We start from the raw sequence: 143,006 nt of genomic DNA, 5'->3' as shown, positions 1-143,006 counted from the left end.
AGAATCATAAAATTGCCCTCCCCTCAAAAAAGCTAGTTTACCTGATGATACACCTTCTGCAGTTGAAGTCTTGGTGTGCCACAATTGTCTATTTAATGTATTCACGTTATTATAGACTAAACACTTTATAATAGCAGTTTTTGAAATACTTCAATACTTTTAAAATGAAATTCAAATCTTCACATTGCATCCCTGAATCTCCTCAGAGTAGCTGAGCACAGTTTGCTCTGATGGAGGGGAAATCATAGGTAATGTCCTTTATCCCTGTCCCTAAAACCCTCTGGATCTGTGAGATTGAGGGAAAACTCCATACCTCCAGGCAAAGCATTTCAAAACAACGCAGTAACCTCCCATCCCCCCAGCTCCACCCAAGACACTGTGTGAGCAACTGTTTGAAGCCAAGGCTGCAGTTGTCTTTGTCCTGCATTTGCCTGACAAGCCCAGGGCTCCTCGGCAACGGGAAGGGCAGAAGGCTGGTATGAAGCGGGGCAACAGATGGCCGGGACATGTCCTCTTGAAGCTCAGCTGCCCTGGCCAGCCTGCCAAGCTGTGTACATTTCAAACGTTTGAGGTTCAACCAAAAGAGATGAGTAATGATTTTAAATCACTTGTTGAAACACATGGCTAATCCTTGGGTAGCCAGAGAAGAGCACTTTAAAAACTCCCTTAAATCCAGTGAGGGGACAAGGAAACTCTGTGTGCTTTCTTGGCTTTGAACCCAAATCAGGCCATCCTGGGGGCAGTGGGCATTTGTCCAGGATCCCAATATGCATCCTGCTTTCTCTGCTTTTGGAAAGGGTGTGATGTTTCGGTATGTGTGTTTGTTTGGGGTGATGGTGAGGAGGGCAAAGGCTGTTAGCAGGTAGGTTTGGATCCTGAGAAATTATGCACCCTGGCATTTGCCTGTGGTCTGAAATTGGGAGATCTCTAGGTTCACTTGCTTCATAAGTTCAGGCAGCTCTATTTCCCTGTCCGGGTTCAGGTCTGTCTTATTTCTTGACTGGCTTACACGAACAGTCTCCTATAGTTGCTTTGCAGTCCTGTGTCATTAGAATCTCCCGCTACATGCGTCATCTCCACTATTATATACAGCATCTCCCATCTTGAAGATATCTTTCCTTGCCTCCACATCTCCCTCTAGCTACTGCTCCCATTTCTCCCTTTCACCACAAAACTTCCTGAACTAGTCATCTGCTCTCCATGGTTCAAGTCTTCACTTCCTGTTCACTCACCCACTCCTACTCTACTACTGAAACCTCTCTTGTCAAGGTCACCAGCAACTTCTATGTTGTAAAACCCAATGAGTCTAACTCTGTCCTCATCAAACTTGACCCACCAGGAGCATCTGACACAGTTGACCACTTCCTCCTCCTTGAGGCACTCTTCTTTCTTGGTTTTAATGGTGATACTCTCTCCTGGTTTTCCTTCTATTTCTTTCTTTTTCTTTCTTCTTTTTTTTTGTGGTACGCGGGCCTCTCACTGTTGTGGCCTCTCCCGTTGTGGAGCACAGGCTCCGGACGCGCAGGCTCAGCGGCCATGGCTCACGGGCCCAGCTGCTTTGCGGCATGTGGGATCTTCCCGGACCAGGGCACGAAACTGTGTCCCCCGCATCGGCAGGCGGACTCTCAACCACTGCGCCACCAGGGAAGCCCCTTGCTTCTATTTCTTTAGCCTCCTCTTCTCAGTCTCCTTAGCAGGCTCCTCCTCCTTCTGGTTGCTCCATGTTGGGGTATCTCAGGTATTGGTCCTAAAACAGCTTCTAGTCTCTTTCTAAAGCTCTCAAGATGATCTCATCAGGTCCCAGAGCTCTAAATACCACCCGAATACTGATGACTCCGGATCTTACACCTCCATCCTTGAGCCCAGACTCAACTGCCTGCTTCACATCTCTACCTGGCTGTCTAATAGACACCTCAGATCATATATTTCCAAGATGAAGCCCTTGATTCTCTTCATCCTTGAACTCTCCCCCTCATCTCTCCCCTCTCACCTCTGTAGCATCTTTATCCATCCTTTTGCTCAGGCCAAGATTCTAGAAGCCACCTTTCATTCCTCCTTTTCCCTCATCCCCCACATCCAAGTCATCACTGTGTTCAGTCAGTTCTACCTTCAAGACAATGTACCTAGTCTCTACTCTCCACTTTTTCTCTCCATCTCCACGGGCACCTTGCTAGTCTAAGCCACCATCATCAATCACCTGGACAACTGAAATAGGCTCTTGCCTGACCCCTCTGCTTCACAGTGGTACCTCCCAAATTCACTCTCACATATTCATGTGAGATTTAACATGTAATTCAGTGATATTCAGTCATTCTTTCATTCAAGAAATAGTTATTAAGTGCCTAATATGTACAGACAGTGAACAAATAGACAAAAGTCTCTGCCCTCAAGGAGTTTACAATCTAGTGGTGAGAGATGGGCAATAGATATGATAAAGTAAATGATGTGATATGTTAGAAGATTGATAGATGGTATGGAACAAAATAAATCGGAGTAAGGGGATCCCAGGAAGCATATGTTTTTGTTATGGGAAGTTGTTATAATTTTAAATAAGGGAGTCAGAAATATTGGATCTCTAAATATCATTTCCCACTAAAGGGGTTTCTAAGAGAAATGTCTGATTCCAAATCTGGGCTAAAAAATGTGTAAGATGAGTCTGGAACATTTTGTTACATCAGAAAGCAAAGAAGCTTAAAAAGACCTCAGGGACGGCATCACAAGGACTCAGAAGTCAAGTTCAGGAGGCTCCCACTGGCCAAAGATGGGACAATTTGAGTGTCTAAAAGAGTAATGATAGCAATAGATCAAGATACATACGCGTCAAAATCCCTGAGTCCATAATGATGCTTTGAAAGGAAAGGGCACAACTCATTGGTTACCTCTGGGGGATGCTAGGGAATCAATTATTCTGAAAACTAGTAAATGAAACTGGTAAGTGAAAGAACTGCCTTTCCTATATGAAAGGTAAATGACCAGGTAAATAGTTGGTTTCCTATATGACCAGGTAAATAGTTGGTAAGGGAAAGTTTCTCTTAATATACATATTCCATCTAAGAAACAAAGAAAAAAAAATAGAATTAGAGCATCACAATTTTACAAGGTCTAGGGAAATAATCAATCTAGGCCATGATCATCAACAGCGGCTAATGCTTCACAAACAGAGCCAGGAAGATATTATATGCCTCCTGTTAGACGGGCACACTGCCTCTTATAAAGTAGTTAGAGATGAGCTTCAGATAAATAACAAATAATGTTTAGTATAAATAGGTATCAAATAGTCCATGAGATATGCTAAAAATTATTCATTATTTATCTGAAATTCAAATTTAACTGGGAATCCTGTATGTTTATTTGCCAAGCCTGGCAACACTAGAAGTAGTCTAGCCAAAAAAGTCTAAATCTGATTAAGCCTCAAAATCTAACTACCAGGAAACATGATGAGACAGCGAAATATGTTAAAGGACACGACCACGGCAGTGTCATCAGCCATATGCAGACTGCGAAGACAGACTGCCCAATTTTTTTCAATAAATAGGTTTTCAACAAATAGGGGAGAAAGGAGGAGGCAGGAGGGAGGCAGGAGAGAAGTTTATTGGATTCTGATTCAAAAATCTAAGGTAGATGCAGCCACTATAAAAATGATCTGGCTTATGAAGCCCACATTACTCTGACTCCTGGCTTGGTCTCTGGTCTCACGTCCCCTGCCTTACACTTTACAGTCTGGCAACACCAGACACACTGAATCAAGGCAACAGAAGCAATCTTGAGACACTTGAGATCAAGTCTTGTTTTACTAAGCCAGGTTGCAAGAGGAGGGGTCATGTGGGGAGGAGAGAAAAAGCTAAGATCCTGCTTTGGGGGTGAGATGAGGTGAGAGACGGTTTGGGAAATGAGCAGAGATGCTTTAAAGAGGGGGTGATCAGGAAATTTTATTGGTGATGAGTGGTTTATGCCCCTCCTTGGCCTGCTTGTGGAAGGCCTTTGGAGCACGGTGATTTGGATGCTGGGCTAGGTCTTCAAGGTATAGCAGGGTGGCTCAAATTCCGGGTTGCATTCGAGCCATATGGCACCAGGTTCTGTTTCTATCTCTCCCTACCATGAGCCCCTCAAGGGTAGAGACTGTGTTTCTAGCTTTGGCTTTCCCACTGCCTGTCAAAGTGCCTGTCATTTCATACATATCTGGTGGATAAATGAATGAATGAATGATTGAATGAATGAGTGAATTCCCCTTCACCCTTTGCAGAGACGGTTGTCTTCTTCTGATCTACCAAAATGTGGTTAATAAATAAATTGCTTCATGAAACACTGAATTTAATCTTTGCCATTTCTATACATCATAAAGGAATATTTTATTTTTTATAATAATATTTATTCTTTTTTAAAAATTTCTTTATCTTCCTTTTCTTTTTTGGAGGAGGGGGCCGCATCGGGTCTTAGTTGCGGCACATGAGATCTTCGATGAGGCACACGGGATCTCGTCGTTCCAGCGCTTGGGTTTCTATCTAGTTGTGGTGTGCGGGTTTTCTCTCTCTAGTTGTGGCACGCGGGCTCCAGAGTGTGTGGGCTCTGTAGTTTGCAGCACGTGGGCTCTCTTGTTGAGGCTCGCACACTCAACAGTTGTGGCACACGGGCTTGGTTGCCCCGCGGCATGTGGGATCTTAGTTCCCAGACCAGGGATTGAACCCACGTCCCCTGCATTGGAATGTGGATTCTTTACCACTGGACCACCAGGGAAGTCCCATAAAGGAATATTTTAAACTGAGAGAGAAGCGTCAGCTCACCGAGGCAGAAGCTCAGGACATTCTCCCAGATATATTGAGATATTTTTCTCCGTGATGAAAAGCCCAGCTTGCTTCCTGTTTTCACTTGCATCTTCAACTCTGAGCGTTTGCTGTATATATGTCTTGTGACGTGTTATGTCAGCTGTGATGAGGCTCACATCACAAGTAGATGACAACCTTGGAAGAAGATCCCTGGACAAGTTCTCACTCTGGGAATGTTTTGAAAGTTCTGAGCCCTGAACTAGTCACCATCTATTTACTCAAGAGTAATATCAAGAGAAAGAAAGAAGAGATAAAGAGAAAGAAGAGAGAGAAGACCCTGCTCCTTTACCTGCCCCTTTATCGAGAGCAAAGGAAAGACAAAGAAAAAAGATGAGGGAAAGGCTATTGAGTGTGGACCTTAAGCTTGAGATAAAAGGGTCTCCTTATACGACCACCATGTCATAAGCATTTTAAAAAATATCCAAATAACATTGTTCTTCCACATCATCACCTTCTGAGTTATGATAATATCCCATTGGTATTGTTAGTAAAAAAAAATTTTTTTTCTGAGGTTTTTAGGGGAAAAATAAAGACTTAGACTTTTTAATTTTTTTTCAGTTTAATCATACACCTCATTCCCCAGACATGGCTGTGAGGACTCTAGGTTGTCCAAAATCTCATCTCTTCCTTCAAGGATAGAGGTTTGTCACCACTGAGGATATGCTATGAGTTAGGTAGGCGTGACTCAGTGAGGAAGCCTGAAAGGGTCAGCAGCAGTGGAGCCATGTGAGGCTGCCCCTGGACAGGAGCAAAGTCCTATCTGTCTATCACTGACATGCAGCAGGTATGCAGTAAGGGTTTGATGAATGAATGAGTGACTGAGAAAGAATACCAATGCATATGGAAGTGTAAGTTGGGCAACGTGTATGAAAAACTAGAAAAAAGAAGCCCAATTTTTTCATTCATTTGGTCTCACGTTGAACCTGAAAATGGCATCTCCAGGTGCTTCTCCAGGAAGCCATACCACAGGAGTAAGAGGATTAGAGCCAGCACCTGACTCTATCCGGACACTCCAGCACTTTCAAAAACAGCACCAGAGTCCTAGTGGATTTGAAAAAAAATTTTAGGGAAAAAAAATGCTGAAATTCTGCCCTTCAAATAAAGACTACAAACTGTTTTTTGTGCACACTGATAAAACCTCAGCCTTGGGAGGTTGTATTAGTTTCCTAAGGTTGCTGTAACCAAGTACCACAAATTTGATGGCTTAAAACAACAGAAATTTATTGTCTTACAGTTCCAGAGTCTAGAAGTCCAAAATCAAGGTCTCAGAAGAGCCACAGTCCCTCTGAAACATGCAGGAAAACCCCTCCTTGTCTCTTCCTAGCTTCTCGTAGTTTTCTGGCAATCCCTGGCACTCCTTGGCTTGCTGCTGCATCTCTCCGATCTGTCTTCATCTTCACATCGCCTTCTCCCAGTGTGTCTGTCTTCACATGACCATCCTCTTATAAGGACACCAGTCACATTGGATTAGGGGTCCTTCCTACTTGGCTATTACAACTTAACTAATCACATCTGCAATGACCTCTTTCTAAATAAGGTCAGATTCTGAAGTGCTGGAGTTAAGATTTCAACATATGTTTTTGTGGGGAACATAGCACAATTCCTAACAGAGGCATTTTTGGAACATGGTACGAGTAAGACAGGATTCAGTGACCCAAATGACCCAGAGAATCAAATTGTTACCTGCTTGGCCACTACCTTCTGAAAGTCAATACAAATCATCAGGCTCCAGTTGATCCAATTTCCCAGTATATTAGCCAAGCCTGATTGGCCAAACCTTTCTGGCCTGCTGGTTTTTAGAAGTCTAACCCCAGGGTCATGCTAACTGTGGGTCACTCATTTCCAGGAGACAATATTTCTCTGCCTTTTCTTCCTGAGCAGAAACTCCATGATCAAAGATGCATCACTAGGGCAAAAAAGTCATTTACTTCTCAATTTCTGGCCCTTTGTGGTAAGAAATAGTTTGAGTTCCAGGGTTGGCAATGCCACTGATGCTATATCAATGCTTCCCATTTTTATTTACATCATGACAGACAGTCGGGGTAGGGGGGAAAGGTAGGATTTATAAAGCCTGGGGAAAGGGACAGGGGCCCCTCTAGCCACCGCAGGCCCTGCCCAGCTTTCTAAAGACTAAAGAGATCACCACCTCAGGCCACCCGGCACCTAGCTACTCATGGACACTGGGAGGGAAGCGTGGGTCTAGACAATTGTACTCATATGTCACCCTAGAGGCAGGACTCTGACTCTACCACCACCATTCCCCCCCTCAGTGGATCCTCATTTGGTGTCTCTAGACTTTTTCCTCATATGCATGAACACCTGATTCAACTGAATAAAAGGAAAGAACTGACCTAAATTATATTACCTCCATGAAGAATGACCACAGTTCTAATTCCTTAGGGGAGGAAATTGTTCACAGGTAGAATAGACCTAAGGTGTCTAAGATGACAAAGCAGCCCAGTTCCTGGTCCAGGATCAGAGCTAGAATCCATGACCACAGTCTTCTTCTCCAGGTTGGAGTCCTTCCTCATGGATGACGTAGGTCTCAGCACAGAAGAGATGGCTGGTTTGTGAGAAGGGAATGGGCTCTTATGAAGCCTCTATCCTGGATTGTCAGCTTCCCTAGGCTGCAGTTTCCCGAAGTAGCAATATCTCCTGAAAGGCACGGATTCCTCTCAAGTGCCTCCTCCCCCAGGCAGCCCTCCTTGACCATCTAGTCTGAATCTGGTGACCCTTCTCTGTACTCTGGAACTCACTTTCACCATGGCACCTATTGTGCTATAGACTGACTGTCTCTCTTCCCAGGCAGCAAGTTCCTGGCTCTTACATTCCTTTTATTGCCTACAATTAGTCCCAGGCAGGCACACAATCTTATTGAATAAAATGAGTGTCACAAATCCCTTTGTGGGCAGTGGATGACTACTTCCACAAGCCAGCCTCCTTAAAAACCACACAGTTTCTGTCTGGTGCCCTTAACCTCTCCCTGTCTGCTCACACCTGGTTCCAGGCAGCTATAAAATTGGCTGTGCTCTTAAACTCAGGAAATACCCTGGCTCCTCCTCCTTCCTGCCTGCCAAGCCCTATTGCTCAATTCAGGTTTCCTCAGTTTCCATGGGGCCACCACCTACCAGGATCTTCCCACTGAGAAGTGACTGTCTTGAAAGGCACTGGTGACACCTCTGCCCGTGGGTGGCTCGCCCCTCACTCCTCCCTTGCAGCTCGTATGTGGGCCAAGCCTGGCCACCCCACCCAGGTCGGTACCTGGGGCCTCGGGCCCCTGCTTATCAGGGAGAGGGTATCGGGCCATCAGTGACCTCCATTCACCTATTCATTCATATATTTATGTCTCTCCTAATTTATTTATGTATTTACTATAACAGCTTTGTTGAGATATAATTCACAGAACCATAAAATCCACCCCTTTAAAGTGGGCAATTCAGCAGTTTTAATCTATTCACAGAATTGTGCAACTATCACCACTATCTAATTCCAGGATATTTTCATCAAACCTGAAAAGAATCCCCAAACCCATCCCCTTCCCATTCCCGACCCCCCAAGGCCTTGGCAACCACTAATCTACTTTCTATCTCTATGGATTTGCCTATTCTACACTAGCTATGTCATATAAATGGAATCATATAATACGTGGCCTTTTATATCTGGCTTCTCTCACTAAGCATAATGTTTTCAAGGTTCATTTACTGTAATATTTATTAGTAGTTCGTTCCTTTTTAGAGATGAATAATATTCCACTGTAGAGGCACAACGCATTTTTATTTATTCATTCATTAGTTGGTGGACATTTGAGTTGTTTCCACTTTTTGGCTATTTGAATAATGCTACTATGAACATTCACCTACAAGTTTTTATGTAAACATATGTTTTCAATTCTCTTGGGTATATACCTAGGAGTGGAATTGCTGGGTCACAAAGTAACTTTTCGTTCCACTTTTTGAGGAACTGCTAGCCTGTTTTCTAAAGAGGCTGTACTATTTCACAGTCCCACTAACAATATACAAGGGTCCAGTTTCTCCATAGCCTTGCCAATACTTGTGATTATCTGTATTATTTTAACCATTCTAGTGGTATGAAGTGGTATCTCATTGTGGTTTTGATTTGCATTTCCCTGATGGCTAATGATGTGGAGTATCTTTTCATGTGCTTATGGATATGTCTATTTAATGCCTTTGCCTACTTTAAAAATTGAGTTATTTGTTTTTTTTATTGTTGAATTGTAAGAATTTTTAGGGACTTCCCTGGTGGTCCAGTGGCTAAGACTCCATGCTCCCAATGCAGGGCGCCCGGGTTTGATCCCTGGTCAGGGAACTAGATCCCACATGCCTCAACTAAAGATCCTGAATGCCACAGTGAAGATCCCAAGATCCCGTGTGCTGCAACTAAGACCTGGCACAGCCAAATAAATAAATAAATAATTTTTTTAAAAGAGTTTTTATATATTCTGGCTACAAGTCCCTTATCAGATATATGATTTGCAAATATTTCCTTCCATTCTGTGGGTTGTCTTTTCACTTTTGTGATGTTCTTTGAAGCACAAAAGTTTTAATTTTTTTTTTTTTTTTTTTTTTTTTTTTTTTTTTTGGTGGTACGCGGGCCTCTCACTGTTGTGGCCTCTCCCGTTGCGGACCACAGGCTCTGGACGCGACGGCTCAGTGGCCATGGCTCACGGGCCCAGCCGCTCCACGGCATGTGGGATCCCCCCGGACCGGGGCACGAACCCGTGTCCCCTGCATCGGCAGGCGGACTCTCAACCACTGCGCCACCAGGGAAGCCCAAAAGTTTTAATTTTAATGAAATCCAATTTATTTTTTTCTTTTGTCACTTGTGTTTTTGATGTGATATCTGACAAACTATTGCCTAATCCTCAGTCATGAAGATTTACTTCTCTGTTTTCTAGGTTTATAGTTTTTAGCTCTAACATTTAGATTCATGATCTCCTCCCTTCATTGGTTTATCATCTCCCAAAGATAAATGCATTTTACAGCACATTCGTTTGGGATAATAGTCTCTGCATCATCTGTTGCCTTTATACTGTGATGAGACACTTCCTTAATAAGGTTATTCATATTTAGTTGTTCTGTGAAACTGACATTTACCTTCAACAACTTTTGGCTTCCATTATGTCAAAAACAAACACATATGTAATAAAATATGTTTTCCAGACTCCAATCAGACTTTGCCCTGCCACAGAACAAGACTGGAGACATCCTAGACATTGAAAACTTTGGAGGTATTTGGAAGCTTGATAATCTCCCGTGACCTCAGTCCAGAAGAAGAAGGAATATAAGTGCAGAACTCTTCAGTGGGGGGCTTGATGCTTGGCAAGCTGTTACCTCACCACAAGCCCGACCACCCAGGGCCCTTTCTGCGTCTGTGGCTCATTGTTCCAGTGGTTTTGATTATTCAATTCAGCCATTATCTGAGCCATTGTCTGCCAAGATGTTTGGGTTTGGAAATCCCTCATTATGCCTCTGAGCAAATGATAGCACATTTTCTCTCAAATCTTGCATTCGTTGCTCTTTGACAGTTGGTGACAAAATTAGTCTTAATTTCCTTGGATGTTGGTTTTATATGGTTGTTGATCTTCTTCAAATGGTATGTTTGTTCCCCTATTTGTCAGCGAATCCTTCAACTTATTATTTATTTGAATCCCTTCTGAAACAACAAACAAATTCATTAAAAAAAAAAATCAAACTCTACTTTTCATCTGGTTAAATTTCCTGGGATTTAGATTTAGCACAACCGGAAGAATAGTGCCAAAAAGAAAGACAGTTTAAATCCAACATATCTTTACTTTACCATTTTTTGAATCAAACCTCCCCCAAACAATGTATTTGGCAAGGGCTACATTTATAAATTTCTACAATGAGATAATTACCTTCCCTAGGGAAAAGCAGCTAAAATCTGGCCAACCAAAGTCTTCACTTTCCAGTAAGCCAGCCCACACAATATGCAGACAGACAGCTTGGTCATTCTTCCAAGAGAGATTTTGAAGCTGATCTGTGATTATCTTCTGTTATCCAATAAATGGAAATAACATCCATCACCCAGGAAGCCACGTGTGGGGAAACCTACAAAAGACCACAGGACACATAAGCTCTTGGCTGTCAAAACTCCATGCCATTTCGAGGTGTGGATCCAAAGATGGGCTTGGCTTCCTCTGCTGTTGATTTGCTCCTAGAAATGCCAGGCGCTCCTGGTCAGAACAGAACAGGACCCGAATCCCAAACTATAGTATGGAATCTTGTCCCCTCTCACTCGGCATCAAGATGTTCTTTAATAGAAATAACTGGGGTAATAACATTCCTGTAAATATCATTTAATATTGAGCCCTTAAAAGATACCTATGAGATATTATTGATCTAGTTAAAAGGAGCAGCTATAAAATGGTATGTATATACGATGGCCCTTTTGGTAAAGTGTTTATATATGTTTTTAAAAGTCTAGAAAAGAGATACATTAAGTATTTTCTTCAGATAAACTACAAGTTTTCCACTTTATACTTCAAAAAAATTGTAATGAATACATTTTACTTCCATAATAAAAAATAATAATTGGACTAAATCTATTTTTTTTAGAAAAATAGGTCTTACCCTGAACTCAAATGCATGTTCAGAATTTTTAAAACATGTGGCAAAGATTACATATTCGAATCTGCTACTCTGCAGGAAAACTTAAAAATAATCAGCCTTTAATGGTGGAGAACCAAGCCAAATGTCTGCTGCTCAAGCAGGCAGGGCCCAGCCCTAAATTCCAGGTCACAGGGCAGTTTGCCAGGGCAGCTGGCTCATGGTGCTTCTGCCCCCTGCTGGATAACTTAGGAAAGGGCAGTCTCAGGTCTAGGGAGTTTCTCCAGGGCTAAGGCCATGGAGAGATGAATGTTTAAGAGCCCAGTGACAACTGGAAAAACTGGCCTCATTCCTCAAAACTATTCTGGAAGGTCTTGCCACGGGGAAACTAATCATGTAGCAACCCATTCATGCTCCCTCCCTACTTTTTTAACATATATATTTATTTTTTAAATGTCCCAAACCTCATTCTAAGTATTTACATGTGCATAGGACTTAGAATTGTTTCTGTGCCATGCTCTATTTTATAGTATAAATTGTATTGTATTGTACTTTTATTCTTTGACTTGCTTTTTTCACCTATCAGTATATCCTGGCAGGGTCAGGACTAGGGTGAGGCAACAGAGACCTGTATGACCCTGATAATGGCTTCCGCATTTTGTGCCCTTTGTCAGTACATACAGGCCAGCTTCACTCTTTTTGACCCCTAAATAGTATTCTATGGTATGAATAGGCCATTATTAACCATGTCCCTCTTGATGAACCTTTAGGTCGTTTCCAATTTTTAGCTATTACTGAAATACTATGTTGAAATCCTTACAGATGCCTCCTTGTGGATATAGTCAAAGTTATATTTTTTTTACTTTATGGTTTGTGTATTTTATATCTTGTTTAAGAGGCCTCACCTACTTTAAGGTTACATAGTGTCTTCCTATATTTCCTTTTCTTTCTTTTTTTTTTTTTCATTCTGGACCTCAGGTGCAGAGTTGAGTTCATCATATTCCTCACCTCATCAATTCATACTCCACGTAGTTGTCATTAGTCCATATAAGACATTTTTTTAAAATTCCCTTTTGTCCCCATTTTCCACTCCCATTCCCCCTGCCCACCCTAGACAATCCTCCTGATGTGTTTAATAGTTATAATAGTGTTTGTATGTTTCCTTATAAAATATGTAGTGTATATATGGAATATTTATATAAATGATATTGTGCCACAGACCTTATTCTATTTCTTACTACTTTCCTTCAACACCGTTTTACAGGCTATCCACGTGGCTGTGGTACATGCAATCTCTTGCTCCTAATTGCTCTACTCATCCCTTCCCCCAGTAGGGAGCCCCTGGAGCCTTCAGATCCCATTAGCACAAACAGCCTTGCAAGGGACAACCTCATGTATGGTTGGTCCTATGTGAGAAGTTTTCTAGGGTGTATTTCCAGATTGCTTACCTTTTCTTCTAATACTTTTTTTTTTTTTTTTTCTTCTATTCACATGTTCATCCACATTTGGTTAGTCTGTCTGAGCATGTTTAGCTTTTGCTATGATCTTGACTCGATTCATTCTTGAAATTTTCTTTCGGCAAAAAACATCCCTAGTTTCCATTTTGATCATGTTTCTTTGACATTGTTTGAGCTAGGGTTTGGGGTGGGGAGGTGTTTATTTTGTTTGTTTGATTTGTGTTAGATGATAATAACGTGACTTGGTTTGGGTCCCTCCTAAGACAAAAGTGAAACAAGGACTTTGGTGACAATAGTTTGTTTGGGAGGATATTCCAGGAAGACAATGAGGAAGAGGGGAGAGTGATACAAGGGAGAAGAGAAAGCCAATGAAAGATGCATTGCTGAGCTGGTTATCACTGTGGACAATTGGCACAATCTCCCTGGAGACCCTTTGAAGAACCATATAAAAACCACCTAGAATTGTCCCTCTGAAGAATGGGAGGTTGGGACATTTATCCATTAACCTTCATTCTCCACTGGCTGAGAGTTGCCCCTTGGGACAGACAGACAGACACACACACACACACACACACACACACACACACACACACACACACTTTCCTGCTGTGGCCCTGCCTGCGAGTAAACTGAGCAAGCTTCCAAGCTTTCCAAGGAGCAAAGCTGAGTGACTCGCTGGTGCTTGAGAAGGGAGGCCATCAGCATTCACAGGAGCCTTGACTTTCGGCTGCCCTGTGGGTGTGCACGTCTTTGTCTGCCAGCTGCTCTCTGACCCACTTCTTTCCCTGCACTTGCTATTCATGTATTGACTACATCTGACCTCTCTGTCCTGACCCAGCAAGACCCCCTCAAACATCTCCCTGGACTGGACCTATTACAGCCTTCCCCCTGCCTCCCTGGCTTCAGGCCTTCTGCTCACCCCCCTGTCTGGCCTTCAGCAGACCCCTCTGAAAACTTGGCACTTTCCTCCTGCCCGGCAGATGTGTCCTTTTTATTTCTCTCTCCGGCTTCACTTTTACTTTCTTTCCCTCCTCTCTCCCCTTTTACACTGTAAGCCTGCCAGGATCCCCAGTAGCATCAGTGAACCCTACTCAGATCATTTGCTTACCTGCTGTCACAGAAAGTGCCCATATTCAGCTTCAAATAATAAAAATAAACAGAACAATGTCTAATACTATTTGAGCACTTACTAAGTAGCAAGCACTGTGTGAAATGCGATTTAGTCATTTCCTTATTTTATCTTCACAACAACAATCTCATGAAATAAGTACTATTATCATGTTAATTTCACAGACAAGGAAGCTACCTTGGAGAAGACGACTTACCTAGCTGATGGCGATGGTCCTCAAGTGTGGACATCTGGCCTTGAGGATTTCTTTTCGACCACTCCAGTTAGCTCAGCCATTAACTTCCAACTGACCCTGGGAGAAGGGACTTCACTTCCTGTGCCTGGTTTTTGACTTTTCAAATAGAACTGTCTATATGGTTCCTTTTTTTCCCCTCACAAGATTATTGAAAGTATGAAGTGATATTTTTTTTAAATAATCAATATAACAGCTTGGCTATTTTTTCTTATTTGTTTTGTTTTGATTTTTGTTTGTTTTTTGTTTTCTTGGTTCTTTTTTTTTTTTTTTTTTTTTTTTAAATTTATTTATTTATGGCTGCATTGGGTCTTTGTTGCAGTGCATGGGCTTCTCATCGTGGTGGCTTCTCTTGTTGCAGAACGTGGGCTCTAGGTGCACGGGCTTCAGTAGTTGTGGCACACAGGATTAGTTGCTCCGCAGCATGTGGGATCTTCCCAGACCAGGGCTCGAACCCGTGTCCCCTGCATTGGCAGGCGGATTCTTAACCACTGTGCCACCAGGGAAGTCCCTGTTTTCTTGGTTCTTGATGTTACCACCATGTGATACTTTCTTCCCAGGACCAGCCCTAATGGATTTCTCCCCCAGCCTCCAGATACCTGAAATTCTACAATTAGAGATTTATTCATTTGATGTCAGCACACAGTTCTATGGGAGAGGATAGGGAATAATACTTCTCAGCCATTCCTACCTTAGCGTGAGTGAATTTATGACCTTTTCTGAGAGCTAGTTTTGAAAGAGGAGATAGGGAAGAAACACGAATGCACTAAGCCTGGGTTAAAGGGAAGCCACACTAGGTCATCACCCTAGAAAAGCTCTTGCACCTGTGCACCAGGGTTTACATGCAAGAATGTTCTTGGCAGCTTTGCTCCTAATAGTCTCAAACTGGAAACAACCCTATCCATCAAGAATAGAATGGAAAAACGCATTGTAGTGTATTCATACGAGGGAATACAATACAGCAATGAAAATGAGTGACCTACAGCTACAAGGCCAGTGACGTTTGAATCTCACAGACATAATGTTGAGGGAAAGAATGTTGACCCAGAAGTATGTATTCAGTAGAAATCCATACATGTAAAGCTTAAAGATAGGTGGTAAGATTATGAAGATTAAGAGGGACATTACTATCATGAATGTCAGGATAATAGTAATCAATACTAATGGGGAGGGAGGGGGTCGTGACTACTCAGGGGACACACAAGGGCTTCTTGGATGCTTATAGTTACTATTTCTTGAACTGACTGTTGGTTATGCAGAGAGTTGCTTTACAGTTATAGTCAGCCCTCCAGTGTCCATGGATGTGGAACCACGATCCAGAGAGCTGACTGTACTATACTACACCGTTTTATATAAGGGACTTGTGCCTCCGCAGATTCTGGTATCCGTGGAGAGTCCTGGAACCAATCCCCAGCAGATACCAAGGGATGACTCTTAGTAAACTATTTTATCTCCCTCTTTTGAAAAACAAAAAGAAAGGAAGGAAGGAGGGAAGGGAGGGAGGGATGGAGGAAGTGCAGGAAAGCCAGCCCCCCAAAGCAGACCTCATTTCTTTGTATAGCTAATCCAGACAGGTTCTAGGAGACCTGGAAAAGAAGTGGTCGTGTTTGGGACAGGTGGCAGAAGGCTCTGTACTTAGCATCTGTGGATATTCAACTGCACTAGATACTGCCAAACAGTTTTCCAAAATGGTTTAACCAATTTATTCTCTTACCAGCCAAGAGTTCCCATTGTTTTGCATCTTCACTATCATTTGATATTGTCGATTTTAAAATTTTTGTTTCTTTTGTAAGATGTTTATGGGTATCTCATTATTGTCTAAAGTCGCTTTATTCTAGAAATTAATGTACTTGAGCATCTTTTTGATATATTTTTTTGTCTTTTGTGAAATGCCTGTTCAAGCCTTTTGCCCATTTTTTTCTGTTGGGTTATTTGTCTTTTTCTTATTGATTGATTGGAATATGTATATTTTAAATATTAGGGCTCTGCTAGTTGAAAATATTTTTTCCCATTTGATGACTTGTTGCCTGTATTTTTCTAGGTGGGAGGGACAGAGGTAGCAAGTGTTTGCTGCCTCTGAATTCCTCTGCCTACTGCTTGGGTGCCTCAGGGAGTTTGCTCAGCCTTCTTGGGCAGTGGCTGCCATTTCTGATGCAACTTAGAGTCCCTGTTCCCACAACCAGTGGCTCTGCTGTCCCTTCCAGTAGCAAGCTGCCCAGGAAGCAAGTGACCCCTGTGAGAATAACAATGTGAGCCCTGTTTCATGTTTTCTTTCCTCCTACTCTCTTTCCATTAGCAGAGAAAATGAAGTTTTGGCACTGTCTCCACTGCATAATCCTTTACTTCATACATCAGTGCCAAAGAGAATAAAATAGGAAAGGACTTAGAAGTCGGCCAATTTCTGAAGCTCTTTGTACTGGCCTGGATTTTACTGTCTGGACAATAGGAAACGCTACCTGAGAATGGTGAGCACGGCTGTGCCAGGGCGGATCGAGGCGCTCACACCTTGCCAGGGGGCAATGGGTCACATTACCTGCATCAGCCTGTGAAGCGGACATAAAGAATGTTACTAATGGGCTAGGAGGTCATTAGCAACCCTTCCTGCAATACCTATTTGAACTTGGAAACTGGCTTCCAGAGAAGTGAGAGGTACTTGAGTGGTAGATGTACTATTATTCTACGCTAATTCTCCCTGAGAGGAGGCCTGACTTTCTGGTGAGGAGTATGTGGTAGATCCTGAATTTATGGTCAATTTAAATCATTAATTTTCACACGTGACAGGAACAAAAATTTTTGAAGTGTAATTCATCAGCCCCCCACCCCTTAGTCCTCTACAACATTACCCCTTCTCTCACCCCAAACTCTTGAGGACAAGTCTTGGTTTATGTGAACTGGAAACCCAGTACAGACTATGGCGTGGGGGAGAGTGGAGAGAGGCCACCACAGGCTGCGCCCTGGAGATCTAGTTCGAGGCTGGAGAACTTGCTGTCTTTCAGGCCATATGGACAATGTTAGTCCTTCCTCAACTTACGTCTCTGAGGAGGTTTAGTAAAGGCTTTGCTGACCTCAGAGATATTTAATAAAGGTTTTGTTACTTTCAAGGCTGTCTAGAGTCATCTTCTTTTTTTTTTTTAAATAAGCTTTTTTTTTTTTTTTTTGGCCATACTCCACGCCATGCAGGATCTTAGTTCCCTGACCAGGGATCGAACCTGTGCCCCCTGCAGTGGAAGCGCAGAATCAACCACTGGACCGCATGGGAAGTCCCTTGGGTTTCTTTTGACCAGGATGTGGCGCTAAGGTAGGACTTGAGGAAGGAAACAGAGGCTCAAATGTATCTGGGTCATACTCACGTGCCTCCCTTTATCTGCACCAGCAGATCCTCTACACAAACAACATGCATTCTTCTGGTATGGCTGGACAGGATGTAAAATTCTTGGAAGCTGGGACCCATGGGCCCCCCTGGACTTCCTCACAGGCACAGCCAGAAGTCTGCTCCAGCTCTGAAACCTGCAGCTGCCCTGCTGGCACCCATGTTGCAGAAACCATTAGACCTGTGGGTCCCCCATACACATGTGAATTGTTTCTGAAACCTTAGGACAGAACTTTACATTGAGCCTTATCAGATTCAGTCCATCGTTCCATCCAATGAGGTCTGTTTTAGGTTGTTTTTTCTCAGAAGCCACCCCTGAGATGAGAATTTGAGTGCAAGTACTTTATTTAGGAAGTATCCTGGGAAGCACAAGTGGGCGCTAGAGGAAGGGTGGGCCCAGCTGCTGCCCCTCACCAGTGAGGTTCAGCGATGGCGGGTGTGCGCCCAGCGGCACCCAGAGCCCTAAACCGACCTCCAGAGCATCTTGGCCACTGCTTCTCTTCTGCCTTCCAAATCTCTTGCAATTTTTCTGTCATGGCCAAGCCTAACGTGAACAATACAGGGGAGGGAATTCTGGAAAATGTAGCTCCAGCAGAGCTATGTTGACAGGGTACAAAACCCTCCACAGTTCTCCCAGTGACTGCAAAGAGGATACGGTTCTGAGTCCACAAATTCTGACTTGAAGAACAGCATTTTCTTTGTTTTCCACATCAATTGAGTTTCCGCCTCTGAGCCCCATTCTGACAGACAGGCAAAATACAGTCGTCCCTCGGTATCCTCGGGGGATTGGTTCCAGGACCCCCCACGGAACCAAAATTCTGTGGATGCTCAAGTCCCTTTTATAAAACAGCCAGTACAGTCAGCCCTCAGCATCCACAGGTTCCACACGAGGTGAAGATTCCATGATCTGCCCCAATTCCAGTCAGTGACAGTTGAAGGTTAACACGGAGACAGACACCGTGCCTTTCCCAGGACCCTTCGGATCTGGTGACAGCTTTGTTCCCATGACCCACTTAGGACATAGGACTTGTTTGCACGGCTAAGGGCCCCAGTGCCTTTCCTCTCTGGGGCTTTGCCACCTCCCTGGGGGCCCTACCAGGAAGCCAGGACTAAAGGGCATCAGTTCCCTTCAACTTTCTTGTTAAAGACATTCCACTGTAAAACGAAAGACTCTACCTTCTGCCCTTTCATACACCTTCTCTGAGGTAATAAAGCATAAAGCTCCCTGCTTGATGGGAAAGAGAATACCCAGGGAGAAAAAGTTCATCTTTTAAAATGCTATCCAAGCACCTGGGGTTGCGGTGGCTCTTCCTCTGTGTCCGGACAAGGACACTTAAGTGGTAACAGCAGCTGGAGCTGGGAGCCAGCGTTCCCCTCGGCTGTCACCACCCTCTCTGCCTGGCCCCCAGCTCAGGACGCTTCTCCTGGCTGTGCTGAGGCAATGCGCTGGGAAGGGAGTGGCATCAGAGTGAGGCCTGGAGTGGGTAGGCGACTCCTGGATACCCTGACCCTGAGGGACTGAGAGACACATGCTGTTGAGGAAACGATGCATCTTGCTGCCAGCGGCACTGCTCCTGGTTGCTATGGGCCTGGCAAGCCTGCCTGTTCCCGTGACCCCGCCGTGAGAACTGCTGATCACTTTGTTTTATCTTCCCCCCCGCAAAGAAAATGCTGCCACTCAGTCAGCCACCATCGCAGGGCTTGAAAGAAGCAAGATCTGCTAAATGAAACGCACTTTCATACGATAACTGACAGAAGCATAGAGATTTTAAAAAATGAATTAAAGGAAAAAGCCCATCTCACTGGATCTCATAAGTGTGGCTACCTGGGTGCCTGACCCACACAGGCCAAGCCCTGGGAACCATCAAAGCAGCTGGATATAAGTCTAGGCAGACCTGTGGGTCTCAGTTAAAGCTGCAGAATTAAAGTTAGTGCAGGGAAGCCTCCAGGGGAAAAAAAGCAGCAAGTTTCAAGCATTCCAATGATGCTGATATGCAGTGAGCTGGGCCTTATGCTGTTCTTTACAGTAAGAAGTGATGCATTGTATGTATATACATACATACATACGTGGTATAAGGAGACTGTGTGTGCACTGGGGACCTCTGTAGCATTGCATGCACCACAGAGCACAGAGAACAGAGTTGGGTGATTCCATCACCTATTGAAACATCTGTCACTAAAGAGCTACTTAATGAGAGTTTCTTCTGGCTGAGGCTTAAACTATAAAATTCTTGTTTTAATTAATTAACTAATTAATTTGGCTGCACCAGGTCTTACTTGCAGCACTCAGGATCTTCGCTGCAGCGTGTGGGCTCTTAGTTGCGGCATGTGGGGTCTATTCCCTGACCACGGATCGAACCTGTGCCCCCTGCATTGGGAGCGTGGAGTCCCAATCACTGGACCACCAGGGAAGTCCCTAAAATTCTTAATAATTTACTCAGAGCAATATAACTTCCAACACGCAAAAATGCTTACGTCTTCCTTCATATGTTCATCTACCCACTTTGACTACGTAGCCGTCGTTCAGCTGTTTCTCAGGGCGATGCTCAGCAGGCTGCAGCTTAGCCATCCTTTTCCAGCTAGTTTCCGAAAATAGTTGCTTAACTGAACGTTCTCTCCGAGAGAAATTTCATACCACTGTCAAGGATTTGGCCGCACACTGTGTTTTAGACGAGTTACACTTGACACCCCTTTCAGTTTAATTCCTGATTTTATTATACATACCTCTTCCCCCTGCCCTTCCCTAGGTGCATCCTCCACACCCCCCATGCCCCGCACATGTGCTCAGTGGCGTTGTGCTGTCAGAAGATACTATTGTAGTGTTGGTTTAATGATTTTGTGTTCAGGTTGATGAACTCCACTAAAGGATGTTTGTTTCTAACGATGTTTTTATTAGTGATATCAGAAAAAAATGGAGAATGGCTGTAGTTGTGAAGGGATAACTGATTAAAAACCTGAGTATGCTGCTCAGGTGACACGGTGCTATTCACGTGCACACCAGTGAGCATCTCCTGGTTCCAGTACAGCACCACTTGGAGCATAAAGACACCTAACTGGTACTATAAATACAGTCTTTAGCTATTTGTATTTCTATATAATCTGTACATCTCTACATCTTTTATGACACTGTCTCTTGCCATGATAAACGCTGAAGCAGCTGTTGATTGCCTCACCACTGAGTCTGGTTCTGATGAGAATACATGCTGAGGTGTGGATTGGCCGCTCTTAATCCACCAGCTCTTGCCCACTATAGCTGGGCAGTCCTCTCCAGAGTATCAGAAGTTCTATGAGAGGAGCCTCACAGGATTGGTGGAGCAGCTGGGGGAGAAACGAGAACTATTTAAAAGAAGTGTTTGACAAATGAACTTATCTATGAAACAGAAACAGATTCACAGACATAGAGAACAGACTTGTGGTTGCCAAGTTGGGGGGTGGGGTGGGGGAGGGATGGAGTGGGAGTTTGCGATTATCAGGTGCAAACTATTATATATAGAATGGATTAAAAAACAAGGTCCTACTGTATGACACAGGGAACTATATTCAATATCCTGTGATAAACCGTAATGGAAAAAAATATGAAGAAGAATGTATATGCATATGTGTGTGTGTGTGTGTGTGTGTGTGTGTGTGTGTATAACTGAATCACTTTTTGCTGTACAGTAGAAATTACCACAACATTGTAAATCAACTATACTTCAATAAAATAAATTAAAATAAAAAAAGAAATGTTTGAGGCTAAATGATGCTGGGCTTCCTCTTCTCCTGGATTCTCACATATCGAATGTGGAAGAGGAAAAAGGAAAAAGCAAAGCGACAGCATTTAAAGATATTCCTGTGGCACATGCTTTTTCTCTGAAGTTCTCTCCTCTAAGCAATAATTCAGCCAAACTCTTGTTTTAAGATTCTTGTGAAATGACAAGATCACAGTGAGGATGTTATTACTGCAATAATGTATGCTTCATTTTTCCGTTACTGAAGGAGAAAACTCTCTGGGGAGTGAAATTCAACACTCAATTTAACTATAGCATCTCATAATAATTCACGTTGGAATGTGAAACCAATCCAGTTAAGAAAACGTCCAGATAAAATGAAATGGGCCATGATAATGGTATGGTCTCTCAGTTATGGGTCTCATGTTGTGAGGATTACAAATTCTGTCCTAAATGTTAAGTAAGGTTCTCAGTAGCCCTGGTGGTAAATATAAAGGCAGTCACTTCACAGATGAGAAAATTAAGACAAGGGTCTCTGTGACTGGTTCAGGATGAATGAGAAGTCGCAGAAAGGATGCAGATACTGAATTCCTGGTTTCAGCGCCTAGCCTCAGCTGCTTATCTAATGCTGCAAATTCTGACCACAGAGTTAGGAGGTTTGACTGAGACACTGTAGACAAATTGAATTGGGAAAAGAGCCCCTAGACTTTCTGCTAAATCATAAATATATGTTGTGCTCTCACTCTTTACATATGTCAAAGATTGTGCTAGCCACTGGGCTTCTAAAAATGAATAAGATACAATTCTTACGTTCAAGAAACTCAAGTCTAGTAGTGGGAGAAACATGCAAATAATCGTTACTACACCCATCTGCTCACCCTACCCCCACTCCTGGCCTAATTTGCCCTAAGGTCTTTCCGATTTCAGTTGAGATAGCCCTTCCTCCAGGAGGTCTTTCTAGATCCGTCCCCCCAACCCAAGTCAAGGATAGGTTATCCTCCTATATACTCCCATAACATCCTGTACTTCCCCTATATATGTAGTCCTGACAACGCAGTGCTGTATCTGCCTGATTACTTGTCCTAGTCCCTTCTAGACTAAGCTTGGTAAAGGGAAAATTTGTGCTGGTCTTTTTCACCATGTATACCGCAACACCTGCATGTAATGGACAATAAAGAAGTATTTGCTCAATGAATGAATGAATGAAGCATTTATCACCAATCTCACTCCTTTTGATACTTACCACATACTGCATATACTGTTACTTCCCTGTCTTCCAAACTGGATTATATATATATATATATATATATATATATATATATATATTTTTTTTTTTTGCGGTACGCGGGCCTCTCACTGTTGTGGCCTCTCCCGCTGCGGAGCACAGGTTCCGGATGCGCAGGCTCAGCGGCCATGGCTCACGGGCCCAGGGAAGCCCCTCAAACTGGATTATAAACTTGCTGTGTCAGGAACTCTCACTTACATATGATATACCACTTAGCACCTACTATGGTGTTAAACACACAATAGGCATCCATTCACTCGCTTTTTAATTTGACAAGTGCATATAGTGTGTTTACAATGAGGAAGATCAATGCGGAGTTTGGGAGAAGGGAGGTTGGAGAGGAGGAAGCTGGAAATGAGTCTGATTGAAACCCCCTAACTACTTAATTTTTTTTTTTATCATACAGTGGGTGTAGATGTGGCCATAATCACAGAGAAAAAAACTTATATATTACCTGCTTAGTAAAAGATGTTTGTTATATTTCCAGTTGCTAAGGGAGCAAAGAATCAACGTTTAAAAATAGATTTTTGGGGCTTCCCTGGTGGCGCAGTGGTTGAGAGTCCGCCTGCCGATGCAGGGGACACGGGTTCGTGCCCCGGTCCAGGAAGATCCCACATGCCGCGGAGCTGCTGGGCCCGTGAGCCATGGCCGCTGAGCCTGCGTGTCCGGAGCCTGTGCTCCGCAACGGGAGAGGCCACAACAGTGAGAGGCCCGCGTACCGCAAAAAAAAAAAAAAAAAAAGATTTTTGAAAAGCATCTAACGTGGAGGAGCAAAATGAAGAGAGCAGGAGAGAAATAATATGACCAAATAATTACAAGGGACCAGTGTCTTAGCAAGGGAGGAGCTGCCTCATGTATTCTGTAATATGTGTGGTTTGGTAGAGATGAGATGAAAGCGTCGTCTTCCCTCCTGTTAAAGGATAACTATTTTTAAAGAGTAAAATCATGACTCATACAAATGGAAAATTAGCGTGTGTCCAAGATTTATTTAACTCATTAATTAATGAGGGTACCAGTAAGATACTACAGCTGATTCAAAAGATAATCTGGAGAGTAGACACATACATATTTCAGCAACGCTGAAATTAATTTGCTTAATAGACACAGCACTGGTTTCTTAGGTGAGTGGGAGAGAGATCAAGGGTACTACAGGAACAACCTGCATTTATATTTCTATGGGCAAGGATCATTTGCACTGCTATCAGTTTCTTTGCAACACAAAGTTGTAAATTAGCTCAAAGACAATGAAAGGCGGAGATATTCTGCTAGACTGAGCACCTAGTAATCTTTCCCACCCGTTCCAAGTCTTTCACAATTTTTCCCGACACTAATAAAGCCTGCAACTTGTCCTCCAACATAAGGCTTCACTGTGTGAAGGCTTAGTGCTCCTCTGAAAAGATTTCAAAAAATAAAGGGTTTTTAAAGATTAACCATAGGAAGCTAAAATCTCTGGGCTACAACGGATAAAACCATTGAGTGGAATAAAAATCTCAGCTCTATATAGATGCTTGTGTGTTCCAAAAGCCGACCTGATCTTTTTTGGGGGGAATGTAGCTCTCATGTCCTCCTAAAATAATATATCTGGCATTTAACTTTTCTGTTATCATGAAATATTTTATGAATACAAAAAGTTTATAGGATAATATAAGAAACGTCCAGGGAATTCACTGGTGGTCCAGTGGTTAGGACTCCGAGCTCTCACTGCTGAGGGCCTGGGTCTGGGAGGTAAGATCTGGCAAGCTGCGAGGGGCGGCCAAAAAAAAAAAAGAAAAGAAAAGAAAAAGAAACATCCAGATACCACTCAGTTTGAGAAATACAGTTGTATTTTCCCACTTCCTGGATCTTATTTCTCTCCCTTCAGAAGTAACCATTCTCAGTGTGGATTGGCAGTTTATCATTCCCTTGCATGTTTTTATGCTTTTACAACAGAAGTTGTACCCATAAACAACATACAGTATTGTTTTGCATGTTTTAAAACTTTATATAAATGGAATCATACTGTTGTTTCCTTCTGTAACTTGTTTTTTCTGTTCAACATTATGTTTCTGAGATTTCAGATTTGATATTATTTTTGTTAAAAATGATGGCTTAGAAACGAGTGCTTGGTTGGGAACAGGAATGGGAACCAGGTATAATTTTGATCCATTATTCATTATTATAAAAGTCCTTGTCTTATAGGCATAGAAACAGTACATGGAAAGGACGGAGGTGATCAACTGATGGCAGTATTTTAAAGAATTTCGAAAAAATGTTCTAGGAAAGGTAACTTTATACACTATTATTTAAATAAATGGTAGCTTAATTTACTACTATTTTAAAAACTAACCAAGATATTTGATCTTGGGAAAATCATATAGTTTTTCTTCTTCTTCTGTACAATGAAGGAGCTGAGTTAGATCAGAGTTCCTTAAAAGGTTTTTTGTTTTTTGTTTTCCCCATGCCTCTTTTGATGCACACAAAAATCTCAAGTCCTTCTCTAAAATTATTTGGAACTAAAAAATAAACTAAATAGACTTCCAGTAATGGCCAAGTAAGGAGACTGGCAAATCCACTCCCCCCAAAACCAAACTATAAAGAGGGACAATAAACAACCATTTTACACTCTGGAAATTGACCAAAGGCACATAACAACCTGAGAAGCATTTATGCTTGACATGAACTGCTGAATTTCTGGTAAAAACAAAGGGAATTTGAGATGTTTTGGCCTGGAGCTACTCCTATTCCCCCCCACCCCCACCCCCAGCTCAATACATGGAGGTTCTGCCAGGAAGGGGCAGGCCATGAGCAGCTTTTCTGCTGTCGCCAAAGGGAGATGGTTTTTTTTTGTTTGTTTGTTTTAAATTTTATTTATTTATTTTTGGCTACGTTGGGTCTTCAATGCTGCGCTCGGGCTTTCTCTAGTTGCGTCGAGCAGGGGCTACTCTTCATGGCGGTGCATGGGCTTCTCATTGCTGTGGCTTCTTTTGTTGCGGAGCACGGGCTCTAGGCGCGCGGCTTCAGTAGTTGTGGCTCGCGGGCTCTAGAGTGCAGGCTCAGTAGCTGTGGCGCACAGGCTTAGTTGCTCCGCGGCATGTGGGATCTTCCTGGACCAGGGCTCGAACCCTTGTCCCCTGTATTGGCAGGGGGATTCTTAACCACTGCGCCATCAGGGAAGCCCAGGGAGACGTTTTATCTGGAGCTTTATCTGGTCCACACTCAGAGGTACTGCCAGTGGAAGTGACATCTCCAGTGCAGGTGAGCAGGAGAAAGTCAACAGCTTGGCCCCACTAGCCTGAGGCTGCAGCTGTGGTTGGAGCAAAGCATAGTCCTAATTGAGGCTGCATACAGGCAGAGTGGAGACCAAATTTAGCTCAGGCAGGAAGAAAGCCAGTGAGCAAGAAGGAAGGAAAGGAGGCAGGAAAAAAAAGGAAAAACGGAAGAGAAAGAAGAAAAAGAGAAGGGATGAAACAAAGAAATAAAAACAGCAAAAACAACAGCCCCAGGGCGGTAAATTTCAGAATCCATGTTTGTTACAATATATTCTCTAACATGTCAAATTTTCAACAGAAAATTATGGGATCTGCAAAGAAACAGGAAAGTGTAACCCATACTTAAGGGAAAAAAGCAGTTAATAGAAATGGCCTCTCAGTGTTCCCAGAGGTTGAAGTTAGCAGACAAAGACTTTAAATCAGCTTTTATAAACATGTGCAAAGAACTACAGAAAAGCTTATTTAAAGAGCATGACAACAATGCATCAACAAATACAGGTTCTCCATAAGGATACAGAAAATTTTAAAAACAGAACCAAATGAGAATTCTGAAACGGAAGAGTACAATAACTGAAAAATTCACTAGAGGGGCTCAACAGCAGGTTTGAGGTGGCAGAAATGAACTGGAAGATAGATCAATAGAAATAACTCAATCTGAAAACAGAGAGAAAAAAAGACTGAAGAAAAATGAACAGAACTTCAGAGACCTGTAAGATACTAACATACATGTAATGGTGATTCCAGAAGGAGAAGGGAGAGAGAAAGGGGCAGAAAAAATTTTTGAAGAAATAATGGCTGAAAACTTCTTAAATTTGATGAATGACATTAATCCACAAAGCTCACTAAGGGAATATTAAGATCTTTCAGATTTTTCTACTGTATAATCACTGAGGCAGGAGATAGATGGGCCCCAATCTGAACAGCTGGTGTTTCTCCCCTGTGGACAGGTACTCAAAAGTAGCAGGAGCTAGAGAGGAGCTGAGCCCTGCCCAGATAAGAGATAAAAGACCACATATTTCTCATTCTCAGAGTCAAGGAGACCTTCCCGACCACACACACACACACACACATACACACACACACACACACACACACACACACACACGCAGAAAGGCTCCTTGAAGGTCAAAAAGGGAGGGGGCGCCACCGCATAATAGGTGATGTAGAGGCCTACCCATAGGCCTCTTTACTAGAATCCATCTTGGCTAAGAGATGCACACGCACACATAGGAGGACCCTGAGATATACCAAATATGGACTCAGAACAAGATGACTGGCTAAAGGAAACCCAGAAGAAATGCCCCATAATAGTGATTCAAACGACCACGAGGGCACGACTCTCTCTCTAAGTCCGCCCATGTGTCTATCCACACGTACCCTTTTTCCTCCTAATAAATATTTTACTTGTTTCATTACTTTCCATCTCTATGTGTAAATTCATTTCTACACAGCTCATGGGCCAGAGCCTTGTCACTGGCCACTGGTCCCTTGTGGTCTAGTGGCTAGGATTCAGCACTCTCACTGCCACGGCCCGACCTCAGTCTGGCTGGGAACCGAAATCCTGCTTCAAGCCACTGCAGGCTGAGGCCACGTGAGATCATCACCACTTTTTTTCCTCACTTGCACTTTATTTCAGTGCAAGTATCCTGCTCCTCAACACAATATCCTTGTTATATTGTGATTTATAGTAACAAATACCTATTTGGTCTTTACCCATTTCTGGCACTAAGTTCCTTTTTAAAACCCTTGGAACTTCAAAAGTGATGAGGGAATCAAGGTATCTTTTGTTATGTTCATGAGGTGACTTTTGGAAAGCCCACTGGTAGCCTAAAGATGGGAGCTGGTTGCCAGGGTAACCAACCAAGTGATTAGACGGTTGGAACTTTCAGTTTTCCTACCCTCCCATCTCCAGAGAGGGGAGAGGGGCTGGAGACTGAGTTCAGTCACAATAGGCAATGACTTAAATCAATCGTGCCTATATAATGAAGCCTCCATAAAAATCCAAAAGGACAGGGTTTGGAGAGCTTCCAGGTTAGTGAACACGTGGGGAAGCAGGGAGACTGTCCAGCTTGGAGAGGGCATGGAAGCTCTGCACCCTTTCCCCATACTTGCCCTATGCATCACTCTTATCTGACTGTTCCTGAGTTATAGCCTTTTATAATAACTGGTAATCTATTAAGTAAAATGTTTCTCTGAATTCTGTGAGCTGCTCTAGAAAACTGATTGAATCCAAGCAGAGGATCATTGGGACTTCCAATCTATAGCCTGTTTCTCAGAAGCACAGGTGGACTTTCGATTGGCATCTGAATGTGTGTGTGTGTGGGGGGGGGCAATTTTATAGGACTGACCACGTAACCTGTGGGATCTGATATTATCTCCAGGTAGATAGTATCAGAATTGAGTTGAATTGTAAGTCACCCAAGCTGGTGTCTGTGCATTGCTTGGTGGTGTGTGGGAAACTCCCCTAACTGGAATTGGGTGCAGAATCCAAATTGGGTGCAGAATCTTAGTCCCCCTAGATTTAGCATCCACTGATAATTCTTGTCTGATCCAATCTTTACTATGAAAGCTGTACAATACTCTAATATTTTACATTTAGTATTTATGATACTCTAGTACTTCCTCTACATTTATCAGCTAGCTCTCAGCATCCTACTGTAAGGAAGAACACTCCATTCTCTCTGTTTGCTTATTACTGGTTTAGATTCATAAATTTCTATGTTTATGATGTTTGTAAAGCATTATTGTAATTAATTATTTTGGTGCTCAAGTGTCCCAGATTTGGCCAGTAGGATCCCCTTCAAGCTGGCTTCTGTGTCCCTGTGACATACTTCATCATTTTTGGTGGCAAAAAGATGTTCACTAGACTTCCCTCGCCATTCAGTGGTTAAGACTCTGTGCTTCCACCGCAGGGGGCATGGGTTTGCTCCCTGGTTGGGGAACTAAGATTCCACATGCCATGCAGTGCAGCCAAAAAAATGTTCAGGCTCATCTGGTTCGGGCTTACCCTGACCCAGCCTTGGAGTCTACCATTTCTCTCCTTTTTTTTTTGGCCACACCATGCAGCTTGATCTTAGTTCCCCAACCAGGGATCGAACCCGGGGCACAGCAGTAAAAGCCTGGAATCCCAACCACTAGGCCACCAGGGAACTCCCTTAGTGGACATATTAGGTTATCTACTGCTGCATAACCAAATACCCCCAAACTTAGCAGCTTAAAACAACGAACAATTATTATCTAACACAGTTTTTGAGGTTTAGGATTTGGGGAGAGGTTTAACTAGGTAGTACTGGAAAAATTTCTCTCCTCTCATGAGGACACAATTAATACACTCATTTCTTGAATTTTTGGAAATAGGAACTCATTCTGGGGAGAAAAATCACACTTGTTACAAGGAGTTCACAGACCCTCTATCAAGAGAGTCAAAACTAATTTAATATTGCAGGGTTTCTTTTCTACTTTGAGAGAGTCTTTTAAAATCAAGTTCTAGACTATATTTTATGCTATTATTTTTAGTCTGTTAGAGTATTTTCTTTTCCATTAGTTAGTTCAATTTATTACAACAAAACGTTATCGAAGGTCTACCTGTACAAGACAGATAAAAGAAGTAAGTTTCTCCTCCTGCATGAAGAAGTTTGCACAGTAGTATAATCCTTCTAGTTCTTTCCTGAAGCTTTTCTGAAGTAAAAATTTCAGAGGTGAAGCTACCAGGAACTCCAGGCTGTTTAATGATTCTTGCCCACTTGCTCACAATCCCAGTCGTCTTTCAGCTACTGAATACTATGACTTATGCTGAGCTATTAGCTCTGACATGAATATAATATAAATAGCAATTATTTCACCTGCCTAATTCAGAAGGGTCTCCCTTAGGGTTTGAAGTCCCTGGGGAATCCCAGCTATCCTAGGAATTAACCTTGCTCAACCTAGTTCAACACAGAAGGAGGCAATTAACAATTATGAAATTGAGATGCCAGGTCACACTGGGTAATCCATCTTTGAAGAAGTTGGGATTCTTTGCAAAAGAAAAGAGCCCTGTTGTAAGGGAAGGAGTCCTGGGCCAGCAGTCTGGAGAGACTATGTAACCCCAGCACTTCTCCTAACCAGCTGAAAGGTAGATGGTCCAATCACAGCAGTTCTCCAAGCCTCAGTTTCCTCGGCTATAAAACGAAGGGTAGGCTTGTCGGGCCCCTAACTAACTGTAATTTTCCAACCTGAGGTTCAGGGAGAAATCCATAAAACAAAATTCCTTCAAAGTACTGCTAAAGGGCTTCCCTGGTGGCGCAGTGGTTGAGAGTCCGCCTGCCGATGCAGGGGACACGGGTTCGTGCCCCGGTCCGGGAAGATCCCACATGCCGCGGAGGGGCTGGGCCTGTGATCCATGGCCGCTGAGCCTGCGCGTCCGGACCCTGTGCTCCGCAATGGGAGAGGCCACAACAGTGAGAGGCCTGCGTACCGCAAAAAAAAAAAAAAAAAAAAGTACTGCTAGAAGTGAACTCACTGGTCAAGGTTGAACGATTTGTTCTTTGGGTCCAGGTAGTAGGGGCTGCCATAGGCCACCAATCCCGGTTAATTTATTAATACACTTTGCCCATACATGTGACTAGTCTTTAAACCTCCGCACCTTCCCAACCTTCCACGGAAACGCTGTGACCCAGGCAGGTCTGTAGCCTAAACTTCAAAAGCCCGCCCCTGGGAGGGGAGGGGGTGAGGAGCCGAGGTCTAATCGTGCGCCTGCGTACTGAGGTCGGAGGGCCGAGGTCGCGCGGCGAACCCCTCGCCAGCTCTGCAAACCGCGCGAGATTTCCTCCCGAGCTCCTTGGCGGTGAGTGAAGCGCGGGGCTCCGCCGGCCGGGCCTGTTAGGGCTGGGGAACCCGAGGCTGCGTCGGGCCCTTCAGGTGAGGGAGGATCAAGGAACCAGGGTGACCTCCCGGCTTCCTCCCGGAGCTGCTGGCGACGCTAGCATTATTGCCTACGTCACTGGGATAGGGAATGCTCGAGAAGCAGAAGCAGAGATTTTTTTTTTTTTTTTTTTTAGAATTGTTGGTAGTAAGCAACCTCAAGCTTGGACATAATTGTGTTTAAGGTGTCCTTGGGATGTTCACTTAACACATATTTAATGGGCACCTACCATGTGCAAGCCATAGGGGGTGAACATAAATCACTGAACTAAACAGGCACGATTCCCTGTCTTGGTGTTTACATTCTGGGAAGTCAGTCTGAAATTCTGGGTTGTAGACGCAGATTTTTAGTAATTTACGTATGAGTGGTTGGTAGTAGGAGCCATAGAAGGTGAAGCCACTGAGAAATGGAAGAGCCATGCAGGAATCTCCACATACTAGGGGAAAGGAAGGAAAAAAACAAGTCTCAAAGGAAAGGAGAGCGACCGTCCAGAAAAAGTGGAGGAAATCCCAGAGATTTACACGTTTTGTAATAAGGCCGTGGGCAACAGTCATTTGTGGCAGAATAATTGAGCAAGATCAGGGTAGAGAAGTTTTTTTTTTTTTTTTTCTTAAAGGTGTTAGGAATCTCATGTTATGGCAGTGGTGTGTGTTGTGTTTGCCTGTGGGTTCTAGTGCAGTCATTACCAGTTGTGCGACCATGGGCAAGTTATTCAACCTCTCTGTGCCTCGTTTTCCTCCTCTATAAAATGGGAACAGTGACAGTACCATCCTCAGAGTGTTGTTGGATGGAGGGGTTAAAGGAGACAATGGCTATTAAGTCTTTAGCCCTGTTCCTGGCACTTAGGTACATTCAGGAAACAGGCTGAGAGAAGGAACTTTCCCAAGATCCCACGTGATTAGAAGCAGGATATGTACTCTGCTTTGCCTATTTGGATGCCCTACCCCTTATAATAGGCTGCGAGGTAGACATTAAGATAACACACTCTTTTTGACTGGCACTAGAATTTTTCAGTTGATCATTGATCTGGTATTATTTTGGAATATTGTTTACCACCAGTTAGGAACCTACGGGCAAATATGGTCTGCTTGATGTCAGTCAATAAGGACTTGAGTTTTTTTTCCCTCCCATTTGGGATGAATAACACCACCACCACCACACCTCCTTTCAGATCTAGAGCTGGTGTATCATATTGTATATTTTAATTTTGTGACTAAATTTCTTTATGTTTTAAATGTGTTGTGCTATGGAGGGATATTGCACGATTATCCTACATTAGTTAATTGTAGTGTTTGATACTTGAAAACTTTCTAATTTAATACAGAGGGAGAGAACTTTAATAGTGTGCTTTTCATGCTGATAAGCAGTATTTGGACAAATCTACAGTGTGCATAATTTCAAGTAATAAAACATACATTGAAAGTAATTAGGGAAAAGGGTGGCAAATATGAAACTTCATTTGGAAAGACTCCTTTGAAAATTTAGCCATCTTGGTGCTGTTAATCACCACTTAAGGTCAGTTATCTTTGGATCCAGTATCAATTTGGAAAACTTTGCCTTTTAACCCTATGTAATTTACACACATGGTGATTCAATAGGAGATTTTCTTTAAAAAAATACATTTAGCCCTGCAAGACATTATGGACTTCTCGCTGTGATGAAATAGGATGCACACAGCACCACCTTTAAAGATTCTTGCCTAAAAAGTCTGAACCTGCATCTAATCAAACCTCTAGATCTAACTACCTGTCAAGGATAAGAGGGGAGATAGAATAATGAAGTAAATGACATTATGAGAAAAAAAATAAAAATAGGGACTTCCCTGGCGGTCCAGTGGTTAAGACTCCGCGCTTCCACTGCCGGGGCCACGGATTCCATCCCTGGTCAGGGAACTAAGATCCTGCATGCTGCTCAGCCAAAAAAAAAAAAGACACTATGAGGATGCAATCAAAGGTCATTCAACAGACAAAGGAATGAAGAAACATGTTTTTTCAACAATCAGTGACATGAAATAAAAAAGGGGAGACTCAAAAATACAGTATATGGACCTTGATTCTAACGAACCAACTGTAAAAAGATGGAATTTGAATGTGCACTAGGTATTAGATAATGTCAAGGAATTACCTGGACTATTAATTCTGTTATGTTAATGGCATAGTGTTTATGTTTAAAACAACCTGTTGTTAGAGATGCATAACTGAGGAATTTTTGAATAGGATGATGTCTGGGATTTTGTTTTAATGGGAAGCTGGGGAACACAGTCCTTAGCTGGCAACATTGTGTCCGAAAGGAGAGAGTGTATATTGAGAGCAACCAGCCATTAAGGTCACAACCAGTGAGATTATAAATATATACATTATAAAAAGTAAGGAAGCAAATAAGATGAATATCCATGTTCTTCATTCTATTTTATGGAATGCCACTAACATCAGACATTTAGTTCTTAATTAGGAGCAGAATTCCTCTCCTCTTGTAAAGGGTACCTACAGAAGAGTTGAACATTATTATGTGGCTATATACGTGAAAACCGTGTTTGGAGGTGATTGGAGGGCAATAGTGGAAAGAGTGAGGACAAGTGAGATCTGGGATGAGGAGATTTATGTTTCAGTCCTAACTCCTCTGCTTAACGGCTATGTGATCTTGGGTACAAACTGTACCTCAATTTCCATTGTAAAATAAGGATATTACCTATATACTTTGTTTTAAGAAAAAAATAAATCTGTGTGAAAGTTCTCCATAAGTTATCTCCATATAAATACTATGTTACGCAAGATTTGAAAAATACCCCGTGATGATTATTTAACATTTTTCTGAGAAGTATACATAAATCTCAGGTCTATATAGGAAACTCAGGTACTATATGGGATTAGAGAAATATGAAGAAATTCAAGAGTCCTGCAAATTTAGAAACTAGATTAGGAGTAGAGTCATGAGTAAATGAAATTACCCAGTGATACAAGGTAAGCATTATTAAATATCAAATGGATCTACAGATGGTTGTCAAATGTCTAAGTGTGCTGCTGTATAAACTTGGAAATGATGCTAAGAGCTAAATATATTGCAACTGTTGATAAGCAACAAGGATATATTGTATAGCATGGGGAATTATAGCCACTATCTTGTAATAACTTTTAGTGGAGTATAAGCTGTAAAAATGTTGAATCACTATGCTCTACACCTGAAACTAATATAATAATGTAAATCAACTATAATTTAATAAAAAATATGTTGCAATTGTAAAAACATGTCATTGATATAATTGTTGTTCTTGGGCTTCTCAACATTATTAGGTACTAAAGAGGATGAAATAAAATATCTAATGAGAGAAGACAACTAGTAAATAATTTTAAAAAGGATAATATTTGCTTAGTAACTTAAAAATCAAACAACTTAGACATATAGGATGGAAATTTTTATGTAGTAGTTAAGTGATTGGAATGTCAGACAGCTTGGGTTTGGATCTCAACTCCACCACCTTAGGAAAGTGCTTGAACACTTTAAGGCACATTTCCTCATCTATAAATTGGGGATAATAATAAAATATTTAATAGGATTGTTAGATTAAATGAAATATATATTAAATATTATTAAATACTACATGAATATATATGTGCATATATATATATGTATATATGTTTCATAGCACAACAGTCCTTGGTACAGAATAACATTAATGGTCTGTTCTCATTTTTAGTGATGGATAAAGTAAGCATGCCCAAGTCAGATACTGCTAGCATTGGAACTTCATTTTGCTTCTTTCATTAGCTCAGATTGTAAACCCAGAATAAACTGATCCTTTTTTATTCACTTGGCCATTCTATATTACATAATTTCCTAGAAGGTGAGGATTTAAAAATGCTTTTGATGTATTACTTTTATAATCAGCAGAACTATTAAGAAATTTCCATTTTGATAAATGAATAAAAGAATTTTTGAAAATTTGGTTACATCTCAATTAAACGGCTAGTGTTTTATTTGCTACTAGACTAACTGGCTAACTCTGGAGGAATATATCATATTGTTTTCTTTTAATCAAGCTACAGTAGGAGCCTTAATCATGATGGCTTGAAGATGAATATGCCTGAATTATGAGGCCAAAAACATTTTGTTCCACTCAATCTTCAGTGAATTTGTTCTTATTAGTCAAATATTCTAATTAGATTTAGTCTTTCTTCATATATTTGCTTTAGGAGGCAAACTGTAACAGGAGACTACATCTTTTTTGGATCCTAAATATGATTTTTCCTTTCCTTGTTCAGAAACACAAATGTACATTTTTTTAAACTTTTAAATTGTTGAATATTTCATAACTTACTTGTGATTTAAAACTTCTCTGTTCATAGGAGTTATTTTATACAGAAGTCTTGTGAGACAACTGTGCAAACAAGGTGATGATTGTACAAAGAGTGGTATTGAATTCCCGACCTGGTATGTATTTGTCTGTGATGAATGAACAACTGTGGTCTTTAATAATTATTAATGCAAATGGAGGAACAAAAAGTAATAATATGATGTAAATGTGGTAAATGAGGTAGGAAGATATTAACACGAGTAGAGATATTAGAAGAAACTCTTTAAATAATATAATATTCATTTAAAATTTTTATTTTTATTTATTTTTTTTTTTGTGGTATGCGGGCCTCTCACTGTTGTGGCCTCTCCCGTTGCGGAGCACAGGCTCCGGACGCGCAGGCCCAGCGGCCATGGCTCACGGGCCCAACAGCTCTGCGGCATGTGGGATCTTCCTGGACCGGGGCACGAACCCGTGTCCCCTGCATCGGCAGGCAGACTCTCAACCACTGCGCCACCAGGGAAGCCCCAAAATTTTTATTTATTTATTTATTCATTCATTCTTGGCTGCGTTGGGTCTTCGTTGCTGTGCGCAAGCTTTCTCTAGTTGAGGTGAGGGGGGGCTACTCTTTGTTGCGGTGTGCGGGCTTCTTATTGCTGTGGCTTCTCTTGTTGCGGAGCACGGGCCCTAGGTGTGCGGGCTTCAGTAGTTGTGGTGCATGGACTTAGTTGCTCCATGGGATCTTCCCAGACCAGTGCTCTAATCTGTGTTTCCTGCATTGGCAGGCGGATTCTTGACCACTGCACCACCAGGGAAGTCCCAATATTCATTTTTTTAAATGATAAGTTATCAAGGCCACTTGTTGGGGAAATAAGGTATTTTAAAATATTATAATTTTTAGAAGGTTATATTACAAATATATGTGGCTTTTGTTTTTTCTTTGTAATGTGTATCATTGATTCTTAAGATGTGCTTTTCTGTTTTATGTGAAAAGCACTGACCTATGTCATCCTAGGTCATCTAACCTGACATCTAACCTGAATCATAGAAGCGTAGGCATGGAAGTAACCTGAGAGGTTTGGGCCCATGCTGCCTTGATTTTGGTGCTTACCTAGCATGTGGCCTGGGAAAGACACTTACCTTTTCTCAGTTTTAGTAAAGTGAGCAATTAGATTAAAATGTCTACATTCTATTTTCACCTTATAAATTTGATGATTCAATGAATATGAAGTTTTAATTATATTCATTTAAGTTTCTGTTTTCATCTTAAAATGAGGAAGGATAGTTTACCTCTTTACTTTGGCTAATGTGGTATTTCTGCTACCTTGTAAATTTTAATTTTCATAGTTAAAAAAAAAGCTGGCTGTGCTTTTTTACTTTTTGAAATCCTTCTATAATTTTATAACAGATGAGGTGATTTACCTGTAATCACCTTAAAAAAGAAATTTTTACATTGACAGCAATATGCCAAAGGAAATTCTTGGAGAAAACCAAGAGCAAGTGAAACTATTTGAAGAATTTATGCTGAGTTACAGAAAAATTACAAAACAATATGGATTTATTCATGTGTGTATTCCAGGAGTGCTCTAAATCTTAGAGTGACCTTTTAAAAATAATAAATAATTCTATGGGAAAGTGACTTTTTGATTTTATATTTTTGCTTAATATTCTAGGAAAAAATGGTAATCCAGTGGCAGAAAATTTCCGAGTAGAAGAAGTAAACTTGCCAGATAATATCAATGAAGGACAAGTACAAGTCAGAACTCTTTACCTTTCTGTGGATCCTTACATGGTAAGAATCAGGATTTTGTGACTTAGTGAAAATAATTTTATTTTCATATTTTTTCATGTTGCATCTGAATTTCATTGTGTAAGCCTCATGATTAATAAATATTTGAGGGACTTCCCTGGTGGCGCAGTGGTTAAGAATTCGCCTGCCAGAGCAGGGGACATGGGCTTGAGCCCTGGTCCGGGAAGATCCCACATGCTGCAGAGCAACTAAGCCCGTGGATCACAACTACTGAGCCTGCCCTCTAGAGCCCGCAAACCACAACTACTGAGCCCGCGTGCCTAGAGCCCGTGCTCCGCAACAAGAGAAGCCACCGCAATGAGAAGCCTGCGCACTGACACAAAGAGTAGCCCCCAATCGCCACAACTAGAGAAAGCCCGCGTGCAGCAACGAAGACCCAACGCAGCCAAAAATACGTAAATGAATAAATTTATATAAAAAAAAATCACTCTGAACCCTCAGACTAGTCCTTTCTGTTATACTTTCTCAAAACAGTACCTTGACCTCCAGCCTATATCCCAGTTGTAATTAATAATTTTTTGTGTTGTTATTAGATATTTATTTTCTCTAATAAAAACTTATTATGACAAAGATCTTATTTATCACTGTATCTCCAGTGACAAGCGTAAGTGCTTATTAAGTATTAAAGGAAGGAAGGAAGAAAATTACTTTGGTTGCTTTCACTTGACACTGTTCTAAAAAAAAAAAGGACATAAGCATCTTTAAAGGGGAAAAAAGAAATCTGATGAACATTAACTTATTGAAATTTTATATCATTCCAAATTCACAATTTTAATCACTATGTACTATATTTTACATGGTTATATTTAATATGTATATACTATTTTGATTTCATATTTGTGATTTTTATATTCATACCTTCATATGAAAAACTAGTCCAGATATTATTATTATTTTGGTGGTTGTATAATGTTTTATTCTGTTGACATCATTCGCTTACCTATGGGGAATTACTCGTTCCCACTTTTTCTATTAGCCTTAAGAATCAGGTTCTTGGTGTGGCCAGTATCCAATGGCTGCTGCACTTGCTTTTCAAGAATATATGGGAGGGGCACACAAGCAGAAGTGTAGTGTATTCCCATAGAAGCTTCTGCCTCAATTCCCTATGTGGTCTTTTCCCCTGGTGAACTGAACCAGACCATGGGGGCGGCCCTTGATCAAGCAGCCTTCCATCTATTCCATCTCCTGGACCACACTGTAGGCTTGTACATCTTGGCCTTCATGAGAGAGGCAAGAGTGAGCCACAGAGAGGAAGAAAGCCTTGATTACCTCTGGGAGAAGTCTTTAGCCCTAGTCCTATGGAAAGGTGTGGTGCTATTGTGACATGATGTCTTTGAGGAATAAAGAGAACATCCAGCTGAGGTTAGGGGGAATGTTGTAGTGCTTGGTCTGAAGTTGTGATGAATAACTGTATAAAAATTGTTTCATTTCTCTTTTGGGTTCTTTCCAGTGAGGAAGCAGTATTGCTTGGCTGAAGAAATGAGCAGTATTATGGTCTATATGTTACTAGTTTGTTTTCTATTAAAAAAATGGACAGTTTTATAATATTATCAGCAACAGTAAGTGTACCTAATTTGCAACAATCCACTGAAACCATTGACACAGTATCTTGTATTATTTTTGCTAGCGTAATATATGTAATATTACATAAATTTCTTTAAGTAATTAAGAATTTTAACAGCTTTATTGAACTATAATCCACATATCATACAGTTTACATGTTTAAAGTGTACAATTCAGTGGTTTTTAGTCTATTCACAAAGTTGTGGAACTATCACCACAATCTAATTTTAGAACATACTTAAATTCCTTTTAAATTTCACTCTTTACTTGTTATAGAGGGGATACTTTTTTTTCAGGATAAAAAATAACTGAAAGGAAGAGAGAAATTAAGGTAAATTTTGTTTGGCTAACACTGTACTTAACATTACTTGTTACATACTTTCTTTTAGTCACTGGGTAAATTAGTAAACTCTTTCAGTATTATCAGAGAGAATTATCCTAATCTATGTTTTCTTTTCTTAGCGTTGTAGAATGAATGAAGACACTGGCAGTGACTATATATCACCTTGGCAGCTGTCTCAGGTGGTTGATGGTGGAGGTATTGGGATTATAGAAGAAAGCAAACACACAAATTTTACTAAAGGCGATTTTGTGACTTCTTTCTATTGGCCCTGGCAAACCAAGGTTATTCTAGATGGAAATATCCTTGAAAAGGTGATGTATAATATAAAGTATCTGATTTTTTTCCCCCCCTGTAATTCCTTCTTTATGCATTTGGTGCTCAGTTCTTTTTGTTATCAGGGAAAAAATAAAAGCACATGTTTTCTTTTTAGATAGCTGTCAGAATATGGAAAGCCTTTTATTCCTCTTCCACTGTTGGTTGTAACTATGTATGGCAGTTCTTAGATTGCCAATGAGTGATGTTGTTTTCCATATTTAATTTCTCAAAATTTACATAAATGTTTTATACTAAGAACTAGAAGACCCCTTATAGTTGTATGCTTTAAAGTTTCCTGAGAAATTTCCACTTGACTTATGAAATTCATTTGGTTTGTGCTTGAAATTCCATCTTGTGTCAGAAATCTTGAGTTTGGTTTCTACTGTTAGGCTGAACCATGTGGAATTACCAATATTTGTCTGTTTTGACCTACAAAAACTGGCAGCCTCATGTAATTCAGCCTAATATTTGTCATCAAGGAAGTTACCTTATATCTCTGAACCTCAGTTTCCTCATGTGCAAAATGAAAACAATAGCTACCTCTCAAGTGAATGTGAAAATTAAATTAAATTTAGCTATGATAAATGTGATTAAGGCTTTGTAAAAAGCTTTATAAAATTTTAGTATTTTTTATGATTACCAATTATTATAATCAGTTAAAGATGGCTGTTAAGATAAAATGAGATGCGGGAGACATTACACAATCATTTGCCAACTTAATGGTTCTAGTAAAATATATTTAACTAGAAATTTCATAGCAGGAAGTGAAAGAGAAACATTAAGCACTTTCTAGTTTTCCCTGTCATTGTGCTATAGTGGGAAATTGAGCAACTGGAGAGAGCTTAAAAATGTTTGGGGAGTTGCTATTAGAAATGAGGAAGAGGAATTCAGAAGGGATAGAAAAATGATCTTTGCTAAAAGCAAACTTATCTCACAATGTTTTTATACTGGCTTTACTAATAAATGACTATTAACTACAGGATACATTTCTGTGTACTGTACGGTAGACCTTTCTGTATATTATAGACTTTAATATCTCCATTACCTTTATTCACACACCAGACTTAACTGATAGCCATTTAAAACTGCTGATTGCAAACTGCCATTTTCTTTTTTTGTGGCAGACCAAGGTGGCGAATCTTGATTACTTTTGGTGGTTTATTGAGTTTTTACCAAAATTATTCAATTCCTTAAAAACTATTATAAAACCTTTATGGTAGGGAGTCTTTCTATATAAATTTTTTTCAATTCTCCCTAATGTTACAGATAAGAAAACAGGCACAGAAAATGTGAGAGAAGTATAATTAACTATTGATTGGGCCTGGTAAACATATAAACGTAAAATGCTAAACAGAGACCTCATTTTATTCTGTAATTAAGCTAGAAGAAATTGTATCTCACCTTCCTTACATTTCCATGGACCATTTTAAGCATCAGTATTGAGAACTGTTAGAGTTTGAGCTCATTTTTATATAGATAAATGTTTACTCTGGAATTGCTCAGAGATTTTTAAACTTTCCAGTTTTGCCTAGTGTTTTCCTGTTAAGTGTTTCCTCTCTTTTGAAATATTTGGGACATTGACAAGAAAGAATGTTTGGTATCTCTTATGTGGCCATTCTTTTTTAAAGGTTTTGTAGGTTTTTTTTACTATAAAGAGAAGTAATATTCTTTTTTTTTTTTTACTTTGTACAAGTAAATTATAGAATTTTAACAAGACTGAAGAATGGTTTACTGTTCTTGAAACTATGTTGGGTTGTTTATTAGTCCACTTGAACTGCCATTACAAAATACCACAGACTGAAATTTATTTTCTCACAGTTCTGGAGTCTAGAAGTCTGAGGTCAAGGTGCTGGAACATTTGGTTTCAGGTGAAGCCTCTCTTCCTGGCTTAAAGATGGCTGCCTTCTCACTGTGTCCTCACACAGCATCCAGCCTTTCCTCTGTGCACCTGCATAGAAAGAGATCTCTGGTGCCACTTCCTCTTTTAAGGACATAAGTCCTATCAGATTAGGGCCCCACCTTTATGACCTCACTTAACCTTATCTCCTTAAGGGCCCTATCTCCAAATATACTCACACTAAGAGTTAGGTCTTCAATATATGAATTTGGGGGGGACACAATACAGTACTTAACAGGTTGTCTCTACCCTGTTGACTTAAAACGGAAATTCCTAGTATTATTTTTAAAAGGTATGTATATATTTTTTAGGTAGACCCACAGCTTGTGGATGGACACCTTTCATACTTTCTTGGAGCTATAGGGATGCCTGGTTTGACTTCCTTGATTGGGATACAGGAAAAAGGTCATATAACTGCTGAATCTAATCAGACAATGGTTGTTAGTGGAGCTGCTGGTGCTTGTGGATCCTTAGCTGGGCAGGTAAACTTTTGGAGAATAATCTGATTTTCTAAAAAAATAGTCATAACTGAATCTCTGGATATGTGTATATAATTTAAGATATAAAATTGAACAAATTTATAATATGATTATTTTACACATTTTTGGTAGAAGTGATGTTATAGCATGCTTAGACTCTCTTTTTAACAATATGAAAAATGTTATAGATTTTTGTATTTTGTTCTTTTTAAAAAATTTTTATTATTTATTTATTTTTGCGGTACGCGGGCTTCTCACTGTTGTGGCCTCTCCCGTTGCGGAGCTCCGGACACGCAGGCTCAGCGGCCATGGCCCACGGGCCCATACACTCCGCAGCATGTGGGATCCTCCCAGACCAGGGCACGAACCTGTGTCCCCTGCATCGGCAGGCGGACTCTCAACCGTTGCACCACCAGGGAAGCCCTGTATTTTGTTCTCTTTTAACCAAAAATGACATGGTAAATGCTAGAGCATTGCTGTAATCAATATGAAGAAGAAGATCACAGAGTACCTGTCTGGAATTACATGAATTAAAAAACAAATTTATATTTTAAAAAAATCATCTTCAAATAAGAAAGCACTTATTGGGTTCTAGAAGTATAGTAAATATTATGATAGAAATTTATAAAGTACATTGTTTTATGAACAATAGCCTTTATAGTGTGAAACCATTGAAACAAAACATTTTATCTTTTTTTTTTTTTTTTTTTTTTTTTTGCGGTACGCGGGCCTCTCACTGTTGTGGCCTCTCCCGTTGCGGAGCACAGGCTCCGGATGCGCAGGCTCAGCGGCCATGGCTCATGGGCCCAGCCGCTCCGTGTCATGTGGGATCTTCCCGGACCGGGGCACGAAGCCGTGTCCCCTGCATCGGCAGGCGGACTCTCAACCACTGCGCCACCAGGGAAGCCCAAACATTTTATCTTAATAGTGATTTTAGTTGCTCACAGGCCTGAAAAATATTGAATTGCAAGATAGAGATGTTTTGGGTCTGACTATTCCTTTTATGACATCATCTTTAAATTGCGAGATTTTAACATTCAAACTAACTCTAATTTTATTCAATCTTAATTTTTAAAAAAACGCCATTATATCTGTTCTCAGTTCTTTTGGTTTCAAATTACTTTCAGCTAAAGGCCTTAGAATCTAACCTCAGTTGTGACGAACACTTTCATATATGTACTTGTATTAACTTTCATACTTTCACATTTTTACATTTAAATTGTGACAGTTGTAAGTTGTTTAATTTTCAAAAATTTTCCCCCTAGATTGGCCATTTGATGGGCTGTTCCAGAGTTGTGGGAATTTGTGGAACAGCTGAGAAGTGCCTCCTTTTGACCTCAGAACTGGGCTTTGATGCTGCAATTAATTATAAAGAGGGGAGTGTGGCAGAACAACTCCGTGAATTATGCCCCTCTGGAGTGGATGTTTACTTTGACAATGTTGGAGGTGACATCAGTGATACAGTGATAAGTCAGGTTGTTTTCTGATTTGTTTGTTATAAATTTGAATACTACGGTTTATTTGATGTGATATCTTTTTACCTGATACTGAGAGAGAAAAAAAAACTTTATAAAATTGTAGGGTTTATGGTGAAAAACATGATGGTCAGTATTGTAATTAAGTGATACAGAAGAGCTTGCTGAAGCTACTTCTATTTGTTTGTGGATTTGCACTGTGAGCATCAACTTCAGTTCTTCGCTAGCAATGTTATATTTTCACCTGTAATTTATTTTTGTGAAAAAATACAGTTGTATTATTCAAATGAAATTCTAACCTTTAACTCACTTCTGACCATCAACCAACTTAAATCAACCAACTTACAGCCATGACTTTGGGTAAGGAAAGGATTTTCATAGATTGCAGGTATGTACATATTTTAACTGACAGTGTTACAATTTATCAACATTAGCTTTTAACACTGCATTGCCCTTTACTCTATGTAAAATTGTTTTCAATTGAGGTTAAATTATTTAAATTCTAAGAAATACTCTACCAATAATAACAAAAGTAGCAACAATGATGACAATGAGAACTAATGCAATTCTTTTGCTGATTACCAAACTTTTATTTACTGCTGTGTTCCTTTGCAGTAGACTTATTTTCTAGCTAATTAAAGCTCTCTAATACATATAATGGGTAAGTCTTCAAAACAAAATCAATTACTTGGCATTATAATTATATAATACTAACTATATAATGCCAATTATAACTGGCATTATAGTATTGAATACTATAGGGAATTCCCTGGAGGTGAGGTGGTCCAGTTGTTAGGACTGTGTGCTTTCACTGCCCAGGGCGCAGGTTCAATCCCTGGTCAGGGAACTAAGATACCACAAACCGAGTGGTGTGGCCATTTGAAAAAAAAAAAAAAAAAAGATTAAATATTACAGTCAAGGAGGCTTTCATTGAGGCAGCCATAAAATTAGTAAACATAGGGAAGGTGTATATCTTAGGTTATAATCATCAATTTTCTCTGAACAGATGAATCAGAACAGCCACATCATCCTATGTGGTCAAATTTCTCAGTACAACAAAGATGTGCCTTATCCTCCTCCACTACCCTCTGCTGTAGAAGCAATCCGGAAAGAAAGAAACATCACAAGGTGTGTTCTACGCTTTCCCCTTATTACCAGATTCAAGGGGTTTAAAGATCATGGATGAATACAAAATATGTTGTCCTTCATATATAATTTTTCTTATTAAATAAAACTTGAAAATGTACATTTTAAGGTGGTCATTTAGGTTTTGGTTAAAACTAGGTCCCTGGCAGAAAACTTTTTGAAAAATGCATCTGTTCAATCAATCTTTTGCAAATCTTTTTTGCGAGTGTTAGAAATTCAACTCATATTGGCTTAAGTGCAAAGGAAATTTATTGGCTCATGTATCTAAGAAGTTCAGTATTAGTACTGGCTTAGATTTGGCTGGATAAAAGGTTTGCATAGTGGTGTCATGACTCAAGTTTTTTTTTTTTTTTATTAATTAATTCTTACTTTTGGCTGTGTTGGGTCTTCGTTGCTGCGTGCAGGCTTTCTCTAGTTGTGGCGAGTGGGGGCTACTCTTTGTTGTGGTGCACGGGCCTCTCATTGCGGTGGCTTCTCTTGTTATGGAGCACGGGCTCTAGGCGCATAGGCTTCAGTAGTTGTGGCGCATGGGCTTAGTTGCCCCACGGCATGTGGGATCCTCCCGGACCAGGGCTCGAATCCATGCCCCCTGCACTGGCAGGTGGAGTCTTAACCACTGCGCCACCAGGGAGGTCCATGACTCAGTTTTTCTTCACCCCTGGGCTGTGCTTTCTTCTGGATTGTCTTGGCTCCCTCGCAGGCTCTCCTCTTGCAGCAGCAGGAGGATGACTGTTATCTTTACTCTTACATTTTACCAGATTAGCAATCCAAGCAAAAAAGAGAACAGCTCTCTTCTTGCAGTTTTATCACATCTTCAAGCTGATACTTAATGGCTCAGACTGGCCTGGCTTTCGTCACATGAGGGTGGGGAAAGGATGTCACCCACAAAGTAAAATCACAGTGTTACTACCAAATGGGATTATAGATGCTGGGCAGAGAATACAATAGAAGTCCATTATACTTACGCTTGTAACTACACCTAAAGCTATATCTGACCAGACTCTGTGTGATTAAGTCCTAATGTTTGAAAGATTAACAAATTTTAGTGTTCTGGAATGATTTGATTTGGGCTTTCTCACTCCCTCCCTAGTCTCTGATCATTATCCTTTTCTTCCCCACTACAGAGAAAGATTTCTGGTGTTAAATTTTAAGGACAAATTTGCGTCTGGTATTCTCCAGCTGAGTCAGTGGTTTAAAGAAGGAAAGCTAAAGGTAGAACTTGCTTCTGTTCTTTATCAGTATTATTCTTCCTGCTACTTGATATACTTTTATATTATTTGAATTTAATATTAGTTTTGTAATAAATATTTCTACAGAAGAAAAGTATACTGAATATTATAAATTAACTTTACCTCCTAAGTGAGGATAACTCTTCTGATTGAGAAATCGTCTCATTATTCCCTTTATCTAAAATTTTATTAATGTTGACTTTTCTTAGACTATATTACAAGATAATAGGTTTTTGTTTTTTCCAAATTGTAATATTCATTAACAAATATTTATGGAATGCTACTATGAGTTAGAAGCTGTGCTTTCTCGAAAACCTTATAAGCACCTCCTAGTACCTGTCCACCACCATACATCTTTCCTGCCCTCCCTGGACATTCTGATAGATCTCTTGGCTGTGGCTGAAAATCAGGAATTATCGATCTGGGGTCCAGAGACCCTGACCTAGGATGTTCTTGAAATGTGAAAATAATAGGCAAAGTTGTATGTGTGTGTGCTTATATACTTTGTTTTTTGAAAAGAAGGTGTATAGCATGTGATATTACAAACTGAAGATTAGACAATGGGAAAATAGGATTGTACTTAAAAAATGAATTGATAGGAAACTTTTCTGGATTACCTACACAAAATGAAGATCTCTTTTTAGACAGAAAATGCTAAATAGTATTGCTGCCTTTTGTAAAACTGAAAACTGTTAAATAGAAACACTTAAGTCTAAAGAATATAAAATATACCTATTTTGATTTACAGATCAAAGAGACTATGATAAATGGATTGGAAAACATGGGAGGTAAGACGAATGTAGATTTATTTATTATACACATGAGTTCAGCACAGATACTCTTTTTTTTCTTTTAATTCTACTCCTCTGTTGTTGTTTTCTTTTTAAATCATTTCTTTCCTGTAAAGTCTTGATCAAACTTCATGAAGTTCAACTTAGTGGTATTTAAGAGCCATTGTTTTCTCATTTCAAATTGTAAAGTTTCTTTGGTTTTGTAAATAACTTATGAAAAAAAATGTAAGAATTGTGAAAGTCATTTAGCCTCTAGGTAACTTTTTCTGATTGAATGGTTCTAAGCCATCATAAGATTACATGAAGCAAATTTTCAATATTGGGTTTTTTTTTTTACTAACATACACAGATTTCAACACTCTCTTTTGTTTCAAATAAAGAGGATTGAATAAAACTGATAATTTTTCCTTTTTGAGAAAAAAATTTAATATATTTGGAGATGTATATTTCACTTAGTAAAACTTTATGATTAGATTTCTAATATTTTAAAGTTATTTAAAAATTGTTATTGCTGACATTTATCCTCATATTTATTTGCCTGTAGTCTTCAGACTCTGTAACAGTGAACATGGATGTAGACACCAATTAATCATTTCTAGTTGGATAAAAACACATTTTTAACATGTTAATTGGGTTAGTTTCTCCTATAACTTTGCCAGTGTTTTACTTGAGGTTTCTTTTCATGACAGTTTCCTTCTGTACTTAAAATCATTGAAGAAATTATTCAAATTAATTGTATGTGTCTGACCTACTGATAAACATGTATGATGGTGACATTTATGTTTTCAGATAACCTAGTTTTTTTTTCTTTCCAGCTGCATTCCAGTCCATGATGACAGGAGGTAACATCGGAAAGCAGATAGTTTGCATTTCAGAAGAAACCTCTTTGTTATCTCTGTAAACATCTTCATTAAGGAAATACACGGATTGCTTTCCGTTTTGCACAAAGATTTCAAGATACATTAAAAAAACCCTTAAGAGTACAGATACCTTTTGATTTAAATGTGATCATAGGTGATATTTTCTTAGCTGCATAACATAATTCTTTCCTGTGTCTTCAATATCATATATGTATTCTTCATCCAATATGATTATTTACAATAATAGATTGAAGTCAACATGACCTATTTTTCCTTCTTTTGCTAAAACTAATATTACATGAAATTTATATCAGATATTCTGAAACCACTGGAGATTTGATGTAACTGTATAATCATACAAAAGATTTTTTAAATTAATAACTTTTATTAACTTCATAAGTTGTATTTAAAATAGAATACTTGAGAAGGCACTTAGTAAATATTGAACTGGACATGCTTTACATAATTCTTGAACTGAAGCTTGGTGAAGAATAAATTGGGATGGTCTTTCCATATTATAGATGGAAGAGGGACTTAATTGCAGGGTCTGTGTGTGTGTAGGGGTTTGGGGGAATTCAGAGCTTGTGGAACAGTTTTTGGGATAGGAGAGCAGAGGCTTTGTGTTGGGAGTAGTATGAGAAATTAAATAACTGAGGTTGGTTAGGTTGATGGAGGGACTAGATTTACTACAGAAGATATGTGTTTTGCCAAGTAGTTCACAGTATAGCCTAAAAACTCAAATATATATTGATAAAAGCCTATGTTTATTTTAGGTTAGCAGGCACATACTGTCAAATAGTTACAAAGATTTCGAGGGCAAATATAGACATCAATTCAAGTTTTAAGTGATGAAAAAGATTTAAACAACAAATACAGCTTCGGGCTTCCCTGGTGGCGCAGTGGTTGAGAGTTCACCTGCCGATACAGGGGACACGGGTTTGTGCCCCGGTCCGGGAAGATCCCACATGCCTCGGAGCGGCTAGGCCCGTGAGCCATGGCCACTGAGCCTGCGCGTCCGGAGCCTGTGCTCCGCAACAGGAGAGGCCACAACAGTGAGGCCCGTGTACCACAAAAAAAACAAAAACAAAAACAAATACAGCTTCAGAAAATGACAGAACTGAATGAGCAAAGTAACAAATGGTCATAAACACGGATGTTCAAGACCTATTAATGTACCTCTAAATAAGAGCATTTGTTTTATTAATTGTAATCAACCCTTTAATACAGTAAAATTGAGGATATTTTCTGAGTGTTGTGCTGGCTTATGGTCAGCTGTTTACAAACTGCAATATACTTTTGTGTAGATTCGAACTGTGTTAGTAATCAGTCACTCCAGTTGACCTCAGTGGCCTTTGCTTCTTTCTTGTTTTATATACTTTTCCAGAGAGAGCTGCATCTCTTGTCTGTGTGTTGATAACTCCCAAATCTGTATCTTATTTCTGACCTCTTGAGATAGGTTAGGGACCTTTACCTCCAAGTAAATATCCCATAGGCACCTGGAATAGATAAACTCGGCTTATCTAAAGAGGAATTATCTTCCTCTGAAACATGTTGCTTCTTTGTTTTCAAATCACCATCGTTGGTGTGCTAAACTACTCCCCTGGTTTCTTCAACCTTGTCTCTGTCCTTGAAAATGCCCTTCTTAGAAAACACCTTTAATTTCCATTGCCACTATCTTAGCTCAGTCCCTCCTTCATCCTTTGGCACGCAGCAAGTATTCAAAAATTAGTAATTTCACAAAGTCAGTCAAACACATAAAGCTCTAACGAGTTGCGGCATCTGGCCTGAAACTCAAGTGTTCTAGCACCGGTGTGGACATCGGAGAGCTCTTTACATCCTACTGTACTGACGGAACGCAGACTCCGGGGACTTCACCTTCCAAAAAAAAGTTCTACACCGGAGTCTCAATTCTTACCCCACCTGGTATGCAATGCAGAACTAGATTCTGCAAGTTCCCTTCTCGGGCAGTGAAGCTTCGAGGTCCTCTTCACTAAGAACTTTGATAAATGTTTTAAGTAGTGATCTTTTCTTTCTCGCTTGCCTGCATTGCAACATGTACTGATCTCAGCTGACAGGAGATAACTACCCCATCCGCTGCAGTAAGGAAGCAGTGACGTCACTCCTAGAATTGACTGACCCCGTTTTTCGGGCTTCGCAGACCACGGAGCTCCAAAGGCCGAGAGGGGATGAGTGGGAGGCAGGAGACCGCAGTGCCTTCCCTCTCCGAGCCAAGCCTTCCTGGCCCGCGCAGGCCAACGGCCCCCGGGGCGGAACCTCCTGCGGGACTGCAGCAGCCCGGCTCGGAGGCGAGCAAGTGGGTGTGTGTGTGGGGGGCGGCCAAACTTCCTGTCCCGCGCTCGAGCTGCTTCCGGCGGGAGCCGGAAGACGCTCTGTGTGGACAGAATTCGGGACCAACTGACGGACGGACGGCTGCCCGGGACGGAAAGGTGAGCTCCGGGGTGGGCCTGATCGACCCGCTCGGCTAGGTGGTCCCCGAGAGGGAGGGAGCCAATGCTGGCTCCTCAGGGGCTTGGGCCGAGTTTGCCCCCGGAGAGGACAGGGAAACCGCCCCGGGGCACCCCACCCGGATCTGGAGCGGCCGGTCTGAAGCCCTACGGCTTCGACTCTTCTCGCGGGCTTTTGGGGCATATGTTTCGGCTCCTTCGCTTGGTTTCGGGGGCAGGGGCATGGGGACAAGACCAACCTGGAGAAAGAGTCAGCGAGTCCCCGCGGCGGGGGCTCCTGGACTGCACCGTCCGCGAGGCCTGCCTGCGGACCTTGGGGCCCTTCACTAGGCTGTTGTAATGGGGGAACGAGGATGTCAAGGCGACTCTGCCCTGGACATTTCAGCCCAGACCTACCCTCTTCTTTCGTACGTCCGCTTACTTTCTCGGTCTAGAAGAAGGAAGGCTGCCGACTCGGAGGGTCTGGGCCACTGGTTTCTCCTTTGCGTGTCATTTCAAGGCGAGGGTGTGGGCTGTGAGAGTCTACAGCCTTACACATTTCGCAGGTTGAAGTTTCTTCAGAGAAAAGAATTCAGTTAGTTTATTAAAGTTTATCTCACTTGCTCATGAGGCTCTGAAATGCATTTAGGAACCACTTGAAAGTTAAATATTATTAACTTGGAACTTAAGAATTTGTATTTCTTCCTCACTTTGGCACAAGGACCAACACAGCGTATTTGCAAAGAGAATAAAAGAAACATTTTAAAATAAAGCCAGGGGCATTTTGTTATTTTTAGGGAGTGAGAAATTCCACTTTGTGTTATCTTCGTGTGAGACAAGGTCAACTAAAATCGCAGTCAAAAGATTTAGGTTCTAGTTTTTTAAGTTTTACATCTAAGTAGAGGTCTAATTTTTGGCAAGTTAATCTCTAGTTTTGGACTTTTTTTTCCCTCTGTAAATGAAGGGGGTTACCTATTCATTCAGAAAATATTTCCTGAATGCTTAGTTTGTGCAAAGCATCAGTGGAGAAGGGAGAAGGATGGGAGAAGGATGATAAATTCAATGAACCTTAACCAGTGAGAAAAATATGCAGCTAACTCCCAAGGCAGGCTGAAATAATTGCTAAAGAGAGGTTAAACTGTGTTGTGAGAACACCAAGGGAAGGACAGATTTGTTCTGACTGGAGGGAAAGGGGTCTTCATGGAGGATGGCGTATGAGTTGGATTTTAAAGACTGGAAAGGATTTCAAAAGATCACAGCTGGATTGGAGCGTTTTATTACTGGAGGGTCTTATTACTGAAGAACTATCACAAGGGAAAGGGACCTTGAGCACTAAAATAGGTTGGAGTGTTCATTTAGTAGCCGGTCCAGTGTGTACTGGAGAAAAGGGTTCATTGAGGAATATAGTGGATGCTGCAGTTGGAACAGTATTTGAGGACATACTGTTGAATATTTAAAATGCCATGCTTAGGGATTTGACTTGTTAATTCTGAAGCCCTGAACTTTGGGTAAGGGAAGTGACGAAAGCATTTCTGTGTTTTGGAAAGATAACTCGAGTGGCTGCATAAAAGATGGAATGGAGGGCTTCCTTGGTGGCGCAGTGGTTGAGAGTCCGCCTGCCAATGCAGGGGACACGGGTTCGTGCCCCGGTCCGGGAAGATCCCACATGCCGCGGAGCGGCTCGGCCCGTGAGCCATGGCCGCTGAGCCTGCGCGTCCAGAGCCTGTGCTCCGCAACGGGAGAGGCCACAACAGTGAGAGGCCCGCGTACCGCAAAAAAAAAAAAAAATGGAATGGAAAGGGGAATTTTAAGGGCAAGGTGGCCAGTTAGAAGCCTATTTTCATAGTGTAGTTGAAAGATAATGAAAAACCTAAACAGGGCATTATGGTAGGAGTAAATTTGGAGGAATCAGAACCACTGGGATTATTTAAATATGGAGGATGAGAGAGATTGTTCAAGACCTAGAATTTGTAGCTGAGTGGGAGAACAATTGGGCAATAACTGAAATGGATAATACAGGAAGAAGAACAGGTTTGGTGGGGAAGGTGACAGTCTGGATTTTGGACATTGTTAAAATTGAGGTAGATATCCACATGGGGTTACCTAGCAAGCAGTTAGAAATGAAAGTTTGGAGTACAGAGAGAGGTCAGAAGTAGAGACAAAAATTTGGGTATGATTCACGGAGTCATTCGTTCGTTATACAAATATTTGTTCAGTACCTACTAGCTGCTTACAGGAAGTTTGTATAAAAGCCCTTTAAACTCATAGTAAAGACAATCTCAGAGCTTCACAGTATCAGAAATGACTCTTGGAGACCTAAATTCCTTATGAATTACCTACAATACCTTGCCGGGCACTAGGTGAGGGGTTCTGGGTTCTGGGAGATATAGTAGTGAACAAGACAGTCTAGTTCTTGCCTTTGTTTATGGAGCTTACAATTTAGGGGGTAGCCAGACAAAAAGTGAATACTGTATCAAAACAAAAGAATTAGAAATTGTGGTAAGTGCTGTAATGGAGACAGCAGAGATAGAAAATAAAAGTGGGGGTATGAGGAACCTTCCTTGGATAAGGTTATCAGGCAGAGTGTTTCTGCATGAGTTGATAGTTAAGTAGAGCCCTGAAGAATGAAAAAGAGCAATGGAAGAGAAAGCATTCCTAAGTAGAGGAAATGATGTGTGCAAATCCCTAACATAGGAAAGAGCTTAATATGTTCAAGGAACTAAGGGAGAGTCATCTGGCTGGAGGTTGAATGGACGCAGGAATGGATCACATAGGTCCTTATAGGCCAGGATAAGGAGTTTGGAGTTTTTCTAGATGCATTGGGAAGCCACGTGAAAAAAAATGGGAAAATTCGCATTTTAAGATGATATTAAGTGATGTGAAGAGAATGGAGGGAGACAAAGTATAGAAGCAGGGAGACCAGTTAGGAGACAGTAACAGTACTTTAAGGCAAGGTTGATGGTGGCCTGGAGTAGAGTAGTGGCAGAAGAGATAGAAGTAGGTGGATTTGCGATCTCTTTTGGAGACAGAATCAAGTCCAGACTTGCAGCTGGACTGGATACTGGGAACAAAGGAAATAAAGTAATAAAAGTGACTTCTAAATGGGGTGAATGGTGATCCTCCCTTGAACGGAGGGTTGTGGTCAGAGGGGCTGGCAGGGGAGGATGTGAAATAGGCTTGGGAGAGAATTCATTTTGAACATGTTAAATTTGAGATATCAAAACATGAGGTAGAGATGTCAAATAAGCAATCCTTCCTATGTACAAGTTTGCAGCTCAGAGGAGATATCTGGGCTATAGATAAAAATTTTGGAGACCGTATCATTTAAAGCCATGAGTTCACACTAGGAAGAGAGTCTAGCAAGAGAAGAGGGCCTGGCCTGCAAACTATCCTGAAGAACATTAATATTTAGAGGATGAGTGGAGGAGGAATATAGGAGTTATCGAAGGAAACTGGAGGAATGGCCAATGAGGTAGGATTAAAATAAGGAAGAAGTATCTTAGAAGCAAAAGAGTAAGTAAAGTGTTTGAGGAAGGAGGCAGTACTTCTAAGGGAAAATATCAGTTATGGCTCTGGTTGCAAATGACCAATTTACTTGAGGAGAAGAGGAATTTATGACAAGGATGTGGGCAGCTGACAGGATCAAAGGAAATGCTGAAGGCCCTGGCTTTGAAAAGGACCGGAATCTGAGCAGCCCCAAGGGGAGGCTGCTAATTGCAGTACTGGAGTGAATGGGCTGCTACAGCAGTTTTCACCTTAGTTACTTCTTTTAGAATTCACGTTCTGAGGAAAAGTATCTGATTTGTTCATCATGGGTTGAGTATCCAACAGTTGGTCAGGATAGAAAAGAACACCTTAATCTATAATCGCACTCAGAATGTATCCAGTGGGGGAGGGATAGATCCCCCAACAAAATGTGGATCCTGTCACCCAAACGGGGGAATGAATGTGGAACAGTCAAAAATAATAGCTGTCCCTTGCAAAGGTCAAGTAAGATTAGGGCAGCAAAGTATCCATTAAATTTGGCAGCATGAAGATCATTGGCTTAAATTTGTCTCTGAAGGATTGCAGAGAAATGGGGAGGTGACCGGAATAAAAATCAGGGCTGTAGGAATGGAGCACCCCAGAAGATCCTGTGAAGAGAAGAGGGAAGGCGCGCGCAGGGTGAATGCTACAGTTTCTGAGATTCATTCTGGCTTCACAGTTCTATATTCCAAATGTCTTTTATCAGTACCCGTTACCACTTTATCATTAGAATTTAATTAACTCTCATGCTATATCATATACTAGATATGATATTAAAAAGTTACTTGGGGGGCTTCCCTGGTGGCGCAGTGATTGAGAGTCCGCCTGCCGATGCAGGGGACACGGGTTCGTGCCCCGGTCCGGGAAGATCCCACATGCCGCGGAGTGGCTGGTCCCGTGAGCCATGGCCGCTGAGCCTGTGTGTCTGGAGCCTGTGCTCTGCAACGGGAGGGGCCACAACAGTGAGAGGCCGTGTACCGCAAAAAAAAAAAAAAAAAAAAAAGTTACTTGGTTTTTCTGTTCCTTTCACTACCATTTTATGCCAAAACTTAAACTGCTCTTTTTTAAATTTTAATTTTTGGTCTTTGGAATTCACTAACATTAGTAGAATTTTGTTTTCGTTTTTTAAGTATTAACTGAGTTTTGTTCCTGTCTGTATCTGTGGTCAGCCACAGGTTTCGGGGGAGCTGAGAAGCAGATTGGCCCATGGTAAGAGAGACTAGTCCTCTTGGTTGAAATTATGTGCTTTATTTTAACCTTTATGAGTAGTGACCAATTGAGGGAGCACAGTGTTTCTCAGTTTCTTCCCTCTTTTTTCTCAAGCCTCCCTCAGTCTTCCCCTTCTTTCCAAAACCAGGTCAAGGTCAAGGCATTTTCTACCTCCCTCAAGAGGATAAGAGCAATACTGGTATTCTGGGCTTTGTATTCTAGGGTGGAATCACATTGCTTTTTGGAGGTTGACACAATGCTGTTCTGTTTCTTTCATGATGCAGAGTATTAAAGCCCCTGGTCATCTTTCTGTTTGGAATACACTCCCTTCTGTATGGCAGTCAGGACTAAGGCAAGAGACCTGTATCAGCTCTGTTCCCCTGTTGCTTGCTTAGTTTACTTTGGATTGGTTTTTCCCTCCCAGTATTTCTTCATGTAGCCTTCATTGGTTTTAGGCCATACGTACTCTAGGGAAATGGTGTTACCACTAATTCCTGTCTAGTATATGAGAGTTCTTCATTAGGGTGTGGGACCAAAGACTGGTTAATTAGAAAAACTACTTTGTCTTTCTTTGCCTAGTGTGTAGTATTTTCCTTTGCAGACCTCAAGGAGGTTTGAGGTTTAAATAATCTCAATTTCACCAAGACTTTTATCAATGGTAATTGCTGATTGTTTGTAATATATACTTATAGCAGGTTTATATCTATGGCTTTATATTTTAAGACTGATTCTGTGTTAAACATATGCATTTTAGACACTTGAAAATACTTTATAGTGTTTTTCTATCTGTGGGACATAACCTGTTAATAGCTGTGAGAACATTTTCGTGGATCTTATTTAAAAATAAATTCAAAGTGCATGAGATTAGTATATGTTAGTATTTTATTGTTTTATGAAAATGTTATTTGTGTGTATCTCTGTGTGTGTTTCATTCTCTGGGTTATGATGGAAAATGTATCTTACTGTGGGTTGCAGTCAAAAAAGTTTGAAAACCACTGCTCTATAGGAAATTTGGACTCAGTAACAAAAAGCAGATTTCTTAACCTTTTATAGTATATTAAGCGTTTGATAGATTTACTTGTTTCTTAAGCACTTACGCAGAACTTTGTTTCTGAAGAATTTTGTAATTATTTCTATTGCCTGATATATAAATAATCTTAGGGTAGACCTATTTTATTTCTGTATTTCAGATAAGTTTCCGAGGGCCAAGAAGATGAATAGCTTGCCCAGGTCTCAACCAGCGAGTCAGAGGCAGAATTTAGATTCCTGCTTTAGAGACCTTGGATTTTTTTTTTTTAAACATCTCAACTTCTTTATTAAACTTGTTCAGCTCCTTAGTGTTAATGCATAATTTGCTGGATGATGTTGAATGTACTGTAAAAAAAGAATACAGTTTATCAAACTTCAGTTCCCAGGATTTATTTGGCTAAAAACAGAAAGAGAGTTGTTTTCAGGATGGCCATAGAGATTGCTGTTGTCCTAAATCAACTTTGCTGTTGTTAGGTGTTCTCTCGTTACTTATTCCCAGAACTTTTCAGGGCTTCTTGTGTTCTTTGCTTTGGTTCATTGCAAAGGTTTGTGTTGCGTGCATTTTTTTTAACCCTTAGGCTGACTATGGGGTAATATATTCAATAATAGCAGTGGTAAGGTCAGTGGATTTCTAAAAAACATAATATGTGCTAGACCAAGATTGTTCCTTTAAGCAGTCTAATATGCTTTCATGGCCATAGGGAACCATGCACACAGTAAAATTTAGTTGTTGCCAAGGGTAGAGGGAGAAAAGGTCTGAACAGTATACTTAGACCAATCCTTCGGTTTCTGAGATCAGTTAGTTTTGTTATGAACTCTTCATCCGGAGCCAAGATTCCTTATTTATGTTATGATTTGTGGAAAATAGGATTTGATGTGCCTGGCCTTTGTTGCTGATAGTTAAATATCATTATCTCTTTTATTTTTTATGGAGCTAAATTAGTAATTTTTCTATTTAGAAGGAAATAAGAATACAAATTTTGTCTGTCTGGGTAAAGATACAAAATAAAAATGAGCAAATATTACTGTCCAGTTAAAGGACTTTGGGTGATGTAGGCGACTGCTTGGTATTGCATCTCTAATCTCTTATCTTAATTAATATAAGAAAGCCTGGGAAGAAATTTCCTCTGAGACCCATAATTATCTTGAAAATAGCTTCTCTTTGAGTAAAGCAGTGTCTTTCACTCTAGTGTCATGTAAATTGCATTTGAAGGAAAGACATTGCATTGGACACTCCCCCCCAACCCCATACTGGTACATTATTTTTCTCATAAATACTTTAAATATACTCAAACGAAAAGCTAGGTAATCGGGCTTCCCTGGTGGCACAGTGGTTGAGAGTCCGCCTGCCGATGCAGGGGACACAGGTTTGTGCCCTGGTCTGGGAGGATCCCACATGCCGCGGAGCAGCTGGGCTCGTGAGCCATGGCCGCTGGGCCTGTGCGTCCGGAGCCTGTGCTCCGCAACGGGAGAGGCCACAACAGTGAGAGGCCCACGTACCGCAAAAAAAAAAAAAAAAAGCTAGGTAATCCTTATCCCTCCTGTGTTGAACCCCTATACCTTTTAATCAACTATAAAATCAAAACAAATTTACAAATAATTTAGTACTAGCAATGGTAGGGTCAGTGGAATTTTAAAAAATATATAATATATGCTGAAGCAAGGTTGTTTTCTTAAGCAATCTAATATGTTTTGATGGCCATAGGAACCATGTATATAGTAGAATTTAGGTTATCAGTGTTATGTCCGTTGTTACCATGGATTTATATCTTTATGAGTAAGTATATAGACGTAAACCATACCAAAACCCAAGAAAATCCAAATTAACATTCATATTATGTTGTAGAGATGTTGTTTTACTGAAATGAAATACTTAATGTTGATCTGAATAGTGGAAAGATTTAGCTTTGGATTCACTAATATATATAATCTGTTTCTATATTTTAACTTTAGTAATAGCAATGTAGAGAATATCATACAAGGTAGTATTTGTGATGTGAAGGCATTGTGAAGTTTATGATAATCAGATCTTATATTCAACCAAAACTGGCCAGAAGTCCTTGAATGCCAATTTCAGTGAGGTATTGTTTGATAACTTTGTAGAGTTAGAGTTGGCTTATTCAGAAGAAGATAAGACTTGTGTTGCAAATAAAAAGATAACACAGAAAGGGAGAAAGTTTGGGCAAATCTTATATCTGGTAAGGGACTCGTATCTAGAATATATAAAGAATTCTTACAACTCAATAGTAAAAAGACAACTCAGTTTAAAAATGGGCCAACGATCTGAATAAGCATTTCTCCAAAAAAGATGTACAAATGGCATATAAGCACATGAAAAGATGCTCAACATCATTAGCCATCAGGTAATGCAACTCAAAACTACAGTGAGTTACCACTTCACACTCACTAGGATGGCTGTAATAACAAAAGGTGTATTTTAAAAGGAGAGGATAGGGAGAAATTGGATCCCTCATGCACTACTGGTGAGATTGTAAAATAGTGCAGCCACTTTGGAAAATAGCCTGGTAATTCCTCAAGAGGTTAAACACAGTTACTGTATCACCTATCATTTCCACTCCTAGATGTATACCCTAAAGAGTGAAAACATATGTCCACACAAAAATTTGTACATGGGGCTTCCCTGGTGGTGCAGTGGTTAAGAATCCTCCTGCCAGTTCAGGGGACATGGGTTCGAGCCCTGGTCCAGGAAGATCCCACGTGCCGCTGAGCATCTAAGCCCGTGAGCCACAACTCCTGAGCCTGCATGCCACAACTCCTGAAGCCCACGTGCCTAGAGCCCGTGCTCCGCAACAAGAGAAGCCGCTGCAATGAGAAGCCTGCACACCACAACAAAAGAGTAGCCCCCACTCGCCGCAACTAGAGAAAGCCCGCACACAGCAACAAAGACCCAACACAGCCAAAAATAAATAAATAAATTTTAAAAAATGTGTACATGAATGTTATAGCAGCATTATTCATGATAGCCAAATTGTGGAAACAACCCAAATGACCATCAACTGATAAATGGACAAATAAAATGTATATCCATGCAATAGAATATTATTTGACAATAAAAGGAAATTAAGTACTGGTACATGCTATAACAAGGATGAACATTGGAAACAGTATGCTACGTGAAAGCAGCCGAACACAAAATATTACATATATAATTCCATTTATATGAAATGTCCAGAATAGGGAAATCCATAGAGACAAAAAATAGATTAGTGGTTGCCTAGGCTTGGTCAGCGGAAGGTTTGGGAGGAAATGGGGAGTGATTACTAATAGGTTTCTGTTTTGGGGTGAAGAAATTGTTGTAAAATTGATTGTGGTTATGGTCGCATAACTGTGAATATACTAAAAAAATTTAGTTGTACTTTTGAAGTGAGTAACCCGTATGGTATGTGAATTACCTCTTAATGAAGCTGTTAATGTAAAAAAATATTTGAATTGTAGTTTTTGAAATCTGTTAAGTGGGTAACTTGAATTGGGAATAGAAAATTTTAATTGCATATTTGCCATCACATTTCCAGCTAATGTACATAGCAATTTGCTGTGTTAAAGATGAGATCCACCTAATACACTCGATATGGTACTGAGTGCTCCAATACAGATTCTTTTGAGGTCATCCTGCCTATTCTGCTGCATCCTACTCATCTCTCTTTTGTTTATACAGCAAACATACAAACCACAAACTGGGCACCAAAATTGTGTGGTAGAACTCAGTTATAATATGGATACTGATTTGTTCCAGAAAATGCATGTGTTAATTTTTTAAAAATTATCATTGAAATGACTAAAATGAAACATCACAGATAACCATGAGCATGAGAAATGGTGATCTAGAGGTATCTATTAAACTGTAAGAGAGGTGGCAGCTCCCTTCTCTAAATTGTTATTACAGATTTGCAAAAATGTCTAAAATATAGTATATCTGATTTTTTCCCTTGTTTGGTACACATGTTCATATACTAAATTTTAAAAAATTTTCATTAGGTAAAGATATCAGAAATGGAGCCAGTGCCATCAGTTTCTAAGAAAACTAACAAATATAAAGGACAGTAAATAGTTGTCTAGTTTCTTAGAGATTTTACAGTCCTGGAATCTTCAAGTTGGAGGAACCCTAAGGTTAACCTAAGCAAACATTTGGTAATTTCTTGGCTTCTTGAAATGAGCTGGAATTGGGGAAAAGGAATTCTTAATTCTTGAATCCTGATGATTCAAGATCAGACCTAGAGAGATGTAATTACTATTCATGCCAGCCTGCTCTGTGGGTGGGAATGCTGGCTCTGCAGCTTAATAACTTGAGCAAGTAACTGTACTAAGCCTCGGTTCCTTCCTCTCTGAAAAGAGGGATGGGTAAACTACATTGAGCAGTTATAGTGCTTGAATAAGAAAAACGTATGTGAAAGGAAAAGTCAGGGATTTATGACAGCTTTATGTGGTAAACTTAAAATGAGCCTTTTCATTTACATCTAATACATTTTTTTTATGATGAAAGTGAGGATTTCTGGAAGCTAGCATTGGGGAGAGGTTTAACCAACAGGAGAATAGACATTTATTCACATACTTCTAAATGCCCTTTTTGTAGAGTAAGTCTTTCTTATTCTAACTTTCCACTCTACCTTGGTATGTATTGAAAACTCTCATCCTGGGTATATATTACACTGTATGCTTATTTTGTATATAATAGTGCTTCCAATTTAAGCAAAAATTGTGTGAAATAAAGTGGAGTTATTTGCCAAAATCCTGAAAGAAAAGCTTTAAGAAAGTAAGAATTTAGAGGATGGGAGGACAAGATGGCAGAGTAGAAGGACCTTGAGCTCACCTCCTCTCATGAGCACAGCAAAATCACAGCTAACTGCTTAACAACCATTGATGAAAAAGACTGGAACCTACCAAAAAGATAATCTACATCCAAAGACATAAAGAAGAAACCACAACGAGATGGTAGGAGGGGTACACTTGCGATATAATCAAATCCCATACTCCCCAGCTGGGTAACCCACAAACTGGAGAATAGTTATATTGCAGAAGTTCTCCCATGGGAGTGAGTGTTCTGAGCCCCATATTGGGCTCCCCAGCCTGTGGGGTCTGATGTCTGGAGGAGGAGCCCTCAGAGCATTTGGCTTTGAGGGCCATTGGGGCTTAATTACAGGAGCTCCACTCTTGGAGGGTGCACACAAGGTCTTGCACGCAATGGGACCCAGGGCAAAAGCAGTGATGACTTCATAGGAGCCTGGGCCAGACCTACCTGCTGGTCTTGGAGGGTCTCCTGGGGAGGACAGGGGTGGGGGTGGGGGTGGCTTTGGCTCCCCTTGAGGAGGACATTGACACTGAGGGCAGAGATATCGGGGAGTATTCATCAGTGTGAACTCTTGCTGGAGGCTGACATCTTGCTTGGGTCATTATCACCAAGACCTAGCCCTACCCAACAGCCGGTAGTGCTGGGATGCCTCAGACCAAACAGCCAACAGGGCAAGAACACAACCCCACCCATCAGCAGACAGGCTGCCTAAAGACTTCCTGATCCCACAGCCACCTCTAGACATGCCCCTTGACTCGGCCTTGCCCACCAGAGGGCCAAGACCCAGCCTCACCCACTGGGGGCAGACACCAGAAGCAAGAAAACTACAGTCTCACAGCCTGTGGAACTGAGTCTGCAAACACAAGTCAGAATCTACTCTGTGACCAGATGGTCCCTGGCCCTTGCGTGATGAGAGGGGAGTGTACTGCTGGGACACCTGGACATCCCCTACAGAGGGCCACTTCTCCAAGGTTGAGAAATGTAACTAACCTACCACATACATAAAAATACAAATAGAAATTCAGACAAAATGAGATGGCAGAGGAATATGTTCTAGACAAAGGAACAAGATAAAACCCCCAAACAACAATTAAGTGAAGTGGAGATAGGCAATCTACTCAAGAAAGAGTTAAGAGTAATGATCATAAAGATGAACCAAGAACTCAGGAAAAGAATGGATGCACAGAGTGAGAAGTTACAAGAAGTTTTTAACAGAGAGTTAGAAAATACAAAGAGTGACCAAACAGTTAAAGAATACAATAACTAAAATGAAAAATACACTGGAAGGAATCAGCAGAATAAATGAGGCAGAACTGATTGGTGAGCGGGAAGAAAGAATAGTGGAAAGCACTGCCACGGAACTGAATGAAGAAAAAAGAATGAAAAGAAAGGACATTTTAAGAGACCTCTGGGACATCAAACACACTAACATTTGCATTATAGGGATCCCAGAAGGAGAAGAGAGAGAGAAAGGGCCTGAGAAAATATTTGAAGAGATAATAGCTGAAAACTTCCCTAATGTGGGAAAGGAAACAGTTACCCAAGTCCAGGAAGTGCAGAGAGTCCCATACAGGATTAACCCAAGGGAAAACATGCTGAGACACATAGTAACCAAATTGACAAAGATTGGACTTCTCTGGTGGTGCAGTGGTTGAGAGTCCGCCTGCCAATGCAGGGGACACAGGTTTGTGCCCCGGTTCGGGAAGAACCCACATGCCACAGAGCGGCTGGGCCCATGAGCCATGACCGCTCAGCCCACGCATCCCGGAGCCTGTGCTCCACAACGGGAGAGGCCACAACAGTGAGAGGCCCGTGTACCGCAAAACAAAAACAAAAACAAATTGACAAAGATTAAAGATAAAGAGAAAATACTAAAAGCAACAAGGGCAAAGCAACAAATAACATACAAGGGAACTCCCATAAGGTTATCAGCTGATTTTTCAGCAGAATCTGCAGGCCAGGAGAGAGTGCCACAGTACATTTTAAGTGACAAAAGGGAAAAACCTACAACCAAGAATCCTCTACCCCGCAAGGCTCTCATTCAGATTTGATGGAGAAATCAAAACCTTTACAGACAAGCAAAAGCTAAAAGGATTCAGCACCATCAAACCAGCTTTACAACAAATGCTAAAGAAACTTCTCTAGGTGGAAAAGAAAAGGCCACAACTAGAAACAAGAAAATTACAAAATGGGAAAGCTCACTGGTAAAGGCAAACATACAGTCAAGGTAGGAAATCATCCACACACAAACTAGTAGGGAGGTTAAAAAGCAAAAGTAATAAAATCATCTCCATCCACAAGAGCAGTTGAGAGATATGCAAAACAAGTAGATGTAGAATATGATATCAAAACCAGTAATCATGAGAGGAGGAGAGTGAAAATGCAGATATTTAAAATGCATTTGAAATTAAGAGATCAGCATCTTAAAACAACTATGCATATATAGACTACTATACCAAAATTTCATGGTAACTGCAAACCGAAAATCTATAATAGATAAATACCAGCAAACTGAAAATCTATAATAGATAAATACACACAAAAAAGAAAAAGGAATCCAAACACAACACTAAGGATAGTCATGAAGAAAGTAAGAATTTAAAGTAAGGGGGGCGGAAACAGCTTCATGAGTGTCCCGAGAATACTACTTTGAGGAAACACTGTTCAAATTTTGACTGTGTAATTTACCTTTTATAAAAAATTGGGAAATTAAGAGAAGAAAAACGTCACACCAACCTACCACCCACCCAGTACAGTGACTATCATGGCTGTGTGAATTTCCTTTTACTTTTTCCTGTGCTTATCTTAACTAGTTTTAATAACAAGTGTATAATTTTGTGTTTTGTTTTGGTAATTTAGTGTCTTAGCATTTTTGTTGCATTGTTTTCATAACTTTTTTTTTTTTTTTTTTTTTTTGTGGTACGCGGGCCTCTCACTGTTGTGGCCTCTCCCGTTGCGGAGCACAGGCTCCGGACGTGCAGGCTCAGCGGCCATGGCTCTCGGGCCTAACCGCTCCACAGCATGTGGGATCTTCCCAGATCGGGGCACGAACCCGTGTCCCCTGCATTGGCAGGTGGACTCTCAACCACTGCACCACCAGGGAAGCTCCATAACTGTACTTTTTAAGTCATACAGTGTCATACTATAATCAACCATTACCTAATTGAATATATATCTATATTTATATGTTGCTTACAGTTATTATCACAGATGATAAGGTGAAATTCTTTGGGCATATAGCTTTTTCCATACTTAAGACCTTTTCTTATTTTTTATTTTATTTATTTATTTTTAAATTTATTGAAGTATAGTTGATTTACAGTGTTGTGTTTCTGCTGTACAGCAAAATGATTCAGTCATATCATTACCTATATATGTATGTGTATACTTTTTCATTTTCTTTTCCATTGTACTTTATTACAGGATATTGACTATAGTTCCCTGTGCTATACAGTAGGACCTTGTTTATCCATTCTATATATAATAGTTTGCATCTGCTAATCCCAAACTCCCAATCCATTTCTCCCCCACCCCCTTCCCCCTTGGCAACCACAAGTCTGTTCTCTATGTTCTTAGAATAGGTTGTTAGAAATTCTGCATTAAAGTACAACTTTTTGGGGCTTCCCTGGTGGCACAGTGGTTGAGAGTCCGCCTGCCGATGCAGGGGACACAGGTTCGTGCCCCGGTCCGGGAAGATCCCACATGCCGCGGAGCGGCTGGGCCCGTGAGCCATGGCCACTGAGCCTGCGCGTCCGGAGCCTGTGCCCCGCAATGGGAGAGGCCACAACAGTGAGAGGCCCGCGTACCGAAAAAAAAAAAAAAACAAAGTACAACTTTTTATGGGTTTTGATATCTGTTGGGCTTGTTCTATTTTAAAACAAGTGTTTTGGGCTGAATTCTTTATTTGCTTGCTTGTTGTGATTTTTGGATATGTAAAGAAGTGGCTTTGTTTTTTTAGCTACATTTTCCTACTGCTCTGAATTCTCTCTTTCTTTTTTCCTTTTTTAGGCTAAATTAATTATCCACCCAGCCCAGCATCTTACAGGAAAAGCATAGCACTTCCTAGAGGAGTATGAGCATAACAGGAAGGTGTCATTGACTCTGAATTAAAATTTTAACCTGTCCCCTGAACAGCTACAGGATTTGGAAGCTGAATCAATGTTATCAGATGAGTTAGAATCCAAACCAGAGGTGAGCCCAAGCAACTGGTTTTCTTTTCTTTTGGTGGGCTGTATTCCAGAGTTTATTCTTAGTTCAGGAGTCAGCAAACTTTTTCTGTAATGGTGCCAGGTAATAAATATTTTAGGTTTTGTGGGCCATATGGTTTTGGTTGTAACTACTAGTTTATTATTTTTCTGTTACTAAGTACTTTCTCAAAAATTTTAAAATTCAGTTCTTACCTTTTATGACTTTTTATGCTTGTTATTTAAATAAATGTAAATTATTATACATTTACATAATGACAAAATTTATGTATATGACATATATGTAATATTTACTACCACAAACCATTTTTTATTAATTTTGTATATATCTAAAAGTGTTTTCTTTTTAAATGTGATTAGGGGATTTAAACATCTAAAATTTTTATTCACTTTTCTCATTTTAATTTTAGAACATGTGTGTTGCTTAGTGGAAAGATCACTGAATTTGGAATCATGTTACCTAAGTATGAAGACTGACATTGCTCCTAACTAGTAATGTGACCTTGGACTAGTCATTTAGTGTCTTCAACTTGATTCCTTGTCTTTAAAATACATGTTTAATCTCACTAAGTTACAGTGAGGATTAAAAGAGCCTATACACAGAAGAGTGCTTTATAAAATATAATCAGTACAATGCAGTTGAATATGTAATAGCCACCATTTAAAAATATAATTACTTTTATCATTTCTCTGTTTTATGGAAGGTGATAGAAATTAATTATATGATTCAATTTTTATCTAGAACACTTGATAAAAATGAGTTAAAATATTATTTTGTAGTTAATCTAGTTTTTCTATGAATAAGGTTGAGACTAGTGAGCAATCAAGACTTAATTACATTATTGCCTTTTGGTAAATTCAGAGGTTTAGATCCATTCATAATAACCTGTATTATTTGTTGTCTCCACATCCCCCCCTTTCCCCTTCAGCTGCTGGTACAGTTTGTTCAGAATACGTCCATCCCACTGGGACAGGGGCTAGTAGAATCAGAAGCTAAAGACATTACTTGCTTGTCCCTCCTTCCAGTGACTGAGGCCTCAGAATGCAGTCGGCTAATGTTACCAGGTAAAAATTAAGATCACCAGAGATAAGATAAACAAGTCTTAAGAGCTTAGCCTTCTCTGTGGTACTGGTGGAATGTGATAACTGACTTTATAACTGACTGGTAGAAACTGTAAAAATTAGGACTTGTGGAGAAAAAGCAACCATGGGAGTCATAAGTGCATTGTTAGTTTATTTATTTAAAAAAAAAATTTTTTTTTGGCCAGACCGCACAGCTTGTGGGATCTTAGTTCCCCGACCAGGGATTGAACCCGGGCCCTTGGCACTGAGAGTGTGGAGTCCCAACCCCTGGACCGCCAGGGAATTCCCTGCATTGGTAGTTTAAGTCATAGGAATGGTTATGAACACCCATAGAGTGAGAGTGAGAAGAAAAGGAGGCCAAGGCAGAACTGCGTGGAACTCCCTATTCAAGGTATGGGGTGAGGCAGGAGAGCCTGTGAAGGAGGGAAGAAAGAAAGGCTAGAGCAATAGGGGGAATACTGGCATAGAGTGCAGGCATGGAACCCAAGGGAATAGTCAAGTGTGACAAATGCTTCTAAGAAGCCCAGTGAGACAGGGGCTGTCCCAATGAGATAGGGTCAGTGAGGTCATTGTTGACCTAGGCAGGACCTGCTCCTTGGAGAGGGAGTGGAAAGCCAGGATGCAGTGGGTTGAGGTATCAGTGCAAGTTGAGGAAGTAACTATACTTTCTAAAGGCTGTCTTGCTATGGGAAGGAAAAAGAGAAGGACATAAAGTACATTGAAGAGTTCTTTTTTAAGATCCGAAATATTAGAGGGTGGTTTTATACTAAGAGGAAAGAGTCCATTAGAGAAGCTGCAAACACAAAGAGTAGATGATTGGTGAGGAGGCTCCAGGAGAGGTAGAAGGAAGTAGAATGCTGAGCATGGGTAGTGAGATTAGCTTTGGATGAGAAGAAGGAGATCCTATCACTTGACTATTAGGAAGGAAAACATTATTTTTGGATGCAATAGATTCTTTATTTTCTAGAAATTGAAATATTTAAAATTTGGAATATTAATGTTAAATCAGGGGAGGGTCACCTATTGGTGACAACTTATTTGTTATAAAGTCTTCTGGTTACTATCCTCTAGTGGTGTTCTTTTTTGATTTTTGAAGTGACTTAAGGGCAGATACATTCAACCAACCAGTGTTGATTTAAGGTTTCTCTGTCTAGCTCCTGTCTTTCCCACATCTTTGATCTCTCAAGTCCCATTTTTCTACTGGTGTGTTGGGAGTGTTTCCAAATCCATGGAATTTCAATATGTGAAAATTTCCATGTGCTAATAAAATTTGATCTTCATTAGGCTTTTTTTCCTGAATTTTCTCTCCCAATTTTAATTTATTGAATAAATATTTTGACAATAATAAAGGAAATGAAAACAGGAACAAAAGCATCCATCTTCTTTTCTACATTACCTTCTTTTAGTTTTAATTTTGATTTAAAATATTTTAAGACAACCAGTTATAGATAATAGTAAATGAAAACCCATGTACTCACTTCCCAGCCCATGAAACGTAGTGTTACAAACACAAATGTATCTTGTACATACCTCCCTAATCTCATTCCCCTTCCTCCCAGATATGTGTGAATCATTCCATGCATGACCTACATGTTTTCTTTTTAGTTGGGATATGTGATAGACACAGAAAAGCACAAAACTATATGGATATACCTTTTGAAGAATTATTATAAAGGAGATAGCACCACCCAATCAAGAAGTAGAACGTTGCCAGCTTCCAGGCCCTCCATGGGTTCCTTCATGATTAAAGCAACCTCTGTTCTTCCATAGGTCACCACTGCCCTCAATTTTTTTTTTTTGCCCTCAATTTTTTGAAAATTCGTTCTTTGTTTTCCAAGTTTAATCACCCAAGTCTAATTTTAGCTGATTTTGGACTTTAAATAAATGGAATCATATGAATGTATCTTGTTGCACCTTTTATGTTTGTGCGATTCATCCTTGTGTGTAGCTCTGGTTTGTTTGGTTTCATTGCTATATAGTATTCTGTTATATGAGTATACCACAACTTCTTTTTCCATGCCACAGCTGATGAATATGTAGTTATTTTCCAGAGTTGTATTATGACAAACAGTGCTGCTATGAACTTTAAGAACAGTTTTTTTGTGGTAAAGTGTATATAAAATTTACCGTTTTAACCAGTTAAATTTACCATTTAACCAGTTGTGTGGCATTAAATTCATTCACTTTGTTGTACAACTTCGTTAGGCTTTGGAATGGCAGTGCTGTCCCTAGGCTTCCACTTTATTTCTATAACCTTACCTGTTATCTCCTTGAAAGAAGAAAATAATGTAACCTGCCTTCTATAAAGATGAATGAAACCCCTGAAAACATCGGATGCTTTAGCACTTTTGGCAGTTCTTCATTATATTGCAACTAAAACCTTTGGAAATTCATCCCCTCCCTTAGAATAAAGTTCTAGAAGCAAGTCTTCTGAATTATTTCTTTACATCTGGTATAAACCCAGAACCATAATGAAACATACTCATGATTCTATACAATTTCAGTTATATCCCAGGTTGTGATTTTTCCCCTAATGACTCACCCGAACTGTCACATACATGTTATAAAAATTAGAGAGAGGTATCTTTTCCCAAGAAAAATAGTTTAAAATTTAGATCCTGTTCTTGAGTTTGTATTCATTGTGTAACTATATTTTTCAAGGGAAATATACTGATTTGGGGCCTCAAAAGGACAAAGGTCTATAATGTCCAAATGTGGATGGTTTGTATTAGTTACCACCGACCATCAGAGGAGTCCGCCCCTCAACATTTGGTTGACAGCCTTTAGCTGCCTTTCACTCTCTCTTCTTTTCTGAGGCAGATTTTGTATTTATAAAATGAAAATGCTGTCTGCTCCTGTAAGGGTGTTAGATACTAAGGGATGTTGCAAGGGTGTTAGGTACCACTAAGGAATGTTACAAAGGTGTTAGGTACCATATATCAAAATGGTGAACTCCTTGGAGATAGGTGCTACATAAAGCTGTGGTATTTTCCCTTTACTAGATGATACTCCAAATCATACTAACTCCTCCAAGGAGGTTCCTTCCTCGGCTGTGTTGAGAAGCCTTCAGGTGAATGTGGGTCCAGACGGAGAAGAGACGAGGGCTCAGACCGTACAGAAGTCTCCGGAGTTTTTGTCCACTCCAGAGTCTCCTAGCTTGTTGCAAGATCTACAGCCAAGTGATAGCACTTCTTTTATTCTTCTTAACCTAACAAGAGCAGGTATTCTTTACCCTTTTCTGACTTCTGCTCATGCTTAAGAAAAAAAACTGGGGAACAGGGAATAGTTAACTTAGTCATATTTAAAGTGGAAAGAAACTATTCTTTAATTATTTTGGAGAATTGGTGTCGTTTGGTGATCAATTGGGTATGTAGAGGGAGAAGGCAGACTCTAAGGTGACTCAAAAATTTTTTGTTTGGGAAATTAAGTGGTGTCATTCACCAAGATAGTGCACACAGGAAGAATAGGGCTGCGGGAGAATGATTAGTTCCAATTTGTGCCTGTTGATATTGAGATTTCACAGGGACATTTAGGAGGAGGTGTCCTTTAGAGAGTTAGAAACAGGAATCCAGAGTTCTAGAGAGGTCTGTTGTGAAATAAGTAGTTTTAGTGCTTATCAGCATTCAGGAAGTGTATGAAACAATGAGCATGGATTCTTTGATTCAGGAGTAGTCTGGAGCATAAACAGAAAAGAAGGCAAATCTGGGACCCTGAAAAAAAATTTTAAGAGGGTAACAGAAGAATGGGAAGCAGCTTCTAGAGAGAGGGATCTCAAGAAAACAAAATGAGAATGATGTGGGGGGAGCCAAGGAAGGAAACGTTTTAAAGAAGAAAAGGTACAGAATCATGCCAAATACCACATACTGGGCCAGTGAGATGAGGACTGGGAAGTGTATGTCCGGCAAACTTAGCCAGAGCAATTGTTATTGAGGTAGTAGAGGTGGAGCTTAGGGTTAAAGAGATAGGGAATGGACAGCAGGTGAGAAAGTAGATACACAAGTTAGAAGTTAAGAAACTTCAAGAAACATGACTTTGAAGGAACAGGTGAGAAGGTGATATTTAGAGACATACTTGGGATTTTCTATTCTTTAAAAAAAAAGTTGGGAGAGACTTGAGCTTGGACAGATTGAAAGGCTGAAAGGGAAGCTGTAAGGTGGCCACTAAGGAGGAATGGGTTGAGGTTGGGAGAGGAGAAAACTAAAAGATAGGATTGGGATCCTAGAGGTGAGGGTTAGCCTGGTTGCTAGGAAAGACCGTTTTGCCTCTGAAACAGGAGTAGGTAAGATAAAGACCAGCCTGTCAGCTGGGAGTGGAAAGGTGATAACCTAATCTTGTATGAGAACAGAAGCTTGAGGTGAGAGGTGAAAGTCTGGAATAGCTGATCAGGACACAGAGTTTCTGAGCCAGGGCCAATCAAAGGATTACTTGATGGCTAACTTTCATATATCCTCTTTGTTTCTTCCAGGTCTGGGCTCTTCAGCCGAACACTTAGTATTTGTACAAGATGAGGCAGAGGATTCAGGGAATGATTTCCTCTCCAGTGAGAGCACAGACAGTAGCATTCCATGGTTCCTCCGGGTTCAGGAGTTGGCCCATGACAGTTTGATTGCTGCTACTCGTGCACAGCTGGCAAAGAATGCGAAAACCAGCAGCAATGGTGAGACCCCTGTGGTGTTTTCCTTTCCAGTATTCTGTGCAGAGATTTTGGTAATACAGTGGCTATATTTTGAGTTGCATATAATCCAAATTACTTTATTGGTAAGAGCAGAAGGCTAGAAATATGTAAATTGTTTTTCTTATTTTCTGAAAAATAACTCAGCCATGCCAGATTCATGTGCAGAATCAACTAAACTAGCATTCTCAATTGTCAGCTTTAAATAGTACACTGAACCCCTTTTAAAGGAAAAAAATTTTTCGCACATCTTGGTGTTATCTTGAATTGTTTTTATTGTGATGGTCCTTATACTTAGAGCTTTTACACCATTATGAAATTAAGACAGTTTTATCAATTAATAGAAATAAAACTATAAAACCAATAAAAATAAAATTAATTTTAAGGCAGTGTGGCAGATGATAATGTTTTGCTGAAACTAAATCGCTGCTCATGGCGAGTTAGCAATTAGCAGCTACCATAGTGCTGCTTTTTGGGGGGTTGGAGGTGGGCAGGGCAGGGCAGGGAGGGTGGAACCAATTCACCAGAAGACCTAAATATCCAAATAGGGTATAGTGTGGTTTCTTTTGAGTTCAGCATGCCTGTACTATTTACTCTGTGCCACTTTTTTTCTATCCAGTAATTTTCAAAGTGTGGTCCCTGGATCATCAGCATCACCAGTAATTTAGAAATGCAAATTATCAGGTCTCATCTTACTGAATCAGAAACTTGGAAGTTTTTAGTAAGCCCTCATTGTGGTTATGATGCATGTTAAAGCTTGGGGACCATCGCTCTATTCACACCACTCCTAAACCACTGCAAGACCTTTGCTTGTGTAGCATGCCATAATATTTTTTGTTTTAGGTCTGTCTCTGTATTTTCTCATTAACCTGTGACAATTAAGGTAATACAAAAAATTATTGAGATAAGGTACATACTGTCATTACCACAAACATACTGTCACTTCCATCTAAGTTGAAATACAGAAATATTTTAATTTTGTGTGTGATGCTGTATATCAGGAGTCAGCAAAGGGCCAAATAACCACCTGTTTTGTAAATAAAGTTATATTGGAACACAGGCATGTCCTTTAATTACTAATTGTCTATGGCTGATACTGTGGCAAAGTTGAGTAGTTGTGACAGAGACCATATGGCCCTCAAAGCCAAAAATATCTGCTGTTTGGCCCTTTACAGGAAAAGTTTACTGACCTGCTCTATACAGTACTACTTTCTCTGGAAATTATATCCCAAATGCAAAGACCTTGCCCGCATAACTGTAGGATCTTTAACGTGTTTACAGTGTTATTCAACATGTACCATATAAGGTGTTGAGTTTCTTTGTCTCTCGTGCTCTCTCTTTTCTTGGGGGGTGAGGGAGGGGGAAACCATTTCATCAGATGACCTCTAAATATCCAAAACTATCATTGGCTGAGGTCATTTTAAGCTAATCTGTCTTCTGCAAACAGTGCTTTGTATTCAAAAACAAAATAATTTAGGGAGCACTTTGAGAAATTTTATAATGATTCAAAATACAAGACAGCTCACTCTTTTCTGAAGGATTTTTTTCCCCCTGTTATATGATTATATCAATGTTCTCGTTGTATTGATATCTACAAAATTGAATGCATGAAGCCCCAACTGTCACCAGTTTATACTTTTTTTTTTTTTTAATTTATTTTTTGCCTGCATTGGGTCTTGGTTGCTGTGTGCATGCTTTCTCTAGTTGCGGCGAGCGGGGGCTACTCTTCGTTGCGGTGCGCGGGCTTCTTATTACGGTGCCTTCTCTTGTTGCAGAGCATGGGCTCTAGGTGCACGGGCTTCAGTAGTTGCAGCACATGGGCTCAGTAGTTGCGGCATGCGGGTCCTAGAGCGCAGGCTCATTAGTTGTGGCACACGGGCTTAGTTGTTCTGTGGCATGTGGGATCTTCCCAGACCAGGGCTCGAACTCGTGTCCCCCACACTGGCAGGCGTATTCTTAACCACTACGCCACCAGGGAAGTCCTGTCACTGGTTTAAATCTCTGGATTAGCATGGGTTTCTATAAACCTTTCATTAGAGATTAATTAGCTGGAGCTCTTGAGTTAGTGGGAAATTTTCCTTACAGTATATGCACTTCTGTGCTGTTTAAAATTTACCCATGTTTCAGTTAAACAAACAAAAAAACTATGTGGGACAATATTTAAAAAGAACAATTTAATTAATATTAACTAGCAAAAGGCATCTTAGGTTCCGCTCTGACCTTGGAGCAATTAGTTTTATGATTAGCATTTGGTGAAGTACAGCAAGGAGAATGTAGGGCAGGAAGAAAGTAAGGTTAATAGATGGGACAGAAACTGCCTTTGATCAACTGTCAGGTTCCCGGGAGTGTGATATGTATAACATATTATCCTACTCTTGGCTCTTGAGAGGGAAATTTGGAAATATGAATCTTATTCCTAATGTATATGTAGTGGAAAGATAAACTCCATATGTTTATAACAGAATTAAGTGGTTGTGAATGTTTTTCTCCATTGATGTCTAACTATGAATTGAAGAAAACGAAGGAAAGGGTGCACCACCTGCTAATCTGGAATTTATTTAAAGATTTAGTTAACTGATTTCGTTTAAATTTAAGAAAGTCACTGCACCATATGCTCCTCTCCTCCCCTCCTTTTATTCTATTGAACAAAAAACTTGAGCAGTATTATCTCTAACTTTTAAAAATGTGGTAAGAAATTTGAAAATGAGCTGAGTTTTTGCATTCTTAGATATTTTGTAACTAAGGAGGGGTGGTACAGGAAATTAGAAGGTGATTCTTATTCTCTAGAATGATAGAAACAGCCAAATTGACTTCAGAAGATAGAAATCTAAGAATGGCCATCTACAAAAGAAATTACTACTGTAAGTTCACAGCTAAGCCAGACTGGCGGCTTCTCCTTAAAATACAAGTTTTTATTACCTAGAGCTTTAAGTCATCTTCTGTAGGACCCCACTTTTGGTGTTGACATACCTGCTTCCTTACCAATCTGTAATGCAAAATAGGTTGAACTCTGCTTTTTGATATGAAACCATTTTGGATATTTCTTACATTTGCCAAAGAGGCCTAGTCTTGTGGCTTTTTGTAGTTCTGTGGATTAAGTAAGGGGATGGGGATATAGAGCCCTCTCACTTCTGTTAAATGAATGCAAAGCAAGCTGGGGAAGATGAAGATCGATATGTGATTAATGATCACTAGGAGTGGCTTTATTGTTTGAACCAAAGTATCTGAGTGGAATCCTTCCCTAGATTATAAATATGTGACTCTGTTACAGGAGAAAATGTCCACCTTGGTTCTGGTGATGGGCAACCGAAAGATTCTGGGCCCCTTCCTCAAATGGAGAAGAAGCTCAAGTGTACAGTTGAAGGCTGTGACCGGACATTTGTGTGGCCAGCTCACTTTAAGTACCACCTCAAAACTCATCGGTGAGCAAACCTGAGATTCCATACTTGGAGCTTAAGAAAGTTGATGCTTCTGAAGGAACTTGACAGAAGTCCCCCCACTTGACAGATTAAAGGAAAGCAGGGGCTCCAGCTCACTTGTGGTTAAGATGTCTTTTGTTCTTTAATAGAAACATTTGCATTGTCTCATTTACCTTGTTCAAACATTTGGCACCTAAATATCTTAGAGCAAGAGTTCTCAAATCTCATCATAAAACATAATGTCTTGGAGAACTTAAAAATTATATATAAGCTTAAGCCCCCTCTAAACCTGTGAAATCAGTATTTCAAGAAGTAGGGCATCTGTAGTTCAGGTGATTCTGATACATCTAGATTTGGGATTTACTGTCTGCCTTGAGAGTCAGTAGGAGCTTTGACTTGTCCTCTCTAGCAAAGAGCATTTTCAGGCATTGTTGCGTATGTGATTTTTTTTTTCCCCCCAGAAACGACCGCTCCTTTATCTGCCCTGCAGCAGGTTGTGGGAAAAGCTTCTATGTACTGCAGAGGCTGAAGGTGCACATGAGGACCCACAATGGGGAGAAGCCCTTTATGTGCCCCGAGTCTAACTGTGGTAAGCAGTTCACTACAGCTGGAAACCTGAAGAACCACCTGCGCATCCACACAGGTGTGTGCCACCCCAGCATTCCCGCAGGCCGTCTACTGCTTGGCTCAGGGCCTGCTGGCTGTCCTTAGGAGACGAAGGTTGGGGTTGTTGCTAGAACTCTAAGGATGAAATTTCTTTTTTTCAAATGCCTCATGGCACTTTTCAGTTCTTTCAGTAACATTTATTGTCACCTCTGTGTGAGAATGGACAGTTTGATTTCTGTCTCTGGTAGCCTTAAGTAGGAAGGGATATAAGACCATCACTGATACCAATGATATGATCATATATGGACAGAAATGAGCCTTTCCAAATATCTTCAAACTTAACACAGTTGTAGTTTTGGTCATTAACATTTATTGAGTTACACAAACCACACAGATTCTGGTCTAGGCACTAAATGGGGGGTAAGGTGAGGGGAAATACAAAAGCTAAGCTTAATCCCTGACTTTGAGTTTACTTTGTTGTTAGAGCCTCACAGCCTGAGAAACAGAATGGAGAAGTGACTTGTCCTGAGTCAAATAGCATGTTAATATCAACGGAGCAAAAGAAAGATATCCTGATTTCTTAATCTAAAAGCTTAAGTGTGACTTTCCAAGCCACTTGGCCCAGTTGTGCTAAGTCTCTTGCCAGAGCTTAATCACTGAACCCAGACTACTACCATAGGATGTGTAACTATTCTTCCCACTTTCTCTTTCTCTTCCTTGTTTATTCTTGCATGCTAAAATGATAGCAGGTACAAATAAATGACATTTAAAAAGTGAAACCCAAGCTGAAGCCACCTTTGTTCTGCACATGTCCCTATGATTCCCTCTAGATTGACATTACCACTGGATATATTTTAGGGCAGAATAGCTCTGTTCTCAGCTCTTTCTTTCTTTCTATTTATTTATTTATTTATTTAATTTTTGGCTGGGTTGGGTCTTTGTTGCTGCACGTGGGCTTTCTTTAGTTGTGGCGAGCGGGGGCTACTCTTAGTTGCGGTGTGCGGGCTTCTCATTGCGGTGGCTTCTCTTGTTACAGAGCATGGGCTGTAGGTGCGTGGGCTTCAGTAGTTGCAGCACACAGGCTCAGTAGCTGTGGCATGCGGGCTCAGTTGCTCCTCAGCATGTGGGATCTTCCCAGACCAGGGCTCGAACCTGTGTCCCCTGCCTTGGCAGGATTCTCAACCACTGTGCCACCAGGGAAGCCCCTCAGTTCTTTCTTGAAAGAGTATTCTTGCTCCGAGAAAGCAGTTTGAATAAAAGAACAGGAAAAACATCTAGCTGAATAGTTAAGGAAAGTAGTAGAATTCACTGTGCCTTATTAAATTCAGTAACCTCTTCATCCTTGTGCCACTTGTCATCTTTGTAGCATTTGATTAAAGTGAACATATTTTAAAATGCTTTCTTTTATTCAGAGTGTGACCTGATTTTCTCTCTTCATTCTGACTCTTGCTAGCTCTGCCTTGTTAATCTAACTGTTGACCAATTTCAGAATTTTGGGTTTCTCCCATTTTACTCAGTGTGCTGTCTCATTGCAGTCTCAGGCTTCAATTTAATCATTTCTTCCTGGATGTCTCACAGATCTGAATCTCAATAATTAATATAATAATAAAAGTTAGGACTTCCCTGGTAGTGCATTGGTTGAGAATCCACCTGCCATTGCAGGGGACATGGGTTCGAGCCCTGGTCCGGGAGGATCCCACGTGCCGCGGAGCAACTAAGCCCGTGCACCACAACTACTGAGCCTGCACTCTAGAGCCTGTGAGCCACAACTACTGAAGCCCACACACCTAGAGCCCGTGCTCCAGAACAAGAGAAGCCACTGCAATGAGAAGCCCGTGCACCACAATGAAGAGTAGCCTCCACTTGCCGCAACTAGAGAAAGCCTGCGTGCAGCAACAAAGACCCAACGCAGCCAAAAATAAATAATTAAAAAAAATAATAATAAAAAGTTAGCATTTATTAAGGCAATTTAATATGTACCAAGCACATATACATTATCTCATTTAATCTTCAAGGTACCTTTATGCTTTAGATAACTGAGTTTATCGATGGAGAAACAGAAGGTTAGAGGGTTAAGTAAATTGCCCAACATTATGCAGCTAAGAAATGGTAGAACTGGCATTTGAATTCTGATCTGACTCCAAAGCTCTTGCAAGGATTTTATTTTCAAGTGCTGACAACTCATTTTATCTCAGATGTCAAAATTGACCTCAGATATTTATTAGTAGTAACGGTAGTAATTAAAGCTGCCAATTTTAGTGGCTTACTATGTGCCAGGCACTATGCTTAAATATATTTAACTTGTATCATTTCATCTAATTCTCAAAATAATCTTTTGAGGTTGTATTATGTTAATTTTATAGATAAAAAACTGATTCTCATAGGTTTTAAATATCTTCCCCATACTGGTAAGTGGTAGTGCCAAAATTTGAACTCAGGGCTAACTGGCTCACGCTCAACCATTATGCAGCATTGCCTCTTGAACCTCCTCCTCCTCCTTATCGCAGCAAAATCACCATCCTCTCAGTTTCCAAATAGGAAGGCCATCTAACTTAAGGCAGCTTGTTGAGATTCCTGCCACTAGATTCTGATGAATCTTTTTTGAAATCTTTTTCTGAGGTTCTTGAGTTCATCTTGTTAAACATTTAACCTTATTTATTAACTGCAGTTTTCTGTTTTCCTGGTGTTTATTCTGTCATATGTATGAATATATCGTTCATTCATTCGGCGACTTTTGGAGTGTCTGGCATTCTGGGGTTAGTGTGAGTATACAGATATGCTTTCCAAAAAGTTACAGACCACTGGAAAATCACAAACATTAAACCGTGTGGTACAGTCTGAAAGAACAGTATAATCTAGAGCTGTGCTCCTCCCTCCTTCAAGGCCCAGCTCCTGCATTTTCACCATGCCAGCCTTACTTGCTGAGTTTCTGTTTTTCTCCTTTACTCTCTCACACTGTCACACTCATAACAGTTCTGACACCAAACGTGTTTTCCTACACCAAGCAAGTCTCTGTGACACCAGGTGGGTGTCTATAATTTAACTGAATTCTGACACTATCTGGAAACAGCGTCAGATCCCACAGGTTAAGGGCTCAGCCCCACAAGACTGCCACCTACTTCAGATGTCTATTGCAAGTAGCAAGTCCCCAGGTTACTCACAACCTCTGTCTGACTTGGCTACCAATTGGAGTTCCCATGACCCCACCCCCCCCACCCCACCCCCCATCCCGGATTCAATTATTTGCTAGAACAGCTCACAGAACTCAGGGAAACATGTCTACCAGTTTATTATATAAAGGATATGATAAAGGATACAGGTGAGCAGCCAGACAAAGAGATACACAGGGTGAAGTCTGGAATAGTCCCAAGCACGGGAGCTTCTGTCCCTGTGGAGTTGGGGTGTGCCACTCTCTTGGCACATAGACGTGTTCACCAGCCCAGAGGCTCTCTGAACCCTGTACTTTTGGAATTTTTATGGAGGTTTCATCACGTAGGCATGATTGATGATTAATCCATTTCCAGGCCCTCTCTCCTCTCTGAAAATGGGGGTAGGGCTAAAAATCTCAAGCTTCTAATCATGGCTTGGTCTTTCTGGTAACTCGCCCCCATCCAGGAGCCCACCAAGAGTCACCTCATTAGAAGAGACACTGCTGTCACCCAGTAAATTCTAAGGGGTTAGGAATTCTGTGTCAGGAATCACTGTCAAAGACCAAATATTAGAACAACAGATTATCCTAGTGCTCATATCACTTAAAAAATTACAAGGGGTTCAGGAGCTCTGCATCAGGAGCTAGGATCCAAGATTAAATGTTAGAACAAAAAATTCTAGCACCCCTGTGTACAAGGGTTTTAAAGCTGTGTGTCAGGAAGCTGGGGCAAAGACCAATATATATACTTATTTCACACTTGTCGTTTTCTGAACTTGCCTTGGGCGCTCTCAGTTTCAAGGCTGTGCTCATACTAGTCCTTATGCCTGAAATTTCCTTTCATCCTTGTCATCTTTAAAGAGCAGCTTAAATTCAGCTTCTTTAAAAAGAGAAGTTACCGGGCTTCCCTGGTGGTGCAGTGGTTGAGAGTCCACCTGCTGATGCAGGGGACTCAGGTTCGTGCCCCGGTCCGGGAAGATCCCACATGCCACGGAGCGTCTGGGCCCGTGAGCCATGGCCGCTGAGCCTGCGCGTCCGGAGCCTGTGCTCCACAACGGGAGAGGCCACAACAGTGAGAGGCCCGCGTACCGCAAAAAAAAAAAAAAAAAAGTTACCACAGTAAGAATTCCTCCCCTTTATAATTGCATATAGCACTTTTTTATACCAGAATTAAAGTCATTTATGAATACGTTTATCTCTCACTAGGTTGTGACCCTTGGGAGATACGGACTGCATCTCTGATTTTTTTTCACTTTTTATTTTGAAACAATTATAGACTCGTGAGAAGTCACAAAAAGAGTACAAAGAGTTCTGTATGTGCTTCACCCAGCTTCCACTCAGAAGTGACATCTTATGTAGCCATAGTACAGTATCAAAACCAGAAAGTCAACAGTACTGTCAGTCTACAGACCTCATTCAGTTTTCACCATGCATCTTTGATTTTTAAAATAACAAAGTAATGCTGTAGAAAATGAAAATTATGGAAAAGCACAAGAAGAAAAATCATAATACCACTATCAGGTTATAAGTACTGTTAACACATAGTGAGATTTTTCTGTGTACCTTTCACTAAATAGCTGTTTTTATTTGTTTGCTTTTATAAGATGGGATTATGTAATACCCATTTTATAACCTTTTTTTGAGTGTGTGTGGTATGCGGGCCTCTCACTATTGTGGCCTCTCCTGTCGCGGAGCACAGGCTCCGGACGCGAAGGCCCAGTGGCTACGGCTCATGGACCCAGCCGCTCCGCGGCATGTGGGATCCTCCCAGACCGGGGCACGAACACGTCTCCCCTGCACCGGCAGGTGGACTCCCAACCACTGCGCCACCAGGGAAGCCCCCTATTTTATAACCTTTAAAAATCTGTACTCTTAAATGGATCTAGAAACTCAATCTTAAAGAGAATTGATGTAAGGTAAAAATCCTGAGAGTGTATACACTGTTTTCCTGATATCCTCAGAAGGGATGGGATCACCAAAGAAGGTAGCTCAGTGCAGCTGGGGCTCAGCCCCTGAGGAGGGAGAAGGAAGTATGCTCAGAGGCAGCTACTCTAAAGAAAAGGGCAGGGCTGTCTGCAGGGCTGTGACTGAGAGGTGACACCTGCTGGATAGTCCGGTTGAAATTATATAGTGTGAATTCAGGAAATCAGAGTAAGTTGTTGGAAACAGGAAAAGATTGATGGGAAAATAGAATAATAGTTCATCAGAAGACTGAGTCTTTATCTTATTTTCTGTCTCTAGGAGAGAAGCCTTTCCTTTGTGAAGCCCAAGGATGTGGCCGTTCCTTTGCTGAGTATTCTAGTCTTCGAAAACATTTGGTCGTTCATTCAGGTACTAGAACCTGTGCCATTCATAGATTTCAGGGAAGATGGAGAGCCAAAAGGGTAAAAGGTTAGGGTAGTGGTATAAAGAGATCTAAAGAGAAACAAACTGTTCACCATAAAGTTTCCTCCCTATCCTGACAGAATCAGAAATCAAGGCCCTTGATGCTTGCATTCAAAGGGTCATATAATCAAGGAGAAAATATCTAATTATTATTATTTTCAGCTGAGCCATTGAACTGCTTTATAATTGAGACCTTTTTCTGAGGGAATCAACGAATTTATTTGGCACTACACTGGGTACTTTATAAGTTACATCAGATATGGTCCATGGAGTTATTCAGAGCAGACTTGCCAAGGCAGAAGTGAACTCGAAGTGGAGAGAGATTCTAAAATGGAATCTGGTAATTGTTCAAATGGCTAGCCATGGGGAGCAAAGGGAAGCCAGAATGGGAGGAGTGGGGAGAAGGAACTAGAAGTTATTTATCATGAAGACAGCAAAACCGTTCAGTGGGAGCAAGGGAGTTGGAGAGGTATAATCAGTCAGGGATGTGAATTTCAGAGCTGAGATCCTAGGGGTAGAGCAGTTTTTTAATATGATGACAGATTCTAAGCAGAGATAGCAAACTGATAGCCTATGGGTTAGGTGTGGACTTCCAGATGTGTTTTGCTTGGCTTGTAGAGTGTTTTCATTTTACTGTTCTTTATTATGTAAAATTTTGTCAAACATACATAAAAGTAGAGAAAAATACTTTTTTACATAACAATAATGCTGTTGTCATATCTATCAAAATTAACAATAACTCCTTGGTTTTATCTGAGATTCACTCCATGTTTAATTTTTTTCCAATTGTCTCAAAAATGTCTTTTAAAGTGCCTTTGTTTAAATCAGGATCCAACAAGGTCCACTCGTTATACTTGGCTAGTAAGTCTTCTTGAATCTAGATCTATCTGTACTTTTTGTTTTTCATGCTATAGACTTATTGCACAACAGAGTCAGTTGGTCCTGTAGCTCATCCCACGTTCTGAATTTGTTGGTTTGCCTCCTTTTCTGTCATTTAACTTGTTCCCCTATATTTCCTAAAAGCTTCAAAGGTTCAAAGATTTTGGCAAGGTTATGTTATAGGTGGTTGTGTTTCATTTTGCATCACATCAGGAGGCATACAGAGCCTACTTGTCAAAATTGATCAGTTGGTTCAGGTGGTAACACCCTGATCCCCACATTGTAATGTTCCCTAGCAGCCATATGGTTTCATCTCTGAATGATGCCTGAATTCGTTATTTCAGCAGGGTTGTAAAATGTTATTTTTCTAATTCTATTATTCATTCACATTTGTTAGCCAGAATTCTGTATAATGGGTCTCTATCAACTAGGGCTATTTGGTAATTTGTACACAAAAGGCAGGATAAATGTGTAATTCTTTAAACTGTGAGTTTTCAGAATAAGAAATTGGTACTCTGGTTACTTCTAGTAGTGTCATTTTCACTGCTTTTTTTTTCTCTCTCTCTCTCTCTCATTAGTATTATCTTGAATTCATGTGTTTCTACATATTCACTGTATTTCAATCCATTATAGTTATTTTTTAACAGCTTTTGGACCTATTAATGCACATACCTTAAAGTTCACCCATTGTAAGTATACACATCAGTGATTTTTAGAAATATATAGGATTGTACAATCACCACCACAATCCAGTTTTAGAACACTTGCATCATACCAAAAGTTCCTTTGTGCCCCTTTGCTGTCAGTTCCTGCTCCCACCCCCAGATCCAGGCAGTCATTGACCAGCTTTCTGTCTCTCTATATTCTGCCTCTTCTGGAAATTTTCTTGTCATTTCACTTAGTTTTGCTATCTACTAGTCCCCTGTAGGCATAAGGGTTTTTTTTGTTTTTGTTTTTGTTCTTTGGCATAAGTTTTTGACCCCGCTCTAAGTGTGGTTGTCTGGGTAGGTGGGATAGAAGTTGAGGGTTTCAGACTTGAGGACCTAAGGGATAGTTCAGATCATTGTGTAGATGAACCACCAGTGTGAACATTGAAGACTGGGAGTTGTGGCAGGAAACGGGATAAAGGTATATTATGAATCCAGGGTTGGAATCCTTGAGGCTAGTGCATGTCCTTGAGGTCCATGGAAGACTATATCTGAAAAGGGAAGTAAATATTCTGTGTCTACCATGATCTTATACCAGAGAAGTTGTTTTGTGGAAGCAGCAGTACAGTGGGTCTGGAGAGTACTGGAGGCTGGGAGCAGTGAGTGTGCTAAGCCCTCCTGGTGTACTTTCCAGCTTTCCTCTGTGTACTGAAGGTTGAGAGGCTGGGGGAAGGTGTGGCATGGGAGAAAGAGTAGCCTCTTAATGTTTAGTTTAACATCCTCTGGGCTTCTCCATCTAGGGCTTGAGTCCATTCTCTTGCTGTCAGAAATGTACCCTGTCTTTTTGGCTCCCCTGTCTTAACTGGGTCTGTGTTTCAGGAGAGAAGCCACATCAGTGTCAAGTCTGTGGGAAGACCTTCTCTCAGAGTGGGAGCAGGAATGTGCACATGAGAAAGCATCACTTGCAGATGGGAGCAGCTGGGAGTCAAGAGCAGGAACAAACTGGTAAGGAGAAGAGGGTATAGTGGAGGGCTATATTTTGGGGGTTCAAAAAGCCAAATAACTGGCCTGTCTGATGTGGAAATTTTCTGATTCTATTTTGGGTAGAGAGATTGGTCTCATTTGATGGACTAGTGGTTTCCAAATGTAGCTGTACAGTAAAATCGTTTGCAAGCTTTTAAAACATACATTGTGTATTGCTTGTCCACCCCTCCCCCCCCCCCCAGCAAAACAAAACAACCTGATAAATGAGATTACTTGGTAGTAAAATCCTGGAGTCTATAATTTTGAAAGTTCCTCTAGTGAGTTTGATGGTAACTGGTGCTGATCCATGAACCATCATTTGAGTGTCACTGTGATGAAGATTTCTGTATGACAAGAGTTTAAGCATTTTTTACTTATCAGTCATGACTCCCTTTTTACCCAAGCTTAAATCTGATAATACGTTTTTATTATTATTCCTTTCCATGTCTTTCCTTAATCAATTATTTTATTCTAAATACTCCTTTCTAAGGATGCACCCATCCCATTTTATATGTTTGTTATCCAGATGCTGATCATAAGCAAGGGTATTTATCCATGAGGCTCAAACTCTCCCCTTCTAGGTTTATTTTCGCTTCCCAAAAGTAAGTGAAATAGAGGAGGTGGCGTCCAAGATACAGGTTAACTCTTAGTTCTGAAAAAAAAGCCAGCTTCTCGTGAAGGAAAATGGGGACCAGGCACAGCCTTGACTGCTGTATGTCTCTCACACCCTCTTCTCTGTGCAGCTGAGCCACTAATGGGCAGTAGTTTGCTTGAAGAGGCTTCAGTAACCAGTAAAAACCTGGTGTCTCTGAATTCTCAGCCCAGCCTTGGTGGAGAGTCCTTGAACCTACCAAATACCAATTCTGTCCTAGGAGTTGATGATGGTAAGACTTTCAACTCTCCTTTATTTGGGGAAAATGGGCTGCAACTAGGGACTAAGGAATGGGGTTTTCTCCAAAATGGAGGTTTTAATTAATTTCATTTCTTGTGAGTAGAAATGGTATGATTGAGTAGCATTTGTGTTGTCTCTGGAGTGGATAAGTGAATATTTTAAAAAGTTTTTTCATTGAAAAGATAATGTTACAAAAGAATAAAAAGTTTTAAGAAGAAAATTATCCATAATCCTAGCATCCTAGCCCAACTGTTTCTATCTTTCCTATTGCAGTTATGGAAGAACTTAACTTTTAAAATATTTAAACAGAACATAACCAGGTTTTACAGAGGAGAATTAAAGCAATTTCTCCATACCTTCAAAAGCCATATCTTCTGGAGAAAAGAAAGGGCTCTCTAGGAAACAGTTGCTCCTCTCTGGTATAGAAATTTCACCCAAGTTACACAGGCCAGGCCCTCTTCTCTGAAAAACTTAACAGGTGAGGTCAGCATGCATTTATTCAGTGCCTACTGTGTACCTGGCACCATGGGAAAGAAAAGTAGAAGACAGGGACCTTAAAATCTAGTTCAGAAGTCAAAACTTACATATGGGAAACAACATTGAGTGAGTAGAAGATAGTGTATAAGCAAACGTTAAGTTATGTGGTATCCTGGAAGAGCAATATAAGCTAGAAAGCCCCTAGAAGGTACTCTTAATTTATTTGAGAGCTAAGTGGTTTATGTGTAAGCAATTTCCAAAAGATTTTCGTGGTGATTCTGCTGATGAATATTTAATAAGTCTGAGATCCTTTGTTTTCGTTACTCATATCCCAGTCAGTCAGTTTTGGGTATAAAGACCATGTTTGTGTAACTTATATATGGAGCCTACAAGGCCCAGAGTGTGCTTCCACAATAAGCCTCTTCTGTTTCATAAATGATACTAAGGAGGAAAGTCTCAAGGGAGGAAGAGACAGTGAGAAGGAACTTTGGAGCCAGGTTTAAGCTCTTGACTAGCACGTATTGCACTGTTTCCATCACTGGTGACTGCTTTAAGCGTTGGCTCTGGTTCCCTGGTTCATAAGCAATTTTTAATCCGGTTAATAGTGCTAAAGCCATATTACTCTAAATTGGCATACTGAAAAATGGTCAGCTGTTATATCAAGATTTCTTGCCTTTTCTTCCCATCCCCCTTTAGTAATACTTTCCAAATTCACTGATAGTGATTATCAGGCAGGAATTAATTTGGAAGAAACACAGGAATGTGGGATTCAGTTTTTCAGGGGACAGTTTTAAGCATTCTTAATGAGAGACTTGATAATGAAGGTAGGTAGGTAGATCTGTAGATTCACTTTGCATTGAAACATTTTTCTGCTGTTTCAGAGGTGCTTGCTGAAGGATCCCCACGTCCTCTGTCTTCAGTGCCTGATGTGACGCATCATTTGGTGACCATGCAGTCAGGGAGGCAGTCATATGAGGTGTCTGTCTTAACTGCCGTAAATCCACAGGAGGTAAAACTGTCTCTTGCCCTTACTTTGTTTCTGTGGAGATTAATGTGGAGAATGATTGGGAATCTATTTCAGAGGATCTGAAAAAATTCTCTAATTCCCCTTTCCTGGAGACTTAGATTAGAATATCTTACCTTAAGCTAAGCATGAGTCCAGGTTTGAAAGGAACCTGAGTGAGTATTAGGGTCTGCTGAATTGGGAGATTGGTCTTTCACAGCTGGGACTCTGAGCTCTAGTTTCCTTGATACACATGCCCTAATTAATGAGATCCGCTCCTCCTGTTCTTGCCTCACTTGCGATGAAGATGCTGCTTTTATTTTATAAAGAAAATAACATCCTGGGACAAAGTAGTCCTTGAGCAAAAAAGATAGTGACAAAATCATTAGAAATAATTATCATTCATTTTGCTAGGGCCAGTTGTCTCGGAGATACCAGGCTGAACCAACTGGGCATATGGGAATGTGTCCACTTGCTTGTTGAGTGAGAACCATCATCTAAATCAAAGGGGGCTTTTAGATTGATTCTAAGCCACCCCTTACTCTGTTTTTTTGGCTCTGACCCGGAAAACAGAATGAAAACCAGTTGGGCTTCTAGAATCTTAGGATATTTTATTGGCCTTATGTCGTGGAGGTAGATGACTTCCTCATGAGCTCGTTTCATATGCATAAGCTTTTGCCAAAACCTGTATATTCTGGCTTTGGTGTTATAGTATCTTTCACTTTTCCTTTCATTATAGCCTGTAGACCACAGTCCGCTGTTACAGCATTCAAATGACTGCCTCCTATATTGAATGGTCTCAATTTTTCTGTAATATTTCTGAGGATATCCAGGATCAGAAGGCTCTGGGCATGCATGCTAATGTTTCTTCCAGGACCTTTCCTTGTATTCATCACTGCGACCCATTGTCTCAGGCTTGCTTATGTTATATTGAAAGTTTTTGCTATTTGGTATTTGGTTCTTTCCTAAGTCACCTTCTCCTGGTAACTGCTTTGGAACATGTCTCACCTGTGGAGTCTTCCTTTATTTGTTCCCCTCTTCGTTTATCTATTTAAAATGTTTTATTATGGAAGTTTTCAAAGAGTATAAATACTGAGAACGAGAATAGTATAGTGAATCCATGTACTTGTCACCCATCTTCAACAATTAACCCTCTACTGTTCTTATCACTTCCTTCCTACTGTTTGCTGTTGGTGTTTTATTTGTACTGCAGTATTTTAAATCAAATCATAGACATTTCATCTGTAAATATTTCTCTGTTATTTTTTCATATCTTTATTATACCCAACAAAATTAACAATAATTTATTGATATCCTCTGATTCTTAGCCTTCTGAATTTTTTCTCAGAAAGAATCTTTTTATGGTTGGTTGGTTTGAATTAGAATTCAAACAAAGCCTATACATTGCATTTGGTTAATAATTCTCTTTCTCTCTAATAGTCCTCCCCCTCTTTTTTTCAGTATGGCTATCTATTTAAGGAATTGGGTTGTTTGTCTTATAGCATTTCCCACATTCTGATTTTGGTTGATTGACTCCTTTTGTTGTTTGATATATTTCTCTATCCACAGACTTCCTGAAAACTGGTAATTACGTTTAGAGGCTTGATTAGATTACCGTTTGTTTTTCCTCTTGGCAAGAATATTTTATAGGTGGTACTCTTGCTTCCTACTACATCTCATCAGGAGACACGTGATATTTGGTTGTTCTCCTCTTACTGATCTCAAGATTGACCAGTGGGTTATGTAAAAGTTTTGGCAACAATTACTGATCATGGCCTAGATCTGTTTTTTCATTAGGGCTTGCAAAACAGTGATACCTTATTCTCTTTTTCCTTCTGCTTTTATTAACTGTGATTCTTCTATAAAAGAAATACTTGCATTAACTATTGGGTTGCTCTGAAATAGTTCAGGAAAGTCATCCCCTTCTTTTTGTACCTAGTACAAATTATTATCCTGATATACCAATCCACAACACTCGTTTTCTTTTTTTTTTTTTTTTTTTTTTGTGGTACTTGGGCCTCTCACTGTTGTGGCCTCTCCCACTACTGAGCATAGGCTCCAGACACGCAGGCTCAGAGGCCATGGCTCACGGGCCCAGCCGCTCCGCGGCACGTGGGATCTTCCCGGACCGGGGCACGAACCCATGTCCCCTGTATCAGCAGGTGGACTCTCAACCACTGCGCCACCAGGGAAGCCTCCAACGTTTTCTTTTTTTATATTTGAAACTTTGGAGTTTTTCTCTCCCATACTGCTAAATACCTTTTTTAATTGAAGCACTCCAGATTACCCCAAATAAATGCCAGATGAATAAAGATAATTCATTCAACAGATATTATGTACCTGATGTGTGCAAGGCACTCTGCTGGGTACTAGTTATACAGTAGTAAACAAAATATAATCTCTGTCTCAAAGAGCTTAGAGTCAGAGTTAGGACCTCTGCCTTTCATAACTCCATAGCTATGTAAATGGTGCCCCTGGAGTTGTGCTGTACAGAGAGTTTAGAATGGGAAGGGCAACAGGTCAGGGAACTGGCAATTTTTATACAGGGTAGTAGTGTTAGTCTTGGGGGAAGTCAGGGAGTAAGTTTTAGAGTTTAAGTTGAGACCTGAGGGATGAATAGCAATCATCTTGATGGAGAAGTGGGAGAGATTTGAAGAAATTTAACAGGCGTAAAGGTAGCAATGTGTACAAAGGAGAGGGAGCATGCCTGACTATGGAACCACAAAGGGTTGAGTGTGATGGACATGGAATGGAAAGATTGGTGTGGGATGGAAAAATGAGAGCAGGAAAGACAAGCTGGTTCTTCTCTTTAAGGGCCTTATAGGACATGATTTTATCCTGGGGGCACTGGGGAGCCACTGCATGGTTTTAAATGGGGTATGACATGGTCAGATTTGTGTATGCAGAAAGTCCAGTAATAGCACATTTGTTCTCTTGAAACTGTAGCTGGCTTCCGAGTGTCCTTGTCTGGGAGATGCTCACTCACAGCCTCAGGCAGACACAGTAACACAGACTACCTAAAAAAAAAAACAAAGGAAAACTTGGCCTTCACTCCAGGAGAACACAAAGGGCCTTTAAGTCCTGTGTACCCAGTTTCAGAGTGGAAGCCTCAGACGCTTAATAGAAAAATATTAACACTGCAAGAGGAAAGTGCTACCCTTAGATGTAGTTGAAAATCCTTCACTATCACCTTTTCCTCATGGACCCTTATGTATTTACAAATATAACTTCTGTCTGAGCCTCACTTCTTTTGTCTTTCCTTTACTATACCATTATTACCTTCCACCCATCAAGGCATTTTCATTGCTCATCCCCTCCTTTTCCTTCTGAAGGTGGGCTTATCACATCCTCCAATACCTTCATTTTTTTTCAAGCTATAAGCCCCTAAAGGCTCCAGGTTTCATCCTCTTCCTCATCTGGGGTCCAGGTACTGACTGTTCCTCCAGTGAGTGAGGAATATTGACTCCTTAGGGATTATTCTCAGATGCCAGAGAAGGAGAAGGCAATAGCAACCCTTAAAACAACACATGCCCATTCCAAATTGTTTTTTAAAGATCACCATGCATTGTAGATCAGACCTGTAAGAATCTGCTGATGCACTTCTAATTGGACTCCTGTAAATATGATCTAAAAATAAAAATAACTTAATCAAGAACAAGTGTCAGAAATTATCATGGAAAGTATATGAAAAACTACAAGTTAACTCTCACTCAGATGGTTCAAATTGGGCAATTCTGATTTTTCCTCAGTGTGGCCAGGTCTTCTGAGAATCAGACAGAGGACTCATTGTACAGACCCAGCTGAGACCCCAGGGCTTTTGACCTTCTGTGGACTAAAGGTCATCCCAATTGGGGTTCCATAGCCACACTGACTTCACATTCTTGAATTCAAGAACCAGTATAAGTGATTGCCAGTTAGCTTTGACTGTATCTTAGAACGTTTCCCAAATAAAACAAGGAGGAAAACAGAAATTACAAATTCTTTAACATTTCTCATAAAGTGCCATTGCTAAGTTACAGTGTAAACATCTGGATCTTGGTCTAGATTAAAAATATACCATTCCTAATCTCTACCACACAGTATCAAATGAAATCTGTGGTTTCTTTCTCTAAGTTTAAAATTTTTCTTTAAATTCCATACCATTGAATTCTACTATGTAAATTACCTTCATCTAAATTAAGATCACCAAATAAATATATCTCCAGCTCTAGAATTTATCTGATTAGATTTTAACAAACAATGTTTATTGTTTTCACTGTATTATTCCCATCTCATTTTCTTTTCATAATAAAATGGAACCCAGTTTCATCAATTATTATACAAAAACACCTTTCAACAGGAACCTTGAATGTAGAGTAGAATGTCCACAGTAGCTGCCACCCTATTGGAGACTCTCAGGCTTGTCTTCCCTCATCACAGGAAAGGTATTTTAAGCCCAGGAAATCCCTGGATTTTTCATGAGTGAGTTGTAGCTCTCACGTAGAACTCCATTCCTTTTACTTCTTCTTGAGCCTTCAGCCTGTACTTTGGCTAACTGACTGATGTAAGATTTTTGGTTCCACCAGTTCTGATTTCCCTGTGGTTATAGATTCCTCCATCACTGACTAGTGAGTATGTGATACACAAATAATAGTTTGGGTTATAGGATATTATAATTATTATCAGGATATTTTACTGCTATAGTAGGAATGCCAGCATCATCAAATGGTCAAAGTGCTGTCCCAAGGCCAGTATATAAATGAAATCTATCAGTCTGTGCATATCTTCTGATTTGGAACTAGCTGTCCCTGATTCACCCCTGCAATGCATTCCCCACCCCCAATTGTAAACCTTTCACTTAGTATGAATTATTTTTCCTGTTATTCACTGGTAACTATTCCAGATTTGTTTTTAATCTCTTACAGTTACTAAACCAAGGAGATTTAACTGAAGGACGGACATGAGCATGGGTGCTGACTCCTGGAAGATCAGCTCTACCTGATCCCAGAGTGCATGTAGTGGGAACAGGATGCAATGGCTCACAGTTTGCCAGAACCAAAATGAATCTGAGAAGGACAGGACCCCACTTTTGCCTCTGTTCATCTTTCCTGGCCTAGAAGATGACTGTAGGAGAGCTTCTCTTCAACTACCATCTGATTCAGACAAGAAAGAAAGCAGTGAATGTGGGCTGGGTAACTGTACCTACCTCTCTTCCCACTGCACAACTCTGGGATAGACTTCTCCCAAAAGTGAATTTGATTATTTGTTGGCTGAAGTTTCTCAGTAAGACTGTTGAGGGGAGGTTTTCCTTTGAAGAGTTTTCATCCCATACTGAGCTGTCTTTTCACATGGGTGAACTAAATCCTAAATCCTGCCACCAACCATAAAACTTCACCAAGAAGTTAAGCTTTCAAGATGCCTTGTTGCTTTCGAGAAGGGAATGATGTCAGTTCTGTTGTGACAGTCTCCCTTTAGCAACCTGAGTAAGAGACTCTCTGCCACTGGTCTTCAAAAAAATAAATTACTTGAACCCCTGCTTGTCCCAGGCTGAGGTACTATCTTGTCCTGTACACCTCTACTTGGCCACTTTGCTTTCTTTGTTTATGGAACATACAGTAGCATGTTAAGAGGTTGTTTGTTTTTTGCTTTTTGTTTTTTTAAGTTAAAAATCACCTGATTCAGAGCTTCAATTGTTTTTCCTTTAAATAAACAAAACAGCCAGTCAGTTTTTTGGCTCCTTGTTTTAAACAAAATTTGTTTTCTTTTGAGAGGAGATTAAGAAAATAATTCAGTCTTTCCCTTTAAGATAGGGCACTGATTTACCCTCAGGAGTCCATGCAGGTAAAACCGAGCTCAGAAGTCTTCAGGAAGATGACATGAGCATCTTCATCTCCAACTAGCAAACCCACATGGTAGTTATCAGAGTATCATTCTTGTCATCACCAAAAGGACCATGTTTGAGTCTGGAAAAGTGGCAATAATAGCAGATATTTTTGAATATTTCCAGAAAGATACTTTTAAAAACATGAGAAAGGTTCTTCTGTCAGAGTAGGCACTCTTGCTACCATCATCCTGTCTTTAGAGTTACTGAGAGAGAATATTTCATTATTATTGGTGAGAAGAAAAGTATCCAGAGATCACCTACTAGAAAATCATGGCTGTCAGAAGTTTCAAATTTATTAAAATGAACCTCATGCTAACATAGTACACACATGCACACAGTGACACATTCTAAGCAGATAACAGCAAAGAATTAACTGCTGTTTTAAATAATTATAGTTCTTAATTTGTTAATGACATGCATAATTATCCTGTGCTAGATAGACTGAGTTCATATCAATTACTTGTATTCTTAAAATGCCAGTTTTGGCTTCCAGTAGCCTTACTTTTATACTAGAACAGTGGTTTTCAACCAAGGACATTTTGCCACCCAGGGGACTTTTCATAATATCTGGAGACATTTTTGGTTGTCATAACTGAGGAGAGGGGTGCTATTGGCATCTAGTAAATAGAGGCCAGGGGTACTGCTAACCATCCTACAATGTATAGCTCCCTCACCCAGCACAGACTCATCTGGCCCAAAATATCAATAGTGCTGAGGCTGAAAAACCCCGTATTTGGGGTTGCAAATTTGTCATCCCCCATGGGCTAATCTGATATACAAACATGTTTTGTTTTTCCCACGTATTATTTCCAAATAAATTTTTTTTTTTTGGCCGGGCTGCTCAGCTTGTGGGATCGTAGTTCCCCGATCAGGGATTGAACCGCACGCCCTTGGCAGTGAAAGCGTGGAGTCCTAACCACTGGACGGCCAGGGAATTCCCAGTAAGTTTTAAATTAGTTGCCGACATGCACATTTCTGGTTTCTGTTGAAAATGTGGTTTATCTGGCAATTCTGGGCCTGTATTCCATCAGGGTTGATATTCTCTAGTCTCTACTATCTCCTCCTAATCTGACAGCCAGCCCATTTGCCCCATGTGTTTCCTGACTAGCCTCTGTAGGCATTTGGGCTTATGCCCTTTTTTCTGTACCTGTATGCTTAAGTGTGAGGCACAAAGCAAGAACCCTTAATTAGCTCTGCTCCCTCTACCCTGAACTTCTCCACTTTGATTTACTCGGACCATTCTCTGTTATCTACTTTTCTTTCCCCCATTCTCCAAAAGTAACCATAACTCAAAACCCAAGTTTTGCCTGCCTTGACTCAACCCCCAAGGTAGCTGCTTGATATTATTCGAAAGCAGTCGTTTGAAGTATACTGATTAACCAAATGATTTGAGATTATCTGGTAATTCATAAGACAGCTCCTCTAGTTCTTTCTTGGGGCTTGTAGGCTGTTCTAGAGATTCTTCTAAATCCTGCCGTGGATTCCTGATGCCGAATTTTGTAGTTTCATGAGTGCTGCAGAATAAATTAAAGAATTATAAAATTTTAAATATCAAAGGAAGCATCTTGTAAGGCTTAAGCATGGTTTCAACATTATCATTATTTTGTATGGGGTATAAAGGCAAATTTCTAGGGGGAAAACTGAGATAGGAATTAGGGGAAGAGCTACTAGGACTTGAAACAAAATTTAGAGTAATAGAAATACTGTGCTTTTCTCCCTTTGACTTATATGATATCAATGGAGGAGGTGGTGCTAATGAGTTGCCTTTAAAAAATGCTAGATTTGGGACTTCCCTGGTGGTGCAGTGGTGCAGAATCTGCCTGCCAATGCAGGGGACACAGGTTCGAGCCCTGGTCTGGGAAGATCCCACATGCCACAGAGCAACTAAGCCTGTGCTCTACAGTCCACAAGCCACAGCTACTAAAGCCCACGTGCCTAGAGCCTGTGCTCCACAACAAGAGAAGCCACCGCAGTCAGAAGCCTGTGCACAGCAATGAAGAGCAGACCCCGCTTAGCGCAACTAGAGAAAGCCCGCGCGCAGCAACGAAGAAGACCTGACGCAGCCATAAATAAATAAATAAATTTATTATTTTAAAAAAGCTAGATTTGAACAAGCCATGGTGACCAAGCTGAGGGGAAAAGAAAGGCTTTGATTGTACAGGATATTTACAGCTTTTATTGTGGCCCTATAACGGTTTTTACTTTCACTTATCCAATAAGTAAATAAATGAAGAGTGTAGTTTATCATTTTATAGGAAGTAAAAATATACATGATTTTTCTTCAGAATTGAAGTAGAAGTACTTTTGACTGATGGCATTGGACTGGGATTGGAAAAATGATCTCTTTCAAATTGAAGGAATCTAGACCTAATACACAATAGCTATATTTTATTCACAACTGCACTACTCACCAAATTTAAATGTGTTACTTGGAGATCTCTAGATTAGTGTTCTATAAATACAGGATTGTGATCTCAAAATATGAGTGACTGTTCTAAAGCTTCCTCCCAGTGGCATTACTAGAGATGCGACTTGAGAGCTGCAGGATGACAGCAGTATCTCCGATTACCTGGGACAATCACGGACTTCTGATTGCTCCTTGCACTGTAAAGCCCGGTTGCCCTGACCCTTGTTCCTCACAAAGTCTTCATCCAGCCCAGCATGCTTCAGGGTGTCTCGATACCGTTGTTCTGCTTCCTTCCTGGCAAGGTCCTGTGGAATGGAAGTTAATCTGCTGTAGCTGAATTACCAGATAATTCTGAATTGTTTGCTTAATCTGTATGCTTATAATGCTGCTTTTCCACCCCCCCCCCCCCAGTAGTGCTGGAACAGATTTGTATGAAAATTACTTAGAGCCTTATTTTCAAGCTTTAAAGTACATAGGAACCTACCTGAAGATCGGGTTAAAATGTAGATTCTTATTAGGTAGTTCTCAGATGGGGCCTGCAATTCTGTATTTCTAATACTCTCAGGAGATGCCACCTGTTGTTTTGGGAACCACACCTTTGTGAGGCAAGGATTTAGATTTTTGGAAGACCAAGTGAGACCCAGATGAAAAAGATGGACTAAAAACATTTTTAACATTTAAAAGCAACCAAACCATCATCAGGAACACTGAAATATAACAAATTGAAAATAAGCTGCACTTGTAACATTCTTAACAGGATGGATGGTATGCATGTAGACCAGAAAAAGGTTATTTTTTGTTTGTTTAAGTGTTCAAGAGCAAAGTCATATAGAGTACTTTGCATTTTTCCTAGAGTGGTGAAAGATCTTTTGAGATCTGAGAGTGAGCTTGCTAGGAAAAAGCTAACATGAAGAGCAAACGTCATTATGAGAAATTTTTACTTAGCAATGCAAGTTGCTAAGTAAATCCAAGACAGTCCAGTGTGTGTGTAATATGTAGGGGATTGGGAAGGACTGGACCCAGGAAATGCCTAAATAATGCACTGGCTGTAGGACAGATAATGCCCAACATTTGGAACCAGGTCACTAGGGAATGCCAACTTTTGTTTGAAACTCGGGAGAGGAGAGAGATCTACAGAGCTTGATGCAGCTCAAAGCTATCTGGGATGGTGGCCTTTCTAAGACTGTTCAAGTAGCCCCAGAGCTTCCTTAGGGAGATCTCAACTGTGTCCAACTTCCCTAGGAGTCTAGAGAACATCTTAAAGTGACTCTTCCAGCCAGAAAGCCACTTAATCTGGAAGAGGCCTTGTGGGGTGCTTGTGAGCATCTCAACCCCTGAAGATCTATAAATGTGCCACAGCTGTAGAGGCTGGGGGTGCCTATGGCACCAGCACTACAGGAGGAGAGATGACATTAGCCAGTTAAAGATACTCCAACACAGCCAAACTGTCAATTGTATGCCTGGGATCTAACCCCCACTCTGATTCAAGCTGAAGGCTAGACTATAGAGAAAACCCCAGGAAGTGAAATATCCCTTTATAGATGCCTTTGGAATCCAGTCTTGGATGAAATCAGTCCAATGTTCACCAGTGTACTACTTAACTTTGGGGAAAGATGGTAGTAATAAAATGAGCCAAATTTAGAATCTGAGCCTAAAGGAAGTGTTTAATACCCAGATATTAAGCTGTTTCATAATTTCTAAGAGCCCTTTCATCTAAGACAGAAAGAAAGTGAATGACGGTTTAGATTTACCTTGGTAACTTGTTCGAAGAGATAGGGCCTTATTTGTATTCTCTTCTTCATTTCCTCCAATTCTTTCTTATACTCTTTTGCTCTTTTACGGTCATTGTTCCTGGAATTAACAAGATTTTTAGAATGAATTCCAGGTTTTTCCAATCCGGAATACCTTTAATTTCAGTTAAGTGGAATAACTCCCACAGACATGGTAAATTCCTAACTGTGCCTGTCAAAATCCTTGACTATGGTTACAGGAGCCTACTGTAATAACCCCATTTTGCCATTTTCAAGACAAATGGCTCCCAAGATAGTTATTCCTTAGACACACAGAGGACACCGACCGATTCTCTTTCAGCTTTGCTTTGAACACCTCCTCCAGGCTTTTATGGGGATCCATGGCTTTTGCACGCAAGGTCACAGATTTAGATATCGCCTGACACTTCTTTTTGTGCATCTCCGACCACTGAGTACTTTGATCTGCTTTGTCTTTTTTCTCAAGTGAACTTCTAAAGGGAAGAGGCAAAAAAAGAATACAAATGACCAACCTGGGTATACTTTAGAAGCAATCTTAGTAACCTCTCTGGAAAGTCAGTTGGTTTTTTCTATGAATGGGTGAGTAATTTACCACACTGGCATTTCAGAAAGAAGAAGATTCTGGATTAAATGCACTGGCAGATGAAGCCTTCCCAGCACTATGGACAGTGAATTTCTACTCCAGGAGAAGTTCACTAATTGAACTGAAAAACATGAGTTAAAATATTCTTACACTCAGGTGTCCTGCCATCTGGAAACAAAATAATACTAATTGCTACCATTTGCTGAGCTACCTACACTGAACCACGTGCAGACAGGCACCAATAAGTGCTTTATAGCCATTAGCTTTTGTAAATTTTCATAGCTGCCCTGTGAGGTAAGGACTGTAAGTCTCCCTTTTTATAGGCAACAAGATTGACCCTCAGGGAGGGTAAACCACTTGCTTGAAGCTACCCAGCATGCCAGTGGAAAAGCCAAGATTAGAACCAGGATGTCTGACTCCCAAGCCTCTGCCCTTGACAACTGTGCTGTAAATGGTGGGCTGGAAGGTGCCTGGGTTCATGGTCCTTTGGGAATACAAACCTGCATTTCCACAGAGAACTGGAAATGGGCCTCCCTCAATGCACAATTTGGGGTCAACCAGCAGCACTTAGTTTGTACAAATACCATTCTACAAGGTACTATGGAGAGTTCTACCAAAAGAAAAAACAGTCAAGACTCTTGCAGTAGGGTGTTTATATTCAAATGGACTTATTAGGAAGGAGGGCATGACAGTTTAATCTGCTAATATGTCAAACTCCCTATTGCCAGAACGCAGATATGGACATTCTCTGCAGGTGGGCCACTGTCTGGTTCATGAGACCTATCGTAGTGGGACTTCAGGATTCTGATGCATTTAGCCTTGATTCAGTAACGCTGTGAAATCTGAGGAAGGAGGGAGTATACCTTGGATTCTAAATACATTTCCAAAATCCCTGTTGTGGGTCTTAAAGAGCCAAGTAGATTCCATGTACTCCTCTGTGAGCCCCACAGGAAGGCACTGAGATGCCAGTCCTCTCCCAGAGCTAAGCCACCAGTTACAGCATGACCTCTCCTGCTGACTTCAGCTCAGAGGCCTAGTGGAGGAATTCCTGCTGGGGTGCTGGCTGGATGAGACTACCATGACAGAGTCAGGTCAGTTAAAGAGTTAAAAATAAGGAGGCTCCTGCTTCCCAACCAACTTCTAATAGTTCCCCAAGATGGAACTCAGAGAATCTCAAACCTATGCGATGGATGCCTCATCTTCTTTGTGGCAGGGTCACACACAGGTTCAGGCTTCTCTGAATTCCTGTTCCTAATGCTTCCTTCCTCTTTCACCAGTGGGTCTTTATGCTTGTTATTCTGTTTGGAAACTTGTTTCTTTCCAGCCTTTGTCTGGCTGACTTCTCATTCTTCAGGTTTCACCTCAGGCATCTATTACAAAAGACCCAGGCTGCCCAGTGCCCGCCCCCACCCCTCCCCGCCACAGTCCCCTGCATTTCCCCATCATTGTGCTACTCACAAGATGTGATAGTTGCTTCTTTGCCTTTCTGTATTTCAGACTAGATATTAAACTATAGGTTCTATAAGGTATCTCCAGCCTTAATGCTGTGCCTGGCACAAAGTAAGTCCCCCAAGAATATTGGCTGAGTGATGGTTAAGTGTTCTCCAGCACTAAGTGTGGAGAGTCACATGAATTCCTGTCCTGATCAAGACTCCCTTTCCACCCCTTTCGGTCTCTCTGATAACAGGAGAGAAGGCCCAGCAGCAGAGTGCTTTCCAGCACTGGGGCCAAGATCTGAGCACTGTGGATCTCATGCAGCCTGACCACTCACCTGACTGCAGATTCCCTCTTCCTGGTGGCGTCTGTGATGTGCACGGGGAGGGTGTTGGCAGAGAGGGAAGCAAGGCCACTCAGAGAACGACTCCTTGGCAGGGGTGTGCCGGGTGGCTGTGGATATTCCTAGAAGAAATGAAGGCTAATATTGGTAGGACAGCACGTGCAATTAGTTTCTATCTTAACTAGGATTCAATTTTAGCGAAGGACTAGTCAGAGAGAATCTTCAGTTCTTTCTTGGGGTTAAGGCAAGGGTAATGGGATCTTGAGTTTAGTTAAACAGGGCAAGACTTGGATATCAATCCCAAAGTTTTTAATTAAATGAGAAGAATTCTTTGGAATTGGTATTGGGACATGGCAATTGACCCCAACTCCCTGCCTTCCAGACTTGCTTGCACTTATTTCTGAAAAATCCCTCTACAGAGAGGGAAGGAAGGGAAGTATTCTTGTGGTCTTAAATTTTTAGGAACCGTGGATCTGCTTACAGCTGAGCCGCTGTTTTAAAAAAATTAAGATAGAAAAGTGTCATGAGAAGTGCCTTCCATTGAGACCTGGCCCCTCCTGTGTTTAGGGCCTCAGCCCTGACCCTCCTGCAGTGGCCTGGGCTCTCACCCTCCTCCCTTCAGAGGCGGCAGCATCACAGGGCCGAGGAGTACGACGCAGACTGGCGGTTCTCAGCAAGAAGGGCTTGTTGCGAGTCACCTCCTGGGTGTCTCTTCTCTTGGCAGCTCTTTTCTGGAAGGCCTTGTAAAGTTCTTCATAGTCAGGGACGGCAGGATTCACCCGAGGCTGGAATCCAAAGTCAGTGTGCAGAAACCCAAGCTTCTCCTCCCGGGTCCGGGTGGCTATTCGAGGCTGTGAGTCAGCCCGGCCACTGGAGGAGGCAATGGGGGAGGAGGCCATCTGGAGCATGTCCAGGGCTCTCATCTGGATGCGAATTTTCCTCAAGAGCTCAGCTTCTGTGGAGAAGTCAGGGGAGCAAGGGGTGAGAAGGGACCAAGCCTCAACCCAAAAGGTGTGGTGAGCTTTCCCTCTTAAACACTCGCAGTTAGTGTGCTGGAACTCAGCATTAACTTTTCAGGAATTTTCCGAGCTAGTTGGCATCGTGTGGAAAGCTTGAAATTGGCCAGGATAGGAGTATTTATACCATGAAAATGGCAAACACTGCAAATCAACTTCCTTTTTTTTTCCTGGAGAGTGCCTTAATGAATGTTGACTAGGACACCACTGCTGTGTGCCAATCAGGCTGCAGAAGCAGCTACCATTTACACTAACTGAGCACTTTCTACAGTTCCTTCCTCAGAGATGGAGCAGGAGGGATGGGCCAGTCACCTGCTCCTCTCCCAGGTCTCCCTTCTCAGGCAGAGGCCCCACCGTCCACCCAACTGCCCAAGCCCACTGCCCACACTGTTCTCACGTCCTCCTCGCTCATCAGTCCTGCCGCCTCCTCCTCTTTAACCGCTCTCCGGTCCAGCCTCTTCTCATCCTCCCTGCTACTAGTTTCATAATTTCTCAGTTGAATCACTGAAATAGGCTCCTACAGATCAACATCCCTCTGGACTTGCCCGTCCCCCTATAATTATCTCCACAGCAGAGTGAGCTTTCTGAACTTCGTATCTGATCACGAGCCACCCTACTTAAAACCCTTCAGTGGCTCCCCCTGCCCTTGGGATGAAGTCCAAACTCCCTCCCATGGCCTACAAGGCCCCAGGTCTGGCCTGTGCCTGTCTGCCCACCCCCCACTCCTCTTCTGTCTCCCCTCTACCTTTCCATGCCTTGGGTGTGCTCAGCTTTCTTGCTATTACCTTTGCCTGGTACACTCTTCTTCCCTCTTCGTTGAATTCACCATGGCTCCTCCTTCAGGGTCAGTGCTCACTTTCCCTCAGGACTTTCCCTAACTGTTCCCACCACTCATCACACTCTAAGTCAGGTCCCTCTGTTGTAGGTGACATTGGACCCCTAGGCTTCCCCCTTTAACTCCTGCAAGTGTTTGATTTGTAATTATTGGTCTCCCTCCCATGTCCGCAAACTCCACGTCTACTTATTCACGCCTGGGACGTGGCGCATGCTACGGAATGAGCGAATAAAGCCAGAGTCCTTTAACTGAGCTATGCGTCTTGAACTGAGTACCTCACAGGATGTGGGGGGCTTTCCTCGGGGCAGCTGGCTAGTGGTGGCGCGGGCCTAGGGTGGTACTCAGATGTCTCACTGATTCTCTGCTCTGGCACCCGTGCTGCCGCAGAGGGCTTCGTATCCACTCACTGAGCCAGGTGAGGTCAACGGGATGAACCCGGGGCCTCCTACTCCTCTCCCGACTAGGCGCCCCCATTGTATGGGCAGATCCAACCCTACCCCGTGGCCTGCACTGAGCAAGGCCTCTAGCGGGTCCGCCCGAACAGCCCATCTCCGAGCCAGGGTGACCCCTGAGCCCGACTAAACCCCCACAGCACTGCTTGGTACCCCCAGGCAGGAGGCAGGCAGGAGGCAAGGATGTCTTTACCCTGGAGTTTGTCCCCGAGGGCTGGCTCCAGAATGGCTGTGGGGATCCTCCGGATGGCCTTCTGCTTGGGGACTTTGGCCTTAGCTGTGGCAACCAGGTCCCTCTGTTGAATGGCTTTCTTTCGCTGCTCGTCCTTCCCCAGGAAGCTGAAGGGCTTCAAGGAAGAGAGGAGCAGTTCCTTCCTCTTCTGGATCCCTGCCCGCCTGCGTGCCTCGTTGCGCTCCATGATCTCCTGGTAGAGGGGCAAGTAGACGTGCGCAGGCACAGGCTGTGCCCGGAACTGCCGGTGGCACTCGGCCTCCTCCTGGCCCTGCTTCTGGGCCTTCTGCCTCTCATGCTCAAAGGAGGCAGGGGAGGCCAGCCACTGGGCCTTCTTCCAGGCCTCGCGCAGCGTCATGCGGAACGGCTGAGGGACGGTGATGGATGATGCCCAGGAGCTGATGCTTCTGTGCTGGGAGGGAGGCCTGGAGCTGGAGGGTGGCTGAGGCTGAGCCTTGGGAAGGTCGGAGGGCAGGTTGCTCAAGGAGCTGCAGCGCCTCATGGAGCCACACCTGTGGGAAGAGAGCAGCTCTGTGCGTGGAGGACAGGGGGGCCAGGAGGCCTGGCTCCTCCAAGATCCTCCTCCTTCCCCCTCCCCTCCAGCAGGTCACAGTTAGTTTCTCAGCCTCACATTGCAGCCCCACAGGCCTCTAGGCCTGCGCCTTTCTCAACCAGGCTTCTCTCCTTCCCACAGGCCATCCTAGCAGCCCTAGTAGAAAGTCTCTCCTTAGAATGGACCTGAGAATGGCCACTTTGCACTCTTAATATTTTCATTCAGTAGAGAGAAGAGTGCATTCGTGCACAGGAAGCCTTTAGAGTTAGGCCCAGGTTCCAATCTTGCTTCAAACAATGACCAGCTGTGACCTTGAGCAAGGTTCTCTTGGAACCTCAATTTCTTCATCTGTAGAATGGCAAAAATAGTATCTACTTACAGGGTGGTTGGGAGGAGAAAGTAAATATTAAATGAGATAAAGTATATATGCATATAGCAGGGCTTGGCCAAGGGAAATGGACCTTGTTGCCATTCTCAGGGAGGTAGTATATTTGGGAAATGCATCTCTTTAATTGATCCCAAACCTTCAGGTGACTCAAGGTTACCCAAAGTGATTCAGGACTGCTGGGTAGGAATCAGAACATGTTTGGCTGATTCTGGGCTGAAGCCTGGGTAGGTGGCACTTGCAGGAGTGGTCTCTGTTTTACTAAGGAGGAAGGTGAGGCCCAGAGTCATGATGTGACTTGGCCAGAATTGTGCAGTGAGGCAGCTGTTGAACTGCACTGCCTTACCTCGGAGAGGGGGGGAGTTGCACCTGTGGCTTCCCCCTGCCTTTGTCTTGGAAGAAACTCTCCAGGTCTTCATCATCTTCAGAGAGGCTTTCATCACTGTCTGGGTCAGACAGATAAAGGGATTCCAACAGGCGCCACCTGTCTTTCTGCCTTAGTGCCTGCAGGGTCTCGTAAAAATTCGCAGTTGAGTCAGAAGTAGAATCTGTCTCCTCCTCTGGGCTGATGAACTCACCGAGTTTGCCAGCCCTGGGCAAAACCAGCCCATTCCCACACAGCTCCTCTTCTGCCTCTGTGTCTGAGGAGGATTTGGGGGGAAATATCTGAAATGAAATAGAGGAAGACTGTGGGTCAAACTGTGATTTAAAAACTACTAATTTCATTTTAAATAAGTACACATTAGGGACTGAGGCGGGGGACAAAGAAAAATGTGTTCCTTGCTTTAAAGAAATTTCACATATTGGTAAATGAGGTGTGCTTGGTTGAAGGGTGGGAAAGGGAAGCAGAGAGCTGAAGTTGGTTCATGCAGTCCGGTGAGCATTTATGGAGAACCTACCTTCACCATGCACCCCTGCTCTCCAGGAATCCTACCTGTAACTTTGGCCACACTCTGGGACCTGCCCTACTTGGGTTTTACCTACTTGTTGCCAATCTTCGTTTTCCTGCTTCCCTTGTCTATACCGCTGCTTTCCTCATATTCTAGCTACTTTCCTACCCTGTTACTAGGAATGAGTAATTAACAGGAGAGACAGTGTGGTCGAGCTGAAAGAGTCCTAGAAAGTGGGAAATCCAGCTGGGCTTAAATACTCCATTCATTCAGAAAATATTTATTGGGTGCCTCATGTGCATTGAGTATTAGGCTGCGAACAAGACAAACAAGGTCCCTACTCCCATGAGGCTTACATCCTAGTGAAGGGAGAAAGCTAATGTAAGATGGTAATAAATCCAATAAAAGCAATGAAACTGTGAGATTATAGAGTGACGGAGTGGCTATGGGACGCTTTTCTGTTGATAAAAGCCCATCAGATAAAGACCACTAGGAATGTACCTGTAATCAGAACTAGGTTTATTAATTTGCTACAGCATACCGTTGGAAAGTATAGGGAACTTGGCACGGGGTGGGGGCTTTTTCTAGGGTTGGCTTGTCCTGAATGATTCTGAGGAGGGTTAGGGGAAGCAAGGATGGATGGATGCCGTCAGAAAGAGGGCACAGTTTAGTAAGTGGGTGAATGAGCAATTTTTATTCAAAAGGTGACAAGAGCAAAGTAGGGCTGAGTAAGTAATTGATAAGTAAGCATACTCATTTAGAAGTATGGGGTATTAGTCGTTTTGCAGGTACAGTGTGGCCCTGTGAGAAATACTGATTTCTGCTGATATTGCTGCTGGCCTCATCTGGGTCTGTTACAGTCTGAGTTTTACTTTCCCAGTCCTGGGATGATTTTTACTTTCTCACTGCGGAGGACTTGTAGACTGACACCTGATTGGTGAGAAAAACTCCAGCCTTGCTAAGATCTGGGGTAAGTGGGTTTGGGGTTCAAAGAAAAGCAAATACAAAGGTCTTGAGGCAGGGACAAAATTTTGGACTTTTGGAGAGGTAGAAAGAGGGCCAGTGTGGTTGGAGGATAGTAGCAAGAGATATCCTGAAAGAAGCAGGCTGGGGCCATGATGGGACCGCACAGGGTGACTGGTTGGTTGCAGCTGGAAACCAGTTGGGAAGGGCCGCTGCAGGCCTCCAAGTGACACTTGGTGATGGTTGAACTGGGTCCAGCTCTAATACTGAAAAGAACACTGGATTCTGAGTCAAAGGTATGTATGTGCTCTAGCCCTCGCTCTGCTACTAAAGAGCGTGTGATTTTAGGAGAATTCCTTTTTTAAAAAACGACTTTATTGGGCTTCCCCGGTGGCGCAGTGGTTGAGAGTCTGCCTGCCGATGCAGGGGACACAGGTTCGTGCCCTGGTCCGGGAAGATCCCACATGCGGCGGAGCGGCTGGGCCCGTGAGCCATGACCGCTGAGCCTGCGCGTCCGGAGCCTGTGCTCCGCAACGGGAGAGGCCCCAACAGTGAGAGGCCCACGTACCGCAAAAAAACAAACAAACAAAAAAAAACGACTTTATTGATATAATTCACACCTACTATACAATTCATACAAGTGTACAATTCAGTGGGTTTCAGTATAGTCAGAGTTGGGCAACCATCACCACAATCAATTTTAATAACCCCCCAAAAGACCCCATTCCATTTAGCAGTCACTCCCTATTTTCCCTAACCCTCCTCATTCCCCAACCCCTAAGCGACCACCAATTTACTTTGTCTCTATGAATTTGGGGGCAAATTTCTTAATCTCTTTGCGCCTCATTTTTCTCTTCTACAAAATGGAGACAACAATCGTGCTATTAGTCCTGGGGTGGTTGAGAGGATAAGCGGAAACTGGGGGCCATTTCTATGGTTCTATAAGGAGCCTGACGTAAGGGCTCAAGGGGTTCAGGTCCCGGAGTCCGCCTCCGCATCCGTAAACACTGCCCGTTTTAATCCCACGCCCCTGTGACACGCCCTTGCCGTCTGTCTCCAAGGCAACTTCAAACAGTTTCCTCTCTTAGGGATTCCTTTCCGGGGCGCAGAAACGATAACTCCCCTTCTTTTTCTCCCCTCACCTGACGGCTCCACTGAGCGCCGCCGGAGGCTCCCGCAGACCTCCCCACGGTCATCTTCTCAGTGGGGAAGAGACAGAAGCGGCGGAGACAGCGGGGATGACAGCGGCAGTGGAGGTGCAAGCTAAGCGGGTCAGGTTCCTCCCCTTTCTAGCTTGAGCCTCTGATTGGCTCCGAGGCGGATACACGAACCAGTCCCCTTCCCAGGCAGCCTCTAATCTATCCCGCCCAATCAGGCAAAGTTCGTTTTCTGATTGGCCTATTCTCTTTGCACGTTATACTTCCGGTTTTGAGGTGGCGGCTCAAGCGGCCTGTGACTGGAGAGCTCTGCTCCGGAAGTGCTAACCCCAGGCGAGCCCAGCGGGACGCCAATTACGGTGCAGGTCAGGACTATGGCGGCCCGGCTGGCTAGGATCCGGTGGGGGACTGCCCCTGCCGCTGCCCGGAGGGGCCCGCTGGTCTCCTGCCGGAGGTGGGCCGGCGCTTCGTCAGACACCGTGTACGATGTGGTGGTGTCCGGGGGAGGCCTGGTGGGCGCCGCTATGGCTTGTGCCTTGGGTAAGCGCATCTCCAGGCCGATAGCGGCGGGGAGCGGGGCCGTAGAGGAACGATGAGGACCGTGTGAGCCCTGGTGTTTGCCCAAGGTCTAAGCGTTGTAGATCTTGTGGTCCATCCCCTGACCAGAGGAATCCCAGAACCCCGGGGGCAAACGTTTGTTCCTTCAGGATTCCGAAGGGTCAAAAGTGGGAGGGACTCCTTAGGAGTCCTTCCAAAGCGTGGGGAAACAGACCCGCCCAGGGTTATTTAGTTCTGGACACAGTTGGAAGTAATCTGGCATTGTCTATTGAGCTAGGCTAGGCAGTTTTTTGTTGATGTTGTTTTTTAAACAGCTTCATTGAGATATGATTTGCATACCATAAAGTTTACCCATTTAAAGCATAGAATTTAATGATTTTTAGCGTACTCACCGAGTTGTGCAGCCATTGCCACAATAAATTTTAGAACATTTATCACCCCCAAAAGGAACCCAAACCCATTAGTAATCACTGCCCATGTCCCCCCAATCTCCTCAGCTCCTGGCAACCACTCATGTACTTTCTATCTCTATAGCTTGGCTTTTTCTGGACATTTCCATAGACATGGAATCTGCTTAATGTTTTCAGAGTTCATCCAGGTTGTAGCATGTGCCAGTACCTCGTTCCTTTTTATGGCTAAGTAATATTTTGTGTGGATATAGCACATTTTGTTTATTCATCAGGTGATGGACATTTGAGTCGTTTTCACTTTGGGGCTATAACAAATAATGCTGCTATCATTTTCTGTACAAGCTTTTGTGTAAGCATATATTTTTGGTTATCTTGGATATATTCCTAGGAGTGGATTTGCAGGGTCATATGGTAAACTGTGTTTAACATTTTGAAGAATTGCCTGTGTTCCAGAGTGGCTGCACTATTTTACATTCCCACCAGCAATAAATGAGGGGTCTGATTTCTTTCTTTCTTTCTTTTTTTTAGAAAGAAAGGCATTCCTTAATTTTTTTTCATTATTCATTCATTCATTTATTTATTTTTGGCTGCGTTGGGTCTGTTGCTGCACGCGGGCTTTCTCTAGTTGCGGTGAGCAGGGGCTACTCTTCGTTGTGGTGCGCGGGCTTCTCATTGCGGTGTGCGAGCTTCTCATTGAGGTGGCTTCTCTTGTTGCGGAGCACGGGCTCTAGGCGCACAGGCCTCAGTAGTTGTGGCTCGCAGGCTGTAGAGCGCAGGCTCAGTAGTTGTGGCACACAGGCTTAGTTGCTCCTCAGCATGTGGGATCTTCCCAGACCAGAGCTCGAAACCGTGTCCCCTGCATTGGCAAGCGGATTCTTAACCACTGCACCACCAGGGAAGTCCCGAGGGGTCTAATTTCTCCACGTCCTGGACAGCACTGTTACTGTCTTTTTCTTACTGGTTATGCTAGTGAGTGTGAGGTGATATCTTCTGGTTTTGATTTGCATTTCCCTAATGACTAATGATGTTGAATATTCTTTCATATGTTTATTGGTCATTTGTATGTCTTTGGAGAAATGTATATTCAGAACCTTTGCCCATTTTTAAACTGGGCTATTTGTCTTTTTATTATTGAGTTGTAAGAGTTTTTTATGTATTCTGGGTACAAGCCCCTTATCAGATAAATGATTTGCAAATATGTTCTCCCATTTTGTGGGTTGTTTTTTCACTTTCTTGATGGTGTCCTTTGAAGCACAGAAGTTTTTAATTTTGATGAAGTCCAGCTTATCAGTCTCTTACCACTTGTGCTATGGTGTCATATCTAAGAAATCATTATCTAACCCAAAGTCACAAAGTTTCGCTCCTGTGTTTTCTTCTAAGAGTTTTATACTTTTAGTTCTTACATTTAAGGCTATGATCCACTTTGAGTTAAACATTGTATGCAAGTTAAGGTAAGGACTTTGCTTTTACATGTGTAGTTTAGGCTGCTCCACTACCTTGTGGGGTAGATAGTTTAATCTTTTATATGAAGCAACGAGGTTAAGTAAGGACCAGAGTCTCACACCAGGCAGAGTCAGAATTTGAACCCAGGCAACCAAATTCTTTTGCTTTTAACAACTGTACGGTGACTTTCAGAAATTGGATTTGAGTTTTCTGGCTTCACAAATTAAAGGTCACTAACAGTGAGAAAGTCTTTTCTGATTTCAGTTCTGGGGGTGTTAGTCACATCTTCCCTAGGAAGTTCCTTTTCTAGGAAACTGGTGGGAAGCAGTGCTTTGTATGAGCTAATGGGCTTGAGTCTCAAAGTAATTTTGTAAAACATAGTTATCAGTTATTGAGCACTTGCTATAGATAGGCATCTTTTAAAGTATTTTGCATATACATACATACATATATATGTATGTGTGTACATACATATATATATATATATATATATATATATATATATATACTTTTTTTGTTTTCTGTGCCAAGTGGCTTTCAGGATCTTAGATCCCGACCAGGGATTGAACCTAGGCCCAGCAGTGAGAGTGCCGAGTCCTAACCACTGGACTGCCAGGGAATTCCCTATATTTTATTGTCATAATACTCTTGATTTTAGATTGTGAAGATAAGAAAGTTAAAGCTCAGAAAGGTTAAGTAACTTGCTCTCAAAAGTTGGTAATTAGGAAATACAAATCCTTTTTGAGACTGACAAGACTTTCTGACATATATACCCTTGCTGCCTGACAGCCATTTTGGTTTTACCTATCGGTAAATGGACTATAATGGTGCTTCTCAAGCTTGAGCATGTTTAAGAATCATCTGGGTTTTTTGGTTTGGTTTTGGTTTTGGGCTTTGAGTAACTAAGACAGGGACATAACACATAAGAATTTTGAAATACAAAAGTGCATAGGATATATAGTATAAAGAATGTATAGTAAGACTTCCATTTCTAATTGTTAGCCATCCAATTCTCCTCATAGGCAATCGTTGTTACCAGTCTGTGGAGCATATTTTTAAAATGAGGATTCCAGGTTCCACTTCCAGTGACTCTGACTCAGTTTGTCCAGGTGGGGCCCAGGAGCCTGTATTTTTAACAAATAATCTCCAGAGATGGATGCAGGAGATCTGAAGACCACACTTTGAGAATGAAAAACACTGGGAAGGCTTAATTGTCTTGTAGTGACTTCACCTCCTAACTTTTTATACAATTTTGTATGATATGTATCTGAAAAATTTTTTTAGTTTTACTAAATTTTTGTTAATTTTGTTAAAATTTGGTGTTTTGCTATCTTCTTTGTATAACTTTTTTTCCTTCCTATATTGTTCTTTTTCTCATCCCCATTTATCCACATTTCAAGGAGGGAAAGCAGCAATTCTTTTATAAACTTACAAAATTCTGTATTGTAATTGTTTATTTTTCTGTCTTTTCCTTAGAAGTGTAAATTTTTTTTAAAATTAATTTATTTTTGGCTGCGTTGGGTCTTCGTTGCTGCACACGGGCTTTCTCTAGTTGTGGCGAGTGGGGGCTACTCTTCATTGTGGTGCGCGGGCTTCTCATTGCGGTGGCTTCTCTTGTTGCAGAGCGCAGCCTCTAGCTGCGTGGGCTTCAGTAGTTGCAGCACGCGGGCTCAGTAGTTGTGGTGCACGGACTTAGTTCCTCTGCAGCATTTGGGAGGACCAGGGATCGAACCCATGTTCCCTGCATTGGCAGGCAGATTCGTAACCACTGTGCCACCAGGGAAGTCCCAAAAGTATAAATTCTTAAAGTCAGGGCTGACTTTAAACAGACACTGACAATACAGAATGCTCTGTATAAGTTTACAAAAGAAAAAGGTCATGGGCCGAGTACACCAGGATGTAAGAATCACTGACTCTAAGTCAGTCAAAACTACCAAGCGTAGGTTTACAAAAGAAACATTCACACTCAAAAGCTCAGAGAATGGGCTTCCCTGGTGGCGCAGTGGGTGAGAGTCCGCCTGCCGATGCAGGGGACATGTACGGGAAGATCCCACATGCTGCAGAGCGGCTGGGCCCGTGAGCCAAGGCCGCTGGGCCTGCGTGTCCGGAGCCTGTGCTCCATAACGGGAGAGGCCACAACAGTGAGAGGCCCGCGTACTGCAAAAAAAAAAAAAAAAAAAAAAAAAGCTCAGAGAAGATACTGAATGTTAAAACATGAAAGTTGAACCTCTCGGGGGGCAGGGGGAAGGTTTGGAAATCTTTCATTCAATTTATTCAGTGAGCAAGCCTCTGCTTTTTTCCTATAAAATAGATGGAGCTGAACACTGTGAGGAGACTCTGTCCTTGAGCATGTGCCTGTGGAGTCAAGTAAACTACCTGCTTGGGATTTAGTGCATGCTACTGTCTCCCCTTGATCATCATGGCATGAATCCCAAAGAATATTCTTTGTCAATAGTTTGTATGCTGATCAACCTTTATAATTCAACATCCACTTAGTTTTAGACAGCCGCTTTAAAAGTGAAAAATTTCCAGCTGGCTTTTCATATTTCCGTGTAGGTCAGTTTTTATGTTTTCCTTGATTCTTTTCTTCTTCAAACTCACATTAGTTTATGTTTTATCCTTGAAATACCTATATTTCCCTCTCACATTGTTATTTGTAAGTGATATTCTCTAATATTTTTTCTCCAAGCTAGTTTCCTAAAATGTTATATTATTTTTTTATAAATTTTAAAAATGTTTATTTATTTATTTTCGCCTGTGTTGGGTCTTCATTGCTGTGTGTGGGCTTTCTCTAGTTGCGGCGAGCAGGGGATACTCGTCGTTGCGGTGCGTGGGCTTCTCATTGGGGTGGCTTCTCTTGTTGTGAAGCACAGACTCTAGGCACGCGGGCTTCAGTAGTTGTGGCTCATGGGCTCTAGAGCGCAGGCTCAGTAGTTGTGGCGAACGGGCTTAGTTGCTCTGCAGCATGTGGGATCTTCCCCGACCAGGGGTTGAAACCGTGTCCCCTGCATCGGCAGGCGGATTCTTAATCACTGCATGACTAGGAAACCCCTAAAACGTTATATTAAATAGCTAAAAAATAAAATATTGAAAAATAAAATAAAATATTGGACCTGGCTATATTTTATGTGCTTGGAAATCTAATTTTAAAATTTATTTTATTTATTTATTTTTGGCTGTGTTGGGTCTTCGTTGCTGCACGTGGGCTTTCTCTAGCTGTGGCGAGCAGGAACGACTCTTCTTTGAGGTGCACGTACTTCTCATTGCAGTGGCTTCTCGTTGCAAAGCACAGGCCCTAGAGCACGTGGGCTTCAGTAGTTGTGGCTCTGTGGCATGTGGGATCTTCCTGGACCAGGGCTTGAACCTGTGTCCCCTGCATTAACAGGCAGATTCTTAACTACTGAGCCACCAGGGAAGTCCCTAATTTTTTTTGACTAAAGGAAATTTATAACATATATAATGTTATACATGCATTTGTAGGTGATGAGCTGACTGTACTATGTCATAAAGCTAGAAACAGTGAGAGCTGGGATTAAAATCCAGAGTTTCTGATTTTCTTTTTTTTTTTTTCTGTGGTGTTTTGATATAATAGCCCAGCTGGACTAGAACAGGCAGTGATCACATCATCTCAATCTACTGAAAACCCTCCAGTTGACTCCTACTGTAGTTGGGATATGGTCCAAATTTCCTGCCAGTGTCTAGAAGGCACTATTTGATCTGTATATTATCTCTCTCGCCAGATTCACCTTGATCCATTCTCTTCCGTAGTCACCGTTAGGCACCGTAGGTCACCCTTCAGTCTCTAGAGCTGCATTGTCCATTATGGTAGCTACCAGTCACACATGACTACCGATCACTTAAAATATGATACCATATTTACCATATTCTAATCTAAATGCATTTGTTCTGTAAGTGTAAAATACATACCACATTTCAAAGGCAGTATAAAAATTAATGTAAAATTTCTCAATTTTGTCATTGTTAATATTCATAATGCTATAATTTTGGATATATTAGATAAACTAAAGCAAAATTAACTAATGTAATTAACCACTTTATTTTTACTTTTTAAATGTGTCTTCTAGAAAATTTAAAATTACGTGTCACATTATTTTTATTATTTGCATATTCTATTATTTTTAGTGGACAGCATATTTCTAGAACAGACTAAACTTACTTCCATTTCAGAAACTTTTCTTTTTAGTTGTTGTCTCTTCTGAATATTCTCTCACCAAATTTTCTCCTGATTGTTTTGTTTGTTTTTATTCTTTTTTTTCGAATTTTATTTTATTTATTTTTTTATACAGCAGGTTCTTATGAGTCATCCATTTTATACACATTAGTGTATACAGGTCAATTCCAATCTCCCAGTTCATCACACCCCACCCCCACCCACCGCTGCTTTCCCCTCTTGGTGTCCATAGGTTTGTTCTCAACATCTGTGTCTCAATTTCTGCCCTGCAAACCGGTTCATCTGTATCATTCTTCTAGGTTTCACATATATGCGTTAATATACGATATTTGTTTTTCTCTTTCTGACTTACTTCACTCTGTATGACAGTCTCTAGATTCATCCACATCTCTACAAATGACCCAATTTCGTTCCTTTCTATGGCTGAGTAATATTCCATTGTATATATATACCACATCTTCTTTATCTGTTCATCTGTTGATGGGCATTTAGGTTGCTTCCATGACCTGGCTATTGTAAATAGTGCAGCAATGAACACTGGGGTGCATGTGTTTTTGTTTTTTTTTTTTTTTTTGTGGTACGCGGACCTCTCACTGTTGTGGCCTCTCCCATTGCGGAGCACAGGCTCTGGACGTGCAGGCTCGGTGGCCATAGCTCACGGGCCTAGCTGCTCCGCGGCATGTGGGATCTTCCCGGACCGGGGCACGAACCTGTGTCCCCTGCATCGGCACGTGGACTCTCAACCACTGTGCCACCAGGGAAGCCCCCTCCAGCTTTCTTTTGATTTCCATTTGCATGGAAGATCTTTCTCCATCCCCTCACTTTCAGTCTGAATGTGTCCCGAGGTCTGAAGTGGGTCTCTTGTAGACAGCATATAGATGGGTCTTGTTTTTGTATGCATTCAGCAAGCCTGTGTCTTTTTGGTTGGAGCATTTAATTCATTCATGTTTAAGGTAATTATTGATATATATGTTCCTATTATCATTTTCTTTATTGTTTTGGGTTTGTTTCTGTAGGTCCTTTTCTTCTCTTGTGTTGCACACTTAGAGAAGTTCCTTTAGCATTTGTTGGTTTGGTGGTGCTGAATTCTCTTAGCTTTTGCTTGTCTGTAAAGCTTTTGCTTGTCTGTAAAGCTTTTGATTTCTCCCTCAAATCTGAATGAGATCCTTGTGGGGTAGAGTAATCTTGGTTGTAGGTTCTTCCCTTTCATCACTTTAAGTATATCATGCCACTCCCTTCTGGCTTGTAGAGTTTCTGCTGAAAAATCAGCTGTTAACCTTATGGGAGTTCCCTTGTGTTATTTGTTGTTTTTCCATTGCTGCTTTCAATAATTTTTCTTTGTCTTTAATTTTTGTCAGTTTGATTACTGTGTGACTTGGCGTGTTTCTCCTTGGGTTTATCCTGTATGGGACTCTCTGCACTTCCTAGACCTGGGTGGCTCCTTCCTTTCCCATGTTAGGGAAGTTTTCGACTATAATCTCTTCAAATATTTTCTCAGGTCCTTTCTCTCTCTTCTCCTTCTGGGACCCCTATAATGCGAATGTTGCTGCATTTAATATTATCCCAGAGGTTTCTTAGGCTGTCTGCATTTCTTTTCATTCTTTTTTCTTTATTCTGTTCGGCAGAAGTGAATTCCACCATTCTGTCTTCCAGGTCCCTTATCCGTTCTTCTGCCTCAGTTATTCTGCTATTGATTCCTTATAGTGTAGTTTTCATTTCAGTTATTGTATTGTTCATCTGTGTGTGTTTGTTCTTTAATTCTTCTAGATCTTTGTTAAACATTTCTTGCATCTTTTCGACCTTTGCCTCCATTCTTTTTCCGAGGTCCTGGACCATCTTCACTATCATTCTGAATTCTTTTTCTGGAAGCTTGCCTATCTCCACTTCATTTAGTTGTTTTTCTGGGGTTTTATCTTGTTCCTTCATCTGGTACATAGCCTTCTGCCTTTGCATCTTGTCTGTCTTTCTGTGAATGTGGTTTTTGTTCCACAGGCTGCAGGGTTGTAGTTCTTCTTGCTTCTGCTCTGTGCCTTCTGGTGGATGAGGCTGTCTAAGAGGCTTGTGCAAGTTTCCTGATGGGAGGGACTGGTGGTGGGTAGAGCTGGCTGTTGCTTTGGTGGGCAGAGCTCAGTAAAACTTTAATACTCTTGTCTGCTGATGAGTGGGGCTGGGTTCCCTCCCTGTTGGTTGTTTGGCCTGAGGTGACCCAACAGTGGAGCCTACCCGGGCTCTTTGGTGGGGCTAATGGCGGACTCTGGGAGGGCTCACGCCAAGGAGTACTTCCCAGAACTTCTGCTGCCAGTGTCCTTGTCCTCACAGTGAGACACAGCCACCCCCCGCCTCTGCAGGAGACCTTCCAACACTAGCAGGTAGGTCTGGTTCAGTCTCCAGACCTACCTGTGGGGTCACTGCTCCTTCCCCTTGGTCCCGATGCGCACACTACTTTGTGTGTGCCCTCCAAGAGTGGAGTCTCTGTTTCCCCCAGTCCTGTCGAAGTCCTGCAGTCAAATCTCGCGAGCCTTCAAAGTCTGATTCTCTAGGAGTTCCTCCTCCCATTTCTGGACCCCCAGGTTGGGAAGCCTGACATGGGGCTCAGACCCTTCACTCCAGTGGGTGGACTTCTGTGGTATAAGTGTTCTCCAGTTTGTGAGTCATCCATCCAGCAGTTATGGGATTTGATTTTACTGTGATTGCACCCCTCCTACCGTCTCATTGTGGCTTCCCCTTTGTCTTTGGATGTGGGGTATCTTTTTTGGTGAGTTCCAGTGTCTTCCTGTCAATGATTGTTCAGCAGTTAGTTTTGATTCTGGTGTTCTCACAAGAGGGAGTGAGAGCAACGTCCTTCTACTCCGCCATCTTGAACCAATCTCCCTCCTGATTGTTTTTCTGATTTTCTTAAATAAGAAGGAAATTTCCTTTAAAGGAAGAAGTTAAATAGTGAAGAAACAAGTGTCCATATAAGATTACATGTATTTGAATCCTTAGTCTTGTCTCCAAAAGGTTCTATTTGGGTGGAATTAAATTACTCACAATTTCTGTACATTGGTTTTTCTCATCTCTAAAATTAGAGCAAAATAGCTTTTCTTTCTTCATAAAATTGTGGTATGGATTATATCAGATGATACTACAGTAAATCATATATAATTGTACCTGGCATATAGGTGTTAATAAACATTAGCAGTGATGATGATAATGATAATAGTGATTCCATGGAACTTTGCTTATAGATATACAGGAAAAAAGTAAACATTATTAATATAATAACCTACTGTTATTCATAAAAGAGTGACAGGTTATTAATTTATGGTTCTAGGTTGTTATTTGATAAAATTAACTTGGATTCTATATAGAGTGAAGTGATTTCAAGGTTAAAATTTAGATAGTCACCTACAATTTATAATTTCATTTAATTCAATCAATAGCTAAGTCATATATATGTTTGTGCCTTTAACTGTAATGGTATTATAGCCTAAAATAGATATTTTTATAATTTTTCTATTTCTACTCACCAGGGCAAATATAGGATGGAAATCTAACTGTTTTCTTATATATTTCCTGGTTTCTCATTTAACAAAAATGTCTGTTAAGACATTATTTTATGGATTGAGGAGATAACAGCAGTTTGCTGCTGGGGATGTACAGCGATAGGAAAAGAAATGATTCCTGGCCTCCAAGGAATTTAGAATCTAGCAAAGGAAAAAGATTTGTAAATAACTAACAGAAGGAAGAATGAAATGAAAGCTACCCTAGAGGAGCAAGCAACTGACCTATCCTGGGGGTGGAGGTGTGCGGGTGTGGTACTAAGAGGACTGCTGGGGAGGTGAGGCTTCAGGGAGTAGGAGCCGTAGGGAGCTGGTGGCAGGCAGCATTCGGTTGCAGTGGCTTCTGTTAGATCAAAGCCTAGAGATGTGATGGACCAGAAGGTTGTCCTATCTGCGGGCACGGCCCCTCTCCCATCTTCCATGGCAGAACTGCTGCTCAGGGCTGCCGCACGACAGTGAGCACCATGCTGACCTGGTGGTTTCAGCGCACTTCACTCCTTTTTGACTGGAGCCAGCCTTGATTTTCACACTTTCTTTGTTGTATGTAGTAATAGTGCCTTTCTTCTCATTTAGATTCCAAAATAAAAAGAGGGGTCAGGGTCTTTGGGGTTTCTCTCACCGTTACTAAGTAAAACCTGCAGTGTTTCTTCTCTGGTAAATTCACATGCAACTCACTGCTTATCTTTTCCCTGCACCGTTCTCTGAGACACTGTGGAAGGACTTGTGTTTGTGCTGCAGTGACCCAGTGACAGAGTCTCCAAGTCCTCTTTTTACTTCACTATACAGATGTTTTAGGACCAGATTTTTAGGCACAGTTGATGTTATTTTTTGGCCCCCCTTTCTTTCACAAGCTCTTTATCTTTGACTTAATCTTGAGGCCACAATGAATTTTGTTTATTAACCCCATTTTTCTGTTGAACAGGATTTGTAATTTTTAGTGACTTAATACTTTGTAGATTATAAATATCTGGTGTCTAAATACTACAGCCTTCCTTTCTTCATTTTTCCTTTCTAGGACAGTCTATTCACTTGCTATGGGTTTTGCCATTATTTGTGTCTTTGCACATGGCAGGTGTTAGACTGTCTGGAGAGGCCTTACCACCATGGGCAGGGTGCTCTGCGTGACTGAAATGGTAGTACACATTATTGCTTAGGACGTCACATGATGTTTTCCTTTTTATGTGTGTAAGAAATTTGTATCCTGAGGGCTAAGGGATTAGTTAATATGTTGCTTCTCTTGGAAATGAGAAAGAGAATAAACTCTGATTTTCCTAAAATGATATAACATTTTGATCTTTTTTTTTTTTAGGATATGATATTCACTTTTGTGACAAGAAAATCCTGTTGCTAGAAGCAGGTCCAAAGAAAGTACTGGGGAAATTGCCAGAAACTTACAGCAACAGGGTCAGCTCCATTTCCCCTGGCTCCGCAACCCTTCTCAGTAGTGAGTAGAAGATCCTCTGTCGTAGAACCAATCTCCTGTCTCTCTTGACTTTCCAGTGTGTCCCATAGAGCGGAGTCAGCAGAGCGTCTGGCGAGGAGGGAGCTCCCTGAGATGGGTGGGAAGAGGAGGGTGGGGTTGGTAAGTCTAGTACATAGTCGAAGATGAGGACCCCTGGAATTGTTCGTGTATCAACTCGCAGTCTGAGGAAGACATCTCTGGGACATGTGGCTCCATGTAGACATCATTTGTGATGTTGGGTCATTATGAATTGGTGGAATTGAAACTATATGAACTAATGACGATCATTCGCTTCTAGTAACAGCATACTCTTCATTTCCAGAGTCAGCCCTATAGGGGGCTGGGGAGCCTGAATGCTAAGTGCTCGTAGGGTGTAGGTGGATGTGTACACCTGGAACCAGTTAGCAAATTATCTTAAGGTCTTTGTCAAATGTTACTCCCTCAAGCCATCCTATCTAGAAACACCCCATCTAAAATTAAACTCCTGCATGACTCTCTAGCTCCTTATACTGCTTTATTTTTCTTTATAACACTACCTGACATTTTATTATGAATTTTTTTTTAATTGTCTATCTCTCCAACTAGAGTGTCAGCTGCTGAAGGGCAGAGATTTGTCTGTTTGGTTTCCCGCTTTATGCTCAGTACCTAGAAGTGTATCTGGCACATAGTAAGTGCTCAATAAATATTTCCTCAATGAATGAATCGGTTTAGTGCTCTGGAATTAAGCAAAAAATAGTCTTTATCCAGGGAGTTCGTATCCTCAATAGGATGATGAAGGAAAAGAAAATACGGATTTGGTTTATTTCCCCCACTTTATTATTTCCCCCACTTTAATGTGATTTGACCTTTGATCATGAAAGCTGGGTCTTTTTCATGCTGTATATTCTGAACTGGGGAACAGAGTAGCTTAGCTCCTAGCATCAAACAGGATAGAAGTGAAGAGTATTTCCCTGTTATTGGAGAACACTGAAAACAACCTCTTACTTAAAAGGAAGGAGAGAGAAAGGGGAACCCAGGAGGGATGCCAGTCCCATCAGGTTGCTTTGGTCTATATATAACTCCTTTCTTTTGTAGGTTTTGGTGCCTGGGACCACATCTGCAACATGAGATACAGAGCCTTTCGGCGAATGCAGGTGCCTCCTTTATCACCTTTGGCTTATCTTGGTTTATCTTGAGTTAAGATATTGGAGTTCACATTCTCCAGGTTTTCTGTAAATGTGGGAGGAATTCAGACAGAGTTTACACTCAGTCAAAGGAAGTAGGAGGGAAGCATTCATGAGAGAATTTTCTTCCCACCTTATACTTCCTGCCAGAGGGACTGACAAACTGTGGTTTTCCTGCTTCAGTCAATGCTCAGTTTGACTGGAGTAATATTTCCTTTTCCTTGGGTTGTAATACAAACTTTCCCTTTGTGTTTCCAGGTGTGGGATGCCTGCTCAGAAGCCCTGATAATGTTCGATAAGGATAATTTAGATGACATGGGCTGTATAGTGGAGAACAATGTCATCATGCATGCTCTCACTAAGCAGCTGGAGGCTGTGTCAGGTGAGGTATCTATCTCTTCCATCTTCCACTGGCTTTCTGGAAGATGAACTAAGAGTTATTCTGGGACTTACTGTAAGGATCCCTTCTACAGATACTGATGTCCACCATAAAGAAGCCCTCTAACAGTTATCTCAGGAATATTCTTTCTCTCTCTCTTTTTTTTTTAAACAGCTTTATTCAGGTATAACTTACATACCAATAATTCACTGATTTTAAGTGTACAGTTCAGTGCTTTTTCAATCTATTTATAGAGTTGTGCCACCATCACCACAATATGATTATAGAACATTCCTATTACTCAGAAGTAAACCTTGTACCTGTTTACAGTCATTCCCCATTCCCACTCCTAGCCCCTGGCACCACTAATCTACTTTCTGTTTTTTGAGATTTGCCTATTCTGGACATTTCATGTAGATAGAATGATACAATATGTATTTTTTAATGTCTGACTTCTCTCACTAAATGCATTTTTGAGATTCATTCATGTTGTAGTATGTATCAGTACTCCAGTCTTTTTTACTGCCCAATAGTATTTCATTGTGTGGATATATCACATTTTGTTTATCCATTCATCAGCTGATGGACATTTTGGGTTGTTTCCACTTTTTGATGATTGTGAATAAAGCTATGAATATTTATGGACAAGGTTTTGTGTGGACATGTTTCATTTCTGCTGGGTGGATACTTAGGAGTAGAATTGCTGGGTCATCTAATAATTCTATGTTTAACATTTTCATAAACTGCCAAACTTTAAAGAGGCTCTACCATGTCCCTTTCCCACCAACAGTATATAAGGGTTCCAATTTCTCCACCAACACTTTATTCCCCTCAACCTTTTTTTTTTAATAGCCGTCCTAGTAACTGAAGTGGTATCTCATTGTAGTTTTTTTGTTTATTTTGTTTGGCCACACCACACAGCATGCGGGATCTCAGTTCCCCGACCAGGGAGTGAACCTGTGCCCCCTCCATTGGGAGCACAGAATCTTAACCACTGTACTGCCAGGGAAGTCCCATCTCGTAGTTTTGATTGTATTTACCTGATGACTAATAATGTTGAGTGTCTTTTCATGTACTTGTTGGCTATTTGTATATCTTTTTTTTTTTTTTTTTTTTTTGGCTGTATCGGGTCTTAGTTGTGGCATGTGGGATCTTTCGTTGCGGTGCTCAGGCTTCTCTCTAGTTGTGGTGTGTGGGCTTAGTTGCCCCGCGGCATGTGGGATCTTAGTTCCCCGACCAGAGATCGAACCTGCGTCCCCTGCATTGGAAGGTGGATTCTTAAACACTGGACCACGAGGGAAGTCCCTATTTGTATATCTTCTTTGGAGAAGTGTCTGTTTAAAATCTTTTGCTCATTTTAAAACTAGATTGTCTTTCTTTTTATTTATTTATTTGTTTTTTAAATTTTTTTGGCTGTGTTGGGTCTTCATTGCTGTGCACGGGCTTTCTCTGGTTGCAGCGAGCAGGAGCTACTGTTCATTGCAGTCCATGGGCTTCTCATTGCGGTGGCTTCTCTTGTTGCGGAGCATGGGCTCTAGGTGCGCAGGCTTCAGTAGTTGTGGCTCGCGGGCTCTAGAGCACAGGCTCAGTAGTTGTGGCGCACGGGTTTAGCTGCTCGGCGGCATGTGGGATCTTCCCGGACCAGGGATTGAACCCATGTCCCCTGCATTGGCAGGCGGATTCTTAACTACTGCGCCACCAGGGAGGTCCAAAAGATAATTTAGATCTAATAGTCACTTAGAAACATGTCCCATAATATATTGGTGAAAAAAAGTGTGTGTCATATGATCCCACTTGTGTGTGTGAGTATGTGTGTGGGGTGTGTGTGCATATACACACATAGGAAATAGTTGGGAAAGCTATACAACAAAGCTTTAGCTGTCTCTGAGTGGTATGATTAAAGGTAATTTTTTCCCCCCTTTTAAACCTTTCTTTGTGGTTCAGACTTTTACACAAAGTAAAAGTAGTAAGCATGTACTGTTTGTGATCAGAAAAGTAAAATGACTTCCAGTGGGAAGAAAAATCTTATGAAATCGAGAACTTGTTTGAGTCTGTGGTATTCCCCACCCTGTTTGCTTTGAAAACACATGTGGGTTCATGTAGGCATAGAGTGAAACTGGAGCAGGATCATGAAGATGGGAAGAGTGCCTGCCTCATGCAGGTGACAGTTCAGTGAGAGCTTACTTTTTTTTGTCCTTGTTTTCCTCACACTGATTCATCCCTGTGGCCTCTCTCATTTATTAGCTCTTAGACCATAGCATAGATCACATGAGTTATTTTTGAGATCTTTACTTTTCTTGTTTAGGAGTAAATGATAAGATAAAGATAAGCTGTCTTGGGACTTTGCTTTAGTTTTTTCCTCAGCCTGTGGGCCAACTGTCTAATGTTTTGTTTTTTCTCTTTTGACCTCCCTAGACCGAGTGACCGTTCTCTACAAGAGCAAAGCAGTCAGCTATACCTGGCCTTATCCATTTTCCATGGCAGACTCCAGCCCTTGGGTTCATATTACCCTAGGTGATGGCAGCATCCTCCAGACCAAATTGTTGGTAGTTGAAGATTCTTATTTTGCCAGGGGTCTCACATATCCACGTCTTGTTAGATTCTAGGGTCTCTAGTTTTAGATCTAAGCTATAGTTAAAGTTAATTTTAGGCAAAACTTTTGGTTATAAGGACCCATACCCACTCAAACCAGCTCTAGTTAAGATGGTTCTGTTGTAAATCCTGTACAGGAAGCAATCTCTTGGACCATCATAGGTCTTGAAATAAAGGATAGCTGGCCTTACAGGGACAGGAATCAGAGGGTCAGAAATTGAGGCTGTTCCTTCCCTCTCAGGAGTCCTGTAGTCGTTCATCTCCTTGCATCTCCCATTTTTTTCTCTTTCTGCTCATCAGCTTCCCCTTTTCCATGGCAGCCGTTCCCAACCTTACTTCAGGATTCTTCAACTCTAGCGCCTGCCTTATTGCTTTCTAGTTCAAATATCAAGAGACTTTGGCTCAGTTTAACCTACGGCTGGCACCTCTTGGATCAGATGTCCAGCTTTGGTCTGTTAATTGAAGCTGGGATCGCATATGTAGGGCTACCCCTCTAGGGGCTGGGAGTGAGGCAGGCATGATAAAGAGTTACCTGCCACAGATGGGCTTGCCACCAGTGGGAACTAGAGAAAACTTTTAGGAGGCAGAGACAAACTTCTGGAACAGTTTCGTTAATTAAAAGGTTTTAAGACTCAGCAGGCTCTTGTCTCCATGCAGATTGGTGCAGATGGCCACAACTCAGGAGTACGGCAGGCCGCTGGAATCCAAAACGTTAGCTGGAACTATGACCAGTCCGCTGTTGTGGCTACTCTGCATTTATCGGAGGTAAGATCCTGAGTCCACCATCTGGGGGCCTTGCTCGGGTTTAACTGGTACTGGGGAGATATGGGGATATATGTATATCTATAGCTGAGTCACTGTGTTATAAAGCAGAAACTAACACACCACTGTAAAGAAATTACACTCCAATAAAGATGTTAAAAAAATAAAAAATAAAATACATATAGATATCTTATGACCTAGGAAAAAATACAATAATAATTGGTACTGGGTACTTCTCACAAGAACTCTTCTCCTCTCCGTTGTAGGCCACAGAAAACAATGTAGCTTGGCAGAGATTTCTCCCCTCCGGGCCCATTGCTCTGCTTCCGGTAAGAAGTCCTTCTGGCTAGTCTGCTTAAACATGTCAAGCCTTCCTCTTTTAGAACTTCATTTTCTCTCAGCCTTTTTCTGGTTTCAAGGGAATACGCCCAGGCTAGCTTTGTTACCCCTTCTTGTCTTCCTTCGTGCTTGAGAGCTCTTAAGAACAGAGGTTTTAGCCCTTGGTATTGATGTTCTTTTGACACAGCTCTCAGACACTTTGAGTTCCTTGGTTTGGTCCACATCCCATGAACATGCAGCAGAGCTGGTCAGCATGGATGAGGAAAAGTTTGTGGATGCCGTTAACTCTGCCTTTGTGAGTATCACCAGCTGACGATATGTTGCTGGGATAGATACAGAAAGGTGGTTTTGAGTAAGAAAAGAGGAACAACCAACCAGCTGCCCCTTTGAACCTGTAACACTTGATGTGGAGTATGTGGAGGAGGGGACTCAGGAAAATGTACAACAAAGAAATTAATTTTTGTGCTCTTCTGAGGGTTGAGGGCGGCTGCTATGCTGACTGAAACAGCTGCCTGGGTGGTAGTTACTTGGATAAGTAACTTTTTTTGAAGCTGTAATACTTTGATAATTTTTAACAGATGCCAAGTACCTGAACCATTGAAGCTGATTCATCAGAAGTGTTTCTGGGGAGGGGCTGAGCACATTTCCATAGTGAGCTTAAGAGTAAGCTTTGTAGAGAGATATGGGTTCAATATTGGTTCTACCTGTTAATCTCCTGAAAAATGGAAATAGTATCACCAACCTCTTAGGGTTTAATAGTAATAAAAGTCTAAAGACTTAGAGAGAATTTATGTAAAATGCTTGGAACATACCTAGTACATTATAGGGTACTCAACAAATGGTAATTATTACTGGAGTAGACATAGCCTTTAGATAATACAGACACCAATATTTTTGGAGTTCAAATGTCACATTATCTGAATTCACTAATGATAATGATCGATAACATTTATCCAGCACTTACTATGTGCCAGGTACAGGTGAAGAGTTTTTTTAACATGTATTTATGTATTTAATTCAGTGAACTATTGAGGTAGGTACTATTATCCTGCTCACTTAGAGATAGGTAACTTGCCTGAGGTCATACAGCTGGTGGCAAAGCTGGGTTCTGAAATCAGGCTGGCCCTTGAGCCTATCCTTTTAACCACCAAACTCTACTGCCTTGCTAATGACTTCACACTGGTCTACAGTGAAGAACTTAAGCTCCACTGCTCTGTAGTAACAACAAGAATAAAAAGAACTGAACGCACTGAAGTGGCTTCCAAGATAAATGGTGACCCTTTATGGGTCATTTAGTATATATTCCTGGCATAGGCCTTTGCAGTACATTCATTCAGCAAGAGTTATGAGTGCTTCTGTATAGAAGGCTCTGGAGTTGGACAAATGAGACATAGTCCCTGATTTCAGGAAGCTCAGGCAAGTGAGGGAGAAAGATATAGAAATGACAATTTTGATACAGTGGTAGAGTATGCATAGGATACTGTGGGAGTATGGAGGAGAAAGACACAGAAGGTTTGGAGGGAGGTTTACAAAAAGGGGTGACAGCTTCTGCATGCTCTGAGGTGTTACCTGGTGAACTAGAAGTGGGAGGACATTCTAAGTAGAGGGGTGTGTGGAGGCAAGAGCACGTTGTAGAGTGAGCTACTTTGTGGCCGGCATGTGCGTTTTGAGGGTAGGATTAGTGAAAGGTGAGGCTCAGAGGTAGGTAGGGGCGGCTCATGAGCAGTTTGGCTTGATCCTAAAGCCTGTGGGGAGTGATGAGAAGTTGCATTTTGCGTTTGTTTGAGGGACTTGTCACTTTAGTGACACAAATCAGTTTAGGTGTGTTAGGTACCACTACCCTTGGCTGTGGTTATAAAATGGTTGCCTTGTTGAATTTTTAATTCCCTGCTGGAGTCGCTGATGAAATTTCACTTTGTTTTGTGGCTGGTGCTACTCAGTGGAGTGATGCCAACCACACAGACTTCATCGACTCGGCTGGCTCCATGCTGCAGTATGCAGTTGCCTTTCTGAAGCCCACTAAGATCTCCGCTCGCCAGCTGCCCCCAAGTGTAGCCAGGGTGGATGCCAAAAGCCGAATACTGTTTCCTCTTGGGTTGGGACATGCTGCTGAGTACGTCCGGCCTCGGCTGGCACTCATTGGGTAAGATGATAACAGAGCAGGGCCACTCCTTTTCACTCTGCGCTGGAGGCTACACCTGAACTCTGCTTTATCCTTAGGGATGCAGCCCACAGAGTCCACCCACTTGCAGGACAAGGTGCCAACATGGGCTTTGGGGATATCTCCAGCTTGCTGCATCACCTCAGGACTGCAGCCTTCAATGGGCAAGACCTAGGTAAGGATTCAGGCACCTTAGAGAGGCATCCCAAGGTCCTATAATACGGGAAGATCAGAAAATGGCCCTCAGTAGCTAGATGTAGTAGACATAAATGTATCTGGTTTGCTAGGAAGGAAGACTTCACTACTGAATTAGGGATTTAACCTTTCCTTTTCCCTTCAGGCTCCATGAGTCACCTCACAGCTTATGAAACAGACAGACAGCGTCACAACACTGCTCTTCTGGCTGCTACTGACCTACTAAAACGGCTGTATTCTACCAGTGCCACCCCACTGGTGCTGCTCAGGACGTGGGGCTTGCAGGCTACAAATGCAGTGTCTCCGCTCAAAGTAAGAGAGTTCTCCCAGATCTCCGAGAGTCTTGCTCACGGAGGAATGACTTCGCCAATGACTTGGTTTCTTTAATTTTCTTGGCTGTAAAATTATCATCTTTATCTGAATACCTTCCCCCGTGGTTATGAGCAGAAATATCCCTTCCGAGGTTTTTGGTGCCAGGGCCCACATCTAAGCAGTACCTTTATATAAGGGCTTAAAATAGTGAATAGGGGCTTGTAAAGATAAAGATGCTTAAATTCCTTTTGCTGCTTGGCCAGCTTCTTTCCTGAGAAACTTGCATTAAAAGACACTTTGGGGGCTTCCCTGGTGGCGCAGTGGTTGAGAGTCCGCCTGCCGATGCAGGGCACAGCGGTTCGTGCCCCGGTCCGGGAAGATCCCACGTGCCGCGGAGCGGCTGGGCCCGTGAGCCATGGCTACTGAGCCTGCGCGTCCAGAGCCTGTGCTCCGCAACGGGAGAGGCCACGACAGTGAGAGGCCCGCATACCGCAAAAAAAAAAAAAAAAAAAAAAAAAAAAAAAAAAAAAAAAAAAAAAAGACACTTTGGAGGGACTCAGGAGGAGAATCTACCTGGGACTTTTGCCAAATTTTTGCTTTAATCACTTTAGATATTTTAAAGTATTATCTTCACCTGCCCACATACTTTACAATGTCAGAATATCACTCACTTTGTTTCATTTTTTCCTCCAGGAACAGATTATGGCCTTTGCAAGCAAATGAATGCTCCTCTCCTGGATCTTTTCCCAAGACCACCACGTATTTTCAAGATTTAACTTAATAAATTTACATTAGAATTCTGCAGTCTCTTTTTCTTCTCTGCTTAATGGACCTGTGGAGTTCAAATAATGAGTGATAATTTTCTGTGAGGAAGGCATATCAACCAAGCCAAGAAAAAAACCCCAAAGGAAGACTATGATTTGATTGAAAAGAACTTTTTATTACTAAAAAATTGCTAAGGTGCTGTCTCATTCATTTTCACTTGTTAGCAGTCCTTTCTAAAGAGAAGATTTATATAATTAAAAAAAAATGCTGGTTATAAATTTATACAGTTTTTTGATAAAGATAAGAATTAGAAATAGTCAATTGATGCATTTTTGTTAGAATTGCTGTTTTAAAATTAATAACACTAGAATGCAAAATAAACACAAATTGCTTTAACCTTTATTATAGGTATATTAGACTTTCTGAAAAGAAAACCAAATCTTAAAATGCTAGTTATTATCTCCTCATCACAGCACCGTATTTCATTTATGGTTCCTCTGTGGGACACCACTATTCTGTTATAAAACAATAAATAATTTCATTGCACAGTTTTAAAGACCTCAGGAACCAGGTCAAAAGGAAAAATCTGATTAGCAGCAGAATTTGTTCATGTTTGGTTGCAGGCTGGTGCCAGCCTGGGTGGGGGTGGGTTGTTTTGCTGTGCACCTTAGAAGTGGTTACCTCACAGTACCAGAGATACCTGTCGAAGCGAGTTTTGCATCCATTAGATCTGTATACCACAAACAACATCTTGCCCAGAAGTCTGATTTGCAGATGAAAGGAGAAGATAACAGTCTGCTTTTGACCCAACCTAAGCTATTCTTGGGAAATATTTTTAGGGAATGGAAAATTTGTTACCACAAGGGAGCTTTTCAGGTAAATGTGGAAAATTTATAAGATACTAAAAAAGTGTGAATGTCACAAACCTTCCTGGAATCTCAGGAAAAAATGTGCCCAGAATGAAAGATGGCAGCTACTGGAAAAAGCTGTGTTGACTACTGGCAGAGTCCAGAAAGGTCACTGTAGGGAAAAAAGGTCATCTTTCATAAAAAAATGGAAAGGTAGCCCAGGTATGAAGAACATGGACTCTGCAAAAGTATGCAAACAGAATCAGGCAAGACAAGAATTTTAAGGCACACCTTGCAAGGACCTCCATAACCCAGTGTTTTTCATATGACAATGATAACACACAAAATCCACTATGTGCTAGGCCATGTCCTAATATTTGAAATATATAACACATTTACAGAAAGAAAACCTAACCATCAAGATTAGACCTTTTAGGACTCTTAATAAGAGGCCCAAAAGGTACACTAGGGGCAAAAAGGACATTACAGACAAATTGTTTTTTCTAAGAAATAAAAAGTCTCATTCCAAATTGCTCCTATAATGGATAAACTGGTTAATTCTCCAGATATTCTAATCAAGGTTATCAGAAAACATGTAGATACATTTCTGGAGTTATAAAGCACCTACCCAAGAATTCTGAGAGTATTTGGGATGACCGAACATGTCTGCTGAACAATATGTGGCCTTTATAAGAAAAGCTACAGAGACAAGCTGTGGTGATAAAGACCAGGAAATCTTACCTCTCTGAACCCATCAAGCTGGAGGAGTCTTTATTGTCTCCCCCTAATCTTGTAGAACAGCATTTCGTGTACGATGACTGGTTCTAACACCATACTCTAGACAAAGATGAGAAGGGGGTCTAGAAGTCAAGTGATAATATTAAAAAGAATGTGAAGGACTTGGGAGTTTTCTTCAGAAGACCGAAAGGCTGTGGAAGGAGGGATTAGAGCAGAACTAAGACTACTGAGAAGGAGGGATTTTTTAATATCAGTGCAATCCCAAAGTGGAATGAGTTGTCTGGAAACATGCCTACACAGAAGCTGAATGACAACCTGTTAGAAGTGTTAAGGGAGTTCTGCAATGGGTAGAAGATTGATTATATCTTTGGGCTGTTTCCAACTCTAAAGATTCTATTATTTCACTCTGTATTAGCATTTTTGGAGGAAGAGACAGTAGGTATAAAGGTGACCTTAGTATAATTAAAAATCACTGTGAAGGGCTTCCCTGGTGGCACAGTGTTTAGGAGTCTGCCTGCCAACGCAGGGGACATAGGTTCGAGCCCTGGTCCGGGAGGATCCCACATGCCGCGGAGCAACTAAGCCCATGAGCCACAACCACTGAGCCTGCGCTCTAGAGCCCACGAGCCACAACTACTGAGCCCACGCGCCTAGAGCCGGTGCACCGCAACAAGAGAAGCCACCGCAATGAGAAGCCCACGCACGGCAACAAAGAGTAGCCCCCACTCGCCACAACTAGAGGGAGCCTGCGCACAGCAATGAAGACCCAACACAGCCAAAAATAATAAAACTTAAAAAAAACAATCACTGTGAAGAAGAAAAAAATCCACACTGAATTGAAAAACTAAAATTTGGGGGGGATGAGGGTATAGAAATTTGCCTAGTTATTTGCACATTATCAGATGTTAAATATTTATTGACTCAATGGAATACTTTTAAAAATGAGGTTCCCCAGGGACTGCTGTGAGGGCCAGGTATATTTAACATCTTTTGTGAAAAAGCTGAAAGAGAGTCTACTGTGAAAAGTACAAGTCTGGGGAGATACTCTGCTGGAAAGAAGCTGGAGGTAAAGAGCCAAGGTATAGAAGCCAGACTACTGGAAGATCCAAGAGCAGTCACATGGGTAGACAAGGAAATGGTGGTCATGTGGGAAAGTACAAGATCATGAATTTTAGGGGACATAATTCACAAAATCAAGAGGTCTGAACATTCAAACTCAAAGTGAGCATCCACTGTATGGATGTGGGCCAAAATGGCCAAGTAAATCAAATGTTAGGTATCATCAAGAAGGGTTCAGAAACCTTAGAACTAGACAAATAATGTAGAGGATGCTAGCTAAAATGATCAGGGGCCAGGGCAGAAAGAGACACTGCTGTAAACAGAATAAAAGGACAAACTGAAAGGGGCTATTGCCAAAGTCTAGATCCTTGAAAAGCACAGCCACAGGCCTCTCACCACAGACCAAAAGCTAGGGTATAGATGTACTTCTTAGAAATACAAAGAAAAGTTTAGGATGACAAATTACTATAAACACATTAGCCTGAGAAAAGAGGTACTAGCACTGAAAATACACACACACACACACACACACACACACACACACTCCTATAAGGTTGGATATGTTCATTACTCCACGGTTTACTGATAAAAAGTTGATTAAAAGAAGGTAGTCTGTAGAAGGCAGCCACACCCTCCCAAAACATGTCCCTAGAAACTGGCTGGCCTCCCTTCTGCCCAGTCGTGAGTTGCTCTCCATCCTTCTGAGATTTAGAATGGCTGTCAGCTGGCTGATTGGTACTGACACAAAGCCGGATCACATAACTTCAGATATGGTACCTTTTTTTTTTTTTTGGCCACACCACGTGCACAGCTTCCAGGATCTTAGTTCTCCGACCAGGGATCGAACCCATGCCCTTGGCAGTGAAAGCTCGTAGTCCTAACCACCGGACCTCCAGGGAATTCCCCAGATACGGCTTTTTTTTTTTTCCTCTTTGAACTACACATGGAAAGTAAAACCAGGTATTTTTTTCTTTCTTTTTTTTTCGGTAGGTGAGTGGAGATAAAGGTGGGACAGGGCAACGTGCAGGGAAAAGAAAATACTGGTGTTGATAGGTCATGGGATTGCAATCAGTCAGCTGAGTGTAACATGTAAGAGGAAAATTAAAATGTTCAAAGGAATGAGGCACTGAAAGGGTTGAAATGAGATTCTTCTTTGGTTCCCAGGGTTCCATCCCTGGGTTCCCCAAGGTTAAGTTCCAAAGCTATTCCTTTTGGCTCTCTGTGACACACAAGGAACCTCAAAGATTTAGACTCTGGTACCAGCTGTGCAGGAAGAGTGGTTAGGAAATAGTTCACATTTGAGGTGTAAAATTAATTAAATCCAAATCTCTAGACTCAAGGGCAAGACCTGTCTACAAAAGCCCCTTCCACCAGATGAAATCAGCTGCTGGGCTTCAGTCTAGGCTGTCCCCAGACTAGCTCAGAATACAACTGAGTCCTCTCCTCTCTCGTCCTCCCTTTAACAAGGTTGTTGACAAATGCAGGCCTCAGAGGAACGGCTTGGCCTCAGTGGGAGATGCCCAGAGACTGCAGCAGGTGAAAGGTGGCCCCCAAGGCCCAGCCTGTCTCTATGTTGTTCACTTTCTTTGTGAGCTGTTGGGAAGGAGAAAAAGAAGTCTTAATATTTTCATTCAATTTTCAACTCTAGCAAGCACAACAAGCAGAGAATATCTGCAAAGATCATCCACATGGCCAGACCAAGGCAGAACTGGGAGTAGCCAGTCTCTGGAGGCTTCTCCCAACCCTCTCTGTAGGTTCCCATCCTGCCATTGCCCATTGCCCCTACACCTGCCAATCTGATCCTTGAATCTCTGGGCCCAGGAAGTGGTCTCAACCCAGGACATCTAGAGAGGACCTTTTAGACAGACAGGCTTCTGAACTCTCTCCCTAATCCTAAACTAAACATAACAGGAGTCAGCCATAGATTCAGGGGTAGGAAAGAACATACTAAGCTTCTCAGTTCATACTTTGTAAGCAAGTGCATCTTCTTAAGCACTAGTTAATGACAAACCAAGGCATTTAACGCATTCCAGGCCAGGCTGTACCTCAATTAGTTGAGTGACCTTGGGCAGAAGTTTAGACTCGATTTCGTCAACTACATAACAAGTGGATTAGATTAGTCAATATATCAAATTGTTTTCTACAGAATCCTAGGGGTTCCTTGACAGTGCTTCAAAGGAGAAAGGGAGGCAAAACGGTGAAGGAGTTCCAGGTCCCCGACCTCTGATTCAACCAGATAGCTTCATTTTTATCAGTTTTACTGGAATTCTCCATAAGCTACTGTTGAATAAAGATGCCACCACCATACCCATACCCAGGTTTATAAATCAGCAAACTGGTTCTAGTCTTTCCTTCTAGTACTAATAACTTCTTATGACACAATACCTGTGTTAACCTGATGAAATTCGGTCTATAGCCACTGTGCCAAAAACTGAGAAGAATGGCATGTGAATGATTATCTTGAGATTTAGTCTGTGACCCCTGAGTCAAACTGGGAGTGCCCTCCACGCCCCCAAAGTGTTCCTCCTCTGTCCTTAGGACCGACAGTGTAGGGATATAGATGCCAATGTGAAGTGATCTCTGGGACAGAGGACTGTTCACCCCCGATACAAATTCTGCTGCCATTTAACTAAAGACTAAAAGGATGCAGAAATGGAAACGGCAGAAAATTGTCCTTAAATGATTTGGTTATTGCCAATGCTTAAGTAGAGGCAGTTGTTAACTTGGTATGCATTAAGGGCTCAGGATGACCTCTCTTATCCACAAATCTAGCTCCAACTGGTGTGAAATACCTATACTAACAATTAAACCAATACTAATAACTTCTTATGTGTCAGGCACTGTGCTTTGTCTCCATTTTTATAACAGCCCTAAGAAATAGGTACTCTAAGGATCCCTGTGTTTTGAGTGAGGAACCTAAAAGTTAGAGGGGAAGTAAATCATCTAAGGTCACAGAGCTAGTAAGCTTGCAGAATCAGAACTTGAGACCAGATCTGATGGACAACAGAGCCCATGCTTTAAACACTACACTATACTGACTCTACTGGCAAGTAACTCTTTAAATGCCAATATTCTCAGCAGGTATAACAACACATTAAATCCAAATACCTTTGTACAAATGAATTTATGAAATCTGTATAACACAAGAAATGGGGTAATATAAACTCATCTGGAAATGAGGAAACAGAAAGGGGAAGTGACACAAGAGAAGGAAGGAGCTTCATAAACAAAGTACAATCTCTACTTCCTTGACCCCGAAAGTTCAAAGTTGCCCTGTGCCACAACTATATTTTTGTCACATTTCCTCTAATAGACTATGCTATTTGAGGACAGAGATTACATCTTAATCATCTCTGTAACTATAATGTGCAATTATTCAACTATGGTATGGAAGATAAAAAAATATTATATATGGGATGGATGAAACTCATAAGATGTGTTTACAATAAATAAGTTACTACAGATAAAGTTAGGAAGACAGAGAGGGACCCGAGACTCAAGAGGCACTAAATATATGAGGCACACACAAAATACATACGACATACTACACAAGGCATTCGATACTCACGAGGTCTTAAATAAGCCACTCACTGGTGATGCTCTTTGGCAGAGGTCCCTCATGTCCTCTGCCAAACAGAACCATCAAACCATCTAATGGGCTAATGAGTGAGCTAATGCTACTGGCCAGTGCACGTGCCTCTGTGCCCCTCCAAACGGGGCAAGTTTGTGTGATGGCCCCGGCACCTTCTGTCCTTGTGCCCCCTTGATCAAACTTCAGCTACAGTACCTGTAACCACACTATCATCGGCAGAGAGAGGCAGGACATATGAACCCAGGATTCAGGAAGTACAGCACCTCCAACTTGTATGTACCCTATCCTGTGTGTTCACCTATCCCATTTCTTTCCCCTTGCTTTTCACCCTGACTTTTGTGGGATTTCTTTGTTTCTTTTTTTGCTTTTGGACACTCCACGCAGCATGTGGGATCTTAGTTCCCTGATCAGGGATCAAACCCATGCCCCCTGCAGTGGAAGTACAGATTCTTAACCACTGGACTGCCATGGAAGTCCCTCACCCTGACTTTTGAAGTTGATTTAATAAACCATGTAACTTGGGCCTCTTAACCTGGGCTGCAAGCCTTTTGGCTCTGTGACCTCTGGGATAGCTTGCCTAGTAATATACAGTTGACCACTGAACAACATGGGGGTTATAGGTGCCGACCCCCATGCAGTCAAAAATCCACATATAACTTTATAGCTGGCCCTCCATATCCACGGATTCAACCAACCACAGATTGTGTAGTACTGTAGCATTTATTATTGAAAAGAATCCATGTATAAGTGGACCCAGTTCAAACCTGTTATTCAAGGGTCAATGATACTTAGAAGCTGCCATTGTATCAAGGCAATTTCCCACATTCATGGTGCCTTGCACAGTGCCTTGTCCATAGCCTGAATAAAATTAGCTCAAAACTCCACCTATGGCCACTCTGATTACTAAACAAGTTTTTAAAAAATATTTATTTATTTGGTTGCACCAGGTCTTAGTTGTGGCAGGCGGGCTCCTTAGTTGCAGCTCCTTAGTTGTGGCATGTGAACTCTTAGCAGGCAGGCTCCTTAGTTGCGGCATGTGAACTCTTGGCTGCAGCATGCATGTGGGATCTAGTTCCCTGACCAGGGATCAAACTTAGGCCCCCTGCACTGGGAACGTGGAGTCTTAACCACTGCGCCACCAGGGAAGTCCCCTAAACAAGTTTTTAACTTTCTTTCTAACTCCCAAATAAAAGGACTGTTATGTGATACCGGTGTCCTCTCTCTTACCTGTAAGACGGTGCTGCCTGCAAAGCCAAAGCCATCCTTCAGCAAGGCTGTGATGTAACTGAGATCCATGCACAGGAAAGGACTGCCTGAGGTGAAGTTTTCCAGGTTATCACATACTGGAGGTGACAGAAAGAGAAAAGTGGAATTCAAGTTTGCAGCCAACTGACAGGTGTATGATTTTTCTCTAAATACAGACTGAGAATAAGCAAAGCAGAATCCTCCATTCTCCTTCTCCCAGATGCCTGGGAGTCTTGGAGGCTAGAACTGTGCACTGACAGCCTCTGCAAGACCCCAGCTCCATCAAGAACCAGCACGTTTCTGATGTGACATCTAATCAACTCAAAGGTACATGGGTCCTAGTTTATTTGCTATGACATATATTCTATGACTTATTGTTGGGGCTTAATTCAACTAAGGCCCTTATATATTAAGACAGGGAAATACCAGTTAACCCTACTTCAGGGCCACTGGATAAGAGCAATTATTTGCTTTTTATTTTTTTTTTAATTTATTTATTTTTGGCTGTGTTGGTTCTTCGTTGCTGCGTGTGGGCTTTCCATAGTTGCGGTGAGCGGGGGCTACTCTCCATTGCAGTGCGTGGGCTTCTCATTGAGGTGGCCTCTCTTGTTGCAGAGCACGGACTCTAGGTGCCCGGGCTTCAGTAGCTGTGGCACACGGGCTCAGTATTGTGGCTCGCGGGCTCTAGAGCGCAGGCTAAGTAGTTGTGGCGCACGGGCTTAGTTGCTCCACGGCATGCGGGATCTTCCCGGACTAGGGCTCGAACCTGTGTGCCCTCATTGGCAGGCAGATTCTTAACCACTGCGCCACCAGGGAAGCCCCATTTGCATTTTTGATGAACTCTTTCAAGGAAGCCTCTGTGGCTATTTTCCATATATTCTGGTGCTCAGTGTTTCATTACCACTGATAAAACTTTTTCAATTTTTTTTTAAAGAAAGGAAGAAAGAAATGTGGAAAGAAGAAAAGGTTTTCACCGTTTCTCCAAAGTCTCTTGTATTCTTATATTTTTCTTTGCCACTTAATGCTTTTAACTCCTGGTAAAGACAGGAAACCAACCTTCTGAGAGGCTTTCTGCTGGCCAAAGCACATTAGGTGACTTTAAGGTCACTGGGGGTGGCAGCCTCACGGGCTCACATTCAATGGTTTCCACTGACACTTACCTTCCCTTGCTTTCCTTTCAAAATCTTCAACTTTTAAAACACCCCCCTTTTCATAATCTGAAATGAAACAGAACAGTAGTTGATGTCAAAAAACCTTCCAGGAAACATAAGGAAATTTATCCTAGGAAATTATCCTATTTATAATAATGAAAAACCAAAAATAAAATTTCCAACATTAAAGAATGGGATAAGCAAACATGATATATCCCTACAATATAATCTATACAGTTTATTTTATTTACTTATAATCTATTTTGTTTTATATATATATATATATATATATATATATATATATATATATATATTTTTTTTTTTTTTTTTTTTTCGTGGTAGGCAGGCCTCTCACGTTGTGGCCTCTCCCGTTGCGGAGCACAGGCTCCGGACATGCAGGCTCAGCGGCCATGGCTCACGGGCCCAGCCGCTCCGCGGCATGTGGGATCTTCCCGGACCGGGGCACGAACCCGTGTTCCCTGCATCGGCAGGCGGACTCTCAACCACTGCGCCACCAGGGAAGCCCTGTTATGTATATTTAACTATAGCTAAAAAATAGGCCCATTAGAAAGGGGCCATTAAACACGTCAGAAAATAAGAAATTAATTCATATCTCAGGCCATGACAGATCACATATATACATTCTCACAGCTAAACAAAATGTGTTACTATTATAAGGAAAAATGTTATAAAGGGGAAAGAGGAAACTTTTGGGGGTGAATATGTTCATTGACTTGAATTTGGTGATGGTTTCATGGGTGTATACATATGTCAAAACTTACCAAATTGTACACTTCAAATATGTGTATTTTATTTTATATCAATTATACCTCCATAAAAATACTTAAAGAAAAAAAAGACTTCATGTGTATTTGTTTAGGCCATCTTCTAGCCCCAAAAGATTCGAAATCATATTCACTCTTCCACTTGGGTGACTTGGGAGAAAAGTACGGTGACCACCTCAACAAGGCATTGCAAATACTCCTTTTGTCCCTTTCCCTTCCCCACCACAGCCCTGCCCAGTTTCCCCGCTGCACTGACACCTGGAGTGAACTTACCAATCATGTCTGTGTCAACAGCTCGGTCATAATAGTATGAGAAAGCGTAGAAGGAGCTTCTCTGGACCTCATCTGGCTGATGAAGTTTTCCTTGGACCACCCTCAGCACTTCAGCATAGCAGGGCTCAAAGCCCACCTCCCCTGATGGGGCAAAAGGTGCACAGGGGCAAGGTGAGAAAGTGAAAGGCAAGCTGCTGAAGCCAGTGGAACAGCAGGAGGATCAAGGCGAGCTGAGGCTCAGGACAAAGGGCTTACAGACAAAGACGAACAAACTTTTGCAGCCTCATCCCTCTGGAGATCCAGCACCTACTTCTCCACAGCAGGTCCCCTCCCTAACCTGTGTTCACCAAAAAAGCCACAACCGACCTCGAGCTGCCCCTTAGCATTATGTTTCATGGCATTTATGAGAAGTATGCAGAGGCTCACCTGCTTCCTTCATGGGAAAAATCAAGTTTTTTCCTCGAGTTTAAGGTCTATGCCTTTTATAATACCCAAGATCAAGTATTCTTCTTATCGTCTCAATTCTATAACTGAAATAGCTAAACATTAATTGGATCTGAAACAGTTTCACCCTGCTGAGGGCAGAGACCCTCAATACATTAGACCCAGGGTAAGAAGAGGTTTCTAATGGATCTACAACACCTGGGCAGGGAAAGAGCTGAACACAGAGTGACAGCTGCCTTGTTCACTGTCACTTCACACTACTCCTTGGAGGCACACCAGCATCTATTTGGAACTAGTTCCTGCAAAAGACAAGCTTCTCCTAGCTCTGGAAAAAGTTTCCCATGGGACTTTTGCAGACTTCTACTGTAAAAGTAATTCCAACCAGTGAAAAAATATCACCTGCCTTCTTGGTTGCCACCATACTGGTATTTCACACCCCCAAAGATCCACTCTGCTTCCAACCATCTTGGTAGACAGGCACTTCGGAAAGTGTGTCCATCAATTCCTGAAAGAAACCAGACCACAAAGAGGCAAGGGTGTGAGAGAGAAAGAGAGAGGAAGGAAAGCAAGAAGTCAGTAAGGTTGAAAGGAATTATCAAGGTGGCTGGGCCTTAAAATCATATGAAATTAGTTCCACGACTGCATACTACGATGGGAATTCTTAACTCAGGGTTCACAGATGGGCTTTGTGGGGTTGGTGAACCCCCTGAAACTACAGGCAAACTTTCATGCTTATGTCCATTTGGCAGAGGGGCTGATGGCTTTCATCACATCTGAAATCTAAAACCTACAATGGAATAAGTTCCCTCCTTTCTAAAACAGGGAAAAAATACTGTTCTACTTTTCTCATTGATTGTTGTGAGGCTTAAATAAATTACACTTGAAAATGTAAACTCTGAGATGCTATATACTCATCACAATAATAGCTTACTGTGAACCACACACCATAAAAATTAAAATAAATGCAAAATCTCTTTTAAGGTGAGGAAACGGGCACAAAAAGTTTAGCTAACTGGCCCGAAATTACAAGACTGGGACTGACCCTAGTTCTGCCTGACCCCAAAAGCTGAGCTCTTTACCTCTCTACTGCCTATGAAGAAAGGAATGGAGTTGTTCAGTTATTCCACCTTGTAAGTGGACTGCTGCTACCTGCACCTCCCACGTAAAACTAAGGGCTTGAGCTCCTGCCAAGTTTAACCCTTGAGTCTTGAATTTTTGCAGACACTTCAGCCCCCTGGCCACAAACCGTTCCCCCCTAAACCAAGAGACTTCATGCTAGAAATGGCTAAGAATAGATACCAAAACATCTGACCTCATAAAGTAGAAAAGGAATTTGCCATTATGATGTCTATTATACAACACAGGCCTCTTACTTCAGCATAACCCTTTCTGCCATAGAATCACTGCGAAGGTAGGGAAAAGGCAAGCTGAGTACTGGTGTCACTCTCACCATACCCCAACCAGCTCACCCAGACGAACCTTCTGTCTCCAGGGCTCCCAGAGTTGTTAGTCTTGCAGCTTTCAATCCAAATCCCAAGTAACTGTAAAATACAGGATTGACTAATTTCATGTGACCCTGAATTCTCTAGCCTAAAGCTCCCTCTTCCAAAAGTAACATGGTTTCTCTGTCTCACTCTGGAGGGAAGAAAACCTTGTTCTCTGTGCTCTATTCATCTCGTGTGGACAACAAGCAGTAGTTCTTGCACAGTTCAGATCAAGGCCTTGCAGGAAGAACTTCCCACAGCTATGCTTTAAAGGCCAGAGGCAGTGACACTTCCTAGGGTCCCACCCTGGGAACCATCCCCAGAAGAGATCTCATTATCTTAGCTCCCAGCCCAACTGTGATCAAATTCTAGGCTGGATTTTGAACATCTGAAGGTCAGCTTAAAAGCCGCTGACACAGAGCTTTGGCTGAACCTTCTCTGAGTGTCCTCTCTCTGCAGAAAACTTGACTCCTTATATTACTTATCTTTTACTCTTTTACATTATTTTTTTAAAATCTTACATTACTTTTTACTTTATTACTATTATGTTTTTGAGGACAAGAATGGAGAAACCTCTTGGGCTTTGGTAAGTAGCTTAGGTTTCAGTTAACAGGCCTTCAGGGACTGGCAAAGACTTTGTAAGGCTGGTCAGATGCAATAATAGATGTGAAAATGTTTTGAAAAGTTAGGAGAATCATACAATGTGAAATAGTATTCCTCCACGTCCCCCTCTTCACCTATGTGTATAGAGCTTATAAGTGCTGTTAAACATCTCAAAGGAAGTGAGGTAGCCTCTAGGGGTTTGTTCCAGGGTTTTCTGCAAAACAGAAAAAGCAAAAAGACTATTCAGGATCCCCAATTACCTGAAAATGTTATCACCACCATCCCTATCCCTCCCCCCACAAAAAAAAAAGAGATGAAGGAGAAGATTAAACAACTAATCTCACAAGGCTTGAGGAATCAAAGGGACTGAACAGTGAGGGGAAGTTCGTTCGGTCAGTCATTAATTGACTTAACTCAGCCTGTTCGTGGTGGAGCTGCTGTCTGAAATGGGGCACCACTTCCTTAGCACCATGATATGCCTGCCAAGTGGGCTGGTAACCATACCTTCATATGTATCTGACTCACCTCAAACTGCGGCAGGAACGTGATTTGGGTGGAGGCACCCCCCAGGTCCAGAGTCCCCACAGTCTCCTGGCTGTGGCCATGCAGCTGACCTGTGAATGAGAGCTAGCTCTGAACATCTTCTGTTTCCTGGACAGCCCAACACTCCTCTGTCTGCAATTTCTCTCCTGCTCTTGTCATATATTGGAGGAATTCTGTAAATACTCCACTGCTTCCCAGCCCCAAAGGCTGCCCACAAATGCTAACCTAGAAGGACTCTTGCTGCAGCTGAGGCCTTGAAGGCAGGTAATAGACACTAACTTCCTGTCTTTCCTCCCCACCCTCCTTTTTATTAAACAAAAGAAAGAACCTGGAGTGAACTTAGAAAAAAGTGAACAAAGAAAAAAAAGGTATTTTTGCTCCCTGACCATGTGTGAAACCCAGTTAAGGTCTTCGATAAACTTGAGAATATATTACCTGTCAGAAAATTCACAGTAACCCAAGCTAATATGCCTAAAAAAGGAGAGAAAGACAAAGATTATATCCAGAGCATTTTTTACCCCCGTTCCCTAGCCCCATCTTTGTTCTTTTTCTCTCTAAATTTCATGTCTAAAGCATACATTTCCCTCTCCCCATCTTTCCATTTCCTGCTATCCCCTTCCTCCTTGCTTATTTGTTCTCCTTATTATTCTCCTTACTTAGTTCCTTTTTTCTTCAGCACCCCCATCCCTGTTCCCAGTTCCTTTAATCAGATCTTTTATTAACCCTGGCCCTCTCCCCCTAGAACATACATCAATACCTCTCTCACCTTCATAGGATCCATCCATGATGCTAACACTGTCATCTGGTACCAGGAAAGGTGACTTCCTGAAGATCTCTTTTACCTAGAAAAAAAAGAAAGAAATCTGGATTCCCTAAGGCAATAGATTTCCGCATTTTGACTGTATCCTATAATGCTTAGAAAACTACACTCTTCATTTTCCCTAGATAAAATTTTAGCAGAACTCACTCCTTTTCCCCAAGAAATTAGAGAAGGAACTAGGCAAGAAATTATTGGTTTCTTGTAAAAAACAAAAACTACCTCCAAGAGCAGAGCCTGGGCTTTCTTTTCTGGCAGTAAGCGCAGTCCCGCTGTTGCCCTCAGGACCACTGGCGTTCTCTTCCAGTGACTTCGAGGGATTGAGTCTTTGGCCACCTCTAGGAGTTCTTGAACAGTCTCAGCACCCTTCAAAAGAGATGATTCACGTATCCAGTGAACAGTTCATTTAGTGGAGCTTGTCTATTCCCTTAGCGTGCTCTGGGAGAGTACCAGGAATGAGGTGGCAGAGGGCTCCAACCCTTCTCTGCTCCATAGAGCAGAAACCTAAAGAAGCGGGCTTCCTTGAAGAAGAAGCCATTTCATTTTGATTAAGTTATAATAAAAATGATTCTTGGGCTTCCCTGGTGGCACAGTGGTTGAGAATCCGCCTGCCAATGCAGGGGACACGGGTTCGTGCCCCGGTCCGGGAAGATCCCACATGCCATGGAGCGGCTGGGCCCATGAGCCATGGCCGCTGAGCCTGCACGTCCGGAGCCTGTGCTCCGCAACAGGAGAGGCCACAACAGTGAGAGGCCAGCGTACCGCAAAAAAAAAAAAAAGATTCTTTTACAGTGTGGTCATTTTAATTGTTATTTTATCTCAAATAAAAATTAGCTTCACAGGGGAGTTCCCTGGTGGTCTAGTGGTTAGGGTTCAGTGCTCTTACTGCTGTGGCCCAGTTTCAATCCCCTGTTGGGGAACTGAGATTTCATAAGCAGTGTGGCACAGCCAAAAAAAAAAAGCAAAAAAAGAAAAATGGTATCTAATATTAAAGAATTTCATATTCATTCACTAATAACATATTTTAAAAAATTAGCTTCAGGCCAGAAAGTTGGTATGGTGAAGGAAACAAGGCTTGGAGTTAGAAGACTTGGTCGCTAGCCCTGGGGCCTAACATAGGTCACTTGGCACTCCTGGGGCTTGGTCTCCTCAGCTGTGAGAGGGAGATACCATCATACAAAACTGTTGTATGCGTTAGATGTGGCAGACTGCGTGGAGCTGCCACAAAAATGCCAGCTGCAGCTGTTATTATGCTACCCCTTTTATGACTTCTACAAGGACAGAACACATCAGGTTCAGTTTTGCATTACCAGCACCTACCTGCATGGCACACAGCAGATGTTCAAATTATGATATGTTAAAAACCATTATTTTAAAGCCATTGTTTCTCTGAGTAAACATCTGTTCTGACAACACGCTGCCTCTTAATCATTATAATTATTAGCAACCACAACACAATTTTACTCTCCAAATGTCAAATCAGTTTCTAATAATGTGGTTGCTTTCAACAGCTCCTAATTTTCTAGCACATTTGCCATTTCATAACAGCAAGCTAAGAAAATAAACATCCTCTCGGCTGTTCAAGTTCCAGCCATTTTTAACATCAGGTGTTCCTTTAGTTAATGATTACACTTGTGACACTGAACAACACCTTTATATATGCTACCAAAGTTCAACATTCTGCCTTATTCTATTTTATATCATTGTGGCCTCTGACATGGGGTGCTGTATGTTGTGAGAGCTCAAATGTGAAATACAGTTATGACAGAACTCTACATTCATCTTCTATTACTGAAAATTTTTGTTGTCGTGGGTTTTGCCCAATTTCTAGAATATAAGCATGGTTCTGTGCTGTATAAGGGCACTCTGAAGTGGAGTTCACTCGATCTATATTCCCTTAATTGTTGTGTGTATACCTCCTACCTTATAGAACTTCACAAGCATTTTCTGCATGTACATTAATTGATGCAGTTGATGGCTTCAAATCAAAATTTTAAACAGTAAATATGAAGAGCGCAGCTTCTTTTTCTTTTTAACATCTTTATTGGAGTATAATTGCTTTACAATGGTGTGCTAGCTTCTGCTTCATAACAAAGTGAATCAGCTATACACATACATATATCCCCATATCTCCTCCCTCTTGTGTCTCCCTCCCACCCTCCCTATCCCCCGCCTCTAGGTGGTCACAAAGCACCAAGCTGATCTCCCTGTGCTATGTGGCTGCTTCCCACTAGCTATCTATTTGACATTTGGTAGTTCTTGAAAGACAGTGTTATCCCTGCATGGCCACAATCTATTTTCACACCTCCTTCTACCTAAGCCCTGGTGAGCCTGGGGTGTACAATTACTGTTATCCAGGAGATTAGCTAGGACAGAAAACTGATCTCACACATGACCTCAATATCAGTAGTGGACAGCATGAGATATTTAACAGCAGTGGTGTGGTAAAGTTATCAAGGCATTTGAGAATCGAAACATCTAATTGTAAAAAACTCACCTGCTTAGGTTGATCTACAAAAGCAGAAAGTCCTGGATTCACAGAATCAAAAATTTCCCCTTCCAGAATCGGAAGCTGTCCTATGTTGTCCATGGAGCAAAACAGAAGAGAGATGGCTGATTATCAAAAGTTAGGCTGTCTCTGGACTTCCCTGGTGGCGCAGTGGTTAAGAACCCACCTGCCAATGCAGGGGACACGGATTTGAGCCCTGGTCCAGGAAGATCCCACATGCCATGGAGCAACTAAGCCTGTGCGCCACATCTACTGAGTCTGCGCTCTACAGCCCGTGAGCCACAACTACTGAGCCTGTGCACCACAACTACTGAAGCCCGTGCACCTACAGCCCGTGCTCTGCAACAAAAGAAGCCACTGCAATGAGAAGCCCACGCACCGCAACGAAGAGTAGCCCCAGCGCGCTGCAACTAGAGAAAGCCCACACACAGCAACAAAGACCCAAGGCAACCAAAAATAAATTAAAAAAAAAAAAAAGTTAGGCTGTTTCTGTTTCTGGGCTCTGTATCATATTAACCTGCTACTTCCCCCAGATATTCCAAGTCATCCCACCTGTGAGGAATGGCTTGCAGGAGTATTGGGTAGGGGGATAGAGGATGAAAAGTAATCACTGAGGGTCCCTCTGCCATTTCTCTGGTGGACACCTAGCTTCTACTCCTTTCCCTAGACTGTGTGTGTAACTTGAGGATAGAACACTGAATATTTAGAAAACGTTAACCTTCAGGGTCCCCCCATCCCCTTTTCCAAGGATGGTAGTGATCTTTCTCTCAAGACCACTCTCAATATTCTGGACTCTGGAGTAATAGTCACCTTTAGAGAAAAGGAAAGATACATTACAGCTATACTTCTTGGACACATGGGTTTCAGACTACAGGCAGTCCAGATCTCTCTTAATTTCACACTGAATTAAACCATATGTGTTCAGTTATAGTCCAAAGTGTTCTCTGAAGAAAGACATTCAGTCGCTGTAAGATTCTGTAACTGACATCACACACTCTCAGCACATTTATTTCTGGGAGGAGTTGCTAAAGTATGGATTTGTCGACTCTGGTGAGGGTACCAGTTGCACGTACCTGGTAATTTCTGCACAAAGGTGTAAACGTGAATTCGAGTTCCAGTGCTCCCTGCATCAAACATAATTCCATACAAGGTGCTGGCACTGACATTGACGGGGCACATGGAAGACAGGAAGACACCCTCAAACCAAGTCTGTTGGTCTCTGTGGAAGACAGTGCTGCAAACACAGGACACTACCAGCATGAAAAAGGCTGCCCCCTGGGAAATGGCCATTCTCTTCCAAGATGTAGTGAGTCTTCTGTTACAGAAGCAGTGCTGCTAACACACCTGCAGTGGCTTATAGGACAAAGACACGCAAGGTTAGACCAACTGGCCTCTTTGTTTACACTTGTAAAAGAAGAAACATCCGTTACAGAAATCCCACCCCTTTCCCTAAGCTGCTCCTTCTCTATTCCTAATAACCAGCACAACAAGCTAGACCAGGGTGACATAGGCTCTTAGCACCTTTTCTGAAAGGGTATCTGGTTGCAAAGGGACATTGGGATTTGAAATATATTTTCCCATGCTCTGCTTTTAATTGTAGGGTGGATCTCACATACTCAAAGGCTCTCTCTGCCACCCTGCTCCTAATGTTGAATCTAATTTTTTTCTTTCCATTTTGACAATTTTGTCTTTAGACCATATACTAACACTTCCTCTCTCTTTCCCTCTCTTTCTTCTTCTTCTTTTTTTTTTTTTGCCGTACTGCGTGGCTTGCGGGATCTTAGTTCCCTGACCAGGGATCAAACTGGTGCCCCCAGCAGTGGAAGTGTGGAGTCCTAACCACTGGACTGCCAGGGAATTCCCTCTTTCTTCTTTTTGACTGATAAACAGAAGCTTCAGTTTCTGAATCAAAGTTATAAAGTTATAAAAAAAAGTTACAAAGTCCCTGGTATTGGGGTGTTCACAGCCTTTAAAAATCAGGCCACCTGTGACAACAATATGGCCAGTGGCTTGCATATTCAACCACATTTTAAGGAAATAAATCAACTTAATTCAAAAACACTTAACTAGACCATTATGGTTTTTAAAACATCCTTCACAGGTTAGGCCATGTTATCTCCATAAGAACTTAGAGCAGGTGGGCAAATTAAGACAGAAAGGCTCAATGACTTGATGAAAGTCATAAAGCAGATCAGTGGTGAGTTATGGCAAGTTACTGCCTGTATTTCTTAACATGTCCTTAGCAAGACAAAAAACTTATAAGTGCTCAGCACTGTTTGTTCTGGATTTGTATATCACGGTAGGTTGGGTACAAATGATGCAGAAAACCTAGAATGAGATACATGGAAAAATGTCTCCTGCATAGGCTATATTTTCTCCTGGTATTAATGAAGAATGCCGTATCTATTCTCTAAGATTTAAGGCTTCCTTAATTGCCCTTTATGTACTTTGCTCAAAACAGTTTTGGGTCTTCTGATCCAGCTTTCACCTCTGAACTTCTCCTTGTGTGAGTCATAGCTACTAGTTAAACAAGATCTAACTCCAAAGTCCCCATTCCCAGTCCGCAAATCTCTAACAGAATACTTGGTATATTTGGAGTACAGATTGAGGATCCTTAATCATTCTCAGGTTTGTTGATCTCCCGGGGTTCATTTTATCAAAATGCCTCCCTTCCCAGGTGACATATCATATAAAATAAAGCTAATTAAAGTTAGTTGCATTTGGAATGTAAAACTATTTAAAATAACTAGAGTTGTTCTGAAGTACCTCAAAGGCAGAGTTAGAATTATCAGTTTGAGCACTCTTCAAGGCTGAACTTCTGTCGTTAAGAATGAGAGCTACTGGCTAAGGAAAGGAAAACTTAGAATCTCAAACAAAGGAAGCTGATCTCAGGAAATCAACCACTGCAACAGGGCAGCTGCTTGGCCAGATTCGTACTCACATCTTAAATCGCTCCCTTTGGTGGATTCTTCTTTTACAGCAACTAGGCTGGTCATGTAGATCAATCTAAAGAACTGAAAAAAACAACCTTTCAGATTCTGAGTATTAACAGATCACTGCCTTGTTCAAAGCTCAAACCATATTCCACATTCTCAGGAAGTGTATTTAGGGGCTCTCCAGTCACCAGCCTGCTTCCATCACTATGACTGATTCCACAGCAACTTCTTCAGGGCTCACTCATATTTTCTCTATTATTGTGGTTTCTGAAAAGAAACTGCTCCAGCTTCTGTTTCCATTAAGCAAACATTTGTTTTCTTCCAAAAGAAATTTCAAGGAGAAAATAATGCATAATAGGTATCTGTTTTCATGAAGTGAAAACTGCAGTCCTACCAGGTGTTCAGTGTAAACTAAACAGTAGATTGTAG

At 41.6% G+C, this 143,006-nt stretch overlaps 5 protein-coding genes across 10 annotated transcripts; 3 read left to right on the top strand and 2 right to left on the bottom strand.

Annotated features, from left to right (window-relative positions):
* Positions 1-35,132: 35,132 nt before the first annotated feature.
* Positions 35,133-49,426, top strand: PTGR2 (prostaglandin reductase 2). The gene is made up of 9 exons (XM_065871652.1): positions 35,133-35,169; positions 36,706-36,824; positions 38,868-39,059; positions 42,705-42,914; positions 43,921-44,042; positions 45,185-45,272; positions 46,038-46,077; positions 46,896-46,977; positions 49,099-49,426. The coding sequence occupies exons 1-9, from the start codon at positions 35,133-35,135 to the stop codon at positions 49,424-49,426; spliced, it is 1,218 nt and encodes a 405-aa protein (XP_065727724.1).
* Positions 49,308-90,100, top strand: ZNF410 (zinc finger protein 410). 4 transcript variants are annotated; one of them, XM_065871145.1, is made up of 13 exons: positions 49,308-49,387; positions 49,840-49,919; positions 63,963-64,145; positions 65,089-65,224; positions 68,245-68,463; positions 69,708-69,899; positions 73,186-73,336; positions 73,795-73,976; positions 79,329-79,418; positions 81,878-82,003; positions 82,765-82,905; positions 84,272-84,366; positions 89,298-90,100. In XM_065871145.1, exons 3-13 carry the CDS (start codon positions 64,113-64,115, stop codon positions 89,334-89,336), a joined length of 1,404 nt encoding a protein of 467 aa, XP_065727217.1. In that variant the 5' UTR covers positions 49,308-49,387; positions 49,840-49,919; positions 63,963-64,112; the 3' UTR covers positions 89,337-90,100. The 4 variants fall into 4 exon arrangements, with proteins under 4 accessions (XP_065727217.1, XP_065727216.1, XP_065727219.1 ...); XM_065871144.1 differs by lacking the exon at positions 49,840-49,919 and having other exon boundaries at positions 84,272-84,399; XM_065871147.1 differs by lacking the exons at positions 49,308-49,387; positions 49,840-49,919; positions 68,245-68,463 and having other exon boundaries at positions 64,113-64,145; positions 84,272-84,399; positions 89,298-89,336.
* Positions 90,101-91,631: 1,531 nt separating this feature from the next.
* On the bottom strand, positions 91,632-103,327 carry FAM161B (FAM161 centrosomal protein B). Its single transcript, XM_065871651.1, has 9 exons — positions 103,261-103,327; positions 100,612-100,931; positions 99,289-99,839; positions 97,401-97,747; positions 96,787-96,914; positions 94,741-94,905; positions 94,415-94,514; positions 92,826-92,968; positions 91,632-91,770 (listed from the first exon to the last, which is right to left on the bottom strand). The coding sequence occupies exons 1-9, from the start codon at positions 103,312-103,314 to the stop codon at positions 91,632-91,634; spliced, it is 1,947 nt and encodes a 648-aa protein (XP_065727723.1). The 5' UTR covers positions 103,315-103,327.
* A 322-nt stretch (positions 103,328-103,649) lies between these two features.
* Positions 103,650-123,508, top strand: COQ6 (coenzyme Q6, monooxygenase). Its single transcript, XM_065901066.1, has 12 exons — positions 103,650-103,815; positions 114,730-114,864; positions 115,957-116,015; positions 116,304-116,427; positions 118,840-118,970; positions 119,674-119,781; positions 120,045-120,107; positions 120,305-120,412; positions 122,058-122,260; positions 122,338-122,453; positions 122,619-122,785; positions 123,479-123,508. The coding sequence occupies exons 1-12, from the start codon at positions 103,650-103,652 to the stop codon at positions 123,506-123,508; spliced, it is 1,410 nt and encodes a 469-aa protein (XP_065757138.1).
* ENTPD5 (ectonucleoside triphosphate diphosphohydrolase 5 (inactive)) lies at positions 122,416-140,931 on the bottom strand. 3 transcript variants are annotated; one of them, XM_065901086.1, is made up of 13 exons: positions 140,715-140,931; positions 139,630-139,709; positions 137,355-137,498; positions 137,082-137,157; positions 136,751-136,786; positions 136,298-136,386; positions 135,907-135,986; positions 135,165-135,226; positions 134,089-134,190; positions 133,242-133,382; positions 132,193-132,249; positions 131,015-131,130; positions 122,416-122,433 (listed from the first exon to the last, which is right to left on the bottom strand). In XM_065901086.1, exons 1-13 carry the CDS (start codon positions 140,929-140,931, stop codon positions 122,416-122,418), a joined length of 1,218 nt encoding a protein of 405 aa, XP_065757158.1. The 3 variants fall into 3 exon arrangements, with proteins under 3 accessions (XP_065757158.1, XP_065757150.1, XP_065757166.1); XM_065901078.1 differs by lacking the exon at positions 122,416-122,433 and adding an exon at positions 127,702-127,788; XM_065901094.1 differs by lacking the exons at positions 122,416-122,433; positions 133,242-133,382 and adding an exon at positions 127,702-127,788.
* Positions 140,932-143,006: the final 2,075 nt, after the last annotated feature.

Source organism: Phocoena phocoena, chromosome 2, assembly GCF_963924675.1.
Source record: "Phocoena phocoena chromosome 2, mPhoPho1.1, whole genome shotgun sequence".
NCBI classification, from domain to species: domain Eukaryota; kingdom Metazoa; phylum Chordata; class Mammalia; order Artiodactyla; family Phocoenidae; genus Phocoena; species Phocoena phocoena.
This window is presented reverse-complemented; position numbering and strand designations above follow the sequence as displayed.

Bases quoted from the DNA above. Each gene is read 5' to 3' on its own strand.
- ZNF410 (XM_065871144.1), top strand. From the start codon at position 64,113: ATGTTATCAGATGAGTTAGAATCCAAACCAGAG. The intron at 64,146-65,088 runs GTGAGCCCAAGC...TTTCCCCTTCAG, and splicing joins AGTTAGAATCCAAACCAGAG to CTGCTGGTACAGTTTGTTCA. The intron at 82,906-84,271 runs GTAAGACTTTCA...CTGCTGTTTCAG, and splicing joins TGTCCTAGGAGTTGATGATG to AGGTGCTTGCTGAAGGATCC.
- COQ6 (XM_065901066.1), top strand. From the start codon at position 103,650: ATGGCGGCCCGGCTGGCTAGGATCCGGTGGGGGACTGCCCCTGCCGCT. The intron at 119,782-120,044 runs GTAAGATCCTGA...TCTCCGTTGTAG, and splicing joins CTACTCTGCATTTATCGGAG to GCCACAGAAAACAATGTAGC. The intron at 120,413-122,057 runs GTGAGTATCACC...GGTGCTACTCAG, and splicing joins ATGCCGTTAACTCTGCCTTT to TGGAGTGATGCCAACCACAC.
- FAM161B (XM_065871651.1), bottom strand. From the start codon at position 103,314: ATGACCGTGGGGAGGTCTGCGGGAGCCTCCGGCGGCGCTCAGTGGAGC. The intron at 97,748-99,288 runs GTAAAGACATCC...ACTTCTCCACAG, and splicing joins CCTCGGGGACAAACTCCAGG to AAGCTGAGCTCTTGAGGAAA. The intron at 92,969-94,414 runs GTAAATCTAAAC...TCCATTCCACAG, and splicing joins TCTTCGAACAAGTTACCAAG to GACCTTGCCAGGAAGGAAGC.
- ENTPD5 (XM_065901078.1), bottom strand. From the start codon at position 140,931: ATGGCCATTTCCCAGGGGGCAGCCTTTTTCATGCTGGTAGTGTCCTGT. The intron at 135,987-136,297 runs GTGAGTCAGATA...TCTGTTTTGCAG, and splicing joins CGTTCCTGCCGCAGTTTGAG to AAAACCCTGGAACAAACCCC. The intron at 135,227-135,906 runs GTGAAGAGGGGG...TGTATTTTACAG, and splicing joins TATAAGCTCTATACACATAG to TTACTTGGGATTTGGATTGA.
- PTGR2 (XM_065871652.1), top strand. From the start codon at position 35,133: ATGATTGTACAAAGAGTGGTATTGAATTCCCGACCTG. The intron at 45,273-46,037 runs GTAGAACTTGCT...TTTGATTTACAG, and splicing joins TTAAAGAAGGAAAGCTAAAG to ATCAAAGAGACTATGATAAA. The intron at 46,078-46,895 runs GTAAGACGAATG...TTTTCTTTCCAG, and splicing joins TGGATTGGAAAACATGGGAG to CTGCATTCCAGTCCATGATG.